General features: G+C 67.1%; 2 protein-coding genes across 8 annotated transcripts; both read left to right on the top strand.

Annotated features, from left to right (window-relative positions):
• Positions 1–26,797: 26,797 nt before the first annotated feature.
• ARHGEF7 (Rho guanine nucleotide exchange factor 7) lies at positions 26,798–86,759 on the top strand. Of its 6 annotated transcripts, XM_037528685.2 has the most exons (22): positions 26,798–27,001; positions 43,536–43,622; positions 51,713–51,797; positions 54,335–54,465; positions 56,125–56,326; positions 60,237–60,325; positions 63,989–64,083; positions 64,247–64,342; positions 66,782–66,904; positions 68,419–68,557; positions 69,113–69,172; positions 69,715–69,861; positions 70,573–70,659; positions 72,390–72,468; positions 72,570–72,709; positions 73,450–73,674; positions 76,587–76,680; positions 77,344–77,433; positions 79,468–79,644; positions 85,335–85,434; positions 85,620–85,674; positions 86,333–86,759. In XM_037528685.2, exons 1-22 carry the CDS (start codon positions 26,837–26,839, stop codon positions 86,453–86,455), a joined length of 2,589 nt encoding a protein of 862 aa, XP_037384582.1. In that variant the 5' UTR covers positions 26,798–26,836; the 3' UTR covers positions 86,456–86,759. The 6 variants fall into 6 exon arrangements, with proteins under 6 accessions (XP_037384582.1, XP_037384576.1, XP_037384579.1 ...); XM_037528679.2 differs by lacking the exon at positions 79,468–79,644 and having other exon boundaries at positions 86,333–86,757; XM_037528683.2 differs by lacking the exons at positions 26,798–27,001; positions 79,468–79,644 and adding an exon at positions 43,412–43,448 and having other exon boundaries at positions 86,333–86,756.
• Positions 86,760–89,660: 2,901 nt separating this feature from the next.
• TEX29 (testis expressed 29) lies at positions 89,661–96,378 on the top strand. Of its 2 annotated transcripts, none has more exons than XM_037527510.2 (6): positions 89,661–89,821; positions 89,985–90,077; positions 92,184–92,294; positions 95,081–95,150; positions 95,587–95,744; positions 96,244–96,378. In XM_037527510.2, the coding sequence occupies exons 2-6, from the start codon at positions 90,020–90,022 to the stop codon at positions 96,282–96,284; spliced, it is 438 nt and encodes a 145-aa protein (XP_037383407.1). In that variant the 5' UTR covers positions 89,661–89,821; positions 89,985–90,019; the 3' UTR covers positions 96,285–96,378. The 2 variants fall into 2 exon arrangements, with proteins under 2 accessions (XP_037383407.1, XP_037383406.1); XM_037527509.2 differs by having other exon boundaries at positions 95,081–95,201.
• The last annotated feature ends 34,664 nt before the right edge of the window (positions 96,379–131,042 follow it).

Genomic DNA, 131,042 nt, shown 5'->3' with positions numbered 1-131,042 from the left:
CTAGGAGAACCTGACCCCAGGCACATGGGGCTGCCTGCCACGTGCCCAGCAGGGAGATGCCCTCAGCCTGCTGCCCTGGAGGCCAGGTGGGGGCAGATGGGGTAGGAGCTGGGGCCTCTGAAGCTGGGGCCTGGAAAAGGCTGTGTCCTTTTCCAACTAGCGTGCCCCAGGCTAGCTTCTGAGCAGGGTGCACAGAGACCTGCAGGAGCTGGTCTGCGCAGGCACCACTGCCCGGAGCAGGTGACTTTAGGGCAGCTCCTTTCTTGGCCTCCCCTCCATCCCCCCGCAAGGCCCCTCGTGGCTGTGCTTCCCTCTCCTCTTGAAACTCTGGTTCGGGGCCTGCTGAGTCCTTACACTTCCCTGCGAGGTGGGAAGAGACAGGTGTATGTTGACATTTGCACAGTCAGGGGCGTCAGGACCTGGTCTCAGCAGGAGCCCACCCGGGCCGTGGGGAGAGCCCTGGAGCTGCCCCTGACCAGGGGAAGGTTTGGGGGCATGGGTCGAGTTCAGGGTGTAGCCACAGGTTCCTACGGTGGTTTCCTAGGAAGCGTGGGTGGCCATGAGTGGGGAACCACCTACAGGAGAGCTCGGCTGGAGAACCCAGGAGGGTCACGGGGAACATCGACACTTGCGTCCCACCACGGGCTGGTGCCACCCTCAGCAGCCCGTCCATTTGCAGGCCTTTCCTTGCCACCCACTCCTGCTGAGACACTAATCGTCACCAGCAGAGCCGCTGACTCCAGCCCTCTGACACACGAGGGGCTGATGGGCAGCCATGAAGTGCCCGGGAGTGGGACCAGGCAGCCCGCCCCCATGGGAGTGAGTCTGTATGGCCCGCTGCCGCAAGGGGTGAGGCTGGGCCGCTCCGCAACATTCTCCCCAAACACACAACCAAGGGCAGTCATGGGGGAGATCCAGACACAGCAAGTAGAGTCGGCAAAGCAACCAGCCAGGCCTTGGCGCCCTTGAAAGAAGGGTGAGCAGGGGACCTCCCAGATCACAGGGCCCCGAGCGCCAAGGGTTAGCATGGAATCCTCCTGGTGGACCCCAGAACTCCAAAAGTGAGGTGTGTGAGAAGCCGGCCGCATGGCCGGCTCTGGGGCTAGCAGGGCTGCTGCCAGTGCCTCCTGCCTGGGGAGGCTGTGCTTGGTCGGGGAAGATGGCTGGCAGGGGTCGCCAGGGGCGGGGATGCGCGGCACGCTGCACCCTGCTCTTGCAGCTTTGTTAGACGTCTCATGCGGTTTCACAATGGAAGCTTTTAAATGCTTGCGCGACCCGGCTTCACCATCCCGTCACCTGCTTCTCAGACACCGCCCCACAGCCGCGGGAGTCTGTGCACAGCCCACTTCCACTTATACACGGGCAGGCAGCCCTTGGCCGGAGGCCAACTTTCTTCCCACAATATTCGCAAGTAAACGTCTCTGTCCAGATGGCCCCCGGCATCCGGCACAGCGGCTTCCTGCCGCCCCCTCCGGGGCAGCCCAGGGCAGAGGGCGAGCGCTGAGCCCCTCCCCTCCCACACCAGCTCAGCTTCTCTCGCCCAGGAGCTAGTTCTGCCCATGGTGTGACCCGGGTAACCCCTTCATCAAGGGGTGCCTCCGTTTCTCCATCTGCAAAATACAGGAGGGCCCAAGAGCACTTGCCTCACAAGTGGGTAGAGCGCGCCTGGCTCAGGGCACACGGAGGCTTTGCCGACCTGGGCGCGCCTCAGGGTTCAGGATGGTCTAGAGGACCGTGTGAGGACAGCAGCGGGGGTCCAGCACTGCCCCCGCCTCCAGGCCGCCACCTGGGGCTGCGTCCCAGGTGCCACGAACTCGCCCCCAGGCAGGGGCACTCCTGGGACCTGGGGCGGCCTGAGCAGCCAGGCTCAGCTTGTGGCTAAGCACCCGGGCTGGGGCTCTGACCCCGGTGCTGCTGGGAGGAGACACCTGGAGGAGACACCTGGAGACGGGTGGAGGAGACGGGTGGAGGAGGCAGTGTCGGGACACTTGGAAGAGATTCGTGGGTGAGAGGCCTGGGGGAGGCTGCTCCTGGCCTTGGCAGAGGCGCCGGCAGCCACCGTCCTGACACCATGGAGCCGTGGAGCAGCTGGCACGCTGCCTCTCCAGGCCCGGCTCTCTGGACCTGCCTGACCCTTTCCGTGGCTCCCGCCAGAAGCTTCCTGAGACTCGGGCCAGCTCTCTGGCTCCAGTGGCTGAGCCGCACGGCCTGGCATCTGCCCGTGAAGGTCGGGTAATTGGGGGTTTTTTTGGGAAAGAATTCTTCCCTCTCTTCTCCCTCCCTGGATGCCAGGTCTATCCAGGATGCTGCGCAAGCGTCTGCTCCCGCGGGTCAAGGGTGGCTGCTCTAGGCCGACCCAGGCCGGCTGCTCTGGGGACGCCACCCAGAGGCAGGCTCCTGGAGAAGATGGTTAGGAAGGCCCTGAAAAGCAGGCCCCCGCCATGGGCATAGGGACACGAATTTGGGGAGCTCCCCTCCCACTGCCTGGGGGTGTGGTCGTGCTTGGTGCCTTCCACACAGCCCCCCATGGGGTCCCCTTGTTTTGGTCTAATCTGTAGGGCAGAGAGAAGCCTGCTCCCTGGGGGATGCCGGTCCTGCGCTCACAGCCTTGACCTGGGTCTTCATCTGAGAAGCCTGCTTCTCCCCCACCCCGGGGGACCCCTGCAGGGCGGCAGCTCCTTCTCCGCCTGCCGGCCGCTGGGACAGTCTATGGGCTCTCCGGAGCCTTCCAGGGTCACCCCTGCGAGGCTGGGGCTGCAGGCCCCTCGGCCCTGACTGGAACCTGGGAAACGGTCCTTGCGGGGGACGAGCGTCCTCGGCCCTCCCCGGGCCCCCTCCGCCCCGGGGCTTGGGCGCAGGCCCAGGCCACACTCACCCGTGAAGGAGAAGCCGTCACCTTTCTCGGACGAGAGCTGGTTTTTTTGTCTCCTATCCGTGTCGCTTGCGTCGTTGGTCATAATAGGGGCTTCGTTGAGGAAGAACATGGAAAAAATGAAGAAACGTTTCCTCAGTCACGCACGGCGAGAGCCGCCCCCCAAGCACTGAAACCCGAGGCCGGGGCTTGGCGAGGTCTCGGCTCTGCCGCCGGGCGCTGGAACGGGGATGTCGGCAGACTGGGGCGCCCGCTGACCGCCGGAGCCCGGGGCCGGCCTGCAGAGGCGCCGGCCGCCGTCTGGGGCTGGGGTTCACGGAGGCCGACCGCGGACACGCTGAGCCTCCCGCCCCAGCGCCCCTCGCCCGGTCGGCCCGGCCCGCGCGCCCTTCTGCGAGCGCTGCCGACCGGACGCGCCCCCGGGGGCCGGCAGGTCCGCTTCGTCCACTGCGAGCTGTGTGGCCCGGCGAGCCCCTCGGCCGGCTCCGGCCCCGGGGGACCGCCCTGTCCTCCAGGAGGCGTGGGGGCATCCGCGGGCGGGAGAGGGCGTCGCCTCCGGTGCCCCGCGTGCACCCCGAGGGCAAGACTACGCCTGTGCGTGCACCAGAGCCCAGCCGAGCGAGGAGAGGGGAGCCTGTCCTGCCGGCTCGTCGGCCCCGGAAGGCCCCGCAGAGGGTCTGGGCCGCCCGCAGCTTCCCGCCCCCGTGGCTTTGGCCCGAAGCTGCTGACGTGGAAGACGCTAAAGCAGGAGGACGCGCACGCACGGAGGTCTCTGGGCGCGGCCAAGCAGGCCCGGAGTGTATACTTGCATTTTGTCTTTGTGTTCATTGGTGATTTTGTGAATGGTCTTTGTGCTTCAAGAAATCCTGATTTATTTGGATCCAAAATCTCTTGCACTAGAATTTCATCTGGGGAGAAGCACAAACACGCGTTACAGCCGGTGACGGGGCCCACACCCTCTTGCTCCTCGGCCGCGGCGCCAGGGTCCCCGGGCTAGAAGCCGGAGCTCAGGCGAGCAGGGGCGGAGCCGGGGCTAGAGGCCGGGTCTGGGGAGACCAGCGACCCCTGCGCAGGGTCCGGAACCGGAGCCAGCAGACGCCCCGGGTGTGAACGACTCGGTGCCGGGGAGCAGACCGGCCCTTCCTGCGGCGGCGTCTGCCCCGCTCCGAGACCCCGAGGCGGCGTGCGTGGCCCTGGCCCGGCAGAGGGAGCCCAGCTCGCGGGTCCTGGCCGGGGCCCCCGCCGGCTCCACGCGCCGTCCTGCCCTCGCGGGGGTGGCTGAGGCCCGCCTGTGGTTTCTGTCACCCCGGCGTGGACTGGGCCCCACCCATGGCCGTGGGGAGCCCCCGCAAGGGCCACGGAGGCGCCAGAGAGCGTCTCGTCAGCCCCTCTTGCTGGCCTGGCCGGCCCCTGCCTTCGTGGGCCTCGAGCCGCTGGGCGCCCCGCCCGCTCCCAGGAGCTCCCCGCCTGGCCCCACATCCCGGGCGCCCTCGGCTCCCGCGGGCCCAGTTCCGGAGAGGGCGGGGGCTGGACCGTGTCTGGAAGCCGGGACTCGGCCGGCACCCGGAGGAGACGTCCGGGCCGGGGGCGGGGCGCGCACCCCGGGCCGCTTGGGACCCTCGGCCGCGTGGCTCTGGGGCTCGCAGGGGTGAGTGGGGCCTGCCGGGCCCGCGGGGGTTCTGCTCCTGACACAAGAGCTGCCCCCCCTCCCCGCCCCGGCCCTGGAAGGGCCGTGATGCCCGCAGTGGTGGACGCCAGCGTGACCACAGGCCCAGGCCGGAGCCGGCCGGAGCCCTCAGGCCACGCCCCGCGGCCCCGAGCAGCCGGGACACGAGCCCACGCTGCGGCCAGCCCGCCCGGAGAGGGCCCGCGCCCGCACCCGCCCGCGCCCGGGCAGGACTGGCCTCCGCTCGAGGCCCGCTCGGCGTAGCCCCAGGAAGCCCAGGGTCGAGGCTCCGAGCTCTTCCAAGGACCGAGGCTGCCCCAGGCGGCGGCCGGTTTGGGATTCTAACTCGGGCTGCGGGCTGGGCAGGCCGGCGGGGTCTTCAGCAGCCGGCACCCCACTGCCCACCCTGGGGGCGCGGTCTTCATGGGCAGTGCCCGGGGAGGAGCTGGCTGCGCCTTCCTGAACATTCTGTCTGGCCACACGCAGCCGGTTTGCCCCAAGCCTGCGCGGGCTCCCGCCGACCCCTCAGGGAACGGCCGTTTCGCCCGCAGGTGTGGGCCTGGCTCGGGCCCCGGGCACCTGCCGGAAGACCCTTCCCTGCCCGGCACTCTGCCCGCCTCCCTCCTGACCCCACGGGCGGGCCAGCGGCCGAGGTGGCCCCGTGTGGGCGAGGGGTCGGGCCCCAGGCTGCCGGGCCCAGCCGTCTGCTCCGAGGGCGTCTCTGGCCTCAGCTTGCCCGTGTGAAAGGGGGGCGGGCCGGGACCGTGGCCTGGGGACACGTGAACGTGGCTGGTCCCCTCGGGCTGTCCCCTGAGCCAGGAGGAGCCTGAAAGTATCCACTGATCAGGAGCCTCAGCACACGTGACGCGGCACCGGCAGGGAGCAGGCTGCTGGGGTCCGGCACCCCCGCTCTTCAGTGCGGCCACAGGGCATTTGAAACGACTTTCTGGGCCTCGCTGTCCTCTGCGGGGTGGGGGGGGGCGCTTCCAGCCCAAGGGACGTCCCGGGCTGGACACGGCATTTCCCACACGCTCCAGGCCACTCGGGCGCCCCGGTCTGCGGACTGGCCTGGCGAGGTGGGGCTCGAGCCCTTCGAGGTCTGAGGCGCCCCAGTTCCGTCTTAACGGCGGGAAGTTTGACTCGGGCCTAAGCCTAAGGCGAGGCGCTGGGATGGGGAGCCTGGCCTCGGGGCAGACCCCGAGCTGGTCCTGCGGGAGAGCCCCAGGCTGACCCCCCACCACGAGCTGGTTCTTACCAAACACTGTAGCCACATCGTCATCCATGCTTCTTAAATTTATTGGCAACTTAGTGCTTGAACCTAGAGGGGAAACAAAACCCCTAACAGCTTAATAGTGCCCACGACTCTAGCGGCTTCTCTCTAAACAGACGGGCTTGCGGGTGCCCTCCAGTCTGCTCGGGTCTGGGTTCTTGCCTGGAAGGTGGGGCCCAGCGGCGGCCAGGTGGCTGATAGGGGAGGGCTGACCCTGCGCTCTGAGCCCACGCTGTGCCCAGGGCTGCTCACAGGCGTGGCCCCGGCCTGTGTGACCCTCAGGGTTAAGAGAGCCAGCACAGAGGACTCGCGTGTCCCTGGTCAGGAGCTCTCTCCCTCCTCCAGCAGTGCCTGCCCAGCAAGCTGAGGGGTGCACCTTGGAGGGGGGAGCAGGAGGGGTGCTGCTGTTGGGGGGCTTTTGGCGGGGCAGGAGGCCCAAATCGACGGCACCCCCTCTGCTTCCATCAGCAGCCTTTTTGGGGGCCAGGACAGGTCAGAGGCGGAGCCCCAGGGTCCCTGGGCCCGACCCCAGCCTCCCTGCCTGCCTGAGCCGTGTGTGGCTGGGGACCGATGGCCCCGCCCTCCCTCCCAGAGCTGTCTGGGTCCACTTCCTGGACTCAAGGTCCACCTCAGCCTCCTCCACTGTCCCAGGTCCTGTCAATTTTCAAAGGCCCACAGTGATGGGCAGTCTGCATACCAATGGGCTCATCTGGCAGGGGCCGAACAAAGCGGGGACTTTGCAAAAAGTCCTGCGGGACAGTCCCTCCAGCTTGTGATCCTGCAAGCAGAGCAGACGAAGTGCAGTTCTCCTTGAGGAGACATTAATGGGCCATTAAGAACGGGTGCAGCTGTGTCGCGCCAGCACTTTGTTAAAAATACTCTTCATTTTGCGCCGGTCCCGCCTGACAAAGGCGCTGGTGCAGCCAGCGCGTGCAGGGACACGCTGATGCTGCGTGACGTCGCGTGGCCCCCGCGTCTCGAGCTGCGCTGCAGCAGTGGGCGCCACCTCGGCCGCAGCCGCTGGGGTCCGCCGTGTCACTGCGTGGCCACCGCGGGCTCTGCGTTTGCACAGGGTGCAACCTGGACGCCTGGCCCTGAGCGCCCCCCTCCGGTGACTCTGGGAAGCTTCCCGGACGGGGTCCCCCCAGTGGCCCACCCCGATTGCTCACACCCAGGAGGGCCCCTCTGGCCCCCGGCACAGGACTGGTCGGGACGGACGAGGCCTGAGGCCCGCTGGCAGCACTGAGGCCCGTGACGGGGCAGGGCACGTGGGGCTCCTGGCTCGGTTAGGGCTCGGGACTTGCTGGGGTGCTGATGCCGCTGTAGGCCCGTGAAGAGAAAACGCCTTGTTCCAGCAAGAAATGCCAAGACAGCAGGGTGTGTGTGGGGGTGTGTGCGTGCAGGGGTGTGTGTGCGCGCGCTGTGTCGTGTAGAAAATCGAGATGGCAAAATGTGTGTCCCTGGAGCCGCGACGGGCTCTGCCGTCCCTGCCTCGGGGAAGCAGGCCTCCCGAGTGAGGCTCCTCTAGAGGGGGGTGTCTCTCCCCGGGTCTGGATTTTGAAAAGGGTTTTAAAGGTAGAAAAATTCTTCATCTCATGCCCACCCCGGCCGCAGGAATAAATGGTGAACTCAGGAGGCAGGGCGGGGGGCCCATGGGAAGGCCATACCCCAACCCTGAAGGTACCTGGAGAAGTTTTGATGGGCTGGAGCTCAGCGCCTCGCCAGCAGCACAGCAGCAGGACCACCAGGCTCGCCGCCCCGGCCGCCATGTCCCTCCAGTGCCGAGGAGGACCTTCTCCTGTGGCAGCCCCTCTGCTGGCCCTGGTCTCCGGGAGACGCGGAACCCTGGGTCTGTGACCTCACACAGGCAGTGCCCCCTCGGGTGTCGGCGGGAGAGGCTGCGCGGCCTGCGGCTGGGACACAGGGCTGGCGCCCGGGCGTTGCTGTCCCCTCGCTCCTCTGGAGGCCTCTCACCCCGGAGCCGGCAGGACGCAGCTGGGGCCCTGGAGCCAGCCTGCACACGCACCAGGGGCCCGACGCAGTGTGCCAGCGCATGCCAGTGTGTGCCAGCGAGTGAGAAGAACCGGTGTCGGCCTCGGCCTCAGGCTCTCGCTAGGAGGGAGCAGAGTCCCCGCGACATCACACAGCCCCTGGCTGGCGGGAGAGCGGAGAGACCAGCAGGACAACAGACGAAACCGTCTTTCAGACGAGGCTACGTGACGGGCGTCCCCCGGGGGCCTGGGCCCGGAGACCCGAGGGCTTTCTGCCGGGATGATGGAGGATGGACAGTCCTAGGGGCCCTGGAGGAGCCCGGGGCCCTGGAGAGATGAGCGGGGCTGGGCAGGGCTCTCCTAGGCCTCCCTCTGCTGGGAGGGGTGTGGGGCGCCTTTCCTCCAGGGGCGGGCGGTGCCCCCCCGCAGGGGGTTCTGGCCTGGTCAGGGGAGAAGCAGGAGAGACCCTCCTCCTCCTGCCACGTCCCCAAGCCCCTTTGGCTTAGGGTGACCAGCAGGCCTGGCGCACGGCCTGAACCCCATCACCTACCATCTGAACATCCCCCAGAAGCCCCAGTCCAGGCTAGGTGGCCCCGGAGCCAGTGAGCCAGCGAGTCCAGTGCAGGAGCCCGGCGGCTCCAGCCCTGAGCATCTCCATGGAGACGAAAGAGGGGACAGAGGTGGTGGTGTGAGACAAACGCCCCACTGGGGCTTCGCAGTGGGAGGCAGTCGTGGGGGAGGCCGGACCCAGGGCGTCCTCAGGTGGAGCGAGCCCCGCAGACCTCCAGCCCCACCTCTGCTGTCGCCAGGCGCCTGCGAGCTGCGTTCCCGGAGGGGCCCAGCACGGGGCGTGAGGGTCGTCCAGGCCCACATGCTGGGGTCACCCTGAGCTTCCCGTCAGGTCTTCGTCGGCCCCCAGCTTGCGGGCTCGTGCACACGCTCCCCTCGGAGAGGGAACGAGGTGAAAGGAGAACAGGGGAACAGGGGGGCTGGAGAACAGGGGAACAGGGGGCCGGAGAACGGTGTGCAGGCAGGAGCGCCCCAGAGCAGCCCGGGCGAGTGAAGGCGCGCGGGAAGGTCCACGCTCAGGCGGCGAGTCCCGGCCTTGCTCTTTGCGGAGAAACGCGCTTCCTGGCGTGACACAGACGCCGTGTCCCCAGGGAAAGCCGCCTTCTTGGCTCGCTCTGCCAGGCGCTCGCTCGCCTGCCGGCAGAGGCTATTAGGGAAAGGCGCTCGGCAGGCAGAGCCGTCGCAGCATTCCAGCGCAAACAGGGTGCAAATGCCCAGTTGTACTGGAAGATGATGCCCCAAACCGCACGGACAGTGCGCACGCGCAGACACGGCCTCTGCGGGCCTCCGCCCCGGCGTCCAGGGCCTGGGTTTCGTTGCTAAGCCTCCAGGTTCTGCTTTGTCTGCAAAAGCAAGCCTCAGAGGGCCTCCCTGGTGGCGCAGGCGGTTGAGCGCAGCGCCGTGTTGCTGCCCGCAGCCTCTGCAGCGCGGGTTTGATCCCCGCCACCTGGCGAGAATCCCACAGGGCGCGGCAGACCTCTCCTGTCTCCCCGCTGCTCCCCTCAGCAGTGCATTTCAGTCAGTCTGCCTGTTCTGCTCCCCACTCTGTCTCTGGTGGGTCCACTCGCCCTCCCGCACATCTGGCCTGTACCCCGGTTCTTGTGTAAATAAATAAATCTTTAAAAAAAAAAAAAAGCAAGCCTCAGAAAAATTTGAGGTTTCCTTCTTTTGCACTCTAGGATCTTAAAGCTTTTTAGCCACTCATCCTTGGTCACACTTTACTTGAAAATTGCCCAGGTGCCTTTCACAAAGGTGCCCCCTTCCTAAGGAGGGACGGTCTGGGCACGCCCGGCCCCTGCCCTGGTAGCCCTGTTGTTTCCTCAGCACATGCGGCACTTGGTGATTTCCACCACGGCTAAAATGTGTGTCCAGTTAACTGACTGTCCATCTGACGGCCGCGAGAGCCCTGTCTAGCACCCGCAGAATGCCCGCAGCTGCAGGTGGTTGTCTGGCAGGGGAGGGAGGGGCAGCGGGCAGGGGTGAACCCCATGGCCGCGAGCTGGCGAGGAGCTCATGGGCAGTGACCGCGGTGTTTCTTTCTTGCCTCTGACGAGATAGAAAATCCATAGCTAGATTTAACTTGCAGGCCGTTAACTGAGGATCATAAACAGCATAGAAATGCTAAATAGCACCATTAAGTAGGTGCTTATATAACATTAAAAAAATTGCTGCTTAAAAATTCTGCTCCAAGGCTTTAGAAAGCCATCGAAAGCTATTACCATATTTTTTAAAAACCTGAGCTTTTAAGGGTGAAGTATGAATAAATTTTTCAAGATGTTTTCTGCATACCTTTAAAGACTTAAGCTTGAATTCCTGTGTCTATAAACTTCCTACGTAAAGTCCTGCACCTTAATCCAGTCTCCGGGAAGGTGTGGGGAACAGACCATTAGCTTGAATGCCCACCGGTCCAGCTATGGCCTGGAGGTGTTTATAGAAGGTGTGAGCACCCCCAGCTCAGGGCTCCCCTGAAGGACTCCCTGCCGGATCCCCCTACGAAGGAGCTGGGGCATCTCTGTCCCTCCCTGTCTCCAGGTCCCTGTGAGGACAGGCATGTTACCAGCCACAGAGCCCCCAGGCCCACAGAGCTGCCTGCCGCCTGGCCCCCCACTGTCCAGACAGTGTACTGTCCTTCCCGACCAGGCACCTGGTTTTGGGGGCGTCTCTGGACCTGGACTTAGATCTGGCAGCGGGAGAAACTCACAATATTGGGCCAAAACTCCAGAGACCGGCCAGCTGGCGTCCAGGGCAGGGCTCGGCCCCAGGCCTAAAGGGGACGGTCCATCTCTACACACCCCGTGGTCTGATGGGGTACCTGGAGCTGGAAGGCTTTAAAGTGGGGGGAACCAGGTAAACAACAATAACCCTTACAACTCTGAGTTGTGGGAAAGTGATAGAAATGCAGGTAATCTCCGTCCATAAAGTGCAGGTTGTGTCCACTAGTGTGACCGGCTGCCTCGCCATGGTCCCCGCGAGCTCTGAGGCTATTTGCACACTCGTTTCAGAAATGCGTGCCCGTGACAGCGTCTGGGTGTGAGCGACAGCGTCGCCCCCACCCCCCACCGCCCCCCGGCAGGGAGCCAGCCCTCTGGACCTCTGCGCGGTTACCTTCCGGAAGGACCGGCCTTTTGGGGCGAGCAGCGCTTTCCTAGCTCTGGAAGGGAGCCATCGGTCAGCTCAGAGTCTCCTCCAGGACTTCTGCCTGATTGACTTACAGATAAATACTTGATTGAATATTCCTAAAAATCTGAGAAAATAAGGAAATTGGACTTAATTGGATTTGAATATTCTTTAAATGTACTAGTTAAAAATATTATTCATATAAAATCTCACTCAAAAATGTTTTAAGAATCCAAATTTGCAAATTAGGCAAATCCTGAGCAAGTGATAGTAATTTAATCTAAAATTTTAGTTTTAAAATCAGCGGTCCTGATTTATCGACATTAAGCATCAGCTTAACTATTTGGGTCTGTTTTTCCTAAACAAAAATAGTTTTCCTGATCGAGTGAGCTGGTGTCGCCCCTTCAGATGGTGAAATGTGGGTTTGTGGGCCAGAAGTGCAGGCGTTATTCGGGTCGACTTTTTGTTTCAACGGTAATTGTTTCATCTTGACACCCGCAGATAATTTCCGAGATCTGCAGAGAAACCCAGATCTCTGAATGAATTCCCGTTGTGTTTATTAACGGCTGGGGCCGGAGACCGGCGCCCGAGGTAAGAGCGGCCGGGAACAGCGAGCACCGTGGGCCGGGTCCTCAGGCCGCGGGTGTCCAGACAGCGGCAGGCAGGTCGGAAGAGAAAGGCAATCGCACTTGGGGAGGCCACGCTCGGTGGTGCCTCCGGCTGGGGGGAGGGGCGGGGGGGGCGTCACGTGGTGCAGAGGGGTGACCTGGTCCCCAGAGTGAAGATGAATGTCCCAGGCAGACACTCCACCTAGAAGACGCCCCCAAACCTCCACGACTGCCTCTTTGATTAGGGAAAGTGCAGAATCTTCGAGAATAACCGTGTTCTTAAATCAGGGGGGGTGCAGGGCAGAGGGAAAGACAAGGCACCTCCTTCCAGGGCCCTCACTGCCCGCGATAAGCTGCGTCCTGGGCAACCCGCCTCCCCGGGCCTGGCCGCAGAGACGCAGCTGGAGGCCGCCCTCCCCGGCCCTCGCGCCAGTGTTCCCTGGGGATTGGGGCCGCTGTGTTCTTGAAAAAGACTGGCCTGCAGCCTTCCTGTCTGGTGACTGCTCCATGGGGCTTTGGATTAGGGTGCTGGGACAGGGAGCGTTGCCTCTGCTTCTACCTTCTGGAAGAAACCGTGCAGAAGTAGTCTCCCTCTGTGGAAGCTTCTCACGATCCTCTGCCAGCGTGAACGTGCGGGCCTTTCAATTCCTCAGCTCCTCGCGGCGACCTGCTGGGTCCCTAATGAAATAAGGAGTTAAGTAGAATCTTTGACTTGTGCCATGTTGTCTTTCATCTGAGACGTGACTTTACATTTTTTTTTTTTAAGATACTTTTTTTCTTTAAGATTTATTTGTTTGCTTATACAAGCACTGGGCACAGTCAGAAGCGCGGGAGGGTGAGAGAATTCACCAGAGCCAGAGCGGGGAGCAGAGCAGGCAGAAGGACCGAAGGACACTGCTGAGGGGAGCAGCGGGCGGCAGGAGGGGTCTGCGCGCCATGGGGGACCCTCCTCCGGGGCCGGGGAGCAGCCGGGGATCGAACTGGCTCCGCAGAGGCCGCCGGGCAGCTTCGCAACCCAGCGCTCAACCGCTGCGCCACCGGGGAGGCCCTGAAGATACATTTTTTTTTGTACAAGAACCGGGGTACAGGCCAGAGATGCGGGGGGTGAGAGGATTCACTAGAGACAGTGAGGAACGGAACGGACAGATTGACCGAAGTACACTGCTGAGGGGAGCAGCGGGGAGTCAGGAGAGGTCTGTCCCGCCATGTGGGTTTCTCCCTGCCTGGCCGGGAATCGAACTCGTGCTGCTGTGGCTGTGGATTGCTTCATAGGTTGCGTCTTAACCCCTGCGCCACCAGGGAGGCCCTGACTACATTCTCAAAAAATCGTCCTTTAACCGAAAGTTGGAACCTTCCCCCGGGGACTGTGTGTTCACACAGGTGTCGCCTGCACATGGCGGGTCCTGGTTCCGTGTTCTCTCGGGGTCCCCATGCGCTCTCAAGCGGGGCTTTGGACGAAGGAACTTTCAGTGAACACAAAGTTCACGGAAAACCTTCAACAGCGGTTGCTGGCTCTCCAGAATCTAGTTTTCTGTCTCGAGGATCCAATGAGGATTTATGAGGATGTGTGAGGACGTACACCCCGGCGAGGCGGCCAGCACCCAGAAAGGCCAGACCCCCTAATCTGGCATGGCTGTGCTGGGCCCCGTGGGGGCCTCCAAGGACACGCGGGGCCCGGGTGTGGCTTGTGCAGCCAGTGGGATAGCGGGTGTGGGGGTTAGCCTGATCCCGAGGGGGAGAGCGGGGCTGTGAACCCCAAGCGTGGCCGCTCGAGCGGGGCGCTGCCCTGGCAGAGCTGGAGAGGGACGGGGCACCTGGGCCCTGCTGGAGCCTGGGGCTGCGGGCCTCCCTGGAAGGGGCCCCGGAGCACGCGTGTCTGTCTCTGGTCGGCCTTGGACCGAAGCCGGGACCGCGCGGGCCAACGCTCGCCAGCCGGGCCGCGGGGCTGGGGCCGGGGGCCGCCGTGTCTGCAGTGCTTGTCCCTGGAGACGGGGTCTGGATCCCGCAGGCGGGCCCTGGGCGCCCGGCGTGGGAGGAGGGGCCGGGGGCGGCGGCGGCGGGCAGCAGTCAGAGCTCGAGCTGGCTGGGCGGGGCGGGCCACCTGTGCTTGGAGGACGCGGTGCCCAGGGGTGGCCGAGCTGACCGGAGCCTGGAGCTCAGCCTCTCGCCTTCGAGCGCTCTTAGCCAAAGCCCAGAGTGTTACCGACCAAGCAGCCCAGCCCAGCCTCCGCGCCGGGGAAGCAACAGCTGCGACTATTTAAAGCGTCCTTAGCCCGACTGCCCGGAAGGCCAAGCGGCTCTGGGCAGCTCCCTTCCCGCTCGCGCCTGGCAGCAGGTGGGGGCGCAGGAAGCAGCTGACACACAGGGGTCCGGCCGGGCTCGCCGCCTCGTGCCCTGGCGGGGGCTCAGGAAATCGCTGGCCCGGCCTGACCCCCAGCGCACTTGCGGGCTGAGCGCTCACAGCACTGAGCCGAGGCCGACGCCTCCGTCTGGGTTGGCAGCGGGACCCGGGTCACGCGTCCAGGACAGGCCAGTGGGCTGGCGGCCGGAAGGAGGCGCTGGCGCTGTGCCAGTGGGGCCCCGCGGCCCACCCATGGACGCATGGGCGACCCCGGTCGGGTGCCAGCACCAGCTTCAAGAGCGAGCCCCTCAAGCCCCCTCACGCCTGCTTCCGCTTGCGTCCGCGTCCTTAGCTGTGGCAACTCCAAGCTTTTTGTGAAGAGACTTAAAAACTCTGAGCTGTTTGGCATGCGTGCGGCCACCACCAGCCCACTGACCATGCCGGCGGGACCCCGGGGCGCCCGTGGGCAATGCTCCTCCCACGTCAGGGCTGCGGGAGGGTCTGGGCATCGTGCGGGCTGTGTCCCCACACCCAGGGGGAGGGGTGGGCCGCCCTCCAGCCCACCCCACGAGGCCGAGGACGACCGTTGGCAAGGAGGGAAGGGGCCGGGCCTCCCCTGGCCTGCACAGCCCCCATCCTTGCCACGGCCGGCCAGGCTCCCAGGGCACGGCCTCAGAGCAGGACACACATCACCAGCTTCAGGTCGTAAAGCTGGAAGAGTCACAGGCTGCAGGTCGGCTGCCGTCGGCCGGCACCTGCCTGCTCCTGCCGAGGTCCAGGCAGGAAGGCGAGAGCAACGAGGAGCCGCACCAGGAGGCGACACTGTGCGGGGCCCCGTGTGTATGTGCACGCGTGCGTATGTGTACCCATGTGTGTGCTGCCTCAGCCCCTGGGGCGGGCGCGGAGGCGGGGCCTGCAGCCCTTGGCTTCCCGGCCCTTTCCCGGATCTGCCTTCGCTGCGGTTGCCTTCCAGCTGCTGCCCGGCCCTGGGCGCGGGGTCAGTGCCCGCCACCCACTGCCCGCTGCCTCTGTCCAGTTGTCCTCTCAGCACTCAGTGTCCTTGGGCAAAAGGCCACCCAGCTCTGTGGCCCCCGGCACTGGCCTGGAAAGTGGTGTGCTGGGCTTCCTAACTGAACGTGGGGGAGCCCCGTGGCAGGGGCCTGCGGGGGCTCTCAGGTGCTGAGGTCTGCAGGGTGCCACCTGACCCAGCGTCTGCTCCGACCCCTCCTGTGGGCACGCCAGCCGGCTCTGGGTCCCGGTGGCCCCTGCCCGCATCTGCCCTGGCTCGGCCACCCTCAGCTGTTGGGACGGGTCACCCTGGGCCACCCCACCCTTCTGCCGCTGCTTCCCCGCGCATCCCGCCCTCTGTGAAGGCGGCGGCAGGATCGGGAGTGAAGGAGGCCGCGGCCTCGCCCAGCTGGACAGATGCCCCTGAATGGGTCTTGTCGCCGGCCTCCTTCTTCCTGGCCTGGCTCCCGGGCCACGGGTGGGCGCAGGCTTGTTGGGCACCGTGCACTCCCGACAGGCAGCGGGTGGCTTCCGGCGGCGGGAAGAGGCACCGCTAGGGCTGGCCGTTGGGGCCGCCTTGCCTCTTCCTTCTTATCCCGGGGAGGGGGCGCCACCCAGCCACCCACACGCTTTGAGCCCCAGCCCTGACCCCAGACCTCTGCGTTTTCTCCAGTGACCTTGCCACGGAGACCTCGGCCCCCCTTCGCCCCTGTGCAGTCAGAGAAACGCTGCTCCTCGTGGTAACGTGACTGGACTCGGCATCTGAAGTGGACAGGAACCGGGACTCTGGGACGGGCCGTGGAACAGGCCACGTGAATTTCAACGAGTCACGTTTGACAGCAGGTTCAACTCCCCACCCCTCGCCTCTGGCGACTCGTCCTCAAGCCTGCGCTGCGGTGCTCACACCCCAGGATGGACACAGGTGCCCAGCGCCCAGGGGCAGGTCAGCTTGCCTGGAGCTCCGAGGGGGACACTGGCCCGTGGGTCATCGCCTGGCACCCCTCCCGCCTGCGCCTGGTCCCCGCACCTCATGCAACGTTCTCTGGGTCGTGACTCAGGCTAAGCCTTCTGGCAGTGCGGCCGGCTTCTCGAAGGCGGCTCCAGCAGGAGCTCACCGGCGAGGGGTCAGAGGGGACAGCCCGGAGGAGGCCGGCCTTGGCCTTACAAAGGGAGAGGCAGGCCGGACCCCAGGAGACGTGTCCCATCTGTGGGACGGGCCCATATAAAGACCCCCACGGGGGGCGAGCCGGGGCGGCCAGTGCAAAGCCACCTGCGTCACCTTCAGAAGTCAAAACTGCAAAACCCTCCCATCAATAGTTGCCTACAAGTTTTGGCTTTTTTGTTTTGTTTTTTCTATTTTTTTTTTTTAATTTTATATATTACCATGTGACGGTTCACAGGGGATGTGGTAGTGGGATATTTATGGGGCTACACCTATGGGGAGAAATCAAATACTGTACAAAAATAAACAACAATGTACGAACATTAAAAAGTTAATAAAAGAAAATAAACAAACAAAAAAAAAAACCTATTTTTACTTCAAAAAAAAAAAGTCCCCCCCCCAAAAAAAACACCAAAACTGGAAAACCTGCCACGGGGTGACAGCCCCCCACCCGCTGCCGGGCAGCACCGCAGCGTTGCCAGCACCGAAGGCCTGGCCCTCGCGGTCACGGGGACCTGCCAGTTACTCCGCGGACACGATTATTGAAATTTGTAAGACGGAAAGAACCACGCTCCCGACGGCAAGCGATTTTTCACAGAAGGGGCGGACAGCGCGAGAAGACGGGCGTGGACGCGCCAGCCCTCCCGGGGCCGGGATGCGGTTGTTGGCTTTGCCCCATGGGAAAGTGTGTGTGTCACTGAGCGGTGAAAGGGGGTGCATGTGTAGCACGATCCTGTTTGACTCTTTCAAGGACTCTGTACGTCTCAGCCAGGGCGAAGGCGAGGGGCCTCGGCTCAGGGGTCGCCTGCCGCCACGGCGCCGACGCACGGGGCAGCGCTGGTGTGGAGAACACAGGCTGGCCGTGCTGGCGCTCGGGCACCCGTTGCTGTAAATCGGCAAACTGCTGCGGGCAGATCCGAGCCACCGTGGAGGAGCTAAGCTGACAGTGCAGCCGCAGAGGAGCGAGAGAATGAAGCTACGCCCGGCGATGTGCAGGGCGGTGGCCAGACGAATGCCGAGGACGCTCAGACACGTCCCTGCACGCGCCGGCCAGTGCGGCTCCCTCGGCCCTCGGCCCGGCCCGTGTGCTGGACGCGGCCGCTGGCCTGTGCTCACCCCTGGGCCCAGCTCCCGGCGAGGGTGGCGCTGGCTGCCCCCGCTGCTGCCTCACCCGACAACCTCGGCTCGTGACCCCCAGTCCTCTAACCTCTCCGGCGAACGAGGTCAGCCGAGAGCCCCGGGGAGACGGAGGCCGTGAGCTCCCCAGAGCCCTCCCGGGGCGGCCTGAGGGGCAGACGCCCGTGTTTGTAGCGCCAGGTCCGCAGGACGGTGACTCACCCTCCGCTGCTCGAGAGCGACAGCACAGCGCGGCCGACCTTGGTCCCCAGCCCCCGCTGCAGGGGTGACGGGACGCAGGCTGGAGAGGCGAGGGGGGGGGGGCAGGCCCACTTTCCCTGGTCTGCGGCCTGGAGACCCCTCGTTTTATGTCCTCACGGCCAGCAGCCTCGCCATCTCCCACGCAGACACCCGCGTCACCGTAAACAGGATGAAATGAACGTTAAGGAGAAAAGTAGCTCCAAGGCGACCCTGGTTCTGCCGTCCAAGCCCAGGAGCGGCGCTGAGTGGCCCGAGCTCCCGGGACGGGGCGCAGCGTTCAGATGCTCCGCCACCGGGAGAGGAGGGCCCACGCCAAGGGGGCGCCGGAGGCAGGATGTCTGCTCCTCGTCCCGGCTCCTGGCGTGGCATCGGTGCGTCGTAGGCGTCTGGCACCCAGTAGGCGCCTGGGCCACAGCTCCCTTCCCTGGGCTCTGTCTTCCCAGTGTGGGTGGTTAACTTTGAAGCCAGACCCCACGTTCACACACCCCAGACACGGATCCCTCACAGGCCGGGGCCAGCGGCGCACTTCCGGGGCCAGCTGCTCACGGGGACGTCCGGGGCAGGGTCCCTGCGGCAACCGCACGGGCCACACAGGAAAGGCACTCTCCCGCCTCCTGGAGGCCAGAGCCCCAGCCCCGGGGGCACCCCCAAGCCTGCAGGGCCCAGTGCTTCCCCTCGCCCTGCTCCAGGCTCTGGGGACCGATCCCCAATCTGTGTCATGCGTCTGGTTTTCTCTCCATGTCCCCTGCCAAGAGGACACCCATCCTGTGGGGTTCAGGCCCCTGCTCCCGGGAACCTCCGCTGAACCCCTCACCTCTGCACAGACCCTTCCTCCGGTGCTGGGTCGGGACCCGAGCCTGCCTTTTTTTTTTTTTTTTTAAAGATTTTTTTATTTATTTATACAAGCACTGGGCACAGTCAGAAGCGCGGGAGGGCGAGAGAATTCACCAGAGCCAGAGCGGGGAGCAGAGCAGGCAGAAGGACCGAAGTACACTGCTGAGGGGAGCAGCGGGCGGCAGGAGAGGTCTGCGCGCCATGTGGGACCCTCCTCCGGTGGCCGGGGAGCAGCCGGGGATCGAACCGGCACTGCAGAGGCCGCAGGCAGCTTCACAGCCCAGCGCTCAACCGCTGCGCCACCAGGGGAGGCCCCCAAGCCTGCCTTTTGGGGGCCCTGCCGGACCCGTAGTGCACATCCTGGGGCTCCTCTCCTCCCTGGGGTTGCACAGGGGGGTCCCCATCCCCAACCCTGAACCTCTGGCTCGTGCACTGGGCCTGGTCCCTGGGCCCCTGGCACCCCCAGCACTGACCACCCAGCAGCGCCCTGGCCAGCTCCCTCGGGCCCAGGCTTGCCTCCCACCCTCTGGGCACCCACTGCTCTGTGCAGGGCCCCTCCCACCCAGCCCTGTCTGCAGCCTCGGAGACCTGGGCTCATCTGTCTGCAATAAGCTGAGACGCGCCTCCTCTCCAGCAGCCGAGGCCCGTCCCCCAGACAGTGCTGACTGCCCCCTGGGGGTGGGAGAGGCCGGAGCAGCCTGCAGGCAGCGCCCCACGACACAGCAGGGCGCCTCCTCCTGCCCCCTGCACTGGTCCTGGGAGGGGAGCGGGACGAGCAGAGTAGGAGGGGGGCGGTGGTGAGGGGCAGGAGGCAGAGCCGGAGGAGGTGAAGGGTGAGGGGAAACCCGGAGAGGAGGGAGCGGGGGAAGCGGTGTCTCTGGAAACAGGCAGGGTTGGGTCAGTCCCTCAGAGCCTTCCTGCCTAAAATGGACGTGAGGCCGCCTGTGCCCCCGCCGGGGAGCCCTGGGGTCACACCTGCGGAGACGGCTGGGGGGTCGCGGGGCCGGGCAGACGGGGCAGCAGGCTGGGGTAGGGGCTTGTTATTTTAGGGGGGCAGGTGCTGCAAGCCAAGAGCCCTCCTGGGTGCACAGCAAGTGGGACATTTCGCCCCAGGTGGCCCCGGGCCCGGCCCCCGGCCGCGGCGTGTGTCTGTCTGCCTCCTGCACCCAGCGCCGCGCGCCCGCCCAGCCCAGCTCCTCCCTCTGATGGCTGAGTGGCACCCCAGGGTGCTCACGGACCGCGTCTTCATCTTCTCTGTTCTGGGGCGTTGGGACCGTTTCCATATCGTGGGTATTGGACAATTTTAAAAAGCTCCCCCTGCCCCTCTGTCCGCCTGCCCTGTCCGGCCGGCCGACGCGTCTCGCCTTGGGCTCGGGTTAGAGATTACCCCCCAGTCTGACTTCCCGTCAGCAAGAGAGGTCTGGGGGGGTGTCGGGGGGACGCAAGGCCAGTCTGGACTGAGAGCCAAGGGGGGCCAGCTTGGAGAGAACGGAAGTGGCATCTGAGGACAAGAGGCTTGGGGGGCTCCCCAAGGGGACCCCGGGCCGAGCGGCAGACTCCTCAGACCGCCAGGGTCCCTGTGAGGCTTGCTTCTCCCGAGGGGCGGGCCACAGGCCTCGCCACGGGGGCCCTCGTCTCCTGGGTGGACCCCGCGCCATCGCCCAGCCCCTGGGAGTCTCCAGGCGGCCGCCTGCTTGGGTAAGGGCTCCGTCCGCGCGGCGTGAGGTTGGCGTCCGGAGACGCTCTGGCCGCTCCATCGCCTGTTCCTCCGGCTCATCCCCGGGAAGGGGCCTCCCACCGCCAGCGGCCTGGGCGCCTCGCTGCACGGCTCAGAGGCCCCGGCTCGGCTCGGGGAAGCGGAGCAGGCCCTGGGGGCGCTGGGGCTCTGGGCTGTCTGCGGCGCAGCACCCCCGGCTGGGGCGAGGAAGCCTCGCTCCCCTGGCCCCCGCACGGCGGGCGGCTGGGGCTCTCCTGGGCCTGCGGGGCTCCTGTCGCAGTGGTCAGGAGGCGCTGGAGCCGATCACGAAGCCCCGAGCCTGGAGATAGTTTCTGACCAACAGCAGCTGCCCGGGGGCCTTTGCACCAGATGCACCGCAGACGCCCGATTCCTCCCACCACCTGCTGCCGGGCGCGCCGCTGCCTGGGGGCGTCCGCTGTGTGCTGAGCCTGACAACACGGACGCTTCGCTGTGCCCTTCGCCGGGACTCGGGGAGGCCCTCGGGCGTGGTTAAATCCGGGGCCACCGGCGGCCACCGTGTCCTGAAGCCAGGCTGTCCCGTCGCAGCGCTGGGGCCGCCGGTCATTCCCAGCCTCTTCCTGCTTTCTCCGCTGACCGGCCAGGGCAGGAGCCCCGCGGCCTTCCTGCTCCCCGGGACCCGCCTGCGCTGGCCGCGGGCGGCCGACAGGGGGAGGCAGCCCACAGCGCGTGGCGTCCCCAGCGCGAGCAGGAGAGCCCAGGCTTCAGCACGCGTCTCAGCCAGCACAGCTCCGCCGGCTCCTCCGATCCCCGAGGGCTCCCGCCTGTGTCAGTTTCACCTGTGTAGTCTTTATCTTTAGTTAATGTATATCTTACACCACGGTTCATTCTTGTGCACTGTCTGCTCTCTCCTCTCAGGCGTAGCCCCTGTCAGGTTCCCACAGTTCACCCGTGACCATCCGCAGTCCCCGGCGCGCCTCCCTCCCGGTTCGATCCCTCTCCCGCCTCCTCCCCTGCAGAATGTCTCTGATTGAGAGTTGCCTGTCAAATTTTTTAAGATTTATTTTTATGTGTGCACGCATGCAAGAGCTGGGGTGCGGGCCAGAGGTGGGAGGGTGAGGACTCCCCAGAGACAGAGTGGGGAGCAGAACAGGTGGATCCACTGAAACCCACTGCTGAAGGGAGCAGCGGGGAGACAGGAGAGGTCTGCTGTGCCATGTGGGTAGCTCCCTGGTTGGGGATCGAACTTGTGCTGCAGAGGCTGCGGGCAGCTTCAGTGCTGAGACTTAACCCCTGCGCCGCAGGGAGGCCCCTCATTCTGTGTATTTATTTATCCTGATCCCTTATTTGGTTTCCCTGCGTCCCCCCATAAGAGAGACCACACGGTGTTTTCCTTTCTCCTTCTGACTCTTTCACTGAGCGTCATGCCTTCCGGCTCCATCCATGTTGCCGCGAGCGGCACGAGTTTACCTTTCCGACGGCTCAGGAGCACTCCACGGAGCGTGCAGACCGCGTCTTCTTGAGCCGGTCACCTATTTGGGGGCATTCGAATGGTCTCCGGCTCCTCCCTAGCGTACATAGTGCTACAACAGACCCGGGGTGCAGATTTCCTTTTGGATTAAAGGTTTTGGGTCCTTGGGGAGACTCCGGGAGTGGAGCCGCGGGGTCGGGGTAGCTCCATGTCCAGTGGCCTGAGGGGCGTCCCCGCGGCCCTCCGAGGAGGCCGGGCCGGTCTGCGCCCCCGGCGGCGTCGGGCTCCCTCCTCCACGTCCTCGCGTTTGCTGTTGCTGTTTTTTTTTTAATACACGCGCGATTCTCATTGGTGTGAGGTGGTATCTCGAGTTCCCTGGGCAGAGCCAGTCGTCCTGCCCGCCCAGGTGATCTCTGGGAGCTCAGCGAGTCCCTGTCACCTCACAGAGGTCACCTGCGTGTCACCACCAGCGTCCTTTCCAGGCTGGCTGCAGTGAGGTCAGCACGTCCTGCAGACGTGGGGTGCAGGGCAGCGGGTTAATGGCGGTGGGGCCCCACCGTCTCGCAGCTGTGCCCCTGCGTGTCCCGTGGGCTCCCCACACTGCCTCAGCCCCGGAGGGCCCGGATGCGCCGCTGCGGGCACGAGGCCCCACCCTCTCAGCACCTCCCAGCCGCCCGCCCGGCCCGGGCCTCGTCCTGTGGGCCCAGGGGAGACCTGGGGTGAGCCCCTGGGGGTACCTCACACCCTCCACCAAGCTGCCCCGGCTCCTAGGTCCTTCCTGGCAACAGCACTGTCCTCCCTCCCACGTCCGCCGCGTGGCCGTGAAGTATGATCGTGCTCCTCCCCGCCCCGCCAGCGGGCAGCCCTGCTCGTCCTGCTGGCCCTGGGGTTCCCGGCCCCCGCGTGCTCCTCGGCCTGCCCGGGCCTTCTTCCAGCCCTGCTCGCCTTCCTCCCTGCTCAGGCGCCTGGAGCCAGGCGAGGCCTGCCCACCAGAGAGGGGCCGTGGGGCTTCTTGGCCCAGCTGAGGTCGCCTTGGGCAGAGCCCGAGAGCAGCGGCTGTCCCCAGGGCTCCCCCCGCCCCCGGCGCCGGGCCTCTGAGCCGCGCCGAGTCCAGCCCGCTGCTCGTGGGGCGGCCTTTCTCCCTGGAACGAGGCGGGCACTGCAGTGACTTAAATCGCGCCCCGTGGCCGCCGCCCTCACAGGCAGTGGAGCAGCGGTCTCGGCGCCTCGGGCTCCGGCCGCTGCGTGTGGGGCCGCAGGCTCGGTGCCCAGCTCCTGTGTGCCGGGCTCCGCTGCTGCTTTTCCCGAAAGGCCTGCGGGCCGCCTGGCTCCCACACAGAGAGGGAGTCGGGACCCTCCTCTGGCCAGCTCCCCGCTGCCCGCCGCAGGCTCCTTGGCTGGCGCTGGCGCCGTCGCCTGGAGGGGGGCAGGGGCGCATGGAGGCACGGGGGAGCAGGCACAGGGCAGCCTAGCGAGGGGGCGTGCGTGGCTGAGGGGAGCCGCTGGGGTTGGCCTATGGCCCCGGCCTGGCACTCGTCTGCCCCAGGGTCACGGTGGCAGGGATGGCGGCGCGGGAGAAACCACAGCGTGGGGTCACCCAGACCCCGTCAGCCGAGCCCGGCCGAGGGCAGCCTGCCTGCAGGGAGGGCAGTGCCCAGCTCAGGGGGCAGCCTAAGGCGTTCGCCAGGAGCCCTGCAGGAAGCCGAGACTCACCCTCGGGCTGGACACTCGCGGGAAGCGGCGTGGGAGGCCTCTGTGGGGTGCGCGACCTGCCTTTCACGAGGTCACCTCCACATGGAGCCTGTGGTTTCTGGGTGCGTGTGAGGGGGCAGCATCTCACGAGCAGCGTCCAGGCACTCACGGTGGGAAGGGGGACACAGCGTCGGCCTCGACCACCGCTCCCGGGGCGCTTGGGGTTGTGCTCTGCTGAGCTGGAGGCCACTGTCCTGGGGGAGCCCACCAGTCAGGGCATGGGCGTGGACGGGGGACTTGGGAGACCCTGGGACCCGTTCCCCTCACTTCTTTTTTTTTTTTTAAAGATTTATTTAGTTATTTATTTATACAAGAGCTGGGGTTCAGGCCAGATGGCCGGGGGGGGGGGTTGTGGGGTGGTGAGAGGATTCCCCAGAGACAGAGTGGGGAGCAGAACAGGCAGATGGACTGAAATCCACTGCTGAGGGGAGCAGCGGGGAGACAGGAGGGGTCTGCCGTGCCCTGTGGGCAGCTCCCTGGCCAGCCGGGATGGAACTCGTGCTGCTGAGGCTGCGGACAGCTTCCCAGTGCGGCGCTCAACCCGCTGCCCCCCAGGGACCCGCTCATCTCACTTCTCAGAGGCCTCTGGCCTCCCCCGCACAGTCTCCCTCTCTCCTTTGTCTTCGGGGTCACCCCGATATACCAGCTGCCCCCGGCTCTTGGCTGAGCAGCTGCTTCCCCTGGACCCGGGGTGGGTGTCTCTGCGCGTGCGGCCCCACGCGGCCGGTATGCGTGAAATGGCTCCCGCCGGGAGCAGCTTCCTGGACACCTATGTTTATAAACGATAATTATCCTGCCTGGATTCTTTACTTTTTAGCATTTTGGCCATATTCATTCCAAACGACTAGGCCAGGCCCATAAAATGTTCACAGTGGGGCCTCCCGGTGGCGCAGCGGCTGAGCTCTGGGTGGTGAAGCTGCCCGCAGCCTCTGCAGCACCAGTTCGATCCCCGGCTGCTCCCCGGCCACCGGAGGAGGGTCCCCCATGGCGCGCAGACCCCTCCTGCCGCCCGCTGCTCCCCTCAGCAGTGTACTTCGGTCAATCTGTCCGTTCCGTTCCTCACTGTCTCTAGTGAATCCTCTCACCCCCCGCATCTCTGGCCTGTACCCCGGTTCTTGTACAAAAAAAAAAATGTATCTTCAGGGCCTCCCCGGGTGGCGCAGAGGTTGAGCGCTGGGTTGCAAAGCTGCCCGCAGCCTCTGAGGCGCTGGTTTGATCCCCGGCTGCTCCCCGGCCACCGGAGGAGGGTCCCACATGGCGCGCAGACCTCTCCTGCCGCCCGCTGCTCCCCTCAGCAGTGTGCTTCGGTCCTTCTGCCTGCTCTGCTCCCCGCTCTGGCTCTGGTGAATTCTCTTGCCCTCCCGTGCTTCTGACTGTACCCAGTGCTTGTATGAATAAATAAATAAATCTATAAAGAAAAAAAAATGTTCACAGTGGGCGCGGCGAGCTTCCTAGAGCCTCTGCTGCTTCCGTCCCTCCAGGGCGGTGCTGGCACGGCCTCCAGGCCACGGGCAGTGCCGCCCAGCACAGCCTCGGGGGGCCGCAGGCCCTAACACTCTAAGACCCCTCCCAGCTCCTGTGCACTCCCTCAGCGCAGACCAGCCAGCGCCGGCCGTGGTGGGCCTGTGGTCTGTGTGCCGGGCATGCCCACGGCTGAGCGGGGAGTGGGGCTGAGCGGGCTGGTGAGAAGCGAGGGCGCGGCAGCCACCCTTGCAGGTGCGTCCTCAGCACCGCATCTTCGGGACAGCGTCTGAGGGGTCTCCATGCGGCTACCCCGCGCCGGGCTCCTCCGCTGACCTCTGCGTGGAGACCTGGACACAGCCAAGGAGACTCGGAGCTCATGCCCACTAGGGAGGCGGGCACAGCGCCACTGACACCTCGCCGGGCAGGCTGGCACGGCCTGGGGCCCTCCAAAGTCGTGCGGAAGATGAAGGTGCATCCCGGGGAGAGAAGGCACCGGAAGCTTCCAAGCCCAGTTCCGGCGGACGGCCTGGGCTCCTCCGACAGCTGGCCGCCACGTGCAGGGGCACCCGAGGCCACTCCCGAGGCTGGCTTCCTGCAGACCCTTCCGTCCAGTCCATTTGAATCAGGCTCCTGTTCACTGGCCGCGCCCCGACCCGGCGGGACTCACTGTGGTTACGGCCACCTTCTTCCCGCCCGCTGCAGGGGGGGGACCCGACGACAGCTTGGCCCGGCTCCCTGCTCTCGGTAGAGACCCTGGGCCCCGACGCCGGAGCTGCTCCCGGGTCTGTCCCCTGCCGCGTCTGCGGTGGGCGAGGTCAGAGCCGGGCGAGTCCATGTCCACGGCGACACGCGTGGCCAGTGAGAAGGGGACAGGGAAGGGCCCTTCCAAGGCTGTGACTTTGACGCGTGACCTACCAGGAGGCAGCGCTGAGCTGGGCGCCGGGCGTCACCCCCAGGGGCAGCGGACATGAGCGACCAGTGACCACCGAGGGGTGCGGGGGGTGGAGGGGGAGAGGAAGCCTCGAGGTGAAGCCCTTGCAGGTGTCTGGCCTTTGTCACCAGACGGCCGGGCTCAGCAGGTCTGCGCGGCCCTGCGGGCACCAGGCAGGGGCACGGGCCTCCCCTCCCTCCTCCCCGAGGTCAGGTGGGCCCCCAGGCTGCCCTCGGGTCCTCCCGTCCGAGGGGCCCAGCACCTTTGCCGGGCACCGGGCCCCCAGCCCGCCCGCGGGGCTCCCCGGCCTTGGCCTTGCTCCCCGCGCTCTCCACGATGCCAGCAACTTCCAGCGGAGTCGCCAGTCCTGGGGGGCGGTGGGTGGGGGTGGCCGCTTGGGCGCGGGGGGGGGGGGGGTTGTGGGGGTGGCCGCCTGGGCGCGGGAGGGGGCCTCCGGGGTGCGGGGGCGGGCCGTGGCGGGGGGGGGGGCCGTGGCGGGGGGGGGGGCGCGCCGGTGCGGTGGGGGGTCACCGGGGCTTGGGGGGGCGCCCGGCAGCGGCGCGCTCGGTCCCAGGGCGGCGCGGGGCGCGGCCCCACGGGCTGCGGATTTAATTATCTTTGTGCGGCTCCGTAATTACGGGCTCGCGGGAGCGGGGAGCGGGGCGCGCGGGGCGCGTTCGCGGCGGCCCCTCCCCCTGGAGGCCCGGCCGGGGCGCGGGGCGAGCGTCCGGGGAGCGGCCCAGGCCCGCTCGCTCGCGGCTCCGAGGGATAAAGCAGGGGCGCGCGCGCGCGGGCGGGGGCCGGGGCGCCCCGGGCGGCGCAGGTGGGGCGCGCGGGGGCGCGGGGGGGCGCGGGGCGCGGCGGGGGCGCACGGCGCGGGCCGGGCCGGGCCGGGCCGGGCCGGGCCGGGCGCGGGCCCCGACGCGGCGTGTCCCCGCGCGGGCGCGGGCGCGGGCGGGGGCGGGGGCGGGGGCCGGGGCGGGGCGCGCCGGGGCGGCCGCGGCTCCGCGCCTCCGCCGAGCGGCGCCGACAGCGGCCAGGACGCGCGCGGGCCGCCGGGCCGGGCCGGACCGCGGCGCCGCGCCGAGCCAATCGCCGGCGCCGGCCGCCCATGGGCGCGGGGCGGGGGGGCGCGGGGGGCGCGGGCGGCCGGGCCGGGGCCGCGGCGCGGTGAGCGCCCTGCGCGGAGCGGACCGGCGCCGCCGCGATGAATTCGGCCGAGCAGACCGTTACGTGGCTCATCACGCTGGGGGTGCTGGAGTCGCCCAAGAAGACCGTGGCGGACCCCGAGGGCTTCCTGCGCGCGGCCCTGCGCGACGGCGTGGTGCTGTGCCGGCTGCTCGAGCGCCTGCTGCCCGGCTCCATCGAGCGGGTGAGTGCGGCCGGCGGGGGCGGCCGGCGGGGGCGGCCGGCGGGGGCGGCCGGCGGGGGCGCGGGGGGCGCGGGCGGCGGGGCCGGGGAGCCCACGCGCCCTCCTTTGTGCGCGGACCCGGGAGCGCGGCGGGCGCGGGGGGCGCGCTGGCGGCGCGCGGGCCGTGGCGGGAGCCGGGGCGCCATTGTGCGCGGGGCGGGCCGCGGGCCGCGGGGGGCAGGGGGCGGGGGCCGTGCGCCCCGGGCCGGCCGGGCGGGGCGGGCGGGGGGCCGGGGCGCCGCGCGGGGTGCCCCCCCGCACCCGCGCCCCGAGCGAGCGCCGGTTCCGCAGCGGGCGCAGCCCCGCCGGGGCTTTGTTCGGCAGAGTCGCCTGCCGGCGGCGCGCGGGGGCCCCCCCTCCGCGGGCCCCCGCATTGCTGAGGATGCGCCCGGCCGGGGACCCCTCCCGGCGCGGCCCCGCGGGGCAGCTCCCCGCGCCCAGAGCGCCCGGCCGCCCGGGCCAGCCCGCGCCCCCAGCGGGGCCCCGCCCGACTCCCGACTCTCTCCCCGCGACCCCGCCCGACGCCCCGACTCTCTCCCGGCGACCCCGCGCCCCCCCCCCCCGCGCGCGCGGCCCTGACCGGGGCCCTGACCGCTGTGGCCGCGGCGCCGGCCTGGCCCGGGGAGGGGCGGGGACCTCCCGGGGCGCAGAACCTGCCGCGACCTTCTCGGCCTCTGAGCCCCGCCGGCCTCGCCCGAAGGTCACCGCGAGGCCGAGTGAGTGCGGGAGCAGGGAACGCGGGTTCCCCCAGGGTGCTGGCCAGCCCTGGACCGCAGTTTGCTAATTAAAACCCCGTGGGCAGGCGCCTCCGCGAGGGGCCGTCCTGCAGCTCCCGCCCTGGCCCACGCAGGAGGCGGCGCGTGGCCGCGTTTCCCTGCCGTGAGTGTCTGCGGCTCCGGCCGGTGTCGCCCGGCGCACACCTGACCACCCGGAGCGGTGACTGGGGCAGACCCGTCCCCGAGCCCGTGGTGTGGCGGCGGCGGGCCTCCGTGAGAGCGGCCACGTTTGCCCAGACGGCTAGAGGTGATGCTCCGTCCTGAGCCAGGCCGGGGCCACGCTGCCAGGGCCGGCGGTCGCGCCAGTGTCTTCCCTGGCACCCGGCTGCGGTAGGATGGAGGGGCAGGCGCCGCGATCCTTTCCCTTTACGTGGTGGGCGGTTTTCTCGGACGCCGTAGCTTTCCGTTCACCTCTGAGACGACACCGAGCAATGTCGAGCTTGGGGAGGCCACGCCGCGGCTGCCTGGCACGGTCGAAACCGTGGTCTGGGGGCTCCCTGGGCCCGCACTTGCCCGGGCCCGGCGGGCCGCGCACTGGCAGCTCCAGGGCGGCACCTCACTGACCAGCAAGTTGCAGCCGGAGCGCCGACGCTCTGGGTCAAAGGTGGGTTTGGGGAGTGAAACATTAGCTCTGCTCTGCCTGGACACGCGGGCCTCGGGGGCCCCCCGGGCCTCTTCCTGCCGTGGCTGCTGTGGCCTTTCTGGTGTCTGTGGCCACATGCACCCCCCCCCCACGTGAAGGGGTGTCCATCCGGGGAGGCGTGTCCCTGGAAGGAACCTTTGGGAACTGGATGTTCACATGGAGCAGAAGGGACCTGGCCCTGCTCTCCCAACACTGCCTGACGGGCCTGGGTGCCCGCGCTGCGCCCACTTGCAGCCATCGGGGGGCGAGACCTTGCGCTCAGCTCACGGGGGACACCCAGGCTTCCCGTGTGCCTCATCGGGGAGATGTGTCTGCATCCCGTCCAGAGCTGCCGCTGGGAGCCCCAGGTCAGGCAGGGAAGGGCCGTCACGTCACCGTGGAGAAGACGCCTGCTCCTCGCCAGGGGGGCGTTTCCTGATGGGGGGGGGGGTGGGCGCTCAGAGGGCCCCGGCCTCTCTGCACGTCCTCGCGGCCTGCTGGGCTGCTCCCACGACGGGGATGGGAACAGGACGCCAGAGCCAGGGCCCTTCCACGTGCGCTGCCGCTGCCGAGGGCGGTACCGGCTGCTGGATTGGGTCGGGGGATGTGCTTGGGGTTTGGGCGTTTGCTCCGAGGCTGGGAAAGTGGCTTTCCGGCGGCGGGAGTGTGAGCTGCGCCCTCCGTTTGCTTGGGGCCGCAGCAGACGAAGGCGCTTGATTCCCGGCGAAACTCAGGCCAGTCCTCTCTCTGGCAGCGCGGCAGGGCGCGCGGGGACCCGTGAGGAGGCCGGGCTGCTGAGCGCTGTTGTGTGGCGCCGGGCCAGCCGAGGCTCCCCTGTCCTGGGCGCCCCACTGCCGCCCGGGGTCAGCCTGGGCTCCTGAGGCCACCGCCGCAGAGTCCCGCGCCGGGCCGGGGAGGTGGGGGTTGTCCCAGCCTCATCTGGTTCCGGTGGCCCCATGGCTTGTGGCTGCGGGACACGCGTTCCCGTGGCTCCCCCTTCTGGGTCCGAATCACCCCTTGCTGAGGACGCCCGTCTCGGAGGATCCGGCCGCCCTCCCTGGTATGACCTCATCGGAGCCGATGTCAGCCCAAACCCGCCGAACGCCGAAGGCCGGGGTCAGGCTTCAGTGTGTCTCATGGGGCGACCCGTTCAGCCCCTAACAGGTCACACGGCACGTTTGGACCAAGTCAGTGTAGTAAGTACCTGCCCGCGGGCCCAGGGGCAGTGGCCGGGCGACACCTTTAGGGCTGGCAGGAGAAAACTCCCCGGCTCAGGGCAAGGCCGACGAGAGGGAGGTGACTGGCAGCCGTGTGCAGGGGCAGCCAGAGGCCAGAGCCCTGGGCCTGCGTCCGAGCTGGCCAGCCTGGTGGCGTGGCTGCATGTGCGCTGCCGTGTGGTGCGTGTCCCCCCAACGTGGCTTCAGGAGTCCTCGGTCTTCCGCAGACTTGCGGGAAACCAGTGCCCGCCGTGGGGGCACGGGGTGAAGACGCTTTCTCCCTCTCGGGTGGCGCTTCTTCCTGACGGCACTGGAGCTCTGGGCCAGGTGGGAGGAGAAGCCGGGTCTCCCGTGCCCTCGGACCGAAGCTCGGAGTGCCGGGCCCCAGCGGCCGCGCTTCCAGGCGCCTCCGCCTGCGGGATGGGGCTGTGGGGATGGTGCCAAGGGCTTGGGTCTCCCCAGCGGGCGGGTCTGCGAGGCCCCTGCAGTGGGGCCGCAGACATTCTCGCTCTGGAGGGAAGGGCTGGAAGGGAGTCCGGAGACCACCTCGTCCGACCCTAAAGGCGCCTTTCAGCGCTGCAGGCCGACCGCTCAGATCAAGGCTCTGCCGCTGCACGGCCCTGGACCCCGGGGTGGTTGACTCTGCGACAGTGACATCTGCTTGAGGCACGTGACTGGGACGTGCTCTCTAAGCCCTGCGCCCGGGGAGCCTTGCTGTGGATTTTGGACCCGAGGACAGGGGTGCTCTGGCCGCATTCGCTGGCTCCTGTGGAATAAAGCAAACAAGGCTGCACGCTGGCTTACGAGAGCCCCCCGGGACCGGCCGCAGCTTCCTTGGGCACGCGGAGTGGGGACACACTCTCTTGTGGGCGGGGCGCGGTGGTCTCGGAGGGATGCCTCGGCTGCTCCGGGCTAGTCTGGTCCACAGAATTACACCGGAGTGGCCCCTGTGGCTCTAGCACCGCCCGCCTCCGTGCACATGTCCCTTAAAAAAAGTGCCCACCCCGAGCGGCAGCCTGATGACCCTCGGTCCCAGCTCACCTGCTGCTGCCCACTTTGCAGGTGAGACACGGCTGCTGCGGCCAGGTCCCCAGCCAGCACGCAAGGCGGCGCCCTGTGTACCTGCTGCCCGGCTGGGCTCTCTGGGACCCACCTGCTCGTCAGGGCAGCTGTGACCACAGGGACAGCAGACTCCAGCTAGATGGGGCGGCACGGACAGGCTGGCGGGGCCCGGGGAGGGGGCGGGGGGCCGCAGGCAGCTGCAGGTGCGAGCACTTAGCACTGCGTCTGCGTCCGCCACCCACAGGGGAGTTGACCGAAGCCGGCCGGCCGTGGCGCTGGGCCGGCACCGCTCCCCCAGCCTCTTGGAAGGGAGCGTGCCTGGGTGACCAGGGGGAGGCATCAAAGGCACCCCATTCCTCTGGGCCTCCAACTCTGATACAGGCAATGTCAGGTCTGAGAGGCTCAAGGCCCCCCAAGCCCACTGGTACCCCTGGAGACACCGTGTTCTAGCATGTCCACCCGCCCCTGACCTCAGCAGCCTGCCCTCTTCTCTGAGTCTGTTTCCTCCCATAGGCAAGTCCGTGGTGCCCGCCTGGAGGACCCGGCCTGTGGGCAGCAGGGCGTTGGAGGGGGAGGGCTCCCGGAGTGCTGGGCCTGGAGCGGGCCTGGGCCTGGTGTGTTTGCTCATGGGTCAGTATGTCTGTGCCGTGTCCAGGAAAACCCTCAGCAGCAGCTGACCCTCAGGCCACCGGCGTCTGGGAGTACATTTCCATTCTCACAGAGGGCCGACTCTCCGCTTTGGGGCACCGGCGCCCCCTCCCTGCCATCCTGACAGCCATGCTTGTCTGGGCGGGGGACCCTGACTTGGCGGGCAGGGCGCCTGGGGTCCCTGCACAGCTGCTGAGCAGCGCAGCTGCCAATGTGGAGGGCCCGAGGCTGCGAGGGCTCGGGTTTCACACGGCTAGAGTTTCAGGCGCGGGCCAGCACTCACAGATGGGCAGCGAGGGCCAGACGGGTGGCCGCCGGGTTTGCAGAGAGGCCTGAGGCCCAGGCGACCCCAGCTCGGCTTCTCACTCCCCCGTCACCTCTGCCGTGCTGGGTGGAAGCAGCTTCTCGATTCTCCATGTTCCCAGCTTCAGGGCTGGACACCAGCCTGGGCTGCCCGGCTTGCGTGTGGCCTGTGTGCTCTGGCCCAGGGCCGGGGACTTCGCTGGTGGTGGGGGGGGGCGGGGCTGCCAGCACCTTGGCTTCAAACACTTCAGGCTAATTGGTGTCTGCTGGGTTCGCACCATGGGCTGCCGGTATTCACGCCGGGCACACAGACCCTCACGCGTGTGCATGGAAGCCACGTTACACACACTAGCGCACGGCACTGTGCACACGCACGCTGGGTTCCCACACGTGCTAGCGTGCTGCACTGCACACATGCACACCCACGCACGACGAGTCAGGTTTCTGCTACACACGTGCCGGCAGCAAGGTCTGCTGGCGGCGCCTCTGCGCAAGGCCTGCCTGTGGGTTGTCCAGGAGGACTCGGCCCCATCGACCTGCCCCCCGCGAGCCCGTGTCTCCTGCTAGATCCTGTGCCGGGAAGACGCTTCCCCGCTCTAAATAGCTCGAGCGCGGAGGAGACGGGCACGTCCTTCAGCAACTGGGCTCGCGAGGCCTTTGCTGGGAACACAGGTTTCCGGAGAAGCCACTGGCCGCGCACGCCCGGGAGCTCGGGGCTGCAGCTCCAGCCGGGAGGGGTCTCTGCAGACAACCGGGAGCTCCTGGGGACGCCGGGGTCCCGCCCCACCTGGCTGTCCCCTCGCGCCCCTGCTCCCGGCCAGGAGGCGTCTGCGGGGAAAATGGCCGGGTGGGCCGTGCTCGGGACTCCTGGCGAGGGCGCGGGTCACACGCTTCCCACGGAAACAGCCCTCCGGCTTGCTCATGCCTTGTTTCTTCTGAAAACAAGCCCCACAAATAGCGCGCGGTCACATTCCTGGCCGGCCCGGGCAAAGGGCGAGCCTCGAGGGAGGACGGCGGCCGCGCTCCAGCGGGAGGGGACCCGCCCGAGCGCTTCAGGCCCCCGCGGCTGGTGATGGGCGGACAAGGTCCAGCTTGTGGCGTGTGCCCAGCAAGCCTCCATTGTAGGGTCCGCAGCACCCCCGCATCGGGCCCCCTCAGGGGGTGCTTCAGATCAGCAGCCGCGACTGTGCCGGGTGCTGGTGGTAAGCGTGCTGTGCCCGGGGTGCTGGCAGCACCTTCTGGAGGGAGAGGGCACGCACCTCGCCCACAGCCGTGCCCTCGTCCTCCGCGTGGAACTGCCGCTGTAGGGAGCCGGAAACTTCAGGGCAGACGAAGCCCCGAAAGGAGGGAGCGAGAGGGGAGTAAAGACGGGACTGGGGATCAGCGAAGCCAAACTACTTGAGAAAAATCAACAAAACCAGAAGCTGGCGCGCTGGGGTGGTCAAGCTCTCGGCAGACCGGCAGGAAGGAAGGAGACCCAGCAGCACCGCGGCGGGGCGGCCGGGCGGGCCAGCAAGTGCTTCCACGCCGGGCTGCTCAGCTGGACCCGCGGAGTCCCTGGAAGCTGCCCAGAGAATCGTCGCGGCACCCGAGGCCTGTGTCCAGAACAGGAGCCCCAGACTCTCGGCAGCGGAAGCCACGGCCCAGCCGCAGGCGGGAGCGGACGGCTGCCGCAGCCTTGGCAGCAAGGGAGACGCTCGCGTGCCCCGTTTCCGCAGACGCCTGCGGCACCAGCAGCTAGAAGTGCCTGGTGGGCGGGCTTGGGGGTCCTCACACCGCAGGGTGCTGGGGAGGAAGGCTGAGTGCGCCCTGCTGCCGGCCCACAGCTCCTCTGGCCTGCACCCACTTCCTGTGTGCCCCGATAAATAAATCTTAAAAAAAGAGAAGAGGTTGGACAGTCTCCCCCGAGGGCTGGCCGCCCGTTTCGGGGGCTTTCCCAGGACAGACAGACGACGCCAAGCCCGGTGTGACCCGCCCGTGCTTTCATGTGGTGGCCTGGAGGCGAGGAGCCGTTGCACCGGGAGCTGGCGGGGTGCCCACAGCTATGCTGGCGTGTTGGGGTGCGGGCGGGGTGCTCATTTGGGCGCGGGGCGGTGGCCCCAGCTTTGCAGCCCCACGAGCGCACACGGCGGAAGAGCTCTGCTGTGCGCAGGTGGCGGCGCTGGCGCTCAAGGTGTCTGCAGCTGTCCACTTCCCCAGCGGGTCCTCACTGGGCGTCCACTGCGCTCCAGGGCAGGCTGGACCGGAGGCGGGTGCTTGGCCAGAACACAGCGTGTCCTCTCCAGCGGGGGCTTCTCCCGAGGCGCCGGGGCTCTGTCTGGCACCTGGAGATATGTGGCCTGAAGGAAGGGGAGGCGCAAAGCACCCACTTCCTCTGCGGGCATGGCTGTGTCTCAAGTGGCTCCTCGGGAGGGGCCTGCGCCCAGTGGGGTGTGGGCCCAGGTGGACAGGCGGGGGCCTGGTGGACGCAACTGCCCAGAATCCCAAGGGCGCCGGGGTGCTGCTTGGCCCAGGGCTTAGTGTCTATGGGGTGTTTGCTTTGAAAGGTCGTGATGTTTTCATGGGGAGAGAGACGTGGCCTGCTGTGCCCTTGGAAACTACTCCCGCCCCAGGGCGGGAAGCGGGCTGTTGGGGTCCTGAGGCCTGGCGAGGACAGTGACTCAACTGCTGTGCCCGCCGTCCCTGTGCTGGTGCTGGGCACGCTGCTGCTGGGAAACTGAGACAGAGCTGCAGGGCTTGGTGCTGGGCCGGCTGGGAGGTCAGTCAGTGCTGTAGGACAGTGGGGGTGGCCCCCGCAGGGACACTGGGTTGAGCGTGGGCTGGCTGGGCGCGCACAGAGTGGAGACTCCGGGGGGAAGTGCCAGGGAGCCCCAGCCTGGGGATGGCCCTGCGGGCTGCGGAGGGTGGTAAAGGCGGCTCAGTCAGGGTTCAGGCGGCTGGGAAGCCTGTGCAGGAGGGTCACCACGCTGCCAGAAGCTGCGGGGCCGGTGAGCTCTGGCGAGGGGCGTGGAGGGAGGGAGGGCGCACAGAGGGCCTCCTGGCAGCCCCGGGCATGCAGAGGCCAGTGCGTGGTGCAGGAGAGGCTGGGGAGGCGGAGGCGGGAGGCGGGAGCAGGGGTGCAGGGCCTGCCGGCCACAGGCTTGACGTCGAGAGAAGCAAGTACTTCATGTTTTAGCGCAGTTTCAGGTTTCCAAAGGGATGAGCAGGAGGTACGGCCCCGCCCCCTGGAGTGGCACCCCTCCTGGCGGGCAGCGTCGAGGCCTGAGCGGGGGGCGGCTACCCGGGCTCTCTGCCGTGTTTCGTGGCTCTGACGCACCTCTTGCCCCCACGGCAGCGCACAGAGCAGTGTCACTGCCCTCAGCCCTGCTGTCCCCCTCCCTGCCCTGGGCGTCGCACGGACACCTTTGCGGACAGCTGCTTGCTGCCCCGTGACATGCGTTTGGGCTCCTCACATCCTTTCGGGGTGCGGCCCTCCCCTCACTGCTACACGGCCGCCGGCCTTTCTGGGCCGCACGCTGAGGGCCTCGTGGCCGCCCGCGTCTGGACAGTCGTGAGTGCGGCCTCCTAGACTCCCCGGGGCAGCGTCTGTGGGGACAGTGCTGGCCGTTCGTGGGGGTAAACAAGGTGCACGTCGCTGGGCCGTGCGGCGAGAGAACCCCAAACTGTCCCGGCGCGGCGCCCCCCGCGTGTCTGGGCCTGGGGGCAGCCCCGGCCTTCCCAGCACCCAGCACCCTGCAGGCGCTTACGCCCTGCGTCTGTGTCTCCCGAGGGTGGGGCCGACGGGCGCTTCCGCCAGCTGCCGGCTGCACATCTCCTCAGCTGAGGCGTCTGTCCAGGCCTTCGCCCGCTTCCTCCGGCCCGTGGGAAGCCTGGGCCGTGCTCCGGCTGTGTCTGACGTGCTCCTGGCCGCCGGCGCCGGCCCTCCTGCCGCCACTCTCGCCCGGAATTGCTTTCTCTCGTCTCTCCGTCCTCTTCAAGGACACCAGCGTCCACTGCGAAGTGGCCAGCTCTGGAATGACCAGTCGTGGTGATGAAACCGGTGCACACAGGCCCGGCCGCCTCCTGTGCCACCGTCGGTGAAAGCTTTCTGGAAAAGTGTCTCCACCGTCAGCCCCTCACAGCCCCAGGCCCTTGCCGCCCAGGGGAGGGTCTCGGCTGCTGTTTCAGAGAGGAGGGGTCTCGCTGTTCTGTCCCGCCCTCAGGGCTCGTCCTTGCGCCTCTGGCCACCGGCTCTGGACCCGGCCGTGCTGATGCTGGTCCGCTCAGGCTGGCCCGACTGCCCCCGGCTCCCGGCTCCGGAGCTTCAGGTCCAGGACAGGATCCTTAGCTGGGGGAATGGGCTCAAGGCGCCCCCAGACCCCACTGCGCGGGCAGGGGTGTGGCCAAGGGGCCTTCGCAGCGAGCTGGCCCGAGGCCACGTGGGGGTGCGGCAGGGAGAAGCCCAGGGCAGCGGAAGACACAGGTGAACGTGCTCGGAGTAGCGCCTGAGCACCGCAGGTGCGGCCAGCCGCGAGCTGACAGTCTAACCTGCGTGGACCCGCCCCGGCATCTGCTCAGAGGGGCACCGTGTGCTCTTGGGTGGCCCAGGCCCCTCGGCACTGCAGGGAGGGACACATCGGGGCCTGTCTCCCGGCTTCCCACACGCGGGATGGGAGCGAGGCTCTCGTTTCCACTCTGGGATGAGCAGAAAGAGACCCCAGAGGGTTCGGGGGTGTCAGCAGGGGCACGGCGACCGCGCTCACAGCCGAGGACGTGGGAGGAGAGGCTTTTCCATGGGCCCTCGCACAGCCCTGGGCCCTCACACAGCCCTGGGCCAAAGGCCGACCTGACCTGGGCCGACACTCACCGGCTTCCGCGCTCCCTGCTCCGCCAGGACCTGCGTCTCGGGGCTGGGCTGCAGCCGCCCGCAGGCTCCGGGTGCACAGGCAGCGCGTGGGGAGGCCGGCTCTGGGCTTCCTGGCCAATGCTTTATGCCTCCATGTGAAAAATGCACTTTTGGCATCGACACAAATGTGCTCCAGCCACCCGGCTCCAGCGACGCGCGCTGTGCTTTCGGGTTGTGGGAACCTGGCCTCAGGGGACGCGCGCTAATTTAAGCCAGCGGTCTCACGCCCCGCCTGGACATCTTAGTCTGGTTTGGGAACCGGAGGCTGGGTGTACTTGTGCTCCTCCTGCCCTTGCTGATCCGTCTGGCCGAGGCCCCCGAGACAGCTCACCTCCCCGACGAGCGCCGTCCCGGTGGGAGCTGGGCCTGGGAGAGCAGGATGCAGACAACTCACCTCCCCCACGAGCCATCCCAGCAGGAGCTGGGCCTGGGAGAGCAGGACGCAGGCAAAAAAAGGGGGGAAAAAGTGTCTCTGTTAAAAGCTCAGCTCAGTGAAATACCTGTGACCCCAGGCTGCCCATTTGGGGGAGAAAATTAACTGAGCTGGTGTCTGTCACGCACATACATCCCTGCATTTCTGCTTCACTTGTTGGCTCTGAGGAAAGGGAGCCACGCCCCAGGCTGGGGGTGCAGAGTGCAGGCGGACGAGGCGGGGCGGCCAGGTGACAGCAGCTGGCTTAAAGGACGTGCCCTGGGGCAAAGCAGGTGTGTGTCGGCTGTGCTGGGTGGGCCACCAGCAGGACACTACGAGGACGGCCCGCCCCGCCACCGTTCTGACGGGGCCTGAGGAGAACACGGCTCTCGCTTGCTCACAGGCTGGCAGGCCGCACCAACGCCAGGGCACTGGCTCCTAGGCCGCACGCCCCACCTGTCCTGGGTCCACGTTAAGGGCGGCTCCACGGCTTCCAGAGATACTGGCGCTTTCTTCCACCCGCCATTTCTCTGGCACGGGAGGTGTGATGCTGCAGTTCCTATGTGGCTCCCCATAGGTTACGTTGGCTATGGCCGGCCATCTCCAGAGCCGCCTCTCTGGAAGGCCGCTGCCTTGTGGACGGGCCGGGCAGCTAGTCCTGTCTCTGACCTGTGCTCCTGCCGTCGCTGTGGCGCCTGTGACCTCCGGTCTGGGTCCCGGCAAAGGGCAGGCGGCCGCCGCTGGGGTGGATGGAGAGCTGCGTGGAGAGGTTGTTTACAGAACGTGGGTGGCAGCAGGAGGACTGGAGGGCCTCGAGGCCAGTGCCCTCTGCAGGCTGGATGGACCTCGGCAAGTGGGGGTGGAGGCTGCGGCCCAGGCCGGGGCTTCAGGCCAGCGAGGCACGTGGCCAGCGCTGCCGGGGTGCGGGGTGCTGGGCTGGCCGTCTCTTCTGCTCTGTCTCCTGAGACCCCAGAGAGCTCGCCTCGTCCCATCTGCTGGTCATGTGTTTAAGGGGAGAAGCCCATAGGCCCCGGGCTGGGCCTACCAGATGGACGCTCGGGCGTTCACGGGAGGGTCCCCTGCAGGGGCCTGAGGCTGATGGCGGCAGGGCCTGGGTTCTGCGGTGGGAATCCCTGTCTCCAAGCGGGGTACATGGAACGTCTTGGTTGACAGTTCCGTCTACGTAACCTGCCCGGTGCCACGGATGGTCCTCGACCATCAGTATGCAGGGGCCTTGTCGGCACCCGGCCTTGGCTCCTGCCCCAGACCTGCTCTTGCACTCGGTGCCAGGCGGGTCGGTGCGGGCATGTGTTTGGGAGATGCAGCTACATCTGCTCAGTGGGTCCCAAAACTGGTCAAGTGGGGAGCTTCACCCCTTCTTTCATACGCGCGCGCTCCTGACAGACCCCCTCTTGCTCGGCGTTTCCCGGCTGCCGGCGGCCGGGCGCGCTCTGTGCCTTGATCTTCAGTGTTTGGTGACATCAAACCTGTTTAATTATTTGCCTTCCAGAACTGCCACGTCTTCTTTCTCTCGCAGTTTTGCAAACCAGATCTAAACACTCCCAGAGTTGGAGAGAAGGCAGCCGCCTCCTGGCGCGTGACTTGGCCTGAGGGGACCCGCTCCTCCCGGCCTGGCGTGGGAGATGGGGACGGTGAGCAGGACATGGGGCGGCTGTGGCGGTCTCTGAAGTCTGACCTTAACCCTGCTTCGGATTTGAAGTCTGTAGCCAAGTCTCAGCACACCAGACACACCCTTAATCAAATATTACGTACACCAGCCACGTTTCCAAGGAAATCACGATGGTTTTGGCACTGCCTCTGCCTCTGCCTGATCACGGGCGCCCCGGCAGCGCCCGGAGTTGCCTGCGGAGGGCTTGGGCAGGGTTCTCAGGAGGGCGCGGGGCCGGGTGGCTGGAGCCCTGAGCCCAGGATGCCCTGAGGACGCAGTGAGCGGCCCTCCGGGGGAGGCGCGGTGGCTGCACATGCAGCTGCTGCTTATGTGGGGCCTTTGTGTGCAGTTTCGCCTCTTGGGTAGACACCCGGGAAAGGAGCTGTGGGGCTTTGGGTGTAAGTGTGCCTGAAATGTCCAGTTTTCTTGTGGCCTTCGACGCTGCTGCGGCGAGCATGGGGGCGGGGTTCGGCAGCTTCCCAGCCTTGCCACTCACTGCTGGGCTTTCCGCTTGCCCTCTGCCCAGTGCTGTGCCGTGTGCTTTTAATTTGCACTTTCCTGATGACTGATGGTGTCACACGCTTCCTAGGGGCCCACTCGCCACTCGGCTTACTTCTTCTCTTTTTTTTTAAGATTTATTTATTTATACAAGCATGGGGTACAGGCCAGATGCGCGGGAGGGTGCGAGGACTCACCAGAGACAGAGCGGGGAGCAGAACAGGAAGACTGACGACATACACTGCTGAGGGGAGCAGCGGGCGAGTCAGGAGAGGTCTGCCGCGCCATGTGGGAATCTCCCTGGCCGGTATCGAACCCGCGCTGCAAAGACTGCTGACAGCTTCACAGGCCTGTGCTCGATGTGCTGCGCCACCGGGGAGGCCCTCAACTCGCTTCTTTAGGAAAATACGAAGGCGACGATGAAGTGTCTTCTTTTGCATCCAATCTCCAATCAGCCACGGTCTGGGTTGTCCCCGGTTACTCACCACCCTTGGACCCACCGAGAACTTCTCAAATATCATGCGCTTGGAAGCACTTCCAGCTGCTTCTTTTTCCTCTGAGCTCAACTCAGACGTCACTGGCTGGGTGGGTGACACGTGGCCTCCCGTATGTAGAGTTGCTGTTTCTTTCCCTCTCGCTTCCGTGGGCCTGAGGGGCCATCCTCTTCCTCACGGGAGCCCGGGTGGCGCCCTGCTGCACTCTCGGCATTTCTGCACTTAGCACCCTGCCTGGCTGGGAGGCTGGGCCCATCATTGTTGAACTCTCTTATTGGCCGTTTGCCCCTCTTAGCAGCCCTGTGGGAAAGGCTGAAGGTGTCAGCATGACTCAGACGAGGACCTGAGCCCAGAGGGGTCAGCTGACTTTTCCAGGGGCCACATGTGCACTCTGGTCAGGGCCCTTTCCGTGACATTCTTGCTTTTACTCACGCTTCAAGCAGGTGTCATTGCAGGTGTGCTGTTCTTCGGCCCGCGGAGCCTGGTTGCGTGCGCCCGTGCGCCTGTACATGCAGACTCTCAAGGCCTGCGGGAGTTTTCAGGGAGTCCACCTGCAGACCCTTAGCTTGCGTGTGCAGTCACTCGAGGCGGCCCGTGCGGGACGGCGCCTTCCCCACCTCCCATCGGGCATGCTGCCCACCCGCTTCTCTCCCGGAGGGGCGCTGCTGCGCATTCTGGACGTCCCCGAGTGGTGGGACAAAGGCATCATTAGAAATAGCCGTGACGTTTGAAAGTTGTGACTGAATCAATCCAGGAATTTTGCACTTGAGGGGCTCCTGGTCGTTAGCAGCCACAGTCATTGAAGGAGGCCCTAATCCGGCTGTTAGAGGAGAATTGAAAAAATCACAATTTATGGCAGATTCTATCTGGACTGGTCTGTGTAGCTCAGAGGTGTCAGAATTTTCGGCATAACAAAGTGCCTTCCTCGTCCGTATACTGATTAGTATGAAGACGGTTTTGGGGTCTGCATAAAGAACCCCAAGAACACAATTAATGCTGGAACTTGTCTCATCCTAGCAATAACGGAGTCATCCACGAGTAAAGGTACAAATGAAGCCCTATATACCTAAGGTAGCATTTCCAAATAAAACTTGATATTAATAATCTTCATCAAAAACTAGTATGTTGTTTCCATTCTTTTTTTTTTTTTTTAAAGATTTATTTGTTTATTTATACAAGCACTGGGCACAGTCAGAAGCGCGGGAGGGTGAGAGAATTCACCAGAGCTAGAGCAGGGAGCAGAACAGGCAGACTGATGAAATACATTGCTGAGGGGAGCAGCGGGTGCGGCAGTAGGGGTCTGCGCGCCATGTGGGACCCTCGCCGGCGGCCGGGGATTGAACTGGTGCTGCAGAGGCTGCGGGCAGCTTCGCAGCCCAGTGCTCAGCCGCTGCGCCACCGGGGAGACCCTGTTTCCATTCTTTGTGCACTCGGAGTAGCTGTGCTAACTGCAGAAGCTTGTAACTTGCTATTCCCAGATGTGGAATAGATTCTCGTTCTCTGTGGCAGTTACGTTCCCCCAAGTCGGTGTGGACATGGAGCAGAGCTTGAGCCGTTATTCCTAGGACAAACACAGGGTGAGCTATGCCCTTCCAGATTCTGCAGATTTTTAAGGTGCTGGATAGTTTTAAGGGAACCCACTTGCCAATCAGCACAAAATCCGGCTTTAGGTGTATTTCCGTTTAACGACAGCTTATTTAACGTATAGTTATATTTATTTATTTATTTATTTTATTTTACTTTTTAAAAAGATTTATTTATTTATACAAGCACTGGGTACAGTCAGAAGCGCGGGAGGGTGAGAGAATTCACCAGAGCCAGAGCGGGGAGAAGAGCAGGCAGAAGGACCGAAGCACACTGCTGAGCAGCGGGTGAGACAGGAGAGGTCTGTGCGCCATGTGGGACCCTCACCCGGCGGCTGGGGATCGAACCTGTGCTGCAGAGGCTGTGGGCAGCTTCGCAACCCAGCGCTCAACCGCTGCGCCTCTGGGGAGGCCCTAATGTATAGTTTTAGAAATAACTAATTGCATGTACCATTGCTTTCTAAGAAGACACTACTTCAGTTACAGCACCACGTAGAGCCGACTGTGAATGGTGGCCCCGAGTGGCCCGCGCAGTGCCCACCTTGCTGTGTCCATGAGCGCGCACCGTGCATGCCGAGGGCACAGCTGTGCAAGAGTGCGAGCCCCGGGAAGCCTGCGGCTGCTGCTAAACACACAAAGCTCTACGAAACTGCTGTAGATGGGGCTGTGGCCTGTGTGACGGGGCACTGCCCCCGCGGGGTCTGACCTTGATCTTGGCCTGCGCCGTGAAAACCAAGGGCGTGGGGGAACTGGCTCCTCAGAAGAGGAGTTGCTGGGGGTCAGGGGCGGGGTGTGACATCAGGGGCTCGACGGCAGGACTGTGGCTTTGACTTGATGATGGAGTTTGTGGCTTTCCTTCCCAAGCTGGCTTGAAAAACTGCCTCAGTCTTGCCAGCTTGGCTTTTTGCCTCAAGTCTTTAGCAGCCTCTGCGTGAGGGACGAAGCCCGAGGAAGCCAGGCACCTGACCGTGAGGCCGTGGGCAGCACATACATTTGTTTGAAACAAGCCAGTCTCACCAGCAGTGAAAACCTGCTCTTCCATGGAAGCCTCTCCTTGTGTGACGCTGAGTGGGTGCTCCTTCAGTGCCTCTGCAGCCCCTGCTCTGCAGGGCCCGGCTCACCCGCAGGTTTGGCATTTTCCACGTAGTGACGCCTTTGGAAACGAGCCAGGCAGCCTGCGCTCGCCGGAAAGGGCTTGACATTCTTCTGGCCCTCTGGGCGACGTGCAGTAAATTTCTTTAGCTTTCAGCAGCACCACGACACTGTCCACGGTGTTCTTCTTATCAGCTGCTGTCTCACGCAGCCATAAGTTGAGCTGCTTTTCCAGCTTGTCCATGGCCGCGTCACGTACGACGGATGTCACCCTGGCACTTTTCTGGAGCAGCTTCACCGGCGGATCGGCGGCTGTCCCCTTCCTTTTTGTGGATGTACCTGATGGTTGATTCACTGACACTGGACTCACGGCCCACAGCGCTGTCGCTCAGGCCGGAGGAAGCTGAGCTCGTCTGCCGGCATGCCTTCCCTGCCAGGCGCCACAGCCTTCTCGCGCCAGGCGGGCGCGCAGCGCGTTGGCACCGGCCAAAGCCTAGGCGAGAGCCCAGCAGGGCACAAGGAGCTGACAAACGCGGCGCCAGGATCTCCCGCAGACACCACTGCGTGCCCGACGGGCGCAGGCCGGAGCGCAGGCCGGGCAGGCTCCCCACACGCCTGCGGAGGAGAAGGCGCGCTCGGGCTGTCCGGGGCACGAGCCCCTGAGGGGTTCCCAAGCAGGAGCTGCGATTCGCCTGTATTCACCCGTTTCCCGGCCGAGCCGGGCGGAGCGCGGGAAGGGAGCGAGGGCGGCGCGCCCTGACCGGCCCGCGGTCCCCCTGCGGCGGGGGGGGGGGCACGACCCGCCGTCCGCGGGGCGCCCGGGTATCCCGCGTCGCAAGGCCGTCCCGGCGCGCACCCCGCCCGCAGGCGCTCCCGGCCGCACGAGCGCGCGTCCGCTCCCCGCGGAGCCTCCGTGCGGGGGCGCGGGGGGCGGCGCGGCGGCTGTCCGGGCGCCCGGGGTGCTCCCCTCGCCGGCGCGGGGCCCGCACGGCGGGCGGGGGGCGGGGGCGGCCGGGCGGGCCCAGGGCGCAGGCGCGGGGCGGGGCCGGAAGAGGTCGCGCGTCCCGGCCAGAGGACGTCACTTCCGGCGCCCGCGCTTCCGGGTGCGGGCCGGGCCCTGGGATCGGCGCGCCCGCGGCGGGGAGAGGTGCGCGGGGGGCGCGGGGCCGGGGGGCGCGGGGCCCCCACCTCCCGCCGGCGCCCCCGCTCAGCGCGCTGCGCCCCTCTGTTGCAGGTCTTCCCGGAGCCCCGGAGCGAGAGCGAGTGCCTGAGCAACATCCGCGAGTTCCTGCGCGGCTGCGGGGCCTCCCTGCGGCTGGAGGTGAGCGCGGGGCGCGGGGCGGGCGGGGTGGGGGGCGCGGGCCGGGCGGGGCGCGGGGCGGGCGGGGTGGGGGGCGCGGGCCGGGCGGGGCTGCGGGGCGCCGACCGGGAGGGGCTGCGGGGCGCGGCGCGGGGGCGGGCGCAGTTGGGGGGCGCGGGGTGGGCGGGGCCCTAACGGTCGCGGCGGCGGCGCCCCGAGCCCCCCACGCGCCGCCGGGTGTGGGCGCCCCCGCCGCGGAGCGAGGCCTGTGCGAGCCCCGCGCGGCCCGGCGGCGGAGGAGCGGTTCCTGCGGCTGGGGTGCCGGGGACGCGCGCGGCCACCCCCCGCGGGTCAGGGCTGCGGTTTGGGGCGCCGGACTGGCTTTAACTGGCCTCAGGGGTCGACCCGCGCCGGCCCGAATCGGCCAGCGTCCTCAGGAGGCGGCCAGGCAGAGCTGGGCGGAGGTAAAATGGACTCCAGGCGCGCCCAGCCGCGGTTCTTTCTCTTCCTCGGGCTGCAGGCCGGCTGGGTCTTACTGGGTCCTGACGTCCAGTGTGCGGGCAGAGAAGGGGTCCCCGTGTCGGGGGAGCGCGCTGGGCGGGATGTTGCCAAGGCCTGGTCAGGCCACGTACTAGCGTCTCGGTGGCAGCTCTGGAAATGTCCAACTTACTCTGCAGATGGCACCTCAAGTTCAGGCGTCTGGCCTTTACTCGCGGGTGAAGGCTGCTGGGGAGCGCTGGGCTCAGGGATTTTGTCTGCCGTTCCCCGGGGCCTCAGTGCCACGCCTGCCCACTGCCAGTCCTGCCACAGCCTGCTGGCGGGGCCTCCACTGAGGCTTTGCCTCCTAGACTGGGTGAGCAGCAGCTTCCCAGCTGTGAAGTCCTGGGATTCGCCAGGTGGCATAGAGAGCGCGTCTGCTGTTGGCAGCACGTGTAGGAATTGATAGGTGCAAGTGCCGTGTCTGTGAGTGATTGCAGATGCTCGTCTGCTTTACTGCCGGTGGTGCTTGATGTTGGCCAGGAACTCATCTACAGATAAGGGGGAGCCCTCCTGGGGGGACTCTGGAAACCACGGGGTTATAGAGGGCAGGGAAGGGCGCTTTAGAAAGTCCTCCAGGGTTCTGCTGTCGCTGAACTCCTGTTGCTGGGATAATATGCGTTGCTCGTAGCTTTTTTACTTTTTCTGCACCTTGTCGTGGGATGGAGTTACTCTCTTCAAACTCTCCTTGGGCCCCATCAGCTGCTCCTTTCAACGCGCTGTCGGCTCCCCGCTTCCTGAGCCGTTTCTGCTGTCACAGTGAGTGTGGAACTCCGCTTGCACAAAGATTTTATCTGGCACTCAGTGTGACACTTTTAAGTAGTTTTAAAGAAATTTGAGTGTAAAAATGTCTTGTCCTTAGTTTTCCAAATGTTGCTGTTGCGTTGTTTACAGTAACTACTTTTTGTGATTGGGAGTTTACTTAGGGATGTTCCACCAGAGCGCGTTCATGGACATACCTCCTTGATCCTGTAGAGCAGCTTGTTGCACATGTTGGGTCTTCAATAAATACCAGCAATGGATTAAATGAGTTTGAAGTTGCAGTTCAGAGCAAATTAGTTTCTTTTTTTAAAAAAAGGTCAGGAGTTATTTTACGTTTTTATGGCGCTAATGTGTCAGGAAATTTAAAAGACACACGTTTTGTTAGCATTCTCTCAAGCTCAGCTGTAAGTCACTTAAAACCTTCGTTATGAAAAAGATGAGAAAAGGGAAACAGCACATAAAGAAACCTTATGTTGTAGGGCCACCCTGGTGGTGCAGGGGTTAAGTCTCAGCGCTGTCAGGCTATCGCCGGCCACTACAGCCTGAGCTTGATCCCCGGCCAGGGAGCTGACCCACACAGCGCAGCAGACCTCTCCTATCTGCCCACTGCCCCCTGCGTGTTTTTCAGTGGGTCTGCCTGCTGTGCTCCCCACACTATCTCTGGTGAGCCCTCTCACCACCACCACCCCCCGCACCGCTGGCCTGTACCCCAGTTCTTGTTTGCCTACACAAATAAAATAAAAAAAAAACAGAAAATCTCATGCTTTTCAGTCATGTGGATTTTTTAGGAAATTCTCCTGGAAAGGGAGCTCTGCATGGCCGGGCCCTGCCTTGGACTCCAGACTCCTATCCATGGTGAGCGGCAGGCTGGGGCCCGACAGGAGCTGCCTGTGCGCCGCTTCCTGGTGTTTTTGAAGGAGCAAAAACACCACGCGACTGGCAGCGCCCCGCCACTGCGGGTTTTGGCGGGGAGGGGTCACGGGAGTGCGGCGGACAGGGCGTTTCCGTCCCGAGTTAGCCAGAGATGCCCCGGCTGTGCGGCCCTGCCAGGTCACCTGGGTGCAGCGCCCGCTCGGGGCTGGCCTGTTGGCTCGGGGCGGTTCTTCCCCTTGCACGTGCGCGTTGCTTCCCGCGCCTTCTGCGGGCGGGCCGGGCCTGGGACTGCAGGCCGGGCCCAGCGCTGCCGCTTTGTGCTTGGCGGCATCAGCGGACACATTGTGCCGGTGGCAGGCGCTGGCCGTGGTGCCCAGGCAAGCCTGACTCGGCTGTTTACTCGGGACGATGGCAGCATAGTTGTTTACTCATGGCCGGCAGCGGGCCCTCCCCCGCCTGAGTGTTAGGGACAAGACCCTGACTGCACGGTGCCGCCCGCGTCTGTGGCGCAGAGCCTCGGTATGTTTGTGGGTGAACAGTCACGTCTCGCTCATGCCAGAGGCGCGCGGGCATTTGACAGCACGGGCATGCCCTCCATGCGCGCACACGTCGGCCTCTTAGCTGGGGTCTGGCTCCGGCTTGGCCCCAGGCCGTCGCGGGCAGCGGCAGCTTCTCTGCGCAGTTTTCCAGGGAAGTCCGAGTCCAGCGCTTCCTGGGAGTGACCAGAATGGGTGTCTTGAGGGTCTGCAGGGTACGTGTTGTTCTTGATTATTTTGCAGGATGTGTGATCTCTCCCCGCCCCCACCAAGCGGCCCGACCCCTGGGATTCAGACCCCGGCCCTTATTCGCCATCTGGCTGAGGATCTCACCTGTGGTGCTGCTGTGTGGCTGTCCCTTGTGGCCTCAGCCTGGTGTCCTGCCGGTGATGAGGCCCGAGGCCCACCTTCCAGAAGGTTGTGCCCAGGAGCCTGGCCCCAGCGGGCAGGACTGTCACAGTGTGGTCTCTGTTCGCCGCCCCGCATACTCGCAGTCTCTGTCCCAGCGTTGGACTCCCTGAGAGGCCTGAGTCGTCTCTGCTGTGACTTGTCAGCAGATCACGGTGCGTGCCCGGGCCAGGTGCCGTCCCGTGCCCTCCCGTCTAGTGCCTGGCTGAGCTGGTGGCAGCTCTCACTTCTGCTGAGAAGCTGGGACAGGCTCGGGTTGTCATCTTCCCCGTAATCTGTTCTCATTTAAAAGGATGTGAAGAAAATCCCAGTTGGTCTTGTAGGAGGTCCCCCATTTCCAGGCAGGTGTGTGCCCTGAAGCCTTTGCATTTCAGGGGAGTCCTTTACACCCTGGGGACCAGTGGGCAGCCGGCTTCCCAGTGAAAAGTCGCACAGCAGCCCCCTGGCCTTGTGGCCCACGGTTACATGTGGATCTGTATTGAACTTTTGAAAACTAGCTCCCTGTGCAGCACGTCCTCGCCTGCGTGTGCTGTCCGTGGGCTGCGCTTGCCCTTGGGGGCTAAGAAGTCTGCTTGGCAGCGGCCACGTGGGTTCTCGTGCGGGAACAGGTTCCTTGGCCCCTGGGGTGCTGCTGAGTCTGGGGAGGTGTGGCGCAGCGGGGTGGTCTGCTTGTCCTTGTTTCCAGGGGGCCTGCGGGGGGTGGTGGAGTGCTGGCATTTCCATAGAGAGAGGCGGGGTGGTGAGGGGCACCGCCAAGAGAAAGAGTGGGGACACTCCTGTGACCCCCAGCTCCTCTTGACCGGGTGGCTTCCAGGTCCCCGAGCTAGCGTGGGGCTGGCAGGAGGGTGCCATCACCGGAGACCAGGGTGAGCGCAGGGACATGGCCGAGCTGGTGTCGGGGGCAGGTTTGTGGGGTTCCGGGTGTCTGTGGGCTGTGGGGAGGGGCGGGGAGTTCCTGGAGGATACATGTGGACGTCGCCCGTGGTGCCTGCGGTCAGGTGGCAGCTGAGAGGAAACTAACATAGGATCTGGGACGCTTAATTGCGAAGTGTTCGTTTCCTATGCATCCGCTGTCATCTGGGGGGTGACGGGTTGAAGCCGCTGGTGTGGAGAAGGGTGTGTGACACAAAAGTCACTGATGAGCGATCCGTTATCCTGCCCCCCCTGCCGTCCTGCCCAGCCCCTGCCCGCCAGGGCTCCTGTGTGCTGCCCGTGGCCAGGGCACTTGCGGTTGAGCTGGAAATACCTCTCAGCTCGAGTTTTGTGCCCATTTGCTTGCAGGTTCACCGTGGAGCCGTGTGTGCGCCCTGGCGGCTCTGCCCTTTGCTGCACCCTCCTCCGCCCCCTGGCTTGCCCAGGCCTAGGAGTAGCCTGGGTCCTGTGCGGGAGAGGTGGCTCCGGGTGGCCTGGGTTTCTGGGTGGTAGTGCCCCCCTTCTCTGCGGGCTAGCGTGCGTGAGAGACAAATGCTTCCGCACCCCGCCCCATCTGCTCCCATACCCCCACCTGCAAGGGGCTGGGGAACCGCCACACAGAGCCAGGCCTGCTTCAGTCCCCCCCCCACCCCGCTGCAGCCCTGTGGGTGCATCTTTGCGCCCCTGAAGCTAACGCAGGAGCTGGCCGCGTCTGCCCAGGCCTCCGTCCTGGGATGGGGCGCGCGGGCCTCAGGCTGGTGCCAGGGCTGTGTGTTGGGAGACGCTGTGTGAGACTTGATTGTCCCTCCGGGGTGGGAGCGTTGGAATGAAGGACAAAATCTGCAGCTGCCCCGGGGTGAGCATCCCCTGCTGGGCCTGTTTGTCGCATGTCCCTACAGCGTGGGCCCTGAGCTGGGGACGGAAATAGCACAGCCAATTTAGGACTCGTTTTACTCCTCTTTGTCTGAAATCACAAATTCCATTTGACGATGTGATAGGACAAAAATGTATTTTTAAACTTTGCGAACCACACTCCAGGACTGTGCCAAAAGTAACAATTTCTTACATCAAAAATAGCTCCTTCATGGACTCCCTGGAGGAGCTGACCTGGCCGCTGCCTTTGGAAGGTTCCAGCCCTGGCCATGGTGGGCGTGGAGCTGGCCCTGGGGTAGCGCCTCCCCGCGAGGACTGGGTGCTGGGAAGGATGCCTTCTCCGTTCCCTGCCTCTCTTCGGGGTGCACCTGGGGCAGCCGGGGCCGGCGTCTCGTTGGCGTGGCGGGGGAGGGTGAGGAGCAGGTCTGGGTGTGTTCCCCTGTGTGGGGTCCTGGGAAGGTGAAGCGCCGAAGAGCTGATTCCCGGGACACAGGGGCCGTGCTCTCGGCAGCGCTGCTCCCGGGAGCCAGGCCTGGGCACACCCCAGAGCCCAGGGACCCAGAGCGGCCTGCAGCTGTGACCTGCCGCGCTTTCAAGGCTGGTCCAAGCCCCGCCATCCGCAGAGCCTGGATGGGGCTGGAGCGGGGAGCTTGGTGGCGGCAGGAGGAGCAGGACAGCTGCGGGGCCTTCACACCCGGGAGGATCCCGAAGCTCCACCAGACCCGCCCGGCCTGGTAGCTCTGACCGCGGGGGTGGGGGGGGGCAAGGGGCCCAGTGGGCAGCAGAGGGTGACACACGCGAAGAGGTGTGACCTGTTCCCCAAGCCGCGCGGGGTTGGAAGCCACCGCTCCTGCGGGGAAGCGTCCTGCGGCGGGCGGCAAGGGGTTGGCGTCCGTCTGGGGGCCTCGGGTGCTCTCTGGGCCGCGCTGGGGCGGGGCTGCCGCCGGGCGCCTGCAGCTGCGAGCAGAGCCTGCTGTGTCCTCGGCCACGTCTGTCTGCCGTGTGGTGTGTTCCCCCCGTGAGGGAAGTGTTGGGGTGATTCTGTCACATCCATGCAGGCGTGTTGTGCTTGGATGCCCTGCCCTGTTGTTGGCCTCGTGGGGTTCGCGGTCTTCAGCTGAGCTTCGGGGTGCTCTTTCCTTCCTTGGAATAGTTTTATCTCCTGCTTTTCGTGGAGGAGTAAACCCGGCCTTGGGGCTTCGCCCGGGCCCTTGGCGGGCGGCCCCGGTGCAGCTCTTCTGGCGGGTGCAGCCGGAGGAGCCCCGTCCTCTGCCCCCGTCGGGGCCCAGGGTGGGTTAGGTCGGTCAGTCCCCTGCCGGGTGTCAGTGGGTGCCAGGAGGGCCTTTCCCGGTGGGGGAAGGGGGTTTCCCGTTCTCCCTCCCCTTGCCAGGGGCAGGCGTTACCCCTGCCGTCCAGGGCCTGCACCCCCTGCCGGCATCGCTGTTTGGGTTTGAGATTGGGCATCCTTCACACCATTTTAAAAGTGGGCTGGGGCGGGGTGGGGTGGGCCAGAGCCCCAGCTGAGGGTCGCGTGTGAAAGGCATGGGTAGTTGAGAGTTGTATGTGGGGGTGGGGGTGGCAGTGCCACGTGTGGCCTTGGGGTGCAGCGAGCTGACCCTCGGGGCGAGTTCCCTGTGAGAGACTGCTATTGGGGGTAGGGGAGCATGGGGCGGAACCCCGTGTTTGGAGGAAGGAGGAAGGTGGTGATTTGTTGGGGTGAAGCTGGAATCTTGATGCGGGTCCGCGGGGGTGGGGTGCGGTGGGGACACAGGGTGTGCGTTGCATGGTGTGCCGTGTGTGCGCTCCGCCGAGAATGGGGCGGGTGCCCGGGGTGCAGGCGTCTGAGGGCCCGCCGCGCGCTCCTCGTGCCCGCTGGGCGCCTTTGCCCTGTGTCCTGGATGTTCCAGGTTTTGCCTTTGGCTGACTCGGTTCCTGCCTCTGGCAGCGCCGAGCTCCACGTCAGCTCCGACCTCAGCGCAGGCCCGCGGGGCGCTTCCTGGTGTCCGGCGGAGAGGCCTGCAATAACAGGAAGCGCCGCTGCTCCGCGTCCTGTCTGCCTGGGTCTGCGCCTCGCGGCCACCATGAAGGTCAGTGCCGGCCTTTGTCTCTTTCCGCGGAGCCGCCACGTCTATCTCCCAGGCTCTGGGCCCCTCGTGTCTCCTGCGCTCTCCTCCCAGGCGAGGTGGGGCTGCCGGCTCGCTGCTCCCCGGGTCTTGGGCTGTGCGCTGGGCCCAAGCACAGGCGGCCGCCACTGCCTCAGGCCGAGCCCGGCAGCTGCGGGCCAGACCCTGTGGGATGCGCCAGGTGTGCAGGCCCCACTCGCTGTGGCCTGCGGGGGCCGCGGGGCCCCCAGAGTGTTCCCTCACTCGACGTCTGAGAAACAAGCCAGAAGACAGTACGTCGAAGCTGACGTGCGAGGGTTGTGGTGCGGAGCGGGCGGCCGTCGGGGGCGTCTGCGTCTGTTGGGTGTGTCTCTGCCGCAGGCCGGGCCGGGCACACGCTGTCCTGTGAGGGCGTGGGGGCCTGCCAGGGGAGGGAGGGGAGGGGAGTCGGGTAAGGACAAGGTAGCCAGGCTGGGGTGGGGGGCAGGAGGGTCCCCCGGCCCTGGCAGGTGGCGGGGCTGCACGGATGGGCAGGAGGATGGCACCGGAGGACGTCCCCACGCCTCTCCCGGTAGGCGCGCGGCGTCCGAGGACATCTGCTGTGCTCTCTGGCTCGTCCTCGTGGTTTTCCTGGCAGAGTTGCGGGTGGTTGAGGATTTGTTTCCGCCCGAGTGTCCGGCCACCTCGCGGCGAGCCTGGCAGCGAGCTCTGTGCGCTTGCTCGCGTGCGCCACGGGCCTGCGGCTGCTTCCGCCTGTCCCTCGGGGGGCTGACACTGAGGACCGGGGCTGGGCCTGGCCTGCCTCAGCGCTGTCCCCTCACACCGGGGCTCCAGGCCTCCTCTCAGCCTGTGGCACAGACGTCTGCTCCTGTCTCGTTGCTGTCAGCTGGAGGAGGGCGGGTGGAGGGCCAGGGTCTCCGGCTGGAGGCCTGCCTGGGCTGACGGAGGCGTGCAGCAGCGTGGGGCTGCGCGGGGGGCGGGGGGGCTGCACTGAAGTGGTGTCTCCTGCCCCAGGTCAGGACCTGGTCCCTTCCTGTCGCTTCCAGAGCCTGCGCCTGCTCCGGGAACACGACTCCACTGATTGTGCTTATTTGATGTTTCTTTTCAGACGTTCGATGCAAATGATTTGTATCAGGGGCAGAATTTTAGCAAAGTCCTCAGTTCCTTGGTGACGCTGAATAAAGTAACGGCAGGTAAGACGCGGCAAACTCAGGGGCGTGGGCGGGGAGAAGAGTCTCGGCTTTTCCGTTAGGCCGACGAGCATTGTTGAGATCAAAAACTAGCTTCCGTGGCGTTTAGTTTGGGGTTGTGGCTTTTGCTGTGACAGCTGTTGTCTCCTCTTTGGGTCTCTGCTCGCAGCACGCTGGGTGCTGAGCTGTGTCCAGTCAGTGCCGGCCCAAGCCAACGTCTCCTGCATGGGTCTGCTGACTCCCTGTGGTCACAGCCCACGAGTGGCTGGTGAGGTGGCCCTTAACACCCACCTGGGCCAGTTCCCTAGGGCTGCGGGGGCCTCCAGGCCACTGGCGTGCAGGGTCGGGGCCCACTGTCTCCTCGGTGGGAGAGCATAGCGAGGGGCTCCTGGGGGCGCTTCCTGGGGCCCAGGGCCAGGCCAGGTTCTGTGCGAGTCCCCCCTGAGCTCGGCCCGCTGTTCCGTGGGCATGGAGACGGCCCAGCTCAGGGGCCTGCTGTGTTCGGGATTTTCTGTTTGCCTCTGTGGCGTGAGGCTTCTGATGGAGGGGAAGTTAGACCCGGGTGTGCCTCTCTGGGTCGCTGGCCGAGTTCATTCTTTTTTTTTTTTTTTTTTAATAGAGGCGTGTTTTTATTTATTTATTTGTTTGTTTGTTTTGTTTGTACAAGCACTGGGCACAGTCAGAAGCGCGGGAGGGTGAGAGAATTCACCAGAGCCAGAGCGGGGAGCAGAGCAGGCAGAAGGACCGAAGTCCACTGCTGAGGGGAGCAGCGGACGGCAGGAGAGGTCTGCGCGCCATGCGGGACTCTCCTCCGGTGGCCGGGGAGCAGCCGGGGATCGAACTGGCGCCGCAGAGGCCGCGGGCAGCCTCGCAACCCAGCGCTCAACCGCTGCGCCACCGGGGAGGCCCTTCCCGAGTTCATTCTGTCAGAGCCTCCCCGCACTGAGGCCCGAACACCCCTGGACGGGCCTGACGGGCCTGCACAGGGCTGGCGCTCGGCTGCCCTGCTGTGGCCTCGTCAGGGGCGGCGTCCCGAGCAGCCCGCCCCCTCCGCCAGCCCAGCCCGGGGCCAGGTGCGGCCGCACTTGGATAACTTGTCGGGTGGGGCTTGACACGGCCGTCTCGGGGCCGTCAACACGGAAGTGTCCAGTGACTTGCCGAGTGGGGACCCCCCTGCCCGAGCAGGTCTGAGGGAGGCCGGGGCTCCAGGTGGACGTGGTGTGCAGACGAGACAGGCCCAGCGCCCGCCGCGCTCTGTGGAGGTCGTTGGCCGGCCCGGCCATCTTCTCTACCCAGCGGCGTCCCTCTCGCAGGGGAGACCAGACTGTAGGAGGAAAACGAGTCACGAGCTGGCGAGGTCGCCCAGCCCTGGGACAGAAGAGCTCCCCGAGGCCACTGGGTCCCGGCATCACAGACAGGCGCCCTGAGCAGCGGGCACAGGCCGGCCCTCCCCCAGCGGGTCCCTGTACACCCAGTCTGCCTGGGCGGTGTGTGCCAGCCACCTGGCTCTCTGGGGCAGGCGGGGCAGGGAGACAGGACGTGATCCCTGCTCCCGCACGCCTGTGCCCCGTCAGTGGGAGTAGATGGCCAAGCGGACCTGACCCCAGAGCTCCCGTTCCAGGGCAATGCCAGTCGGCGCGGGGCGCACCCACACAGGGTGTGGCCTCAGGCATGCGTCAGGCTCCGTGGCTGACAGCCTTGGATGGCGCTGGTGGGTCCAGCCGGGTCTCCGCGCTGTGGCGGGCGGTCAGACCCAGCTGGAGCCCAGCGTCCTCAGCTCTCTCGCCCCCTCTGGCTGCACCGTGGTGGGACGCCCAGCCAGGGCCGCTCCTTCAGGGCCCATGAGCCCTGCGCCGCTCCCGCTTCGGCTCCAGGGTGGCTGCAGGTTGGGGTCCTCTTGGGGGCTGTGGGTGACGATGGTGTCAGAACATGGGCAGCTTGGGCGGGGCCCTCCCCCATACCTCAGGAGCTGTGGGCGGCCCTCTCTGCACGGCGCTTCCTGAGCAAACTCCCCGTGGCCTCGGGACTTTCCTTCCAGCCACGTCACTTCCAGGACGGGGCTTGCCCCTGGCTGCCTGCCGAGCCCCCTGGTCCTGTGCGGGGCAGAGCATGGCCGCCTCCACCAGGGGGGCAGCTGACAGGAGCTTCTCCAGCCGACAACGCGGAGTCTGGCGTGGGCTTGAATGAGCGTCCTGTCCCTTGGGTGCAAATAGTTCTTGCTGCTGTGGGTGTGCCGTGGGGCTGGGTGATGTCCAGGGGTCAGCGCTTCGAGGGGGTCACTTTGCGGGTGAGGGGAGAGTGTCACAATCAGAAAATGTTTCGCAAACCTGAAGGCTGCCCTGGACAACTGGTGACTCGGTCCTTCCAGACGGCTCTGGAAAGGTGATGGGGGGGAGTGAGGCCCTTTGGTGCACAGAGGACGCCTGTTTGCAGCATCAATGGCCTGCTTTGTGGCAGCCCGGGTGTCCCTCAGGGCCACCCCGCGGGGTCTGGCGTGCGTGGTGGCGGGCGTGTCGCTCACTCTCCCCTGACCTTTGCAGACATCGGCCTGGGGAGCGACTCTGTGTGTGCCCGGCCCTCGTCTCATCGCATCAAGTCCTTTGATTCCCTGGGGCCCCAGCCGCTTCACAGCCGGGCTTCCAAGTTGTTCCAGGGCCAGTATCGGAGCTTGGTGAGTGGAGTGGTGGTTGCGGGTGCGTGTGGGTGTAGGTGTGCCTGCGGGGCCCCTGTGCCGGGTGCGGCTGCGCGGGAGGGCTCTCTGACTCCCTCGTCCGTCATGCGCCCCCCCCCCCCCCGCCCCCTGGTCTGACTCATGTTTGCGAGCCGCGTGTCGTGCTTCAGATGGGGGTCTGGTTTGAGAGCTAAAGCTGTCTGGACGATGCTCTGAGCTTGCCCGGCGCTTGGCGTCGGGACAGGGAGCAGCTTACCTGCTGGGTGCGGGGCCGGCTGGGAAGAGGCTTCCTTCGGAGTGGGATTAGCCGTGCTGTCCTGGGTGGCCGCGGCAGGGGCTGGTGGGCAGGGGAGCCCGGCCGCGGCTCGCTGGGTCAGGTGCCTGCAGAAGACCGCGGGCAGCAGGTGCTGGTGAGCGCTGGCAAGGACGAGGCGCGGGCTGAGAACGTCCCCGGGGTCTGGGTTGTGCTTCGGGGGGACGGCGCTTAGTTCCGCTAGCTGGGGGCGACGTTGCTGTCACACCAGAAACGGGCGATCTGGTTGCGAGCCCGAAGAGAGCTGAGTTTGGCGAGTTTTTAAGGACACGGCTTCTGTCTGCTTTCCGCAGAGGGGAATGAGCTTGAGCAAGCGGCGTGGCCAGAAGAAACCAGAGCCGCGTGGCCAGCCCCGCAGCGCAGACGCACTGGCGCGCCGCTCCCAGGCCGTGGGCTGTCCCCGCCGTGGAGCCGCTCGGCTCGCTATTGCTGCGGTGCCCGGGGGCAGTCCGTCGCCCGGGGTTGGGGTCTGCGCCGTGTCACTCCTCTGCTGGCCCAGCCCTGCTGGACAGGCGGGCAGCCCCGGGGGTGGTGGGCTTGCCCGGAGGGACCACAGCACACACTGCCTGCACCCTGAGTCCACTTTCGGGAGGAGCCCCCACACCCCTGGAGCGCTCCCAGGAAAGCGTCATGAGAGGCGCGAGGCAGATGGAAACGGGTGCTGGCAGCTAGGTGTGAAGACACCCCTGCGGTTCCCCTCAGTGCGGGCGTGCTCTCGTGCGCCCCTGGTGTCCTGAGGAGCAGGCCAGGCCGCCAGTGTGGGCACCGCAGCAGCGCATGGGGATGCTGCCCTGAGCCCCAGCGATGTCAGGCTTGGCTTTCTCAGTGTGCCGGGGAAGGAGGTAGGGAGGCTCTCCGAGGCCTGCATGGGCAGGCGTCCCTGTTGGTGACCGTGGGCCCGCCCTGGCCAGGACTGCCATGCGCCATGCTGGAAGGCGACCTGCTAGGGCTGTCTGCGAGCCGGCACCGGCACTCCCAGAGGCTGCCCTCCTTCTGTGCTGGGAGCTCTCCTGGCCACGCCGCCAACCTTGGACGCCATGTGTGCATCCTTCCTGGGAAGAAACCCCCTTCGAGACGGCCCTGCGCCCCAGCGGTGCTGTCAGGCTTCTCCTGGGCCAGCTCTGGCCACTGCGGCTGACCCCTCTTGCCGTGATGCGCGTGCTGCAGCGGGCAGCCTTCCTCTCACCGGAGGGGCCTCTGCTCACAGGCTGCCCACCGCACCCAGGCTTCCCTCACGGTGGGCCCCCCCACCTCCCACGGACCTGTGCCAGGGAGCGCCAGGGAGGCTGCACGGCCAGGCAGCCTGCGCCGTCCTTGGTGACTTTTCTCTGCCTTTTTCCCTTTAGGACATGACCGATAATAGCAACACTCAGCTGGTAGTGAGAGCCAAGTTCAACTTCCAGCAGACCAACGAGGATGAGCTCTCCTTCTCCAAGGGCGACCTGATCCACGTCACGCGCGTGGAGGAAGGGGGCTGGTGGGAGGGCACGCACGACGGCAGGACCGGCTGGTTCCCCAGCAACTACGTGCGCGAGGTCAAGCCCAGTGGTAAGTGGCCTCCCCAGGCGGGAGCGCGGGGCCGTCCTGGCTCTCGTGCCGTGGGCCGCATCCGCGCACAGGACTGCCCTGTCGACACCCTCCCTTCAGCCGGCCTTGCTCTCTCGCGGGGCCTTCAGGAAAGGGCGCCTGGTCAGAGAGCGGCTTCTCGTCTGTGCCGAGGTCGGCGGGCGTCGAGACTGCCCTGGGGCCGCGAGGTCCGCCCTTCCTGCAGCGGCCCTCTCACACCGAGTAGCTTTTGAGCCCCTTTGGGCCGCCGTAGGACTCGGGTTTGCGCCATCAGGCTGGTTGTTTAATGTTTACCACCGTGGCAACGCTCGCCTTGTGTCCAGTTGAGCTCTTCCCGCTGTCTTCTTTCTGCTGATGACGGTATTCCAGGGGTGTCGCTTTCCTGACGGGCCATGACGCTTGCCGTCGTGTGGAGATGCAAGCTGGTGCCCAGCTCGCGCTGGGGGAGGGGGCAGGGCAGGCTTTGCGCACCTCTCTGTTGCTGCTGGGGGGTGGGGCCTGCTGCAGGGGTAGGTGTTTCCTGAGTCCGGCGTGGCTGAGCATGGGCGGCGGTGCTGTCCTGTTGCCGGTGCTGGCAGAGCGTCCCAGACCTGCCTCTCGCTGGCTCCCCAGGGTGAGGTGCACGGCAGGTGTGCGAGTGCAGCTCTGGCCCCGCGTCACTGCGCTGGGGCAGGGGTCCTGACGCAGGATTCTGGGTCTGCCGCAGCCAGGCCCCACACCGACACAGGGTGGCAGCCTGCCTGGCACCCACAGCCGGCACTCACAGCCGCACCTGCCTGCCCTCCTGGCCACGAGCCCATCACCAAAGCGCCCCAGGCCCAGCGGGCTTCTCCCTGCCGTCTGCACAGACAACTGTAAATCCGTAGGCAGGGAAGCGCTCCCCCGGGGCGACGCGGGACACGGCAGAGGGCCCCCGCGCAGTGGCTCGCGGTGGCCTCGAGAGGGCCAGCTAGCAGGCCGTTCCTTGGCCTCGCGCCGTGTGCCTGAGGGCTGGGACCCCCCGCACGTGCCCAGTTGCGCCGTGACAGGCAGCCTTCAGGGCCCCTGAGCCCCGGGCTTCGTACGCCTGTGGTGCCAGAGACTCTGGCAGGTGCGCCTCCTCTCCTGCTGTGAGGACAGGGCCACGCTCTGCTCGCCGCGGCCCCCTCTTGGGCTGAGGCCTCCGGAGCCCAGCGCTCGTTCTGCCCGCAGCTCAAGTCCCCTCACCTGCTGCGCTAACCGGTCCTGTGAGTGGTCACTCCAGCGACCACGGTTACTTTTTCTGGAAGATTGCCTTGCTCTTCTCCAGGTGGGCTCTTTTTCCGGTGCCTTTGCACTCGTCACGGTTGGGTTCCTTCCCAGCCATCCTGGCCCTGCCCCACCTGCTCCATGGCCGTGTGTCTGTGCTTGGTTCCGCCCTGTTTTCTTTCTTCTGTGCTGTTTGGTTCAGCTTTCCAGGAGCCTGTGTTAGGGATTCTTTGTCAGGTGGTCACTCCATGTGGTTCTCTGGATCCCGAGATGCAGAAGTGGGCCTGCGGAGGAGCAGCAGCCATTCTTTGGGGGCTCCCAAAGGTGGTTCTTGCCTTGGGTAGATCCTGGAGGGCTCACAGGAGGTGGTGTCTGCTGGGGTCACACACCTTTGAGGCTGGACTCCAGGTGTTGGTTTCTCGCAGGCTGCACCCCATCCCTGCATAGCCGCCGTTCTCCCCTGCTGTCTCTCTGGATGCTGGTAGGCGGAAGCTTCAGGGCTCTTCATCGGCCATGTGAGAGAAGCCCCCACCCTTGCCCTTGGCCAGAGTGGTTCCCGGCTGCATCTGCGCCCTACACCACAGCCCGGGCTGCTGGCTGGAGCCCTGCTGTGTTTGCGTTCTCCCCTATTTGGCACCCAGGGTCCCCATCCCCTTTTTATTTTAATCATTCCTGTTTAAATTGTGTGGTCCCAGCATCTCCAGTTTATTGTCAAACTACTGCCTGCCTGGGGGGCAGGGCTGAGTCCTGTCCTCATCGTCTCCCCCGCCCCCCAGCATCCCTGAGCCTGTCCGATTGTAGCCATCGGGCGGACCGGAGACGTTTCTCTCAAGCTCCTGGGACGGTTGGGTTCTTCCCACTGTTTCCTGCGCGGGTTTCTCACCAGTGAATGGCCGCTCTGTCACATTCGGTTGGGGGGGGGGGGGTGGAAGTTCTAGAGGGTTCTCGTTCAGGCTGCACAGGCGCCTGCAGTGAACCTGGGCATGTGTCTCTGCTGCCTCCTCTGCTGCCTGTGGCAGTGAGGGACCGTCTGGGGCCTGGCCCCTGCACGCAGGCTGTGGCCCCTGGCCTGGAGCCTACCGCCTTCGCTGGGGGCAGCTCCTCTCGCACCCCATCTCCTGCAGGGCGCTTCCCCCTTGGTCCTGGTGGCTGCACCTCCCAGCGGCGGGTGAGCGTGGGTCCCTGGGGTCCTCAGGCCTGGCGTGGGCTCCCTAGGCTTTCTACCCCTGTGGTGTGCGTGTGGCTCTGCTCCTAAGGGAGCCGCGCCAGCTTGCGTGTGAGGAGCCCCTCTGCCTGCGTCTCTCCCCCCGTTTGCTCTTATGTCGCCTTAGCGGCCGGGCCTGCCTTCTTGGGAGGGTTTCCCCGCGCTGTGCGGTGCACGGGTGGGTTTCCCCGCAGCTGCGGCGGAGCGCGCGTGGGGCTGTCACCTGGGCCTCGTGTGGTGGGTCTTCAGCGTCGGTGGGAGAGGCAGTTGGACAATTCTTTTGCTTTTGCGTAGTTAACAGCCGACTCGGGGCGCTTTCAGCGGCGCTAGCTCCCCGAGCCCCGCCTGCTCTTCCGGGCGCCGGCCTCCACGGCCCCTCGCTGCAGCTTGTCGTCTTCCTCCCGAAGGGGGTTTTCAAGACGAAAAAGGCCTTGTCGCTCTTGGCATGGAGCTATTCCAGCCTTTTCTCCTGCGGCTGTCTTGGGCCACGGGTAGGCGGTTGGGAGGAGGCGAGTCTGCGGGCGTTGGTCCCCTGCCCTGCTCCGCCACGGGGGCCCTCTGGTGAGGCGCTGCGGCCCGTGTAGGCGACAGCACGCGCTGAGGCCGTAACGGAGACTGAGCAGGCACTCGGGGGGCCTGGCGCTTGGGAGGGCGCGCGCTGCGGGCCTCACGGGAAATACTGTGAGGACAGGCAGCGCGCGGTGGGCCTGTTGTCCCCGACACATTGGCGGCGGGCCGTGCCTGACGCCAGGACCCGTGGGAGCAGGGCTGCTGCTCGGAGGCCCTCCCGCCTTCCCCACAGCCCCAGAGCACGCGGGAGAGGCAGCCGCCCACCCATGGGGCTGATGAGCAGCCCGGGCCACAGGACTGGGGATAGGCCGCCCCACCGCCTGAGAGCCGTGGCGGCCACACTCCCTAACGTTGGGGAAAATGGACCCGCATCCCGCCAGCCAGTGCCCGCCTGCCCCTCCAGCTCCCCTCAGCAAGCGTCTCTCCACACCCAAGTGGGTGTGACGGGAGCCAGGAGTTTACAGCCCGCAGCCTCTCTGCCCCGCGCTCCGGGGCAAGCCGAGAGTATCTCCTTGCGCCCTGCCCATGGCTGCCGCTGGAGCCAGCACCTGCCTGTCAGTGCCTTTGCACCCTGGAGGGCCCGAGAGCGGAACCCAGACCAGGCACTGGTGCCCTCACATCGCCACGGGACCAAGGCTCTTCCCAGTGCTGTGCGTCACGCCCGGCCTGGCCTGGCGTCGCTCCACAGCGGCGTGCTTGTGGCTGACAACCCAGGGCGACCTCTGTCGGGTGTTCAGCACCTCGGGCTCCGCGGGCCTGGCCTCCTGCCCCGGGGAAGGGCTGGGGTTCGGGAAGGGCTGGGGTTCGTGGCGGTTGGATGGGGGCCTGTGGGGCTGGTGCTTGGGGCATCTCTCGTGGCTTCAGTAAAACCACCTCACATTTTCTTTGCAGAAAAGCCTGTGTCGCCCAAGTCGGGAGCCTTGAAGAGCCCTCCCAAAGGATTCGACACAACCGCCATTAACAAAAGCTATTACAACGTGGTGAGTGCCCGGGACGGCTGCTTCTGCTTCAGGCTGTGCGCACAGACCTGCACCTGTTCCCGGGGTAGCACACGGTGCTGGCCCCCTTACCTGCAGACCTCAGATGTGGGGTTTCTAGGAGGCATGGAGGGCAATTTTAACTTTCAGGGCCCTCGCTGTCGCTTGTTGGTGCTGGGGAGGACGGACGCGTGTCAGAGCGGGCGTCGGTTTCCTGGCTGGGCGGAGGCGCGCCTGACTCGCGGAGTTGCAGCTGCCGCGTGTTGCAGCCATTGGCATGTGGGAGAGGCGTATCCCAAGACTTGTGGGCCCCCAAGTTTTAGAAATTCTGATTTCTTTCAAAGCTAGGGTAGGGTCTCCCTGGTGGCGCAAGGGTTAAGCACCGCACTATGAAGCTGTCCGCAGCCTCTGCAGCACGAGTTCGATCTCCAGGCAGGGAACTACCCACAGGGCGCAGCAGACCCCTCCTGTCTCCCCGCTGCTCCCCTCAGCAGTGGATCTCAGTGGATCCGCCTGTTCTGCTCCCCACTCTGTCTCTGGGGAATCCTCTCACCCCCCGCATCTGTGGCCTGTACCCCAGCTCTCGTATACATAGATAAATAAATCTTTAAAAAACAAAACAAAACTAGGGTAAGAGACCTGTGTTTCTTTTGAGGTGCCGGCCCTGAGTAGTTACTCAAGAGGTTCAGCGGCCCACAAATGCGTTCAGCTGGCGCTGGCTCGTGGGTGCTGCCCGGGCCCCTGGGCGCCTGCTGGGAGCTCTGTTGGGAGGGCGTCCTCCAGCAACCTGGCCGCCTTCCCCATGAGGGGCGCACTGCAGCTGCGTCAGTTTAGTTTCTCTCTCCTCTTGTGCATGTGAGCCAGGAGTATGGCATTGACGTTTATTTTTAGTGTAGGATGGTCTCCGGCTCAGCTCGCAAATTTTTTTTTTTAAGATTGATTTATTTATGCATACAAGAGCTGGGGTACAGGCCAGAGATGTGGGGAGTCACCAGAGACAGAGTGGGGAACAGAACAGACAGATTCACTGAAATCCACTGCTGAGGGGAGCAGCGGGGAGACAGGAGAGAGCTGCTGTGCCATGTGGGTAGCTCCCTGGCCGGCGGGGATCTTGTGCTGCAGAGGCTGCGGACAGCTTCACAGTGCCGTGCTTAACCCCTTGTGCCACCAGGGAGGCCCTCCGCTCTCAAATCTTAGGCCAGCACCACCCACTTCTTACCTGTGAGTGGGTCACTCTGATGCTGCATCAGTGATGTGTGGACTGAAGCCCCGCCAGGCCTGCCTGCTGTGCGAGCCATGCCTCGCTGGCCCCAGGGGGACACCCCGTGCTTCTGCAGCATCCGTGTGGCCACGGCCCGGCACGGGGCCCTCTGCCGGGTCTGGCTGCCAGGACAGGCGGCTTGGGGCGGTCTGTGTGGCCGGACGGCGTCTCCTGAGTGCCACCATTGTTCAGCTGGGCCAAGCTCCACGCCCCCTGACTCGGCCGCTGGGCACGCTCTGGCGGGGCGGGCGCAGACTGCTCTTCCCTGGAAACCGCGCGTCCTCCTGTGCTCTGGCTCCTTGGGGTGCGCCGCGTGCCGCCAGGCTTCATGGGGTCCTGCAGCAGCCAGAACATGCAGAAGGGCAGACAGGGCAGGCAGGTGAGGACCCTGTGCTGGGGAGAGGCGGCTCCCTGGCCACTGCGCGGTGGCAGGAGGCCGGCGGTCCGGCGTCTGGCCTGGGAGTCCTGCCGGGGCGCCCCGCCCCTCCTCGCAGACCCGGCCCTGGCCAGCTGCCGGACTGACCGCTCTGTGTCGGCACGGCATGGCCTTTGGGGGAGGGGGCCTCTGGCCCGGTTCTGTCCAGCCTCAGCCCGGGTTCCCAGCTGCGTGTGCCTGATGTCACCGTGGGGCGCGTCCCTCTGGCCCCTCACATGTCCTCACGCTGGTGACCCGTGCTCCTGGGCCCATCTCCTCACGTCCCGGGGAGCTGCTCTGTCTGCAGTGTGCGGGGTGACCTGATGCTGCTGCTCCCAGTGCCGCTCTCCGCGTCTGAGACATGAAGTCGTGTGCTTCACCCCGCGTGGAACGCCGGGCAGCGCCCCCCCCTTGCCCATCTGTGACGTACTCGTTTTACTTTATTTGTAGCGTCAGGGCCTATTATTTTCCGCGGTGCACTGTCACGCTGTGTCCTCTGTTGCCAGCCCCTTGCCGTTTGCGTCCAGTGAGTATTTCTTTGAAGAGACGGGGTGATGGTAGGATCGGCACCCGCTCTCCCCACAAAGGAATGAGCTTGGGGCGGCCCCGCCTCCTCCGGCTGGCTCCACCGGGCTGTGTGAATGGACCCATTCAGGCCTGCTGGCCAGCGTGCCGGGAAAAGCCCTGTGACAGCGTCGACACGAGTTCCTTAACCAGGCGGCGCCGGCTCGGCGGCGGGCTCTCCCCAGCCTGGGGAAGCCGGACACACGAGCCCGTTGCTGTATCGGCGCTGGCGTGTCCGTGTACCGTGTACCTGGGCGCTGTCTTTCTCCTGGATTTTGGTTATTTCGTTGGCGGAGGTCGGGCGAGAGTGAGCACGTGGCACTGTCATCGCTGTGTGCGCTTCCTCGTGTGTGATTACTTCAGCCCGACTTTGGAGAGACAGCTGCACGTCTTAGTGCAGGTGGTGGATCCTCAGAGTCCCCTTAGAGCAGGTGCTGGCTCGGGGGGCTAGGAAGAGCACGGGGGGTGAGGAGGCGGAGGAGGGGTTGAGGAGCAGCACAGGGTGGGGGGCGAGGAGCAGCTCGGGGCGGAGAGGAGCGCGGGCCGGCCTGTACTCCGTGCAGCGGAGCTCCCCGTCGCGGAAGTGCACCGGCCTTCCTGCTCGCCGCCTGCTGGTCTCCAGGCGCAGCGCTGCCTCTGTCCAGGGGAGGGAGGGTCCGTAGCGGTCACTCGCTCTCGAGTGGGCACAAGCTGACTCCTGGCCCTGCCTCCAGGGGGCCAAAGAGGCCCCCCCTATGCCCCAGCCGTCTTACGCTGGGTCAGTCTTTCCAAGCCGTCAACTGATGGGCTTTGCTAACATGTCAGAAAGCATTTAATTATGCTTTTTAATTATTTTGCTATTTTTAAGTGAAGTCACGGCTCTACAGAGGTAGTGCCGCATGGCTGACCGCCTGTCACATGCATGCACACAGCCGGGGGAGCCAGGGCTGCCCTGCGTCCTGGGGGGGGGCTGCCGCAAGGGCTGGCTCCCGTCCGCCCAGCGCAGCTGCGTGACCTTTCCGTGGACAGACCCGCCAGGCCTGCGGCCGTGAACGCGTGCATGTGAGCGGGCCTGACCCGCACTGTGCCGCTCCCTCCTGCGTGCCCGTCCTGCCTGGAGATGGTCTTGCCTGTCCTGGAGGGTGCGGGGGCCTTTGGAGAACAGCTGCCCGTGCCGTGTGGTGTCGCAGGGCCCGGCCCGCCCCTGCTTCGTGGTCATCCTGTCCGTCGCAGCTGGCTTGGTGATGGTTCTGTGATGGCGGGACGCCCGCCAGCCTGGCCTGGGGCCACCGTGTTGGGGTGGCTCTGTCGGGGAGGCGGCGGGTCCTGGGGCCGGGACACACCGCTGCGGTGGCAGCTGAACAGAGGTGATGGCCTCTCCGGAGCTCACTTCGCATCTTAAACGTTGGCATCAGTCTTACTGTGTGCGCGTTGTCTTTCCCTGCAGGTGCTACAGAACATTTTGGAAACGGAAAATGAGTATGCGAAAGAGCTTCAGACTGTGCTTTCCACTTACCTGCGGCCACTGCAGGCCAGCGAGAAGTAAGTCAGGTGGCGACATGCCCATGGTTGCACCCTGGGGATGCCAGAGCTGGGGCCTGACCACGCGGGCCTGCTCGTCAGTGTGGCCTCCGGGTCCTGGGGGTGGTGGCAGGACGTGCGTACACCGTTCACGCGTTTTCACTGTGGTTCTTCCTGACTCTAGGCTGAGTTCAACCAATACTTCGTATTTAATGGGAAATCTAGAAGAAATATGTTCTTTCCAGCAAATACTTGTACAGTCTCTAGAGGAGTGCACCAAGTAAGTGAGATGCTGAAAACCTGGGGAACTGGGCTTGGTGTCGCTGGGCACGAGGGTCCGGTCACGTGGTTTTGGAATTCGCTGTTCTGAAGATGGAAAGGAGCTGGTTTTGGCTCGCGCGGGCATGACGCGCTAGTAAAAGCTGCTTTAGATTGTCCAGCTTAGGGTCCAGGGTGCAGCTCTGACTGGCAGGTGGAGCAGGGCCTGCACGGGCCGGGAGCGGGCGCCCCCCCACCTCCCTGTGCTGGCAGGCCGTGCTCCCGGCCGTCCTGAGGGCTGCGGGCGGCCTCGTCGCCGGTGTTTAGGGTGGACTAGACCCTCCGCCGTCACCAACCAGCTCTGTCTCAGGCCCCTCCTCTCTTGGAGGTTCCTCCAGTCACAAGCTGGGCCCCTGGCAGCCTGCCCCACTCTGCAGTTGAAGGGGCCCGGGCAGGACCTCGCCGGCACACGCCTGTGCAGTGGACGGCGTCACTCTCTTCCTCCAGGCACGAGCGTTGTGGGAGCCTGGGCCAGGACCGAGGCCCCTGGCTCGGCTGCAGGAAGGCGCCCCGAGGTGGGCTTCACCCTGGCTGAAGCCTGGGAGCAAGGAGGGGCAGGACATCAGGCCCTGGGGCCTTCCTGGGACTTGCGCCACGTCTTAAGAGTCTGTGGCCCGCGTGGCAGCCCCGTGAGCGGCCCTTGCAGAAATGCACGGCCTGCTCCGCCAGAGTGGGTCGGGTGGACGGGCCCTGTCTGAAAAGTCACCGATCGCGGCCTTTCGGGACGTGCTTTGTGACGGCAGGTGTGGGGAGAGGGCTCCGCCTCCCGCGCGTCTTCACTCTCCCGGCCCCTTCCCACGGAGAGCGCCGCGCCTCTCACGAGCTGTGAGGCCTTCCTCCCTTCCGTCTCTGGCTGTGGCTGCAGCTCCTCTGAAGTAGAGGGAGTGCCTGCTGCCTCCTGGGGGCCCTGGGGCTCCTCGCCCAGCGGGGGTCCCTCATGTTAAGGAGGCGCAGGGCTGCTGGGAACGGCGGTCTGCTGAAACTAAGCAGAGGGACACTTAGCTTTTTCTGGTGACAGAGGAGTTTACCGGCACCTCAGAGAACGCCGGAAGCCACGAAACAGGAAAAAGTGAAAGCAGGTGCCGCCTCCTTCCCGCATGGAGGCGACGGAGTCTGCTCCCCTCTGCCCGTGGCCTGGGCTCCAGGCTCGGGCTGGTGTGGCGCCCGCCGGTGGGTGGGGTGGCCAGGGCAGAGCAGGACACCGCGGAGGAGCCGTGTCGCTGAGCGCTCTGGCCCTCGAGGGGGCGGGGCTGCCTCCCACCCCCGCACTGAGATTGGGGGCATGCCGCTTCCGTGAGTGGGGTGGCCGGCGCAGGCCCTGCCGTGTGCGGGGTTGTCAGTTGGAGACCGCCACTGTTCTCCGTGGCTTGCGTGGTTTAGCCCGTTCCGCCCTCTCAGTGAATGAGGAGGCAGGTTTGAAGGGGAGGCCGGCAGGGCAGAGAGTCTGAGTGGCTCTCCCAGGGGCACGCGCGGTGACCGTGGGGACTGAAAGCGCTGGTTTCCAGAGTCCCCGGAGCCGCGTGGCAAGGCCTTACCCCCCCCCCCCCCCGCCCCCAGCGCTGCGCGGCTTTCCTGGCAGCCACCTGCTTGCATCCTGTGGCTGCTGTGAGGTCTGTCTCCGGGCAGCTGGGCCCTCCTGTCCTCTGTAGAAAGGGTGCTCGGCTGTTGTTTGGTTGGGGGACTCCCCCAATACTATGCTTCGCCACTTTCTCTGGCCGGTTTCTGCAGGGAGAGTAGCAACCCCTCTGGTGTCCTGCCTTGAAGGATGTGGTCTTTCCAGTCAGGGCTGGGGGCTCTGGTGGCACTGGACTTGGGGTGCAGGGCTGCGACAGTGTCGTCCTGCCCACGGTAGCAAAAGGACCCCACTCCCAGTCACTTCCAGCTGGCACCTGGTGGTCCGCAGAGACCAGCACCGGGGCTCCCAGCGGCCTCCCCCAGACCCATGCTCAGGGCCCCACCTGGCCCTTGGCTGCGTTGCATTGGGCTGCACAGGGGCTGCCGCTCCTGGCGTGGTTGTGTGTGGCACGCTCTGCGGTGCGGCTCGGGACGGGGTGGGCTGCCCGGGCGCCTGATCCAGCCTTCACCTGCGGGAAGGCGGCGGGTGTTTTTCGTGCGCTGCCATGGGGCCGCTTTAACACAACGTGATGACAGCCAGCTCGCCCTGCTGGGGGGTCTCCGCGGCTGCTGCCAGAGGCGAGGCTTTCTGGCCGTGGTTCCTCCCAATGCCCGCGGAGGTGGGACTGGGGTGAGTGTGCGCAGAGGCTGGCGCTGGCTGGCTGCGACTTCACGTGCCTTGGGGGCTGTGGCGCGTACCCAGGACCCCTGCCACACCATGTGTCCTCGCTGGGCCCTGGCCCATCTGCTGCTGCTCACCGAGGATGTCTCCCTTTGCTGTCTGCAGGTCGCCTGAAGCCCAGCAGAGAGTTGGGGGCTGCTTTTTAAACCTGATGCCACAGATGAAGACCTTATACCTCGCGTACTGTGCCAACCACCCTTCGGCAGTGGGCGTCCTCACGGAGCACAGGTGCGTATCCCGCCTTCCTCGCGAGGCCCCGGGCCTCTGTGTCCACCTCCCACCTGCCGGGAACCAGGCCCTTGCTCTCACCAGGAGCAGGTGGCTCAGGGCCCCTTGGGAAGAGCCATGGGGGGCCGCGCGCTCATGGTGTGGTGTGACCGAGTTGGGATTTGCCGTCTCCCCTTGAGCTCTGTGGCTGCGAGGCGGAAGGAGCTGCCGGTGCTGGGTCGCAGCTGCCGCCCTCGCTTCCCAGCGCGAGGCCCGGGGCTGTCAGAGAAGTGCCTGTTTCTGGGCAGGGCGGGCTCACAGGCTGAGCATGCAGCTCTAGCTCGTCAGTGGAGACACAGTTACCCCGGCTGGGCAGACGGCGGCTTTCCCCACCGCAGAGGGGCCTCCGTTGCCGGCGTTGGCAAGGGTTGATGGGAGGTGAAGCATGGCGTACTAGCTGTGTGTGTCTGGGGCCCGAGTGTGAGCCCGGTTCTTGGGGTCACCCCCCAGGGGTCCGCCCGCTGCAAACCCTGTGTCCCTGGCGGCGACTCTGAGCGGCCTGTGGCTTCTGAGATGGTGCCCGTGAGGGTGACAGTGGCTTTGTCTGTGCTTCCCCTGCTGCCTGGCTGCGTGTCCTGGGCTGCCGTGCCAGCCAGGGAGGACGGAGAAGTCACATACAAGTGGCTGTGAGGAGCGGTTTGTTGTAATTTTTTTTGTTGTTGTTGCTGAATTTTAAAACACTGAAAGGTAGAATTTTTCTGTAAGGTCACCGGTATTGTGGGGTGACCTCACGTTCGTGCTTCGGCTGTGTGCTGCGTGGAAGTTAAGAGAAGTTACCTTTGCTTGCCGACTTTTCACTTAAACTCTTAGTTACAGTTTTTTGAGTGGAGGAGGATAACGATAACTTTGTTTTTGTTTATTTTTCTCTGCCAGAGATGAATTTTAACTAAGTTGAAATTTCAGTATAATCCTGAAATATCAGATGTGGCCCGGACAGCCTCCGAGGCCCCTCTCTTGGGAGAGGCCCCGCAGGGGTGGTGCTGAGGGAGATGAGCTCTGGTGCCAGGGCCTCCCTTCAGCGGGCTGTGCTCTGGGCTGTCCAGCGCTCGTAGAGGATGTCTGCGAAACCGATTTCTCCAAAGGGAAAAATTCCCTTCCGTACACTCAGCTGCAGGGCATCGTGAGTTAGGACAATAATCGAGGGGTGGCGTGGGGCTGCCACAGCTGTTCCTGGGTCCTCTGGCTCACGTGAGCTGTGCGTGGCAGGGCTGGAAGGGGGCGCACCGGCCTTGTGTCCAGAACCCCACGCTGGTGCTGTCCAGGGCCCCGCCGCTCAGTGGAGCCGCCCAGAGGCACTCACGGCTGTTTCTGATGCCCCCGCCGGGGGCTGGGCAGCGCAGGACCGCAATGCTCACAGCCAGAGCGGCGTCTGGGTGTGTCCTGCTGAGCAGCCTGGGGTGATGTGGGCCCGCCCGCGGGATCACCTGCCCGCACTGACCTCGCGTCTCTGTCTCCTGCGGTGGCGCCCTGCGCAGTGAGGAGCTGGGGGAGTTCATGGAGACCAAAGGTGCTGCAAGCCCTGGGATCCTGGTGCTGACCACCGGCCTCAGCAAGCCCTTCCTGCGCCTGGACAAGTACCCGACGCTGCTCAAGGAGCTGGAGCGGCACATGGAGGTGCGGGCCACGGGCTGGTTGCCAGGCTGGTGCTCCCCCTCACCCCGGGTGCAGCGCTCTGGCTCCCTGGCCTCCCGGTGCGCCTGTGGGCTGGGGTTTGCAGAAGCGGGCGCGATGGGGCCGGTTCCTGGGCAGCTGTGTGCGGTGCCATCAGCCACGGGCTGTGGCGGCCGGAGTCCCAGGGCACCCTGCTCGCCTGTCCTGTTCTTAGCGACGGGCTGTGTGCCTGGCAGAAAGCGGGGTTCAGGGCATTGTCTTGGCTCAGGAGCGTTCCCGTAAGGGGTGGTCAGCGGGCCCTGCCCACACGCGTGCCGGTCCTCTGCCGCGGTGGCTGCTGTGCCCGCACCGGCGTGTGGGTGCGGGGGCCCCTCTTACTCCCACGTCCTCTGACGTGTTTCCCCGAGGGTCACCGGCTCCCTGACTGTATTAAAGAATGAGAAATGACGCCTTGTAAATAGGACATGTTGTGGGGTGAAAACCCTGACACAGGCTGTAGGGCGCCTTTCCAGGGGGGAGCGTGTGACTGTGAGAGCTGAGTGTCTCGCTTCTTCGCAGGATTATCATCCAGACAGACAGGACATCCAGAAGTCCATGGCCGCCTTCAAAAGCCTCTCTGTAAGTGTCGCGCGCGCGTTACAGGCTTTCCTCGGCCCTTGTTCTGGCCCTTGAACGCAGAGAAATGCGTGTCGCCTGGGAAGGATAGGTAACGGGGAAAATGCAGTTCTCTCAGGGGCGTGAGCTGAGGGGATGACTGTATCATCAGTGTCCCCGCGGCTGGACTTGTGGGCGCCAGAAAAACGCAGTTGTCGTTCAGGTGTCGAGAAGACCCCGCGACGCGCCCCGCGGCTGCCCGGCTGTGGCCGGGTGCCCTCCCTGTGCCCTGCAGCCCCCCTCGCGGTCGGCCTGCTGTTGGGCCGGCTGTCCCGAAACATCCGCCTTGTTGGTGTTTCCCTCGGCCCAGATTCTGCGCGGGCAGACGTTACAGTCACAGCAAGCGCGTCCCTCACCGCTGTGTGTGTCTCCTGACGTGGGTGACTGCGGTCCCCGGGGCCCTGGCCCAGGGGCTGTCTCCGGGCGCGCCACAAAGCTGCTGTGGGGCCACCCAGGCTGTGAGGCTGGCGGCTCCCGTGCCATCACCGGGCTCTCGTGTCCCTCAGGCTCAGTGTCAGGAGGTGCGGAAGAGGAAGGAGCTGGAGCTGCAGATCCTGACGGAAGCCATCCGCAACTGGGAGGGTGATGACATCAAGGCCCTGGGCGCCGTGGTGTACATGTCGCAGGTCCTGATCCAGTGCGCGGGGAGCGAGGTACTGTGCTGCCCCCGGGCGGGCCACTGCCGTCCCCGCCCACGGCTGCCCTTGGCTCTCTCCGCCAGTCCCTGCTCCTGGATTTCCCTCCAGCTCTGTGGTCAGTAGTGCGGCTTAGAGCACGCTTGCGGCCATGAGGCCTCAGGACAGGCTGGTGCTGTGGCCCCCAAGGCGTCCGCCCTTCTGTCTCCTCTGGGGGTGTTTGTTCTTGAGGTGTGGTCTCTGGGGTGTTCTTAACCATGTTCAGGTGACGGTTTGAACTGTCAAATGCTGCTCACGCTAAGTCTCTCACGCAAACAAGGTGACAGTTACGGGAGGATGGAGACCGCCTTCCACGGGCGTGTCCGGCTTTGGGGATGTCCCCGGCTACTGGTGTTGGCATTTCACGGCCGCCCTGGGCTGAGGGCCCCGCCCGCCCCCTGCACTGAACGCCGTTACGGTCGCTTTTCCTTAACCAGGAGGGAGAGTTTGAGTCCAGTTCCAGAGTCGCAGGCAGAGCTGAGCTCTTTGGCTAGCCTCAAAGTGAAGGGTTGTACGTGGGCCCCTTGTGAATCTTGAAATTTATTGTAACTTTGTTTTCACTTAATTTAGCCAATAAAACGGGGTGGGAGAAACGCAAACAGCGAGTGGGGCGGCGGGGGGGGGGGGGGGGGAACGTCCTCGTGCCTCTGTCTCTGAGTAAGTGCTTGGTCTGTCCTTGTCCTGGCCTAGGAGAAGAGCGAGCGCTACCTCCTCCTCTTCCCCAGCACGCTGCTGATGCTGTCCGCCAGCCCGCGGATGAGCGGCTTCATCTACCAGGTACCGCCCGTGGGGCCTCCCCCAACCCCCCGTCCGCAGGGCACCATTTCTGGCCTGGCCGGTGTGTGCCTGGGGCTGTGGTGCCTGCGCCTGCCCCGTGCATGTCCCCTGCCAGCCTCAGTCCTGAGCTGGGGGGAGGGAGCGGGCGATGCGCAGCCCCACCTCCTCTCCACTCAGCCCTCCTGCCGCTTGCCCCGACCTCAGACGTGCAGCCACTCAGCGGCCAGCCGCGGCATGCTGGGAAGGGCCTTTCCAGCTTGGCCGTCAGGGACCTGTTGGAGAGGACGTGAGCACTGATGGGAGGGCCAAGGCGAGGGCTTCTGGTGTTTCCTGAATTGCAGACTCGCGGCGTGTGGGTCCTTGGTCTGGGTCGGCCTTGGCTCTGGAAGCCAGTGCCTCCCAGTCCCGTGGCTTGGCCCGGCGCCCGAGACGGTGTTGCCGAGCTCAGCCTCCTTTCTCTGGGTGGCCTCGTGGTTTCCTGCTGCACTGGCCAGATGTCCAGCCACTGACCCGAGTCAGATGTCCAGGGACTCTGCTGCCCGGAGAGCAGCTCCTCACAGGCCCTGCACAAAGCGGGCCTCTGAGGACACCGGACAGCCCTGCCCCTCGGTTGGCCAACCTGCTGCAGAGCAGGGTCTGTGCAGAGTCAGCTGCTGCTCCCTCCACCCAGTGCCGCCCCCTCCTACCCAGTGCCCTGGTGGGATGACTGGCGAGGTGGAGGCCGAGCTCCCTGTGTTCAGGCTCTGGTCTAAGCAGAGAAAGGAAGGGTCGCCGCTTGTGAGGCCCAGGCCCTGGTGGCAAGGCTGGCACGCGGCCATGGGGGCTTGGGCGTCCCACCCACGGGACCTGTCCTTGCGGGGAGCCTCTGCATGCTGAGGCCCGCGCATCGGTGGCGTGCATCTCCCGCTCTGGCAGGTGTCACGCAGCAAAGCCAGGGACACGGGGAGATCCTGGCCCCTTTGTGGTGCGAGGCGGCACACCGCCTGCTGTGGTGGTCTCGCGGCTCTGAGCCCCGTGCCTCAGGCACCCGCTGTGGCTGACGTGCCGGAGGGTGCCTCTGTCAGAAGCGTCTGACCATGCATGCCCAGCACTGCCCAGTGTCCCAAAGTGTCCCCGCCTCTGGGTGACCCTCAGCTGGCTCTGCCTCCGTGGACAGGGTCTTTTCTGGTGTGGGGATGGGTGGGGAGACTGTCCCTGGCCGATGGGCATAGAGCAGCATCCAGGCCCCTGCCCGCCAGGGCTCTGTGCCCTGTGGAGGACCGTGGCTCTCTGCCAGATAGCCCTTGCTCCCCGCTGCCGCGGCCTGGCCCGGCCCGGACGTCCTGGCTGGTGTCTGTGTTCAGTGCCGTGTGTGGGGCCCTCCCTGACATCTCTGGGCGCCATGTCCCTGCCTGCTTGCTTGTGCTCATTGCCCAGCAGCTGGCCACCAGCCCCTGCCCCTGGGCCGCCTGGGCGGGTCCCTTGGGCCTGCTCCCTGGGGGTGCTCGGAGGCGCGCCACAGGTGCAGCCGGGGTGTGTCTCTGCTGCTCGCTGGTGCTGTTCCTAGATTTGAGCATCAGTAGTTCTCACTGGGTCAGAAGCTCTGATGTCACGCGCGTGGCTGGTACAGGAGAGGGGTTTTCCTGGCTTGCGAACACTCTTCTCCCGCTTCTAACGTCACTTATCTATGAGCATTTGCTTTAAAAACAGCATCTTTACGTGAGAAGCTCTAACTTGGGGGTCGTTTTCAGGGCAAGCTCCCAACTACAGGGATGACGATCACGAAGCTTGAGGACAGCGAGCACCACAGGAACGCCTTTGAGATTGCAGGTGAGGGGCGCTGCGGGCGCTGCGGGGGGAGGCCCACCATTGGGGCGCCGTGGGCCCACGTGCTCTCCCCATGTCCCGCCTGGGCGTCTCCTCTCTTCTAGGGAGCATGATCGAGCGGATCCTGGTGTCCTGCAGCAGCCAGCAGGACTTGCACGAGTGGGTGGACCACCTGCAGAAGCAGACGAAGGTCACGGCTGCGGGCAACCCCTGCGTCAAGCCGCATTCTGTGCCGTCTCACACCGTAAGGACCCGCCTGGCTCGGGGTGGCTGCCGGCTGGCCACACACGGCGTCATGTACCGGGGCCCACCCAGGGTTCTCTGCAGACGCCGCCGGCCCCGCACTTTAGCCCAGGGGCTGCGGACCCAGCAGGGTCTCGAGAACATTCACTCTGTAGCAGGCGTCATCAGGAAGGATTTAGTGATGAGGGGGCCAGGCCCACGGGGAGGCTCTGAAATCGCCTTCTTTGATGTATGCTTTGACTTAAGGAATCTTCACCTGTGTCCTGCTCGTTTGCACATCTCAGCAGCTCTTTGGTCTCCCATATACTTAGGGCGCCTTCAGAGGTCAACATGGAAACTCACATTTAGAGCTTCCTGTCGCGCTGTCTCTGCTGTCGCTGTGCTTGGTCTCCGTAGCAGAGACGAGCCTGGAAGAACGGGCCTGGCCGGATCCAGGGGTTCACGAGACAGTGGCGCCCGTGCTTTGCCCAGTAAATCACACTAGCTGGGCCGCGTGGGCCCCCACGTAGTGGCTGTTATTTGACAAAATTCCGTTATTTCCATGGGCTGAGATGCCCTTTGTGAGTGTTACTGCAGGCGCACGGGCCGGGCCCCTCGGCTGCCTCCTGGCCTGGGCGGCCCAGAAGCTCCCACGATCGCGCCCTGTCGGCGTCGTCTGGGGCGGGGGTGGCTGAGCCTCCGCGGGTCGGGTGTCTCTGCACGGCCTCGACTGCGGACGCTGTCTTCCTCGTCTCCCGGCAGCTCCCCTGCCACCCGCTCGCCCCGTCCAGCAAGCACGCCGACAGCAAGCCCATGCCGCTGGCGCCCCCCTACCACACGCTGCCCCACCCTTCCCACCATGGCGCCCCACATGCCGCCATCAGCTGGGGGCCGCTGGAGCCGCCGAAGACCCCCAAGCCCTGGAGCCTGAGCTGTCTGCGGCCCGCGCCTCCCCTCCGGCCCTCGGCCGCCCTCTGCTACAAGGAGGTGAGGCGCTCGGGGGCGCTGTCTCGGTGTCGGTGCAGTCGGGGTGAGGCGCGTGTCTGTCTGTCTCGGTGTCGGTGCCGTCAGGGTGAGGCGCGCGTCTGTCTTTTTCAGTGTCCGTGCAGCCGGGGTGTGGGGTGCATCTGTTTCTGTGTCCGTGCAGCCGGGGTGTGGGGCGCATCTGTCTGTGGCGCGAGAAGGCAGAGGCCTTTCTTCGGAGGCCTGTGGGGGGTCAGCCCGCTGTTGTCATCCAGAGTGCCCCGTGCCCCTCCCTGACTTGGGCGCTGTGGGCCAAGGGGCTGGCAGGTCTCGCAGCGGCTTCCTCCGTGCCCCTCACGGCACCCAAGTTATTTGGCTTCCGGTGTATCAGGCCTCGCCTTGCTGCAGCTGGCCACCGTGTGCCCGGCGGCCCCGTCTCGCTGGAGGCCTGGTCCAGGAGGCCGCATTTGTCGGGAGCGGCGGTGGGAGGGCAGGGAGCATTGCACCTGGAGGCGAAGACGGCTGTTTGGCAGCGCTGTGGCGCCAGAGAGACCATGACGCCTCCCACTCACCGTGCCCAGCGCTGCGGCCTCTCTGACCACTGTCGCCGGGCCTTGGGGGCCGACTGCAGGCGGGGCCGAGTCGGGAAGCCGCCTGGACAGCAGGCTCCAATCGGACATGTCCGCACAGCAGGCTTCTGTCCAATGAGCGCCGCCGGCCTCCCGGTAGAGCACCAAAGGCCGAGGGACCTGGGGGGACGTGGCTACAGTGACTGTGTCGCTCATTCCCAGCCCCACCCTAGCAGCCTCCCAGGACAGGACGCCCTTCCTCAGCCCCGCGCCCACGGCCCGGACGCGCAGCCGTCCCAGTGAGCCCGGCGAGCATAGCTTCAGACCTGGCCCCTCCGGACCTGGCCCGACTGGAGTCCAGTGCTTCATGCTCTCTGGCGGCCAACGCCATCCTGACAGTGGCCCTGCGCTGTGTGTGGGCACCTTTCGGGCTCGAGGAGGCGGCGCATGTGAGGAGCCCCGGAGGCCCCGCCCGAGGACGCGGGTGGAGCCCGAGTGTGGCGGAGACGAGTGTGAGCGTGGGGCATGTGTGAGCGTGTGGCGTCAGCGTACACGAGCCTGGCGAGGCGCTGCGCACACGCCCCACCGCTGAGGGCCGCCGTGAGAGGTGCTCCCGACTCCCGGTACCCTCCGGGGGTTTCTCGCGCAACCTCTGCCTTCCCGGTGGTTGGGGTCCCCGCTACGGCAGCCGCTTGGGGAGCATCGCTGCTCTGTGCTCCCCGGTGAAACTGGAGTACACGCGAGACGGGCCCACATAGAAAGGCCCCAACGACAGGTGCTGGGAGGGAGGAGCCGGTGGGCAGGAAGGCTGCTCCCCAGGGGTGCGCTCTGGGCCCGCCTCAGCCCGGGAGTGGAAATGCCGCTTGGCCAGCAGCCCCACCCACTTGGGGCGTCAGCTGGAGGCCGTGAAGCTCTCGGTGCAAAAGGCTCTGAGCCTTCCAGCAGCGGACGCTGGGGCCTTGTGCCCAGGCAGGGCAGGGTTGTGAAGAGGCGGCAGCCACGCTGCGGGCAGCTCTCAGCCGCCAGGGAAACGCTGTGTTGCCCTTTGCAGCAGAATGGAGTTTGAGGGAACACAGCGCGAGGTAGTTCAGAAGGCCAGAGAAAGTACTGGGCGCGTGAGAGCAGGGCTGGCCGGAGTGAAGTGCTCCTGAGAGCGCGGCGCTGAGAAGGGACCTGAGGCTCGGAGGGCGCAGGGAGGGAGGCACCATGGGCCTGGGGTCTGGGTCGTCAGTGGGGCCTCAGCAGGTCTGTCCGGGACTGAGCCCACGGTGCCAGCCCCTCCCTTCTCGCCCTCTGGGCCCCTCCTCGTGTCGGGCCACTTGGCTGGTCGTGGTCAGCGAGGCCTGGGGCGGGGCTACCACAGTGGTCTGGGCCTCAGTGCAGACCAGGATGTCCTAGGCAGGCTTCCCTGGCAATCCGTCACGACTGTGCCCTGGCCCTGGGAGACGCGTGCTGCCCGCCACCGCCCGCCGGGGACGCGCGCTGGGTTGTATGTGCTCAGGGTTTGTCTGCTCGGAATTTTTGGACTTGGTTTTGTGCACGCTTCTGGCCGCTCGCCGGAAGGAGCAAGCACGACGAGGGAAGGCTGGTGCTCAGCGGACAGCAGTGGCAGCTCTGCCCTGGGACCGCTGCCCCGGCACCTCCCAGCTCTGGATGGTCTTCTGGGCCTGGCTCGACAGGACTGGCGTGTGGGGCCAAGTCCTCCTGGCCCTGCATCCACGCGGCGTGCGCGCTCTGCGCTGGTGCCGCTGCAGGTCTACAAACTGCTGGAATTTATCTGTTCAGTGAGGGTTTGAAAGAGACGCTCTCCAAGGTTGATCTTTCTTCCCTCTGCGTGCATCAGCCTGACCAGCGCATCTCCCCCGCCTCTCTGGTCAGAGGAGCGGTCACGTGTCTGTTGTCACGGTGATGCCCACAGTGACGCCTCACGGTTGGCCCCGGCGTTACTGGCTCAGTTGTCCTGTTGGGTTTCCGCCGGCGTGCTCTGCGTCGTTCTGGGTGCTGAGTGCCGTGCGGCGGGGGCGAGGGTGCCTTCCCGGTGAGGAGTGCCCCGAGTCACCTGAGCCCCAGCCCTGCCTTCCACGCCGCTGCGCCCAGGCCAGCCCCTGATCCCCAGCTCTTCACTTGCTCCTCCGAGAGCAGGCGCAGCTGCCCTTCCTAGCGAGCCGGGCGGTTAGTCCCTGTGTGCCCTGCTCGCTGGACCCGGCGGTCCGCTGGATGCAGGTGCCTCACGTGCGAGCTCAAGTCACCATGGGGCAGCAGGACGCCCCACAGGCGGCTGGAGTGACCCAGCGACGCCCCAGCACTCTCGGGGTTGCCAGGCAGGCCCCTGGTGAGGCTCATCAGTACTGCCCTCTCTCCCTGCAGGACCTTAGTAAGAGCCCCAAGACTATGAAAAAGCTGCTTCCCAAGCGCAAGCCTGAGCGGAAGCCGTCGGACGAGGAGTTCGCGCTGAGGAAGAGTGAGTGTGTGCGCCGGCGGGCGCGGTGCTAGGCTGCCTGTCGGTGTGGAGCGAGCTCGCTGCGGCGTGTCCACGCGATGCCTGGCGCGGCGGGAGAGGTGGGAGGCCTGCCTGGGATGGGACGCCATGGGCGAGGTCTCCGGTGCTGGGCCCCCGCGTGGCCCATCCAGCCCGGCCCTGGCGCGTGAGCAGCAGCTGGGCGGCGCCTCCCAGCTCCGGGGGTGCGGACACTCTGGCGGGGGCTCTAAGGACCACTCTCCACACCGAGGCTGGCCTGCGGCCTCTCTGGGGTGCAGCTGCCTCCCCTCTTGCATGGCAGGCACGGGGTGCCGCCTCCCTGCGCGCTGAGCTCTGGGGCATGGCAGCTGGTGGGTGGCGGGTGCAAGCCGGGCCTTGTCAGCTCTCGCCCTTCCTGGGCCGCAGCGGCCCTTGCGCACCTGCGCGTGTCTCTCAGCTCCCCTCTCCCGGGCCTGCCCGTCCTCAGCCTCGGGTTGGACAGCGAGACAGCTCGCGCTGTAGTGGGGACCCTGGGCCCCAATACGGCCGGTGAGCCGCACTTCCGAGCAGCCTGGTCCTCTCGGAGGGCGCTCGTCTGTCCTGGCTGTGCTCCATCTGGTCGGCGGGCAGCACCGGTGTGCAGCTGTGACGCATGTGTCCCCACAGGCACGGCCGCGCTGGAGGAGGATGCGCAGATCCTGAAGGTCATCGAGGCCTATTGCACCAGCGCCAAGACCCGGCAGACGCTCAACTCAAGTGAGTCTCCGCGGACGTGCTGGGCAGGGCCGGGCGGCTGCAGGGCTGGCCCGCGGGGGTGTGGTGGGGCAGGGCCACACGTGGGCCTCTGCCGGACACAGAGGACGGGCGGTTCTGTCCACGCCGTTCAGACTTCCGTGGGGTGGTGTCACCATCTCTGCTGTTACTGTGACTTAGTTTTCTAGAGTCTGGTCAGCAGCGTGCCCTGGGCCAGTCCCTCTCGGGCCAGTCCCCGCCTGAGATTCTTTGGAGGTGCATCCAGTCAGGTGGCCCCTAGATGTCGGGGCCACCGGGTTCACCTGCCCTTGGCGTGTGATGGCTCCCGGGGGCCGCCTGACCTGCTGCAGAGCTGGGCCTTTTCAACAAGACCCTCCCGCATGCTGAGCAGAGGCCCCACCCACCCCGTCCCGCAGGGGGAGGCGCCCTCGCTGCTGCCATGTCCTGGCCACGGGGGCCCTCTCAGGGCTGTTATTTCTTGAGTTTTCCGTTTTTCTGAAGAACTAGGTTATCCCATAAGAATTGGTTTCTGTAGGATTTTGAGCTTTTGGTTCCTTTGCCACTCCAACTTGTGGCGCATTTGCTCGCTCCCCCTCGGTGTCAGCGCCCAGCACAGGCCGCCCAGTGGGCCGGTGCTGGGTCCTCTCAAACTCGTGCTGGAAAGAGGGGCGGCGGGGATTTCCAGCTGCCTCTCAGCGTCGCGGGGACGCCTGCAGCCCCGCGGTTGGGCCGGCTCCTGCCCGGGGAGCGTCTGTCCCCTCTTCGGGGGCGGATGCCCTTTGTAGTGACAGGTCAGTGCAGAGAGGGCGGCTGTGCTGGGAGGCCCACCCGTGAGTGCACCCTGGGCCCCTGTGTGCAGGAGGCTGTGTTTGAAGTAATAAGCTCTAGAGCGTGGCCACAGCCATCTGGGTGTGGACTTTGAGAATTTAAAAAAAAATGACTTATTTTTGCTTGAATCATTTGAAATAAAATTTTAGCCGGGGAGTAGACCAGGCAGCGGGAGCTCTGTGTGTTCTCGTGTGAGTGCATTTTTTTGTTGAGAGGCAGTGCCCACGATGGGCCTGGCCCCCGCAGGGCCGCCGGAGCTGTGCCCGCAGCTCCTGACCAGGCACCCGGCCGCTGCCGGAGCAGCCCACACCGTGGGCCCAGGGCAGACCGTCCCCTCAGGCCTAGGCCCAGTGTCCTGAGGGCAGGTGGGACGGGGCGCCGGTCCTTGGTGCTGGCCAGGCGTGTGCTCGAGCCGCGGGCGCAGGGGCCCAGGGGCGCGGGACACTCATGGGTGGTGCTAACGGCTGTCGGGCGGCGGGTCCATGGCTCCCGCCCCACCTCCCGGGCCGCACGGCCTGGCCAGCACCAGTGCTCGTGGCTCTAGCCCCTGCTGGCCTCTGCTCTGCCTTTTGTGTCCACTTCCTCCTGTCCTCCTCCTAAGTGGTGGCATCACCAGTGAGAGGCCCCGCACCGGGCGGGCTGGGGGGCGGGGCGGGGCCCGTGGACACCCTTCTCCACGCGGACGTTTTTGCGGCGGGGAGAGCGGATCAGGTAAGTGTAGGCCCCGTCCTTAAGGTGCTGCCTAGCCTGGCAGAGCGAAGAAAAGGAAAGTCCTCGGAACTGTCTTGCGTTCAGCGTGTCCGTCTCCACGACGGGACGCGGCTTGTTAGCGGCCACAGGGACGGCTCCTTGCCCGAGGACGTCCTACAGGACGCTGTGGTCCGTGAGGCGCAGGGCAGACGGGTGCTCGCCAGGCGCTGCGGGCCCAGCCGCCCGCGAGGGCTGGGGGGGGGGCGAGAGTCGCGCGCGGCTGCGGGCCTAGCGAGGTGGTAGCGGGCCCGGTGGCGGCTGGGCCGGTGCTGAGTCCGGCATCGCGGCCCAGCCTAGGTGAGGAGAGACGAACGTTGCTGCCGTGTTTTAACAGTATTTTCTCTCTTCCTTCTCTTCCCGTCACCCTGTGCTTCTGTCTCCATGTCTTTGGTTGTGGCTCTTCCTGTCCGTCCTCCTCCTCCCGCCTCCGCTGTCGCCCGCCCCGCCCGCCCGTCTTAGCATGGCAAGGCACTGACCTGATGCATAATCACGTCCTGGCCGACGACGACCAGCCAAGTCTAGACTGCCTGGGTCGTCGCGGCAGCCTTTCCCGTTTGGAGCCTTCAGACCCCTCGGAGGACTCTGACTATGACAGTGTGTGGACAGCCCATAGTTACAGAGCGGGGGCCGCCTCTCGTAAGAGCTGTTGCTCGTATATCTCTCACCAGAACTAACGCCCTGCGCTCTCCCCAGCACTGCTCGTGTACTGCAGCCTGCTTTCCTAGACGTTTCCTTGCTGTTCTTGTCTCTTTCATGTGGTGTTTTAACAACGCGGGGGGCCTTCTGCTCCCCTTGTGCTGGGTGGTGCAGCACCGCCCATCGCAGCTCCTTCGAGCACAGCTGGAGGGGCCGACGCCCGGCCTGTCCCCGGGGTGCTGGCTCCTTGGGCAGGCGGGGTGGTGCCGAGCACCCGCAGGGGTTATTCTCGGCGTGGCGCCCGCCTGCTCACTCACGGTAGAGGCGCGAGCTCGCTGATACCGGAACCGGCGGGCCGGGGCCTGCAGCCCACAGGACCAGCAGGGGCCTCCGCCTCCACGTGGGCCCGCCTGGCTTCCGTGGGGTGAGTGCCGAGCACGCCCCACAGCCTGCGGCTGGGCGACCAGCAAGACCGTGCTGAGCTGTGTTGGGGGGGGCAGGGCCCAGGGGGCCGGCCCGCGCCCGCCCAGGGCTCCCGAGGGCGCACGGCCGCAGGAGGGAGTGCCCTCTGAGGCGGCCAGCGTAGCGTCAGCCGGGACCCCCCACCGGAGCTGACCCCACCGTTGTGCTCCTCGGCCCCGCCCACTCCCTGTGGGTGAAGTCCCGCCTCAGCTTCCTCCCCCCGTGTAGTGCAGGCTCCCCAGGCGGTCGGTGGGCTGGAACAGGCGAGTGCTTTGGCTTGAGTCCTGGCCTGGCTGCACCCCGACACCCCCGACATCCATACTCATACTGCCTGCAGTGGATACGTTGCTTGTTCTCAGCCGCTGGCTGCAGTGAAAGTCCAATTACCGCAATCCCGGCGCAGTGGCCCCCGCGCTCGATGTCCTGGGGACACCTCAGCCATCGCAGACGCGCGGCTGCCATGAGACGCAGGAGGGGACCCCGCTGGGGCCCGCCCCCTTAGGGTTGCTGTAAGGAGGTTTCACTGACCTCGCTCGGGCTGGGCTCCGCTTCAGGGCGGTCTGAGCGAGCGCGTCACATGCAGCGCAGCCCCACATCTGCCCATCGCTGGGGGCCGTGTGCCCTCCCGCCTGCTGTGTTTGGGGTGGAAATGGCACCCGAGGGTTGCGTTTTAAGGGTTCGCTGAAGCCAGCTCAGCACGTGTGACGCCATGGCGAGTCGGGAATAACGTGTTTTCCTTCCCTCAGGGTGGCGGTGACCGCAGGTGGCTGTGATTTCTCCCCAGCACCCTCCCTGGCCGCCCCCAGGCAGTGTTCCCGTCTCGTTTGCACGGAGACACCTTTGCTGCGTCCGCCCTGTTCCTGGGAGCTGAGCCCGGTGCTGGCGGCCCGGCAGGCGTGTGGCTCAGGCCGCGGCTCCACGCTGCGGCGGGCAGGCGGGTGGCCCCAGGGCTGGGTCGCCCCACTCCATGTGCTCTGCCCCGTCGCCCCGAGGGGCCCCTCCGGCTGCAGCTTCCTACTTTCCCACCGGATGTAACTACGTGCCAGTGTGCCAGGGTCCGTGCCCCTGCGGGGGTCTGTCTGCCCCACTGGCGCCGGGGCGTGGAGAGAGAGGGCGCCGGAGGCTGGCCTCCTCACCCGGCCGCGCTCCTCGGGAGCAGCCTGGCTCTGTCTCACCTAACGCGGCCCTCCCGCCCCACGCCGGGCCGCCCCGTGGCGGAGGCTCAGGCCTGGCGGCGCGGCGGGCACCCCCGGCACGGCCCATGGGCTCTGCCCCACGCCGGCCGCGCTTGCGTTGTCTTGACGAGACACGTTCTTGACCGCCGAGTTTTGGCACTTGCCCACCCTGTCTTTTTGTGCCAGTTAAAGCCATTTTGACAGTGATTTTGTTGACGCGAAGACGACTGCAGGACGACGATCCGGCTTCTTGTCTGGACTCGTCCCGAGGGTCTGCACCCGGGGCGCTCGTGGCCGGGTCGGAAGTGTCGTTGGCGCCGGCCTGGGACCACGGTGGCCGTGCCGGTGCCCGGGGGCCGCGCCTGCTCGTGCGGGGCGTCGGTCACCCCGCGCTAGTCCGCGTCCGCGTGTGCATTAGCGTTACCGTGAGGATGGAGAGTCCGAGCAGAAGGTAGGTCCCGCCGCTCGGCCGTGGCGCGTGGCCGGGGCGGCCTCCCCGTGGCTCCACGCTCGCCGCGGGTCTCTGAGCTGTGTAACTGTGTGTTTTGTCTGAAATTGCCAAAACACAGTGATGTGTACGTAGCGTGCGCAGCCCCGTGACAGCCCGGCGTGGCGCTCTCGGGGGTGCCGGGGCGCTGCCTGGAGGCAGGCGGACGCCCCGTCGTCCTGGTTGCACATGGCCACGAAGTGTTTGTTTTATATTGAAAAACGACATCTGTTCTGTACAGTTGAAATAAATTTTGCATTTGCTAGCCTGTGGCTTTTACCGTTTGTTCCGGGGGGCGGCGGGAGCGCGGTTGCAGCCCACGGGGTTCTGGGGGGGGCTGCCTGTTCTGGCCTCGGGGCTCCCGGGCCGTGCAAGTGGGTGTCTGCAGTGCGGTGCTTTGGCTGCGTTCTGGAGGCGACGTCCAGCGCAGTTGAGCCAGGCAGAGCTCGGGGGTGGGCCAGGAAGCCGCGTGACTGCGCGCGGCCCTGCCTGCCGGTGGGCGCCTCCCCGTCTCTGGCCAACTCTCAGCTGTTTAGGCTCCTCGTCTGGCAGCCTCAGCCCTGCGGGGCCACGCCACTCGAGGACCCGGAATGGTCGCCCAGTGGGAGCCATGGGTCTGTGCACCGCTGGCACTAGGGCCCCCAAAATGGACCCGTTTGATGAGTTATTTCTCAAACGGAGGTGCTGTTCCCCCGGGGTTCTGTGTTTTAGGGGCCGGGGGCCGTCACTCCTGGTCACCTCTGAGCGGGGACTGCATGTGTGTCTGGCACCTCACGTCTGAGGAACCTGACGTGGTCCCGAGGGTGAGATACGGGGCTCCCCCGCCCCAGCAGCCGCATGGCCGTAGGCGCAGGTGGTGAGCGAGCTGGTCTCGCGTCCCTCCAGCCACTGTCCGGGCACCGTGGTGCTTGCGCCGGTGCGGCCACGGTGAGGCCAGCCCTCGGGCGGTCCCAGGCACGCTCGCGCATGACGGGGTTTCCTGCCTCCTCTGAGGTCCGGTACATGCCCTGGCCCTCCACAGGCTTCGGGGGGCTCCAGGCCACAAGTGGCGGCCCCGTCTCCGTCCTGGGCCCTGTGCGGGACCAGATCTTCACTGTGCTGGGCCCGCCCAGAACCGGTCAGGAGCCTCGGCCCCTTGGAGGCTCTGACAGAAAGTGCTGGGCCATTGTTTCTGCTGTGAGCGTTGTTTTCCAGCCCAAGTGACCGGGGAAGTGGGCAGTGTGCCTTTAACAACACGATAATCTTTGCAATAATTTGTCAAGTCCACTTCCCAAAGCTGTGTTTTTAAAGAAGGAACTTGTCACGAAAGCGGCTAGAGGACCGTCCCTCGCCGGTGAGAGACTAGGCTCCTCCAGTTGTTTCGAAGGAGCAACGTGAAACAAGGCCGGTGGTGGGCGGCCCGCCTCCTGGGCACCCTGGCCCTCGGCGAGCCCGTAGCAGCTTTTCTGACCCTGGTGGGTGTCGGGACGCGGTGGTGCATCCTCATGGTCACGCTCCCAGGCCGAGTCCATGTGAGCTGTCAGGCCGCCGTGCCTCTGCAGAAATGCCCACTGCACCGTGCATGTGTGACCCGTGCCGGCCCCTGGGGCTACAGCGCCTGCCCCAGCCACGACTTTCCGAAGTCGTCACGCAAAATCGTTCCCTCTGTCGTCCCAGGGGACCCGTGGGAAGTGCTGTCACGGATGTACTGACTGATGCCCGGCCGGCCCTGGTGTGCCCTGGTCGGGGCCTGGGGCACAGCCGGGTGGGAGGCCACACGCCGGGACCGCAGTTAAGCTGCCGCTCCCTGCCTGCGCCGTCTCTGCACACGGGGCCAGGTGCCCTCCTGGGGGCCCGGGCAATGGCCTCTGGACAGCAGGCACATCTGCCCCTGTGGGCATGCCCTGGGGCCTGGCCCTGCGCCTTCTCTGGGACGTCTCTCTCATTCCCTTGTAAGCCCCAGTGTCCAGCAGCACCCCAACTCCCCAGAAAGGTCCAGAAGAAGATGGATAGCAATTGGCCCCGTCCCCCAGCTGGGGCCCCAGCACGGGTGCCTGGGGGGACAGTTACAGCAGCAGAGTCCCCTTCTGGGGCCACGTCTCGAGGGACCCCACCTGCTGTGTCTGTGTAGAAGCTGTGCCCGACTTGGCCGGTGCCCACGAGAGGGTGGCCCTTGGAGGGGCTTCGGAAGCCCCATGGCCTCTGGGGCCTGGAAGCGGCAGCAGAGGGCGTCTTTGAAATAGCATCTGACCAACGTAGTTACAGGCGCCACCAGCCTGCTGCTCGTCAGCCGCAGTGGGACACCAGGACCGCCCTGCCCGAGGCTCTCCCTGCCCCCCTGCCGGTGGCTGCTTTCCGGGTGGCCCTGGCCTCGGGGGGCGGCCTGCTTTGCCTTCCTGGGGCTGTCGGAGCCTCAGCGGTAATTGCAACTTTGTTCCGTCCAGAGGCTCAAAATAAAATGCTGGTGAAACTCATTTTCCCGGGCCTGGCTCCCCGGGTGGCAGGAGCACGGTGCCTCCTCGCAGCTTGACGAGCTTCTAGAAGCGGGTAAAGCAAGTCGAAGCACGGTCCCCTTAGCAGTCGGCATATGTGACACCCGACTGTGCTTTCTTCACAGAGCGCGTTGGTCTGTCAGGACGTGCCCCGGGCATCTGTGTTCTGGGGTCCCCTGTCGCCTTTTTCAAATAGGCATCTCGTGTCATTTTTCAGAAGTAGGAATGATGCGTGTGCAGTGTGGTGCTGACACCCCCTCCTCCTGCCTTTTAAGATTTTCCCTGCATCCTTGAATAAGATTTATCTTTTCTCATTTTTAAAATAAATACTTGGTTTCTCTGCCTTACTGGGTGTAATGTTTGGGTTCATGTGTCTCAAGTAACCTGTTTTGCAGCAAACGCTGACTGTCCAGTAGACACTGCCCTAGGCAGGCCTGTGCGGGTGACGGGCCGCTGCCCGCACACCCCCGGCCCAAGGAGTGGTTCCTTCCTTCGCTTGGAGAAATGTTTATATTCCAGGGAACGTAAAGTCTTCGTGAAAGAACCAAGTAATGAACAAATCGTTCCCCTTCTCCAAACTAGCGCACCCCGATTCCCTCCTTGCGCGCTGGCGAGCCGTGTCCCCCCGCGCTGGCCGCGCCGGCTCGTGCGCCCGGGGCCGCGCGTCCTCCCGGAGCGCCTGAATAACGGGACTCAGGATGTGGACGAGTCGGCTGTCCTGCTCAAACCCCAGCTGGATGTTTCCCCCCGGTGTCCAGAGCAGTGTGGTCAGAGGCCTTGAGCCGCCACCTGTTGAGAATTTCAGGGCTCTGAAGACCCAGGTTCTGACCCGCGGCGGAGCCTCAGGGCCCGTGTTCGGGGAGTGCCCCCCTGCCGCCCTGGGCGTGGGCGGGCCTGGCGCCCCTAGACGGAGGTAGAGAAAATTGAGGAAAGCCGGCCCCCCCCCCCCGCCCCCGTTTCCGTGGCCGCCGCAGCCTGGCGCGGCCCCTCGTAGCCTCAGCGCGGCAGTAGCGCTGCCTGGTCGGGTTTTTTGTTTTGCTGCCCAGGCGGTGCCACGATGCTCACCTGCGGGCTCTTTCTCTTTGGTGGCGATAGGTTCACGCAAAGACTCTGCTCCTCAAGTTCTGCTCCCAGAGGAAGAGAAAATTATAGTCGAAGAAACCAAAAGTAACGGTCAGACCGTGATAGAAGAAAAGTGAGTAGCGCTCGCGGCTGCAGCAGGCACGGGGTCCCCGGGGCCGGGCTGGGGTGCACGGAGCCGGCGAGACCCTGGGGGGCGTGGGGTCTGGGCTCGCTGGGGTCTGGGCCTGGGCCCGGAGCGTGCTGACCGGCCTCTCGGTGACCCAGCGCCTCCCTGAGCCCGCCCGCCCCCCGTTTCAGGAGCCTCGTGGACACGGTGTACGCGCTGAAGGACGAGGTCCGGGAGCTGCGGCAGGTGCGTCGGCGCCGCTTCTTGGGCTCGGCGCTCAGTGGGTTTGCGAAAAGGCAAAAGGGATGGAAAGCTGGGGCGGGCTGTCCTCCAGCAGGCGCTCGAGGGCCCCTCAGGCCGGCCTGTCACGCCAGGGTCTCCACCTGCCTTCCCTGCTCCACCCCGCGCCGGCCGGGCCGGCCGTCACTCGAGCTCCTGTTCAAGCCATCATTGAAAATGAGATCTGAGGGCCCAATAAACGCCGGCCAGGCGCCCCCGGGCGTCCTGCCACTCGCAGCCCCTGCTGCGGCCCTGCTTCGGGACCGGTGCATTTTGTGCATCTGTCAGGTCGTGCGCATGGCTCTGCTCTCGGGACGGAGCCTGCCCGCCGAGGTAGGCCTGGGGGTGGGAGGTGAGCCCTGCGGGGTCCATGCTGCGTCCAGGTGGCGGGGCGAGTGGCACCTTCCCTGGGGACACGTGCGGGTGCCGACGGGCTTCCTGCGGACCCGAGGTCGCGGGGGTGAGCGGAGGCGGCGGGGCCAGGCTCTCCCTGACATGGGCCGCACAGGGCTGGACGCTGGGGCCGCTGCACCCGGCTCGGCACGCCAGGCCGATGTCCTGGGCGGAGACCTGCGGAGCCTCTGCGGGGCCGGGCCCGGCTCCACCGTGTCTGCTTCCCTCGTAGGATAACAAAAAGATGAAGAAGTCTCTGGAGGAAGAGCAGAGAGCCCGGAAGGACCTGGAGAAGCTGGTGAGGAAAGTTCTGAAGAACATGAACGACCCTGCTTGGGACGAGACCAATCTCTGAGCAGCAGGAGCCCGGCTTGGGCGCGGGAGAGGTCGCGGCAGCCGGCCCTGCCACTGCTGACGCTGGGACCCAGGGGCCGCAGGGTCTGTTGCTCGACCGGCCCCGCGCCCCGCGGAGTCTAGGCACGAGGGGGACACCTGACGTGACAGCTCGGCCCCTCCCTCGGCGACAAGCACAGTGACTGTCCAGGCCCCGTGTCCCGACTTCTCCCAATAGATGTAAATGCCACCTGTGTGCTCTCGTGCTTGGTGTGCGGGACGCCGGCCTGGCGGGCTGGTGCGGGCCGGTGCGGGCCGGTGCGGGCTGGGGGCTCCTGCCGCCACTGGCCCGAGCCCCGGACGGGTGTCTGCACGCGAGGGGCAGAGGCCCAGAGCCTGCGGAGTCCCTGTGTCAGCCCGTCTGCCTGTGCCAGGCGCCTTCCCCTTGCCCGCCTCCGCTGTGGGCCCGGCTTCCGTTGAGAGACCCAGCCGGCCCCACACTGTCCCGGGCGCGTGGGGCTGGCGAGCGCGCTGTCCCCAGCACACATGGCCGGTCCTCCCCTGGGCCCGCAGACAGAGGCGCCGCCATGCCGTGCTCTGCGGCTGCGGGGTGCGCTGGGGGTGGGTGGGTTGCGCCGGCCCGGCAGGCAGAGCATGACTCAGCGCACCTGGGGGGGGGCGGAGTGGGGAAGGAGGCGGGTCCACGGTCGACCCCGGGGCGGGGCAGCTTGACGGGGCCCGTCTCGTCTCCCTGCTGCTCACATCCCCGTGGCAGAGGCGCGGGGAGCCCAGCCCGCTGTCCTGCGAGGCGTGGGGCAGGCACCCATCCCCCGAAGGGGTCGCTGAGGGCGAGGTCACCGTCCTGTCGGCGGGGCTCTTCTCTGCAAACCAGTGCTGCCGTGGGGAGCGCACGCTGGCCGTCGTGGCCGGCCCCTCGGCTTCCTGGTGGCCGGCGGGCCTCGCTGCCCCGCCCCCAGCAGTGCTCGCCCACCTTCCTGACAGCGATCAGGGCCCGGCGATGACCTGTCTGCGCTGGACCTTGGACGAGGGCCGCCAGCTTCCTGCCCTGAGAGTTCTGACACGTGAGCCCTGACGCTGCAGCGGGAGGCTGACCTCCGGGCCGGTGCGGCTGGCAGCTGGACAGGGCTCCGCTCGGGAGCCGCCCATCTCTGCGCCCCTGGGGGCACCACGTTGCCGGCTGGGGGGCTCCGGGTGGCTACCTTGCTTGCACCCGCGTTTCCCTGAGTATTTCAGGAAGCAAGAGAAAAGGCGTCTTCAGACCTGCCGCGCCACGCAGGCGGGTGCGCTGGGAGGGCTGGGCGTCCGCGGCGGCCCTGGGCAGGGCGAGTGCTCGCCGAGGCTCCTCGCCCGCCCCACCCCGTCTGGAGAGGAGCCCTGGAGCCCTGTCCTGAGGCCGTGGAGCCGCGCCCCGGCGTCGACTGCCTGGCGGTCCACTCCGCGTGCCCTCCGGACGCCCCCTCCTCGGCGCCCCCGCGGCGCGCCTCACCCCCGTGGTTGTCATTAAACAGACTCCTTTTGCAAACCTGCCCCCGCCTTTCGTGAGGTGTCGAGTGTTCCTTGCACTTCGGTTCCCAGAATTTTGAATCCTGGTGTGAATTTTATAACATCGGAAATAACTACTCTTGCCTCTAAGACCTGGGCTTGGCAGCCTCGGCGGGGGACGGGGCCGTGGCCGCGAGCCCCTCCGGACGTCCTCCAGAGCGCAGCATCGCGTCCCCGCGGCGGCCCCGGGCAGCCTGGTGGGCTTGGGGGTCAGCCCGACTGCGGGGAGCACATGGGCTTGGGGGGGGTTGAGGGTCTCCCCCTCCCGCGCTCCTGGCGGCACTCGCCGGGGGCCTGTGATGACCGGGAGGGGCAGCCACTCCAGGAGCTGTGCCCCGTGCGGAGGTGTGCGCAGGTGAGCGCTGACCGCTCGGCCCCTTTCCACTGTGTGGCTCTCAGCTGGGCCCAGGGCCCCGGGGGAGACCGCGAGGTGGTGGTGAGGCCCCCGCACCGATGGGCCAGGGCAGCCAGCGAGTGTCCTGCAGGCCGTGGAGACAGCTGTGTGGGATGTCCCTGCCGCACGGCCAGCGCGCTTGCTGGGGGCCCCGGAACCGCCGTACCTGGAGCACAGGAGTGGGGGGAGCACGGGCTGCGGCAGGGAACTGGGGAGAAGGCGGGGGGCACTTGCCAGCAAATGGTGGGGGCCTGGGGCGTCCTGTTGAAGCCGGTCTGGCCGCGACGCCCGAGAGAGGCACGAGGCACAGGGAGGCACCGTGCTCAGCTTGGGCCTGGGGTGTCTGGGCGGGGTTCCCGGCCCTCCTGCTGTGCACCCCGACTTGGGCCAGGAACCCCGCTGGAGGGGCTCCCGGATCCCCGCACTAGGCGCTGTACTGAGGAGGGAGGGAGGGAGTAGCTGGGCCGAGGGGCCGCTGAGCCTCGTCAGCTTCAAGCCGTCCAGTCCTTGTGCGGACGTTGGGGCTGGGTGGGTCACGGGTCAGGCGCCCGCCCGCAAGATGGCCTCCGAGCCAGGCGCGGGGGTGCTGCAGGCGACGCCCCTCCCAACAGTGGACACCAGGGTCAGTGCAGGCGGCCAGGCTGCGGGGGGTGGGGGCTGAGTTAAAGGAGTGGGGGCTGTGGGGGTCAGGTCCTGCCACCCAGGGGCCAGCCGTGGGGACTCACTGTGCAGTCGGCGCATGCGCGCCCTTTCTCTGGCTCCCGGGAAGAGCAGACACCGCGCGGGGCCGTGCGGGGCGGGACGGGTGTCGGGGTGGGGGGTTGCCAGGCTCCTGCAGCTGGAGGGCGGCAGGCTTGTTGGGGGGGTTGACTCCATGCTAGTCTCCGAACCAGAGTGGCCCCACGCCGCCCAGGCGGGTGACTGCCCTCCTGGCCCCAGGTCTCGACGCACTTGTCAGGGCCTTTACACCTGCCGCCGCTCACTCGCGTGCACACGCGCCTGCTCCCCGCCCAGGACACAGAAGCTCCCTCCTGCCCACACGCCTTGTCACCCCCGGGCAGCCCCTCACCGGCGGCCCTGCTGGCTGTCCTCGACCCCTGCCCGAGGGCACACGCCTTGTTCTGGCTCCTTCTGGCGGCGGGCCCTGGGCTTGCACCCTCACTGCTGTGCCCTGGTAGTACCCAGCGGGCTGTCGGGGAGGGGAGTGTGGGCCCCCGGAGTCCGACCCCTCGGCCCTGGGCCTCCTGGCCCTCTGTGTGATGTCATGAGCCTGTGTGACATCACAGTGGGCAGGCCAGAGGCCTGGCTCCGTGCTCCACGGCTGGAGAGCGGCAGGTTGGAGTGGCCAGTGTCCGCTTTGACCCCACGCTTGGTGTCCACTTGGAGGGTAACTGCAGCGCAACTGGGCTCCGTCGGGGTCATGGTCCACAGGTGAACCCCTGCTCCTGGCCTCCCCGTGGGGCCCTGTTGCTGGCCCTCGGGCTCCCTTCTGTCCCCCCACCCGTGCTGATCCCAGGCTTCTCCTGGGCTGGGTGCTGACCCCGGCCTCCTCCCCCGGTGCCCCCCCGCCCTGCTGACCTGCTGTCTCCTCCAGGTGCCCTTGACCCCAGCTGTCCTCCGCTGGCCACGATGAGATATGCACCAGAATTCAAAAAGTCCCCCTCGCACCTCCTGAAGAAGTTTGCAGGTAATGGGACGAGCCCTGGGCGCCGGCCCTGCCAGCAGGGGACGGGGGCCGAGACCGTCCTACGTGGCTGGGAAGCGCGGCCACGGTGTGAGCTGGGCGGAAGCACCTGGCCGAGCCGGCCCCTGTGGGCCAGGTGCGGGGGATGCACACCTGGCCGGGAGCCCGTCTCTGCGGAGCTTGCTCTGACAGTAAACAGGTGGGCGGAGGAGAGCGAGACCGGCTTCTCCCCCTCCTGCTCCTGGCTCCTGACGGAGGAGCCGAGCCCTGGGAGGCATCTGTCCCTCTGCCCGGGAGGCGCTGGCTTGGGGTCCCAGCAGCCGCGCGCCCCACAGGGAACCCCGGCCCGGGGCCTGGAGGGTGTGTGCCTGGCACAGGGCTCCTCCCTGCCGGGACTGTCCCGGGCGCCAACGCAGGGCGGGGTCTCTGCCGGCCACGCTGGGGCCACAGGAGGGTGGTGTTCCGGGTGCGAGTGGCCTGGCGTTGGCGGGGGCTGCCTGGAGGCCTGGGGCCATGAGGAGGGAGGGGCCTGCAGGTCCTGGGCGCCCCTGACCCTTGGGGCAGACGTCCCCCCTCCTGGCTCAGGGCTGTCTGGGGTGCAGCAGGTGGGGCCGGACCTGGGCAGGGGACCGGTCTCCCCGTCGGCAGTACGGTGGAGGGGGGCGTCCACCCACCTGCGAGAGGTGGCCCAGGGGACCCCCGGAGTCCGCTGGTAGCGGGAGGGCCCCCCGGGCCACGAGGTTGCCAGCCCTGCGACTGGGCCCTGCGCGATGCGGACGCATGCGGAATCCCTGGGACTCAGCTGCGAGGGGAACCTGCCCCGGGAAGGTGGGTGCGAGGCTGGGGCCTGCCGACCCCGCAGAACGTCCCGGCCCAGGTGCCGTGAGCGCGGCCGCGGTGCAGGAGGAGGACGGGAGGATGGCGTGGAGCCGGGCGTCCACGGCCACAGCTGCCCGCGCGTGGAGGAGCGTGTCTCAGATGAGTTGACCGCACAGGAGGCCCCTCCGAGGCAGGCGGGCCCCCGGCCCAGGAGGGCAGCCTCGCCACGGGCGCAGAAGCGCTTGGTGGAAAGTGGAGCTGGCCGCCCCCCACCCCCACCGTGTGCCGTGACCCCGAGCCGGCGAGACCCGGGCCCCGCCCCGTCCAGACCAGGCCCAGGCGGACTTGGGGACACCCTGACACCACCCGCGGCCCCCGGCACAGCCCCGGGTGTGTGCTCAGGGCCAGGGCTGCCCAGGGCCAGTCAGCCGCCAGCACCCCGGACCCCAGCCGGGCCTCTGGCCGCTTGGCTGTGGCTGTTCCCAGGCCCTGGCGCCGTCTGCCCCGCGGCTTCTGTGCACAGACCGGAGGGCCAGGCGGGCCGCCCAGCTTGGCTCGGCCCTGGAAGTGGGGCTGCCTGCCCCGGGCCGCAGAGGCCTGCCTGGATCTGGCTGGAGGGGGTGTGGAGCAGCCAGGACGGGGTGTCTTGAGGAGGGGCGCCGGGGCAGCCATTCTCCTGGACCACTTAGTGCGGAGCCTGAATGAACCTAAGACGATGCTGGGTCACTGGCGAGCACGGTGGCCCTGCCCCTGCCCCTGGTGATGGGGGTGTGGGGCTGGCCTGAGCGTCGCCCGTGGGAGAGGGGCCCCTCCCCTCCCCCCCCGACCTAGGGCCCAGCCCCACCCCGGCTCTGCCAGCTGGGGGCTCCGAGCCGTGGACCTGTGGGAGCCGAGCCCACCTGCCCCCTGCAAGCCCGCGGGCCACGCGCCTCCCGCCCTCCGCTTTCTCAGCAGCAGCTGCTGCAGCCGCTCGCCCGCGACAGCTTTTCGGCTCCCAGCTAATCCTCCGCCCCTGCTGCTGACTGAAGCCCCGGGGGCCGCGCCGAGTTCACCCCCGGCCCGCTGGATCAGGAGGGCTCCGCCGCCCTGCAGGGTGTCCCCTGCTATCACGGGGGCCCCGTTCTGAGCGATTCGCTTGGCACATCTTGCTCAGAAACTTCATTCGCGTCTTAGTTTCCGAGGGAGATTGCGTGACGCGTGATCTCGAGTGACGGCAGCCGCCCCGCAGGCCCCGCCCCGCCCTGCCCGGAGCTGGCTGCGCCCGCGTGACCCTCCCGTGCCCCTTTGCAGTGTGCGACATCCCCCTCTATGACATCTGCGACTACAACGTCACCAGAGACCGCTGCAAGGAGCTCGGCTGCTGCTTCTATAAAGGCGTCTGCTACGAGAAAGCAGTTCCCAGTAAGTATGAGCCAGGCCGGCGCCGAAGCCCCGCGCCCGCCGCCCGTAGCTGCCTCCTGCAGAGTCTGCGGGTCGGCTGCAGCCAGACACGGCCCGCGTGGGGTAGACGTGGCTGAAGAGCCCGCTGTCCGGGGCCCATGAAAGCTGAGCGTGGGGCCAGGGCCCATCCAGGGCCGGTGGCTGCGGCGCTGCCGGGAGCCGGGAGCCAAGCGGACCTACAGCAGGTTCTGCACCCGCCACGCACTCGGCCCGGCTGCGCGGTGGGGGGTGACAGCAGCGGGGGCTCCTGGCCGGGGGAGGCCATCGCCCTTCAAGTCGGGGCTGCTTCTCGTCCGCAGGCTGGGGCCTGGGGGCCGAGAAGGGCCGCCCTGCTGGCCCGTGTCGGGGGTCTGGTCTCCGGTTCGCTGGTTCTTTCTTTGACCTGCTGCTGAGCTCCGCCAGCGAGACGCTCGTTCCCGGGGCCCCCTGCGGCTCCAGAGCGGCCCCTCGGTCTTCTTGTGTTTCGCTAAACGATTTCCCTCCCTCGGCAGTCCCCGGCCGTGAGCTGTTGTTCACTCCGGCCCCTTAGGCACAGGCCGTGTAGCTTCCTGAGCACGCTGGGAGAGCTGCCTGTCTGCGCCGGGCCGTCCAGACCCAGCGTCCTCGGGGCAGCTCAGTGTTTTTCCAGGCACACGGCCGGACCTTCCTGCTGCTTTGCACGTCTCGCGTTTCGTTGAAAACCGGACCTTTTACACCACAGGATGCGACGGCCCCGAAAGCCTCTCCCCAGAGTTGCTGTTGCTGCCAGGGTTTGCTTAGTGAGTTTTCCGAACTCATGCCTGTGTCCTTCGTGTTGTGTGCGCCAGAGTCTGCCTGGCTGGCCGCGTGGTCAGCGAGCCGTGGACAGAACCCTCCCAGATGCCCGCTGACGACAAGGCCTCCACGTCGGGCCTCCGCGTCGGGCCCCAGAGCCTCACGGCCGTCTGGAAGAGCGTCAGGCCTCTCGGCCTTTCCCGGAAGTGTCCTGAGCCCCGAGCGCTTCCCCGGCCCCGGGGACCCCAAGGACGATGTTGCAGCTTTGAAGCCTCCCAGCAGACAGCGCCCCCACATCTTCTGCTCGGGCTCTTGGTCAGCGCCGGCTCCTGTGGTTCCCACGATGGCCTCTGAGCATGCCTGGCAGACACACCCGGAGGGCAGCCGCGGCCATGAACGGCACTCGGAGAGCTCAGCTGCCGGGACGCCCTGCAGCCCGCCCGCCCCCACCCGGCTGCCGCAGGAGGTCGCCCCAGGCCGCCTTTGGACGTGAGGCTCAGCCTTGGCGCCACAGGCGCGTGTGTCCCGGGGACCAGAGGGAGCACACGGGCGCGGGCTGAGGGGTGCATCTGAACATGGGTGCGGCCCCGCAGGCGAGGCCTGGGCTCTGGCTGCTCCCAGCGGGCGGCCGGGCCTTGGGAGGTCTGGCAGCAGCCCTCGGCGGTTCCGCGGTGCCTGCCTTCGGCTGCTCCCTGCGTCCTGCCGGCAGGAGGCGTGACCCTGCTGCCCCTGGGGTCACGGGGCAGCGGGGGGAGCCCTGCTCCCGGCCCATCTGGTCAGGAGCGCGGACACGGGGGTCAGCACCGGGTCTTTGGAGTTCAGAGGGCGACTCGCCCCTGCTCTGCAGCCTCCGCGCAGGGCGCAGGGCCTCGCGCTGTTCTTCTGGGTGTTTGTCTTCCGTTTCTTCGGGCTGAGGTGACTGAAAACTTGGATCCTGTCTGGGGTGAGCAGCCAAGACATCTAAAGAGAACATTTTCCTCAGTGGCGGCTACTTCTGGGTCCTCTCACACGTGCTCTGTGACAAGCCACACGTGTGGCGACAGTAAGCGCGGCGCTGGCTGGTGCTGGACGCCGCAGCCTTCTGGGCCCGGCCCCGCGGTGGCCGGCGCGTGCTCGCCCCGCCGTGTCTCAGGTCCCTGGAAGTGCCCGTTCTCTGTCCCAGCCGCTGCCACACTCCCTCGTGTCGTCCACCCACCGCCCGGAACATGCGGGTCCAAGCCCAGGGGCTTGAGCAACAACTGGGGGGCGGCCCGGGGGCGGCATCGCAGGCCAGCGCCCTGCAAGGGGCTCAGGGGCCCCCAAGAGGCAGCTTGGAAGCCCCTGGGCCCCACCAGCACCAGGGCCTCCGCATCTGGGGTGTTCAGAGAAGACACGCACCTCTGGGGGTGGGACCCCCAGCTTGGGGCAGCCCGGCTGCGGCCGCACGGGGCCACGGGCCCTGTGTCCCGGGAAGGCTCGTCCTCCCAGCCGCCCACTGCCCTGGGGGCCGGGAGCAGCACGGCTGTGGGCGCGAGTCCTGCTCGTTCCCGCTCGCCAGCGTCACGACAAGGACGCGTCTCAGGAGATCCAGGCACGTCCCTGTGAAGCCATCACCTTCCTCACTGGGCCTTCACCCTCCAGCCTGTGGGGTCCCGCCGGGCCCACCCGGACAGCACCTCCCTGGGGCGTCAACCCCCACCCCGCGGGGGCCCTGGGGACACGGGCGGGCCCCAGTCCCCAGAGGCTCAGGAGAGGCGCAGACGCCACGCTAGGCCCGGGGCCGGTGTGGTCCTTCCCGCCCTCCGCGTAGAGGGCCGGCGGGAGGGCCGGGGTTGAGGCTGCTGGGGGCCGCGCGCTCCCCAGGCCCCGCCGGCTCTGCCGCGTGGGGCCATGTCTGCGGCGGCCGTGGCCGGCGGTCCCGGGAGGGGCGGGAGAGGCGGTGGGCGGTGGGTGCAGCGGCTGGAGGACGCCTCTCGCCGGGCCGGCCGCTGACCCCGGCTGTCCTTGCCTTGCAGCCTACGTGCAGGTGTTCTCGGCCCTGATAATCATCGTGGCCGTGGCCTTCGTCGTCACCATCATCTACAGGTGGTTCCTGCGGGCGCAGGCGCAGAGCTGGGGGAGGCAGCCTCAGCAGAGGTGCCTGTCCCGGGGCGCCTGTCCGGGGGCCCTGCCTGTCTGGGGGCCCTGCCCTGGGGGGCGCCTGTCGGGGGGGCCCTGTCTGGGGGGGGACCTGGCCTGGGGGGCGCCTGTCAGGGGGTGTCACCAGGGAGCCTGGACAAGAGCGGCCGGGAGCAGGGCCTCCCCGGAGCGCACCAGGCGCGCCCACCCCCAGGCACACTGACAGTGTTGGGGGGCTGCCCCTCCTGGCCCGCTGTCCTTGGTGTCCGGTGCTGCACGTGGCCCCTGTTTGGTGTGGGTGCAAGGAGCAAACAGGCCAGGCGCCCTCTCAGCAGACGCCCGCTGGGTGGGAAGCGGCACGGGGCGGTGCAGGAGCCGCTCCCGACACGCTCCCTCCCGCCAGGGTGGCCCAGGAGAGCCGGAAAGAGAAGGAGGTCTCTGCCGGGCAGACCTTGTCACCCAGGACCAGTGAGAAGTTGGGGGACACCCCCTCTGGGGAGACCCTGCCAGTCACGAGCACGGGGCTGTCTCAGTCGGGCACGGAGGAACGAGGGGAGGAAGGTGAGTGGCCGGCCCCGCAGCGCCCAGGGCCCCGGGGCCAGCTCCCCGGCCGGAGGGTCCGCTGGGGCTCCCCCCCTCGGCTCTGCGTCTGGCCCGAAAGCCCCCCGGATGCCATCCCGTGTGGCCCGGGCAGAGCCGGGGGCTCCCTGGAGACCCTCCCAGGGCCTGGGGTCAGCAGCTGGCAGGTTGGAGAAGGGTCCCTGCGGCCCAGGTGACCGTGGGGTGTGGGGGGCTCCAGTCTCGGCCCCTGCTGTCCTCCCGCACAGCTCTGGCTCATGCAGGGGCAGCCCCGGAGGTGGTGTGGGCAGGGAGGGCGCCCAGCCCCGGAGGTGGTGTGGGCTGGGCCGCTCTGGCGGCGCGCGGAGCCCGGCCTCCTGTGGGCATGCTGGCCCTCCCGGCGCAGGGCCCCCGCTTGTCTCCGGGGAGTCGGGCTGACGGTGCTCAGGCGTGCGGGGAGACCGGGCCGCGAGCCTCAAAGCTGCCCTTCTGTCCCCCCCAGCGACCGTGACCATCACACACGCGGAGGAGAGCTTGGACTAGGTGGCCGGCGGGCGCTGCCGCGTGGGCCATGCGTGATGATGCCCCGGGGGGAATAAAGATATTTTGCAGGCTGCTTGCTGGCCGTGTCTTCCTTGCGTGTGCTTTTCATTATCACCCCTTCATTTCCTGGCCTCGTGGGTCCCCGGAGCCGGGTCTTGTCCCCCGAGGCACGGCCTCCCCGAGTCACAGGACACGGCTTGGCTCCTGTGTAGCTGCCCGCTCCTGCGGCCGCCTTCAGTCCAGAACGTTCCTCGGGGCTCCCGGCACCCTGGAGCGGGCAGAGCAGTGACGGTGTCCTCGGCTGCGGGTCCACTGCGCCCTGCGGGGCTCCCCGCCTGGCGGGCCTGCTGGTCACCGGACCCCACCACGGCCCTTTCTCCTGTCTGGTCAGCGCCTTGTGTGACGACACTGACGTGATGTAGATGCCCAGTGGCCCCTTGGACATGCCAGGGGCTGCCACTGTCGCTGCTGTCCTGGTGCTTGCGTCCCCTCGGACGGGGCGCCCCGAGACTGGCCAGTGTCTCACCCGCTCACTGGCTTCGTCCTGGAGAACGTTCTCGCTTTCCGGCGGCAGCAGTCCCAGACTGCCGGTCCTCCTCGGAGCCCTGGACCCTGGAGGGCTGGTCCTGCGCCCCGACAGGTCCCGGCTGCGATGATGGCCGTGGGAGGTGCTGCCCTCGGTCCGCGGAGGGGGCAGCCAGGGCTCCCCACCTGGTATCGGGGGCCGCCGGCCCCGCCTGAGCGCCTTCTCCAAGGCCCCTCCCAAGCGAGGCCCACGTGGGCCCCCAGGGCGCTGCTGCTCCAATTTGGGGTGACTTTAAATCCCCCTTGTCTATCCTGCAAGCCGACCCCCAGGGCTGCTCTCGCCCTCGACTGCAGGTGCTCGCCGCTCCGGCCTGTTGAAGGGCCAGTCGCCATGGAAACCGTATTGTGGAAAATGGCTTGTCCCTGCAGCACCTTCCGGGTGAGGTCGCCGGGTGGTAGTGCTTCCTCCGTGGGGGGGTGCGTGAGCAGCTGGGGGCCGCCAGTCACGGCCCTGTCCTGGGTCCCGGAATTCAGGGCCGGCCACTGAGCATGGGGCCGGGGGGGGGGGGGGGCGGGTGGGGTGCAGGCCCGGCCTGAGGGGACGGTCGGGAGACCTGACTTCGGTCCAGTTCCCGCCTCCTGGAGTCCCAGGCAAGTCGCTCTGCGTGGGAAGCCAGCCCCCTGCCCGCCAGGTGACCGGCCGGCCCCACCGCCGCTCCGGCGCGTGCAGATGCTGGCGGCGTCCCGGCCGGTCTCTCTCCTGCGCGGCCCCCACCCTCGTGCGGCAGTTCCTCGGGCCGTCCTGGGGTGGCTGGAGGGCGCGGTCCTCCCAGGGCCCTGGAGAGGGCCAGGCTCACCGCCAGCCTGGGGGCCGGACACTCAGCCCTGGCACCCCCAGGCAGACGCGAATGCTCCTGCTGGCCCCCGGCTCCCCCGGACCTTTCGCCAGCCCCAGGCTCCCCCAGGAACACCTGCTGGCTGGGCCTCGCTTCTGGCTGCCCCCTGCTGGCCGCGTGGCCAGGCCAGGCTCCGGGGCCTGCTCCTGGCCTCCCATGTCCTCTCCCTCACGGTGGCCCCGTCATGGCAGCTTCCTTGGGGCCAGCCCCCCACCTTTCCGCCAGGGTTTCGTGTTGGGGGCTGAGCCGGTCTGGGAGTGGGAACGGGGCCTCCTGTCCGGCCGGCCCCCTGCCCCACCCCCGGCTTTCTCCCCAGCACCGCTTCTCCCCAGCTCTCCTCGCCCGGCCGCTCCGGGAGCCATGGGGCAGGTGGCGGCTCCCCCTCGGCCCTGCTCCGCCCTGTCCACGGGGCTCCCTGGCCCGTCCTCCCGCCCACTCTGAGCTTGGGGCCAGCGCATCCCGCTCCTGCCAGAGGCCGGGGAGGGGCCCCAACGTGCTCCTCAGGCCCCGTGGCGCCTGTCTCCCCGCGGGCCAGGCCCGGCTCCGGGGCTCTGCGATGTCCCCAGGGCCCCGCCCCGCTGCAGCCCTGCGGCCCTGCCCCCACCCGGTGTCCGGGTCTCCTCCCGCGGCCTACCTGGCCGCAGCCGCTCACTGACCGCCCTCCCCGTCGCCGGCGTCCCGGGTTCGGGTTTGAAGGGTGGTGGTTTGCGGCCAGCGTGTGTTCTGGCTGGAAAGCTGGGCCTTCTCAATAAAAGCAAAGGTGAGTTAACGAAGTTGTATCTGAGGAGGGTGTGTGAGGGCGAGTGTGAATGCGTGTGTTGTGTTTGTGTGCTCGTGTGAGCGCACGAACCTGTGGGAGCGTGGACGGGAAAGTGTGGGTGCGTGTGCGCCGGCGGGCGTGAGCTCGGAGGTCCAGCTGAAGGGGGCTGTCCACCAGCCCCCGGCCGCACCCCCGGGCCCCGTGTCCCCGGCCGCGGCTGTGCTGGGACCCTGCTCCGGCCGCGGCTCTGGCGGGAAGGACCCGGGCCGGCCGGGCCAGCGCGGCTCAGCTCCAGGCCCGAGGCCGCCACGCCGCCTGCGCCCGCGGAAGGTTGTATATGAGGCGCCTTATTAAAGTGACAAGGCAATTTAATCCCTTTGTGCGCGATGATTCTACTTCATTGATTTACAATGGCAAGGATATAATTTTGCTAGTGTTGGCAAAAAGCTCAAATGTCAGCCTTTTCAAATTGCCATACTCGCCTTGTTCAGGATGAATAATGAATAAGTCACCTTTTGTCTACAGTTAAATATTCTTGAATAAATACAAAGAACATAAAAGACATAAATGATTGCCTGATTTATATTTAAAATAAAGATCAACATTGTGATAAATGGCTGAAGATGCTGCCTGCAGCAATACGCCAAGAGGGTGTGCCCGGCGGAGGCTGGAACCCTACCTGGGCGCCGGCCAGGCCGCGGCGGGCCGGGCTGCAGAGGGAGCCGGGCCCAGCAGAAGGGCGAGAGCGGAGGGCTCGCTGCCCGTGGCCCGGGGCTGTGGCTGCCTGGAAGGGGCGTGGAGGCCGCGCCGGGGAGGAGGGGCGGGTTGGCCGAGCGGGCGCCTCCTGGAGAGAGGGCCTTGGCGGCGCCCCCTGAGCCGCGGCGCAGGGCAGGCGTGTGTGTGTGAGTGAGCCTGTGTGGGGGTGTGCAGGTGACTGTTTATATGTGTCCGTGTGTATGATGTATGTGCACCCATGAGTATGAGCACACGTGTATATATGTGAGCGATGGCATGTCAGTGTGAGCACATGTGCATACATGTGAGCAGATGTGTGTACACACGTGAGTCTGCGTGTGCGATTGCGAGTATGTGCATGTGCCTGAGTGTGTGAGCACGTGCATGTATGTGTCCGTGTACCTGTGGGCATGAATGTGAGTGCGTGTGAGCATTCGTGTGTGTGTGTGAGCTGTGCATGGGTGTGAGTGTGAGCTGAGCATCCCCGAGGCCGGCTTGCCAGGGACGCACAGACTGGGCCAGCAGGGGCAGCAGCTCCCGCTGGCCCCCCCCACCCCCCCACCCCCCAGCCCTCACCCCCCAGTCCCCAACACCCCCAGCCCACACCACCAGCCCACCCCCCAGCCCACACTCCCCACCCCCAGCCCACACCCCCTACCCCCACCCCCAGCCCACAAACCCAGCCCCCACCCCCCATCCCCCACACCCCCAGTCTGTGCCCCAGCCCACCCCCAGCTCACACCCCCAGCCCACACTCCCCCACCCCCCAGCTCCACCCAGCCCACACTCCCCCACCCCACACCCCAAACCCCCAGCCCAACCCTCCAGCCCACACCCCCACCCCCTCAGCCCCCACCCCTCCAGGCCCGCCCAGCCCACCCCCCTACCCCCCGCACCCCAGCCCCCCATCCCACCCCTCTCTGCGCGGGCCGGGTCTGGGTTGTGGCCGCTGCCTCACGGCCGGGGTTTGCGCCAGACGCGGGCGGCGGGGCGGCTGCGGCGGACACGGGCCTCGGGTCGGAACCAACGGCGGCAGGTGGGAGTTGGGGCCCAGCCGGCCGGGGCCTCCGCATGGGGGCTGGGGGTGCGGCGGGGGCGGGGCCAGCCTCCTCGGCCCCCGAGCTTGCTGCCCTGTGGGCGGGCTGGGCCGCCGGGAGGCCTGGGGCGCCGCCATGTCATCCCGGAGCGCAGGGCCAGCCTGGGGGGCGCGGGGCTCCCCGCGGTGTCTGGCGCTGCCTCCAGCCAGCCGGCGTCCAGGTCGGGGCACGAGGCCAGTGCGGGGGCAGCTGCCGCCCGGGCTTCCGCCGAAGCTGGGGAGGGCCGGGACCCCAAGGGGAGCCGCGGAGGGCAGCCCCGGGAGGGGTGTCTGAGCCTGAGGGGGCCGGACTGGGGTGCGCAGGCGCTGCCCGAGGTCCCCTTGAGCCCCGCCACCCAGTGGGCTGCCCCCCAGGCCCTGCCCTGCCCGCGGGGGAGCTTCAGGGTCTGGTTTCCAGCAGGACCCGCGGGGTCCCGGCCGCGCTTCGGGCTGCAGCACAGGCGTCTGGACGCCGGGTTCGGCTCGCGCGTGGATGGGGGGCGCCCCCTGCGGCGCTCCGTCCCCCCGGCCCCTGTCCCCGGGCTGGGGCAGCGCAGACCCCCGTGGGTGACCAGGCTGGACGGGGAGGCCGGGGCCTGGCGGCAGGCGCTGGGTACCGAGGCCTCCGCTGCCCGCGCAGTCGCAGTCCAGCGGTCGGACGGGCCTCCGGGCGCCCAGGCGCGGGCCGCGGGCCCGAGGAGCGGCCTCCTGGCGGTGTCGGGAGCGGCGGCCGGGCCTCTGCGGGGAGGTTCAGGCCCAGGACTAAGTGCTGTCCAAGGACACAGCTTGGCCACGTGCACGCCACGGCTTTGCTGACCAAACGCGCCCAGGGAGCCTGGGGTCAGCGCCAGACTCGAGTGTGGGGGTCGCGGAAGAGGAGGTGGGGGGGGGCGTGGGGTGGCAGGTGGGGGGGCAAGTGCGCACAGGTAGGCTGGCCTCCCCCCGAGTCTGGGGGCACCACACTGGGGTTCCCCAGCTGGGGACGCGTTGGACAGTTCGAAGGGAAGAGCAGAGTTTGTCGCCCCGGGCGGGCCTTTCTGAGGGGGGCACAGGCGCTGGAGGGGGCGCTGCGGGCCCCAGGGCTGTCGGGAGTCGGGATTCACACGCTGGCCCAGGCTGTGGGGTCAGCTCGAGGCCCCAGGCTCCCGCGGACGGGGCAGGCGAGGCTGCGGCAGGCCTGGGCTCGCTGGTGAGCCCTGGACAGTGTGCACTAGTGTGGGTGTGTGTGGATGGGTGTGCAGACGTGTATCCACAGACGCACGTGGCATGTGTGAGTCTGGATGGAGCACACACGTGCATGTCTGCAAACAGGTATGTGGCGTGCGAGTGCATGAGTGCACACGTGTACATACCGTGCAGGGGGGTGTGTGCACACGTGTGTGCCTGGTGTTGCTTGCACACGCGCCTTGCCTCCCCTGGCCGGTACCTCCGAGGCTGAGGAGTGCCTGGCCTTGCAGAGCTGCAGAGGCGGGGAGCAGGGCCGCCCCGCACGCCCCCGTACACCCGCCCCACACACCCGCCCCGCGTGCCCCCGCACGCCCCCGCACACCTGCCCTGCACACCCTGTCCTCTTCCTCCGCCAGAGCAGGGCAGCCGCGGCTCTCGCCGCCTTAGTCCCGTTCCCGCTTGTCTGCCAGTCACTCGGCCTGTGGAGCGCCCCGAGGCCCGCGGAGGAGCGAGAGGGTGTCAGAGACCAGGGTGGGCGCAGACAGCCCTGTGGGAGGGACACGGTGCCGTCGGCCGTGGGACTCAGCCCCCCCAGGCCACAGGGTCCGGGTCCCAGAGGGCGGGAGCGGTCCTGGCGCGGCAGACCCCCCTTGCTCTCCTCGCCTCGGCCCCTGCCTCCCCCGCCTTGTCCAGCCGCCTTCGGGGCGGGGTCCCTGCTGGGCCCTCATCTGCGGGAACCGCCCCATCTGTCACAGGGGCCTGAGCGGCTGTGGGGACGCCGGGCTGCGCTCAGATCGGTCGGGGCGGCCTGCAGGCCCCCGCGCCCCCTTCAAAGGGACCCTGGAACAGCCGCCTCGTGGCCCGGCGGCGGGGAGCCTGCTCCTCCCGGGGCCAGGGTGGGGATGGAGGGCCCTAAAGCGGAGCTGGGAGCGGTGGGCAGGAGGGGATGGGCCGGCTCCGGCCCCCACAGGCCTGTCCGGCAGCACTCAGCAGGCCGATGCCCTGCATCCGCCCTCCTCAGCGAGGACAACACCACTCGTGTCCGGGCAGGGTCAGGCGGGGCCTTGGCCGGCTCCACAGTCACCTCTGAGCCACTGCCCACCTCTGGGTCCAGAGGAGCACCCCAGTGCAGAGCCCCACACCGGCAGGCCGGCTCACGGCGGGGGTGGGGGGGGCAAAGAGCCCTCCGCGGCCAAGGGCAGGGCCTGGTAGGGTCCAGAGCCCTGGGGTGGGGCCTTCGGGCGGTGCCGGGAGCTTGGAGGACCTGGTGAGGCCTCGGGGTGCTAAGGCTGCTGCAGGGGAGGGGGCTGCTGGGGCAAGTTCAGAGGAGCCTCAGGCTGGTGGGGGAGGGGCAGAGGCAGCCCCCCAGGCTGGGGTGAGGGTGGCTGTGGGGGCGGGACACCCCGAGGGGCGCAGCAGGGTCAGGCTTCCTGAGTGTGGCTTGGGGGTGGGCGGTGGCGAGGGGCCCCCGAGATCTGGGGTGGCGGGAAACGCTGGGCGAGCAGGGCTGATCTAAGGAAGCCCCCCCGGCCCCCCCTGCCCCCCACCCTCCCGCAGAGCGGCCGGGGCTCTGGGGACCTCAGAGCCTGCAGCGGCTGACTTTGCCTTTGCAGCTTTGGATTCTTTTTACTTTATTCTTCAAGCTCGCCCTGCCCCCAGCTCTTCCTCGGCCATCCCGCTTTCTGGCCCCAGCCCTCGGGTGCTTGTTCGTGTCCAGCGGTCCTTTGCCGAGCTGCCCCCGTGCGAAGGTCGGGGTCCGCGTCTGCCCCTGGCTTCCGGCTTCCCGCGCGCAGCCGCCGGCCCCTCCTTCCTGGAACGGTGGCCTCGGTCCTCCGCCGGCCCAGCTGAGCCCCGCAGCGGGGCTGGGCCGGCGCACCTTCCCGGGCAGCGCTGCAGCGCGGGGTCTCCGTGAGACGAGCGCCCCAGAGTATCCCCTCAGGGCCCCCCCGGGCCTGCCCGCAGCCCCGGTGCTCCGGAGTCAGGCCTGGCTCCTGCCAGCAGCTCGCGCCGCCCCCGCGGCCGCCAGCCCCAAGTGGCGCCAGTGTGCGCGTGCCGAGGCCCTCCCGCCGCGGCCCAGGACGCCCCGAGCCCAGGCGGGCGTGGCCACCTCGTTGGGAAGCCCGGGAGGACGGCTCCTGTGGCGCGCACGGGCCGCAAAAGGAAAAGGGGCTGAACCCCAGAACACACCCACCCACTGCCCTGTGCTTGACTCTGGCCCGGGCAGCAGCGCCCGCCCAGGGCGTCTCCCCCAGTGCCTCCTCGCTGTCCTCCGGGGCCAGTTGCCCCTCCCCATGCCAGCCTGCGCCCCCCCACCCCCAGCCGGCCGCCCCGCAGCCTCCGCTGGCCGGGTCCTGGGGTTCGCGGAGGCCGACAGAGGTCGCGCTGGCCTGGCCCGCCCCCCCCCCCCCCGCCCTGGTCTAGGTCTGGGGCCTGTGGTGCCACGGCCGGCGGGCTCGGGGTCGCGAGCTTCCCTGCCTGACCCAGGGACGTCGGGTCCCTCACCTGGGACAACCGCGGCCTGGATGGCTGCCTGCCCGCGCCTGCCCGCCCTCGCCGTGGCCCGCTGGGCGGCCTGGCCCCTGGTGGGGCTTGTGTGCAGGCGGGGGAGGGCCCGAGGAGCAGGGGGCGCCCGGGCCGGTGGACGGTGGCCCTGGCGAGGCGGGCGGCTTGTCTCCTGAGCCTCTCGGGGGCGGCCTGGGCTCTGGGGCCGCCACCCGGGGCGCACCTCTTCCCTGTCCAGCGGCCCCGCCCCGCGTGTTCCGAGGGCGACGGGGCGAGCCTTTCGCCCGTGCTGGGCGCGCTCTGCCTGGGGTTGAGACGAAGGACACCGTGCTTCGGCAGAGACCGGGCGGCCTGCGGGCGGACGGGAGAGGCCCGGCCCGTCACGTGGGTCCTGTGGGGCCAGCAGGCAGTCTGGCCGTTTGGACATGAGAGCCCATGGCCCTCCGTTGAGATGGTAATACAGGCAGGCCTCGCCGTTGCCTGGAGGTTGTTCAGGACCAAGGGCGGGGTGTCGTGGGCAGCCCCGCCTCGCACGCTCCCACCGGAAAGTGGGGCCTGCCTGACCGCGGCTCAAGGACCAGGCCGAACCCCGCAGCCCGGGCTCGCCAGGGGACGTGCTGTGTGTGGGCGGCTGCTGGCCAGCGGCTTCCGGCATCGCTGACCCCAGCACCCGAACCGTTTTGGGAGCAGCCGGGCCCTTGGGCAGCGCCAGGCAAGCCCGGGACGGATGGAGGGACGGACGGATGAGGGGGCGGGCGGCTCGCATCGGCGTCCTCGGCCGCGACGGGCTGCGGTCTCCTCCCTCTGCGAGGCGAGGAGGGAAACCTCCCCCGAGTGGGCCCGCGTGCCCCGAGCTGCGGCGTGGCCGGCACCCTGGCGAGCAGGCGGTGCCGTGGCCTCTGTCCCTGGGGTCCCCAGGGCCTGGGCGACATCCCGCCCCCACCTCCATTTTTATGATAATTCCAAGTAAATTGTGGTGCAATAAACTCTTCAAGTCTGTCTCCGCTGAAAGCCGTGAGTCAATCTGCTCGGGTCTGTCGGGCCGCTGAGCGTCTCGTGATCACTCAGATTTGACGGGCATTGTGAGTGCCCGCCGCTGCCCGCCCCCTCGCCGGCCTGTCATTAGCTCCAGCCTCTGCGGCTCTGAAGCGCGCTGAAGGACGGCTGAGAAATCGTTGCCCTCTTCAGTCCTGTGATTGCACAAAATAGACGCGCAATAATTTTTTGTCAATGTTTTACTCTAAAAGCTTTCTACGTCAGTTTTGAAAAGGAAGCAATAAAGCCCATTCAATGGTATGAATAAAACTCCTTTGAGGGCTGGGAGCTGAGCCTCCTTTCTTCAGCTGGTAATCAAATTGGAGCTAAAATGAAATTGAGTTTTCTTATGAAAATAGCCTTTGTTGCCGGGAAGGCTGGTAATTCATAAACAATAACCTGCTCTTTTGTGTGGATAATAATATATGCATGTTCTTTCAGCAGGGTGAAAGCCAGACCGAGTGCATCATGGTACAGTCGAGACAGAAGGAGCAGGCGGCGATCTTAGGGGAGATGCACGCAGGGCGGCGACTGCCCCGGCCTCGGCGAGGCGCCGGCTTCATTCGGGCGCCGCTTCTCCCTCCGGGCGTGCGGCTGCCGGCCTGCAGCGAGCCCTGGACGTCTCCAGCTGTGCCCACTGCCGGCCGCGCGCCCCGGCCCAGCCCAGCCCAGCCCAGCCCACCCCGCTGCCGCCGGACGTGCGTGTCACCGGAGCCTCGAGGACCCCAGTGCCTGCGTCCCCAGCCCTGGCCGGCGCGCACAGGGAGCGGCAGCGCAAGGTAGGCGGTGGGCTCCCCGCGGGAGGGGCCCCTGGCTGGGGGACGGCTGGCCGAGCCTCCCTGCTCCGTATGGGGGGCTGTGGGGGCAGCGCCGGTTGTCAGAACTGCGGGGGGCTCCACCTGACTTGTAGGTGAGGCCTCGGGGCTCTGCCCCGAGCCTCCCGGGACACCCAGGAGCCCTGGGGGCCAGCGTGCCGGGCGCTCCTGCTGAGGTTGGGGGCCTGTCAGGGCAGCGCCGGGTCGGGCTGTCTGCCCCGGGGACACAGCCCTGACTGTCACGGCCACTTTTGTTCTCCTGCTAAGTTGGTGAAAGTTCCGCGCTGTGGGATGTGAGGTCCCCCCACCCCGCGCCTCCCCCGTCGGACGGTGTCCTGGACTCAGATCCGGGGCCGGCAGGCGGGGGCTCCTTGGCTCGGTGCTGTCACCTGGCGCGGCCGGGAGGAGGGGGGCGTCGCCGAGCGGGAGCTGTGGCGGGCGGGAGCCCCCCGGGAGCGCTGGAGCTGTGCTCCGGGTCGCGCGTCCCTGGGCTCTGCACGGCGCCCAGCGGACAACAGGAAGGGGAGGCGGAGGCCGCCTCTGGGAGCGGGGGCGGGGGCCGGGGACAATGTCCTCGCAGCGCTGATTGTCTGGGACGACGGTCCCGCCGCGCCCGCGGCCTCCCCGCTCCTTCCGCGCGGCCGGCGGGTGGCGGGTCTTCTCTGGTCTCGGCTCGGGCTCTGAACCCCGTGCTTGGGGCGGAGGAGCCGGGACTGGAGGTGGGGCCGCGGCGGCCGCGCCAGCGACGGAGCCCGGGCCGTCTGGGGGCTGCTCCGCGCCCGCGGCCGAAGCGCCGTCTCCAGGGGCCGGGGCCGGCTCGCAGGTACCGTGCTCCGCTGGCGGCGAACAATGAGACCCGGGCTGCGAGGGGAAGTTGCCGGGCGGCGGCAGCTGACGGTGGGGTAATCTGTGTCATTATCCAATTAGTCTGCACAAGTGTGCGGTTTACACTGCCCTCGCCGGCCTCTTTGTGTTTTCAACTCGAATAACTGCCCCTGAGGCGCGGGCGCCAGGCGCTCCCGGCGTCTGCCCCGTGCTCCGAGGCTGGCCGCTGGCTCCGGCGCGCCGGGCACCTGGTGAGCCCGAGTCTCAGGCCTACGCCTCGTTTCTCTGCTGCCGAGCGGGGTCCCGTGGCTCCTGATGCACTGGGCCCCCTCCCCCGCGGCTGGCGGCTCGTCCGGGGCTCCTGGCAGGCTCGGCGCCCACCTTCCTGGAAGGCCGCGGACTGTGGAGAAGCCGGCGAGGCCGGTCTCCGGCGCCAGGGCCAGGGCCACGGCGGCCGCCCCACGGGGCTCGTCTGGGGCTGTGTGGCCGGGGCTCCGCTCACGATGCCCGTCTGGGCGTCCGTGGCCGGCTTCCTCCCGCCTGAGACGCGTGGGGGTCGGGGCCCCGGGTGGGAGCGCAGCACCCGCGGGAGCCGCACGTCCTCGGGACATGCCTGGATTTCCCTCCGTGTTGATAAGAGAACGGCAGGCTCTGCTCTTCTGGGCTGCTCTGGCCGCCGCGTGCGTTTCTTCCTCCGTCCACTCTCCGTGGAGGAAGGACCCCGGGCACAAGCTCACGCGGCGCTGGCTGCGTCCCGGTGCCATCAGCCCAGGAGGCGCAGGCAGCACGGGGCGGACGCTCGCCCGGGGCCTTCAGACCTGCGCGAGGTCGCTGCGGCTGCTTCTCATGTCGCAAGCCTGGGTGGCCAGGATGGGGCTGCATCTCGGGGACCCTGCGTCTCAGGGGGCCTGAGTATCGGGGAGCCCACATCTTGGGGGGCCCACATCTCGGGGGCCGCGTCTGGGGGGCCCACGTCTCTGGGGGGGTCCCGTGTCTTGGGGCTCTTGTGTTTCAGGGACCCGTGTTTCTGGAGGTTCTGCGTGTTGGGGGTCCTGTGTTTTGGGGACCCGTGTCTCGGGGGGCCCGTGTCTCAGGGGTCTGTGTCTCGGGGACGATGTCTGGGGTCCCGTGTCTGTGGAGGTCCCGCGTCTTGGGGGTCCTGTGTTTCAGGGACCCATGTCTCGGGGCTGCGTCTGTGTCTTGGGGGCTGTGTCTTGAGGGCCCACATCTCAGAGGCCACGTCTCGGGAACAGGGAGGTGGCAGGACGGACACGCCCAACCACGGGGGCCAGTGGGGTGCAGAGCTTTCTCGGGTTGGGGAGCTCTTAGGTGAAGCCCAGGGATCTGCCGTGAGAGAGCCTGGCCGCTGTGCCGGAGGCGCCCCTCAGGCCCTGGGGACACGCATGCGGGGAGCAGGGGCCCAGGGAGGTGCCGGTGCCGCTACGGGGAGAGCCTGGGTCCTCCTGCGGGGTCTCCGAGAGGCTCTGACCCCGATGGTCACTACGGCGGGGCCTTGCTACGTGCCCGAGGCGTGCCCGAGGCGTGCCCGCTCTTCTCGCGGCATCAGAGCGTAGACGGACATGAACGACTTCTGGCCGCGAGGAAGAGATGAGCTCTCAGGACTGGGCGCGAACAGCCGGAGTCGCGAGGGCCTCTGCGGGTGCTCACCTGCCGGAGCGGCTTCTGCTTCTCCGGCTCCCTGTCCGCCCTGCTGTCCCGGCCCTCCCTCCGGCACCGCGGGGGTCTGGGCGCGCACTTGCCCGTGCGGGCGTCCCTGCGCCGGTGGGCGGGGGCAAGCCTGTCCCTGCAAGGGCTCTCCCTTCGCCGGACCAGGCTGGGGCGGGCGTCTGCGGGGGCCCCCAGGCATGGGCCGAGCCCTCCTGGGCCCCGGGAGAGCCGCGTCGGTGTCCTGCGCGGGCCGGCGCGGCTCTGGCGCACGGGCGGCCTGTCCCGGCGCCTCTCGGGCCGCCGCAGAGACGGAAGCGGCCGCCTCTCTCCTTCCCGAAGGGTCAGGTGATGTCCCGGCACAGCTGTCCCGCGGAAGCCCCGGCCGGGAGGCGCGCTCGGGCAGGGGGGGCTTGAAGAGTCCCCAGAAACGACCAGCGTGTTTTCAGTGCCGGGAGCGCCTGCTCCTGGCGTGGTTCTCTGCCCCGAAGCCCGCGCGGCGCTTGTTCTGGGAGACGGCGGCTGGGGCGCAGCGTGACACCCGCGTGCGGAGGAGCCCCCGGCGCCCGCCACCCGCCCAGCTCATTTCGCTCACGGTGTCGTTGAGTTTCTGCTGGGAAGCAGTTTTGCTGCTCTTAGGCTTGAGATGAAGGTTTGAAAACATCCTTTTTAGGAGGAAAAATACTGAACCGGGCCGGGTGGGGGTGCCCAGGTGGACGGCCCGGCCCGCGGGGGGTGGGGAGCCGGGCCTGGGCCGTCCTCCCACCCCCAAGCCGGTCTGATGCTCGGACGTGGTTTGTTCTTTCTTGGAAGGGGTGACTTTGTTCTCGCTTTGACTCGTTGACGCCGCCTGTCCAGCTGCTCTCGGGGCCTCCTGCCCCGGCGCTGGCCTCTGGGCCTGCCGCCTTCTTCTCCAGGACGGCAGGCGGGCAGAGGGGACCCCACGGCGCGCGTGGCCACAGCGGGCCAGGAGGCGGCCTCGGGATGGGAGGCGAACGGCACGGTCTCAGTCAAGGTGTCCCCCGGCCCCGACGGGAGCGCCCAGGCTCCCGACAGCCGGCAGCTTCGGGCACATTGGACCCCAGCACCCTCGTCCCGCCCTCCGATCTCAGTGAGTCTGCACCCCAAACGGCCTCCCGCCCCTCCCTGGGGAGACGAGGGGGAAACAGGCCTGCGGGCAGGAGGCGTGTGGGCGTCCACCGGTTCGTGGACACTGGGGGCCCTTGAGTGGCCTGGGCTCGGGTCACTGTCCGCTGACCACAGGGCCCGGAGGCACCACGCCTCTCCTGGGACGGTCTAAGGGTGGAGTTGGTGCCCCGGCAGGCCCACTCGGCTGCGAGTCCCCCCAGGCTGGGCCAGCTGAGCTGGAAGACGCCAGGCCTGTGCATGGGGGCGTGGGGGGATGGGGGGGGTGGGGGGATGGGGGGGGTGGGGGATGGGGGGTGTTGGGGGATGGGGGTGCCGTGCGTGGGGTCCAAGTTGCCCGTGAGCCTCAAGGGCTCAGAACTCGGGCCCTGGCCTGCTGGCTGGGCTGTGCCAGGACTGAGGCCCGCGGCCTGCGGGCACCCCCCTCCCCCCGCCCTATCCCTGCTCTCCCAGGCGCACCCCACCTGCCGCAGGGCCTCCGCTCCTGCCATTCGGCCTCCCGAGCGGGCCCCTGCCGTCCTAGGCCTCCTCGCGGCCGAGGCTGGAGTGGGGGCAGACTGGGCTGGCCCGCGCTGTCCTTGCCAGGGTCACGGCCTGTGCTGCGCTCGTGCCCTGCGGGGTGCCCTCGGGCAGCCCTGGTGGCGGCATGTCCGCTGCGGCCCGCAGGGCTCGGGGCAGCCCCCGGCACCCCAGGGACGGGCAGCTTGGGGCGTCTGCGCCGGCTCTGCTTCCTCATCTCGGGTTTTCTGAACCTGTAGATACTCATTTTCTTCTGATCAAAAATATAAAGTGTTACGTTTTGTTCCCTGCTGCATCACACGACATTCCCGGCGACGGTTTTGCGGCTGAGGCCCTCGCCCCGTGCAGACGCGCCCCGCGCGGGCCGGTCCCGGCGCCGTGGGCCAAGGGCAGGCGCCCCGGCTAGTGAAAGCGCGTCAGGAAGTGGCCCAGATCCCCACGCAGGGGTCTCGCCAGCTCGGCGGGGATGGGGCCGCAGCGGTTCTTGACACCCGCCTTCCTCTCCTGCCGGCCTTTCCCTCATCAGCTTCTCCACGACCTCGCTCAGGTTCACGCGGTTCCGGCTCCCGGCGCTCCCGCTCGCCGCTCCCCCCGGCCGGCTGTGGACAGCGCTGGCCCGCCGACCCGGCCGCGCTCCCCGGTGTCCCTCCGAGGGACGGAGACAAAAGCCTGTGCTGCGGCCGCCACGTTCGGCTGCGTCTTGCCTGCCTCGGGCCGGTGTGGCCCGTCTGCCCTGCGGACGCGAGCGCGCGGGGTGCAGAGCCCGAGCGGGGGGCCAGGCGCTGCGGGGGGCGGGGGTGCCTTCTGCCGCCAGCGGCTGCCTGGGACGCCCGGGAGCGGAGCCCAGCTCTAGGGAAAGGGCCTTTCTCTCCTGGCAGCGGCGTTGTCCTCGGTGTTCTGAATTTCTCCTTCCCGCTCGGGGCCTCTCCGGCTCCGCCGCCCCTCCTGGCTGTCCCGCCGATGGGGGTTCGTGCGCGGGAGTCTTGGGTTTCCTGCCGTGGCTCCTTCCTCTGCGTCGGGCTGTTCTCTTTCCTCGCAGGATGCTGAGACTTCATCGCTGAATTGTCTGCTTAAACATTTTTGCCAATCATTTACTTTTATTTTGAAAGCCTCTCTCCTGCTGCCCGGTGTCTCCTTCGGACGGCCAACCCCGTCAGCGCTGCGTCGAGGTCCCTGGGGCAGCGCGGCCTGCACGCTGGTGTCTGTCTTTCTTTTTCTTTTTTTTTTTAATTTTTTGTTAAAGTACATTGAACTTTATTAATTAATTAATTAATTTATACAAGCACTGGGTACAGTCAGAAGCGCGGGAGGGTGAGAGAATTCACCAGAGCCAGAGTGGGGAGCAGAGCAGGCAGAAGGACTGAAGTACACTGCTGAGGGGAGCAGCGGGCGGCAGGAGAGGTCTGCGCGCCATGCGGGACCCTCCTCCGGTGGCCGGGGAGCAGCCGGGGATCGAACCGGTGCCGCAGAGGCTGCGGGCAGCTTTGCGACCCAGCGCTCAACCGCTGCGCCCCCGGGGAGGCCCTCTGGTGTCTTTCTTAAGGCGCCTGTTTCCTGTCACAAGTCCCCCCTTGATGTCCACTGGGGCTTTTTCTGTCACGTGGCCAGGTCTCCCCAAATGTTGGGGCGCGGTGGGCGCTCGCAGCCGGATGAGCAGGCGGGGACACGGTGCTCAGTGGTGGGCGTCTTTGCTGAATGTCGAGGACAGGAGCCTCCGCAGGCTGCGCCCAGGAGGCAGCACGGGGCGGGATGCTGAGTCCCCGGGACAGTCCTGGGTGCTCTGCGACTAGGATGAAGGCCTGCGGCGGCTTCTTCGGGGAGTCCTGCCTCTTTGATTTTTCCTTCTTGTTTTTAATGCACCTTCAGGGGACTTTTTGGGGCTGGGTGCTCTAAAGCGGCTTCGCAAGGACCTTCCCCCCACCCTGTTGCCCCCGCTTTGGCAGCCGCGGGGCGCAGGGGGGCCCTGGAGAAGGGGCCCCCACGTTACCCGCTCGTGCCTCCCGCCCTGTGGGTCCTCCCCACCTGTACCCTTCGCCTCTTCTCACCCAGGGCAGCAGCACAGCTGGCAGGGGGGGCTCCCGAGGCCTCCTCCTCGCCCTGGGACACCGAGCCACACCCTGGAGACCTCCTGGCAGCTGGCAGGTGGAGGACAGGGGACAGTCCCCCCCAAGACAGACCCGGCAGAGATGTGCCCGCGAGGAGGCTGAGACCTGGTGCTCTCGGTCGCTCAGGCCAGAGGCCGCGGCAGTGCCTCAGGCTGACGCTTCCGTGAGCAGCTCCCGGGGAGCCGTGGGTCCCAGCCCCGCCCGTCCGCACCAGAGCCGGTGACAGTCCCGTCTGGATCCCAGGAATCTTCCGCAGCGTCGTCTGAGGGCGCGGGCTGGCGCCGTTGCTGTTCCGGGCCCGCTGTGCCGGTGGGGCTCCAGGCCCAGGTCCATGAGCCTGCAGGCCGCCTGAGCGGCCGTGGACCGCGGGCTGAGGGCACGCGCGGGACGCGGTGCAGAGTGAGCGCGGAGCAGCGGCCGGCCGGGCCCTCCAGGCGGTGGGGCAGGCACAGAGGCCGCGGATGAGGGGCAGTGCGGGCTGGGTGCCGGGGGGCTCGGGCGGCGGGGCACGGCGCGGGACGGCTGGGGTGCGTGACACAGCCCAGGCCTGCGTCGGCCTAGACACGGGCCGTGGTGCCCCGAGGTTGACATTTGGATCAGTGCTTGGCGCCGAGCAGCTCGTCCTCCATGAAGTCGTGGGGAGAAACAACCGAGTGCCCGGGAGAGGAGGGGCTGCGTCAGCGACAGCCGCACTTGCCTGGCTGGCAGTTCCTCAAATAGACGCCCATTGCCCCTCCCTCCGTCCCTCCGCCACCCACCCACCCACCGGGCATCCGTCGGTCTTCTGCCCTCTGTCTCCGCGTGTTCCTGCTCATCTCCGGTGTCTGCTCCTCAGTAGGACTCTGGCTGGCACGGCAGGCGAGCCCACGGGGAGGACAGGGCTGGGCACCGACCGCAGGGGACCACGGGCTCCTCCTTCCCCAGAACGCCAGGCTCCCGACGCGGCCTGACGCTCTGGGGCCACCGCTGGGGGCCCTGGGCAGCCCCAGGCCAACGCAGGGCTGTGGCCGTGGTCCCGCGTGTGGCCAGAGCCTCTAGGGGCGGCCGTCCGCCCCCTGCTTCGGGGTGTCGAGCTTGGCAGGTCATGGGGAAGTGTGGCCGCCGGCGCTGAGTGTGCGCTCGCCCGCCCTCGCCCGCAGGCCCAGCTCCTGCGGCACCGCTTCCCGCACGGGCAGACGCGCAGCCAGACGCCCCCGCGCAGGGGCACAGGGAGCGGCGCTCACGAGAGCCCGGAGCCGGGGACAGACGGGGGGGCGGGGGGAGAGCCGGCCTGGGCCAGCTGGTGTGGCCGCCTGCGTGGGCCACAGCAAAGGCGGGGAGCCTCTGTGTCATGCGGTGAGGGGGCAGCACCGGGCCCTCGGCTCGGCCTCTCAGCCTGTGTTAATCTGCGAACTGGACCTGAGAGCGGCGGCCCGGGGGTGGCCCAGAGGACTGACCTGACCCCTCCGGGAGCCCCCGCGAGGCGTGGGGCGTCAGGCCTCTGCCGCCAGGAGCTGTCCGCCGTGCCTCCCGCCTCCACCCAGCCGCTAACGAGCCTCCAGCAAACAGGCTTCCTGTTGTCCAGCAGGGACAGCGAAGGGCTTCCACGGACGCCCCCGGAGCCGGGTGGCCCTGCCCTGGCAGGTGCGTGTCCACGCCAGGCCTTGTCTTCCGGGTTGCGACCATTGGCACTGGCCAGGGCTGCTGCGCCACCGCCGTGCCCTCTTCTGTCCTGAGCACGTGGGTCGTTTCTCCCAAGGTCGGCACCTGAGCAGGCCGAGGGGCTGGGTCTGACGTGAGGGCACGGGCCAGGAGCGGGGCACCAGCTCTCATGGGGGTCCCGAGCCCCGCTGCGGCCCAGGTGCACGTCTGTGGAGTCCACCCAAGCGCTCGCCGAGAGCCTAGTCCAGCCTGCACCGCGGCCGGTGCTCCTGGGGCTGGCAGGGCCTGGGCAGAGGCTGGCCCGGGCGGGGCTGAGCCACAGGGGAGCTTGGACACCCTCCAGGCAGCTGCTTCCCAGGAGAAGGATCCGGGATGCCCTGGTGACCAGGCCGCTCGCCCGAGAGGCACCTGACCTGGCTGTTTCCTCCGCCTCCCTGGTGGCCTTTCTGTTGCTCTTCTCGTCCAGCCTGGCCTCACCCCTGCACCAGCGCTTCTGGAGCAGCGTGGGGGGCTGTGCAGCTGCCTCTGTGTAAGCCGTGCCAGCTCCTCCTGTCGTGCTCCTCCACCCGTGCCCTCCAGCCCGTGCTCTCCTGTCATGCTCCCCCTGCCCGTGTCCTCCTGCCCGTGCCCTCCTGCCCATGTTCTCTTGCCCATTCCCCTCATGCCCGTGCCTCCTTGTGCTCCTCCGCGTGCTCCTCCCCACGTCCCCTCCATGGTGGGGTGGGTGCTTGGCAGGCGGGCTGTGGCGGGGCCGCTGGTCTCTGCTCCTGTGGGCCCAGCGGCGTCCCCAGGTGTCCTTGAATCCGCACGCGCGTGTGCCCCGGTCAGGGCGTGCGGCCAGGTCTGCCCCCCGGAGGGCGTCCCGGGCGGGGCGCTAGACTCGACAAGCGTTGTGCCGCTGCCCTCGACCACCGCAGCGTCGGGCCAGCGCTGTCGCGGGCCGCGGTCATCCTGAATGACGCTCCCCCCGGGAATTCCGCCGACCGCCATCCCGCGCCCTCACCCGCCAGTTCCCGGCAGCAGGCGCCGTGTCTCCTGCAGCCCCGCGGGGGCGGACAGCCTGGCCTCGCCTGCCCGCCGGTCACGGGGCTCTGTGCGTCCAGCCAGCTCCAGACGCCCCCGCTGCCGCCCGTGTGGGCCCTGCCGCCCCCCACCCTCCAGCCCCGCGCCGCGCGGTGGGTCGGTGGAAACATCAAAAACGGTTTTTGATTAAAAACAACTTTGAGGCGGCATGGCTGGATCGTAAGCAACATTTATTTTTGAAAATGTCCCACGTGGGAGCGGAACACGGAGCGAGGCGAGGCCCGTGCGGCCCGTCGCTGCCCTTGGCTCGCCCGCGGGCCAGCCCGCCGCAGAGGCCGTGTCCCGGCGTCCCACACGCCCCCGCCGCCGGCCAGCCCGCCCGCCTCCGGCCCCGCCCGCCCCTGCCTCTGGCGAGCGCGGTCTTGTTTTTGCGAGTTCAGCTGTTTCTTTCCTCTGTAGTTTGCCCGTGATTGTGGGTTTGGTGTCCACACTCCGCGGATGGGTGGGCCCGGCTGGTGTCTGCCTTCTGCCGTCTGGCTCAGCTTCCTCACCAGAATCTCCTCACGGCCCGTCCGTTGAGTGCCGAGGGCCACGGCAGCATCTTCTTCACGGCGGTGTGCTATTCCACCGGCTACGCGCCCCAAGGTCTCCCGTCCTCTGTTCCAGGCCCGTGGGTGGGCTCCGTGACGTGGCTGCCGCGCACAGAGGTGTGGGCAGCTCTTCTTGTGCTCACTTTTTCACGGCACTTGGCTGGATGCCTCGAGCAGGACGGCGGGGTCCAGTGGGATTTCCCTTCCTGTTTCCTTGGGCGGCTCCACACGCTCCCCGCCGGGCGGCGCAGCCTGCGCTCCCGCGGCAGAGGGTGAGAGTCCTCCCGCTGCAGCTAACGACAGTGGCCAGCGCGGTCTTTTCCAGACGGGCCGCGCTCACGGGGCGAGGCGCGTCTCAGGGTGGTTTCCAGGTCGTGCTGCCGGGCACGTGTTTTAAAGTCTCACTCAGAGAAGTGTCTGCTGAGGCCCTTCGCCCCCTTCGAAGCCGGGCCTCTGGCCTCTGCTCGGGCACCGGGTCAGCGCTTCGCGGGCGCTGGCGGGAGCCCTTGTCAGACGCGCGGCGTGCGGGTGTCTGTCCCCGCCGTGCGGGTGGCCTTTTTGGGCCTGGGATGGCTTCGCACCACGAGAGCTTTCAAGGCTGACCTCGTCCCACGTGTTCATTTCCGCGGCGCTGCCCTCGCCGCTGGGCTGGGCTCCCGAATCCGTCTTTGCGGTGGGCGCCCTGGGGTGTGTCCTTGTATTTTCCTCCAAGCACTTTGTGGTTTCGGTTCTGATGTCCAGATCTTTAATCCATCCCGAGCGACTTCTCTGTGCGCTGCTAAGCAGGGATCTGGTTTCCTTCCCGTCGGCAGCGGCTGGCCTGGTTTCCCTGCACCGTCTGCTGGAAAGGCTGGTGTTCTCCGCTGTGGGATCTTAATTCTTTTATCAGAAATGAGCATCCACGTGAGCTGGGCCTGTCTCTGGGCTCCCAGCTGCGCCCACGGGTCTGGCTTCCGCGTGTGCGCCGGGCTGCGCTGCTGCGGCCGCGGTGCCGGGTGAGGCAGTCTCACCTCTGGAGGGGCGGCCTCCGCTTTTCCTCTTCTCTCTCAAGGTTGTTTTGGCCATTTGAGTCCTTCTGATAATTCCTCTAGTCCCTTAAAAAAGGCATGTCTATTTCATGGGTACTGCAGTAGATCTCCACACAGCTCTGGGTAATAGACTTCCGAAAGTGCATCACGTGGTAGGGGTTGGCAGAGGCGACTAAACGGCAGAGCGTCCTGCGGAGGAAAATGCTGGAGTTCGGCAGGATGGCAGGGCACGAGACAAATACGCAAAAAGAGATGGAATTTCCGTACACCAGAACGTCCATGTACGGAAATCTCAGCAAAAATACTAAATATGGGCCTCCCTGGTGGCGCAAGGGGTTAAGATGCGGCCTATGGGGCTGTCCGCAGCCTCCGCAGCGCGAGTTCCATCCCCGGCCCGGGAGCTCCCCACAGGGCGCGGCAGACTCTCCTGCCTCCCCGCGGCTCCCCTCAGCAGTGTGTCTCAGTGGCTCCGCCCGTTCTGCTCCCCACTCTGTCTCCGGGGAGTCCTCTCACCCCCCACCTCTGGCCTGCACCCCAGCTCTTGTGTGCAGAAATAAATAAATCTTAAAAAAACCCACTAAATGCATGAATGACATCAAATGATGTGAAGTTTTTGGGTGTGGCTGGCGGGCACTGCTCCCTGCCCGGGTGCCTGTGTCGTCTGCCTTCACAGCCCTGGACGCTGCGTCTTCCTTGAAGGACGTGGTCCTTCTTCCATGTCCGAGCCCCCAGACCGGACACTGCCCTGGGGTGCCCCGAGCCCTGAGCGAGTCACGGAGCAGGTCCTGCTAGCGGTGTCCGTCCTGGGCCTGCGCACAGGAAACGGGCCTGGATGCGGGAGGCGTGTGTGGTCAAGCCCCCGCCCACCCCCGTGAGCCTGGGTCCTGCCCGGACACGTCCTCCCTGGTCCGCCCGAGCACAGCACACCCTGGGGGCCTGCCAGCGCCCGCTGCACCTGCGGTCCTGCCTCCCCAGGAGCCACGGTGCCCACGAGCGGGGCTGGAAACGCCGCCTCTCTGCTGCAGCCCCGGGACCCGGTGGAGGCCAGACCAGCAGGTGCCCGCCCCCAATTCCTTCGTGGCAACATCGGCACTTGCATGGGCCCTGGTTTGGCCTTGGGGAGTCGGGCCTGCCCAGCGCCCTCCCACGCCCGCCTCGGGGCTCACCCGCACCCGGGCGTCCCTGCAGCGTGGGCGGGTGGCCTCTGGCTTGTCCCTGATCCTCATGTGGCCCTTCTTGCCCTGGGGTTCACGGGCCCTCCCCTTGGGTCTCCTCCACCGTGCTGCGGGGTCTGCAGGGTGGCGGAACAGGCACGTCTTCCCTGTGGGCCCGGTGGGCCGCTCCACCCTGGGGGGGGGGCGAGGACCATCCTGCGGTGGCCGGGCCCGGCCAGCGTCACTGTGGGGACAGCCGCGACGGCGCACCCCTCCCCTGGTGGCGCAGGCACCGCAGCACCTTGCAGAGGGGAGGCTTCGTGGACGTGGGCCCCACCCGGCCTTGCGCCGCAGCGCTCACGGCCTTCCCGGGCGCCCCGCGCCCGCACTCGGCCTGGCACCGCCAAGGGGGTCCCCACGTGCCCCCCAGCACTGCTGCCGCTCTCCTGGCAAAGCTCTGCCCAGCCCCGCCCAGCCCCTGCGGGACTGTCCCTCCCCAGCGCCGGCCGAGCCCGACAGCCGGGTGCGCCCCGGGCCGCCCTGGGGACCCCAGCAGCGCAGGCGGCATGTGGGCTCCGGCCCGGGTTTCCACGGGCGGCCGGAGCCGCGTCCCCTCCCCGGAGCGCGACCTGGCCGAGGCCCGAGTGGCCCGGCCCCCCGGCTGCCTCGGGGTGTGTCCCCCCCGGGGGTGCGCCGCCGGCTCCAGAGGGCCGCCCCGTCCAGCGTCCGTGCCGCGTCCCTGCGCGCCGCAAGGGCCCCGGGTCAGTCTGTCCGGACGGGGGTGGGGGCGGGGCAGGGGGGGCCGCGGGGCCTGGGGAGCAGGTGACAAGCAGTGCGGGCGCTCCCCGCTCCCCCCACCGTGCCCCACCTGCGGGGCGCCCCCTCCCCCCGCGGGGCCCCACTCCCCATCCCTCTCACCCCGCGGGTCTCCCCCATCCCCCTACCCCCCAGCCCCCACCCCCCACCCCCGTGGGACCGCCAGCCGCCCCCTCCAGGAGCCCAGGGGAGCTGCACCTCTGCCCGCGCTCCACACTCCCCGAGCACGCGATCACGCTCACCCTCCCAGCCCTGCACCCCACACACCCCACACACCCCACACCCCACACACCCCACCCCGCACCCCGCACCCTGCACCCCACACCACACACCCCACACCACACACCCCACACCTCACACCCTGCACCCCACACCCCTCACACACCCCACACCCCACATACCCCACACACCCCACACCCCCCACACCCCACACACCCCACACCCCACACACCCCACACCCCGCACCCCGCACCCTGCACCCCACACCACACACCCCCACACCACACACCCCACACCTCACACCCTGCACCCCACACCCCTCACACACCCCACATACCCCACATACCCCACACACCCCACACCCCACACCTCACACCCCACACCCTGCACCCCACACCCCTCACACACCCCACACCCCACATACCCCACACACCCCACACACCCCACACCCTGCACCCCACACCCTGCACCCCACACCCTGCACCCCATACCCCTCACACACCCCACACCCCACATACCCCACCCCCCCACCCCCCCACACCCCGCACCCCACACCCCACACAACCCACATACCCCACTGCCCACACCCCGCACCCCACACACCCTGCACACCCCACACACCCCTCACACCCTGTACCCCCCACACACCCCACACCCTGCACACCCCACACCACACACCCCATACACCCCTCACACCCCACACACCCCACGCACCCCACACCCCACACACCCCACGCACCCCACACCCCACGCATACACCACACCCCACACACACCTACACACACCCCACACACACCTCACACAACACATACCCCCCACACATCCCCTCACACACCCCCACACCCCCCACCAACCCACACAGCCCCACATATACCACACACCACACACCCACCACACACACACACACCCACACACATTACACCCACCACACATACACCACACACACCCCCCCACACTTCCCATACCACACACACCCCACATAGCACACACACCCCATACACACCACATACCACACACCACCCACCCCACACACCCCACACACACACACACAACCGCACACAGCACATACTTCATGCACCACACACCACACCACACACAACCACACACCTCACACACCTCACACAGCACACACACACCACATGCACACACACCACAGACACCACACGCTCAGCTGCCCCGGATGAGCCCCGCCCTCTCCCGGCCCACAGGGGGCTGTCTTGGTGTCACCCCCGCTCCCCCAGCCGCCTCCCACCCCGCGTCCTGCCCGCGGCCCCTCCCGCCGGCCGCGGCCTCTTCCCTGAGCCTGCCCAGGCCCGGCCCCACGGCCAGGAGCCCCGGCCGAGCTCCCGGCCCTCTCTGCCGCCGCGGCCCCGGGAGGTGCCCCACGCCCCTGCCCCCGGGGGCGGCAGAGGGGGCGCCGCAGGGGCCTCGGGGGCGGCTGGTGGCCTGAGCAGCGGCTCTGCCGCGGCGCCCATGAGGAGCGCTTGCGCGTGCGCCAGCCTCGCGAGGGTGCCGGCGGGGGTGTGTTGTGTCCCCGTCGGTCAAGCGCGGGCTGTGTGCGCGTGACTTCTGCGTGTGGACACCCGCGCACGTGCCGTGTGTGCCCGAGCAGCGCGGGCGTGCGCGGGGATAGAGACCTGAGTCCCGCCAGCCGGCGAGGAGGCGGAGGGGCCTGAGGGTGGCGCGGCGGTGGCCGGCCCGGAGGGGGCCCGCGGGAGGGAGGGCGCCGGCCCTGGCACCTGCTGCGCGGCTGGCGGCTGGGCCCCGGGCAGGGCGCGTGCCGGCGGGTCCCCGGGCTCAGAGCGGGGCAGCCTCGGCCGCCCCGTGGCTGGGTGGCGGTGGGGCTGGCTGCCCGGGCCTGCCCCCGCCCGCCTGGCGCTGAGAGGCACCTCCTGAGCCTGTGCCCGCGCACCCTCGGCTCTGCCTGCAGCTCTCTCGGGGGCAGCGCTCCTGGCCTGTGCCCTCTCCGCACGTCTCGCGGCTGCCTGTCCCGACCGGCGTGTGGTCGGTGGCGGCCTTCGCCTGGCCTGCACGCGCCGTCCTGCCGGGAGAGGCGCCCTGGCCCCGGCTTTGAGGTCGGGCGGGCTCTGCGTGGCCGAGGGCCTCCTCCCGGGGTGTGCTGGAGGAGGCCGGGCGGGGTCCCCCGGGTCTAGCCCTCACTCCCCGCGGCCAAGCCTGCAGATGAGGTGCGTGTGCCCGGCGCGCGGTCAAGGTCGGCTTGGAGCGAGTCCACCGACAAGCAGGGACGCGGGAGGGGAGAAGCCTCTGGCCTGGCCTCCCCGACGCGGGGGCGCGGCCTGGGCTGCTCCCTGGCCGAGAGGGGCCAGGCTGGGGTGGGAGAGCCTGGCAACGCCACAGGGTCCAGGGCTCGCCCTGCGTGGCCGTGGACAGGCCCCTCCCAGCGACAGGCTGGGTCTGTGGGCCTCGCCCCCCAGAACCCCTCCTGCGTGCTCAGCCTGCGGGCGTGGGGGGTGCTGAGGCTTAAGAGGGGCGCCGCTTCTCCTTGCTCGGGCTCAGCCAGGCGGTGTCTGCAGAGACGCTCTCGCGGGGCGGGGACGTGTTTCCCTGGCACTCTTGGGGTCTGAGGGTGGTGTGGCTCTTGAGGCTGGGCCTGAGCCCGTCCTGGCACCGGGAGAGCAGCAGCTGGGGTGCTGGGGCGCGTCCGGCTCTCCCAGGACACACGAGGCCAGGAGCTTCGCCTCCGCGAGGGCCCCAGCCAGGTCTGTGCGTGCACCTGTCCACGCACGCCTGAGCCACACTCCCTTGCACACACCTGTCCGCACACACCTGAACCAGAGTCCCACGTGTGTTTGTCCGTGTGCGTGGGGGCCGGCCCTGTCCCCGTGTCCCTGCACACGCACGAGGACAGGTCTCTGGGAAACCCACGTGTTCTCAGCAGCTCTAGGTTGCAGATTATCGTGTGAGGGACAAAGGAGACTGTGGCCAGGGGGTTATTCCCCAGGGAACTCCCCTGGGGAGCCGGTGCCCTGGGAAGCAGGCCCGGGCCTCCAGAGAAGGCTCCAGGGAGGCAGCACCCAGGCAGGGGGCTCCCGCAGGCCTCGCTGCCAGTGCCATGGCCACCCAGCCTGCTGCCCGTCTTCCTGGGTGTGGCCCACTTGCCGGCTCGCGACCCCCTGTCTCCCGGGACGTGGTGGCTGCAAAGTGACGGGGAGGTTGGCGTCGCCCGCACCTTCGCTGCCACCACCCCGCAAGCCTTGCCCCTCCCCGGCCCGGGATGGCTGTGAGAGCCACCGTGGGCGGCTGGGTCCTGTCCTCGGCCACACGCGGAGGACGCGGCCTGTGCACGCTCTTCCTGGACAGCGGCTTTCCGGCGTCGCCACCAGATGGCAGGAAAGTCCCTCTTAAAGAAACGTGCAGCTGCGCGGTTCCTGGCGGCGGGCCTGTGGCTGGCGCTGCGGGCGGAGGCGCGGGCGCGGAGTGTCGCCGGTGGTGGCGGCCCCAGGCGGCTGGTGCCAGTTAAAGGGAGGGGCCGTGAGGCCTGGTCTCCACCTCTGGATGTGCCTTTGCCTGCTCGGGATCTCCCTTCCGGAAGCCGGGCCCTGGCAGGTGGAGGTGGCCTCAGGGGGCCCTGCCTTTCCCCCGCGAGGGGCGAGGGCGGGGCGGGGGATGGGGGGCAGCGGCCACGGCCCCAGACGCAGCAGCTGGCCCTCTGTCCCTTCGCCTTAGAGAGACCGAGCAGCCCTGGAAGGTTCTCCTGCTTTTGGGGCCTCTCCCAGCCCTGCTGCTTGGCGCCTTCGTGTCCACGCGCCTGGGGTCCACCCGGGTGCTGCGGGCTCCAAGCTGACCGGGCTCTGGCCACGCCACGGCTCGGGCCGCTGCGCCTCGGCCGGTCCTCGGGGCTTTCCTTCCTGCCGGTGTCGCTTTGGACTCCGAGACTGTCGTTTTCAGGGAGCAAGCGCCTCCTGCTCCCGCGCTCGCCCAGTGACGCTGGCTCGCAGCCAGGGGTGTGTTTTGGGGCGCAGCTTCACACCCGGACGCGGTGCCCGCGCCTCGCCCGCCCCGTGCCGCCCGCCCGCGCCTGCGCGTTTCTTCTGTTTGTGCATCTGCTCGTTGGTCCCGCCGGAGGGGAATCGCCGCTGTTTGTCTTTGTCCCTCCGGCTTACTCCGCTAAGAGCCCCTGCAGCCCCAGCCATGTTGTCGGAACAGCAAGACTCTGTTGTTTTCGCTGGAGCCGCGCGGCGGCCCCCGTGCCTGTGCGCGGGAGGGGAGCCCGCGCCGGGCGCGTCTCTGCCCACTCCGCCCTGGCTTTCCCTGGGACTCTCCACCGGCCGGAGGCGTCTCACCAGAGCGAGCAGGAGGCTGCGGAGGGCGCTGCGGGTGGGCCTGGCGGGACGCCTGAGCTGAGCTGGGGCCCCGCTGGCTCCCGCTGGGTCTCCTGTGCTGCCTCCTCACCGGGAAAGTTAAACAGGTGGGTGACAGACCAGAAGCTTCCAGAAAGTTCTCCTGCCTCCTCATGTTCCTGGTTGCAGCCCCTGGGGCCCTGTGCATCTCCTCAAGCCTCGCCTGCTGCTGCCCCGGGGATGCCACATGCCCGAGACCCGCTGCTTCACAGGGAGGCTTGTTCTAGGCCCTTGTTGAAAAGGAAACAGAAACAAACTTCCTTGTCATTTTCCTGAAAACTGTCTTCCCCATTCTTAATTTATTTTATTAAATATTTTAAATTTTCATTATTGAAAATTCAGATTTTATATAAGAAAACCACAAAAACAATAATTAACTCCTCTGCAATAGCGGCCTTCGTGGGCTTCTCCTAAGACTCCTCTGCGTGCACTACTTTGTGCTCAACAAAGCCATGCCTGGCAGTCTTGACAGTGCAGTGATAATGATTTGCAATGAGAAAAAAGTAAGAAAATTCCACAGATGCGCTTTATTTGCCATGAGAAGTAAATGGCAAGTTACAAACACGTACAGGGGCCTCCCTGGTGGCGCAGGGGTTCAGTCCCAGCACTATGAACCTATTGGCAGACGCTGCAGCAGGAGTTTGATCCCCGGCCAGGCAGCTACCCACATGGCACAGCAGACTCTCCTGTCTCCCCGCTGCTCCCCTCAGCAGTGTGTTTCGTCAGTCTGCCTGTTCTGCTCCCCACTCTGTCTCTGGTGAGTTCTCTTACCCCTGAAACTCTGGCCTGCACCCCGGTTCTTCTATACAAACAAAGAAAAAACACATAGAACCAAATACTCTGGCAGTTCCTCAGAGGGTTAAGTGTAGGTCACCATCGGCAGCTCCACCACCGGCAGCTCCACATCTGGGTATGTGCCGGGGAGAAGCAAGAGCGCGACCCCCCCGAAGATGCACATAGGGACGTCTCCGGCGCCTTTCTTCAGAACGCCAACGGCAGGAACAGCCCCAGGCGTGGTGAGCTGATGAGTGGCTGAGTAAGCGTGATACGGCCACGCAATGGAATATTACTTGGCCACGAAAAGGAACACAGTGCTGATGTCAGCTACAGTGTGGATGAACCACGAGAACATTGTGCCAAGTTCAAGAATCAGCGGTGACAGCCCACGTGTGTGATCGTGTGTGTAGGATTCCCAGAGTGGGGACGGGACACTGTGGCGGTGGAGAGTCATTGCTCAGGCCTTGGAGAGGAGGAGCCGACGGGGACGGGCGATCACCAGAGGGCGCAAGGGTTTTCTTGCGGTGGCAGAGCCGACTGCAATTGGGAGATGGTCGCACACACCTGATTCTGTAGCCGCCATTGGGCTGTGTGGTTTAGATGGGGGACTGCCCTGCTGGCTGCGGCGAGCTCCGGCCACGAAGCCCAGAGAGCCCTGCCCGCACAGAGCCAGGCCACAGCTGCAGTCCAGGCAGCAGGCATGGGGGTGTGGGGGGCACACGGTTGCGGGGGTGCAGGGTGGAGGGGCCTGGCTGGGGCCCTGTCCCTGTGGGGACATTGGGGCCCAGTGGACAAACAGACCAAGGTGGCGTGGAACCTGGTCCCCACCCCCCTTAGTGCTCCTGAATTCATCGAGGTAAAGCTTTTGAGGACCTACTGTGTGCTTGGGTGGATTTATCTGCGACGTGATTATGTTGGCGTTTCTTTCTGTACATCAGTGAGCATTGCAAGGAACTGCTGGAGCCGAGCACGTACAGCAGGCGCCGGCAAGGATGATAATGGCTCTTTGTGCGACGAACGCGCCTCTCTTAATAGCCTGATTTCAAAGTTTAAATCCTCAGCAGGTTGGAGATTCACATCCACGCAACTCCGCCCCAGCCCCGGACACGCTCACAAAGGCCTCATTTTCTGAATCCAAACACAAACACCTCACGCGCGGACGCTGGCGCGGGCGTCGGGAACAGGCGGCTTCGCCGACTTCTTGCCGCTCGCCTCGAGACGACGGCTTCGTGGCGCTGCGCAGTGCAGGGCCATAACCGCGGCCGCGCCTCGTCCCGCTGCCGCTGTGCGTTGGAATGAGTGGCTGCGGATCTGGGGGGGCTTTTTGAGTTTAATTTCCATTCTCTCTGTGCCCTCTGCCCGAGGGAGAAGTGGGGAGAGGCGCTTTCAGGCCGGTGGAGGTGCGAGACTCGCCCAAGAGGGCAGCTGCCTTTCACCTGGCTGGGCCGCCCGCGCGTGGGACCTGCCCAGGCCGCGTCCAGAGGAGGAGCCTCGGAAGCCGAGGCAGAAAGCCCGCGGGCAGGGTCAGGGCCGGCGCGGGCAGAGGCCTCCGCGCCCTTGCAGACTCCCTCCTGGTGGGCCTGCGCGGAGGGCGGGCAGGTGACCCGCGTCCCTGGGCCGTCCCGCGGGCTCAGAGCACAGAGCCGCCCTGGGGTGCCCACTGGCATGCCCACTCATTTCATCTGACCTCACACGTGCCCTCAGTCCCCCTTCCAGAAGCTGCTCTGCTGCCCGCCTGCCCTGCGCCTCGGGCAGCCCCAGGTGAGAGCTGGGTTTGCGCTGCCTCTGCCAGGAATGAGGGGTGGGGGGGGATCACCCTGCTCTGCTCGGGCTCCATCCTCATCAGGGAGCTGGGGTGGGGGTTCTGGCCAGAATTTGGAAGACCTACTGTGTGCCTGCGGGCCCAGCGAAGAGTAGTAGGTGAGGGCGTGAGGCGCCTGTGCTCGCCCCGAGGGGTCCCTCTCCATGCCATCCTGTCCCGGCTTTTCCTGCACCCTCTCCGCGCGCTCCTGCCGCCCAGGCGTCCCGCCCACACGTGGTCCGGTGGGGGGCGGGCCGGTGCAGCTGCGGACGCCCACTTTTGGGAAGACGTCCACCCACCGACGGGGCATCTGGGGAACTGGGCCTCGCCACGCCTCCCACCTGGCACTGGCTGCATCGGAGCTGCGCCACGGGGGCCGCGGGGCGGGCGGTCTGGTCCTGCAGGAAGATGTGCTCGTGTGTGTGGGCGCTGCGGGTCTCCGACGGGGCTGGGAGGGCAGAGTGGCCCTCGCCGGGGCGACCACCCCGGAGCTCCAGGCCAGTGCGATGCTCCAGACGCCGGGAAAGCTGAAACAGCAAACCCTGACGCCAGCCTGCCCGTGTCAGCTCCGCGGCAGAGCCTGTGGCTGAGATTTTTGTCTAATAAAAAACCTAAAAGGCCATTTATAACCGCTCCCTCCACCCCTCTCTCCCCCCCACCCCCACAAACTCTTGCTATAGGAGGAAATGGAACTTTCTTGAACTTCTTGGATTCGAGAGCCCTAACTCTTCAAACTTTGCATTAATGTACATTTTTCTTTATATTTAATTTCTCTGACAGCCAAATTACATGCCCTTAATTGAATTAACACAAATTAGACCTGAAAGGAATTGAGGAATGAAATTTGGGATGTTTCTTGAAAGCTCTTACTGCCGAGGCGCTGTGAAAAACCGCTCTTCCCGGGAACGACACCAATTAAAGGCGCATTAGAGCCAACGCCAGTCACGTCTCTCCCCGGTGGGGGTGATAGCTGCTTCCATCCTATTCTTCAAGTATCAGGTGTCACGCTGAAAAGCAGGGTGCAGCCTGGGGGGCCGGGGCTCCTGCGGGGTCTGGGCTGGCTGCGGAGGAACGTAGACTCAGGGACCCCCTGCTGCCCAGGGTCCAGCTCTCTCTGCCCCCCACGCCCCGCTGGGGTCTACATTCTGTTCCCAAGGGCCAGTTAGGGGTCTCGGTGGGTGGTTGCCCCCCCTGAAGCCCACCCAGCCTCAGGCTTGCAAGGACGAGGGAGCCCCCTACTCAGCCCCACGGGTCACAGCCGCGTCCCTGAGGTCCCCGCCCTCCAGACCCAGCATCTCCTGCTCTTTGTTTCTGGCCCATCTGTGCAGAGCCCCTTCCTCTGCCCCTCGCCCCGCGCCTTACCCCTGACCTCTCTCCCTCCCCTTCCCTCTGCACCCCAGGAACCATGCTTCCTCCGCAAGTGCCGGCTTTTAATTAATTTTGCTTTGTCAGTTCCTTGTTTTGCTCTGAGGCGATTCCTTGCTTTGCTCACACGTGTCCATGTGGAGAGCTGGTCTTTGTCCCGTGGGCCCCGCTGGCCATCCCTGTGGCCTCCGGCCTGCGAGCAGAGGTGGGCCGTCCTCCTGGGCAGCACGCTTCCCGGGCAGCCTCCCCTGCCCTCACCCTGCACTCTGCCCGGCCTGGGCCTCCGCGTGCAGCCGCGTGGACGTGCCACAGGGTGCAGGCCACAGGCCACGGTCGCTCTCGGCCTTGCTGCTTCCTGCCCTTCAGCCGCAAGCGTGAGGGGTGCTGGGTCGTGCGGCACCTTTTCTGGATTTCAAGGCCAGTCCATGTGGCTGCACCTGCTCACCCCCTCCCTGCACGTGGCCTCAGCAGGGGCCGCCCAGCGGGTTCCCAGGCCAGCAGTGTCCCCAGCGCTGGGCAGCCTCAGCTCTCCTAGCCGTGCAGCTGCAGACCCCATCAGAGGCTGGGCTGGAGCACTTTGCGGGCTGGCACCGTGCCCTTCTCCTTCCCGTGGGTGCAGGCGCTCGCTGGGCCGGACCCGCCTGGGCGGAGCACCTTCTGCCACTGGTAAGTGCTCCTTGCGGCCTTCCTGGGGCCTCCCCTGCGCTCTCCCGGGGCGCGTGGCAGGCCCTGGGCTCCTGCAGTGGGGACTTCGTCTGCCCTGCTTTCGCTCCCTGCCCCTGCTGGTCCTTCCGGCGCCCAGGAGCCTGGCACGCTGCACCCAACAGCCGTGGTGGGGCCGGTGGCCTGGAACCTGTGTCCCGCTGCAGAGCCCTGTGGTCAGAGGCAAGGCTGCCCCCTGCCTCTCTGCCCCGGAGGCTGGCCCTCAGTGGAGCTGCTGGCTTCTGGCATCCCACTGGGGGCTGACTTTGTGGGGCCCCAGGTAGCAACGGGCCCCCAGTGAGCATGGCGGGAGGAGGGGCTGAGAGAGGAGGGGAGAGACGGAGGTGAGGCTGGGCAGGGTGGCGGGAGCCGCGCGTTGGGTGCAGACGGGGCCGCGTGCAGGGGGAGCAATGTGTGGCTGGGCCCCTCAGAGGTCTGGGCCTCTGACCTCTGTGGTGCTGTGGGCCACCCTCAGGACCAGCCTCAGGAGGGGAGTCGGGCGGCGCTCCCTGCCGCATGGCCGCCTCCCCAAGGCTGGCTGCCGGGGCCCACGCAGAGCCGGCCTCCTGCAGAGAGACGGGGTGACGACGACGACGGGGCCGGGTGGTGACTGGGGCTTAGTCGGGGCTGCTGCGTGGGCCGGGGCAGGTGTAGGCCCCAGAGATGAGTGTGAAGACCAGTAGTGTCCCCCAGGCCTCACCGAGGAGGGACCCGGGGTCACCTCGGACCCCAGCAAATGCAGGGCGCCAGGCCCCCGACCCCACCGTCCGGCCAGACAGGAGTCCCCGCTGGCTCTGTCTGGCCCCTGCCCAACGGGCGATGTGCCGGGGCAGCTCCGCGCACGCCGAGGGTAGGGGCGGCCGGCCCTGCTTCGCCCAGGGCTGCGGGTGGCGGGGCCTGCGGCCGGGCGGCATCAATCCCGCAGTGACGGGCGCACAATGGCACGGGCCGCCTGCCCGGCCGCCTCTGAACTATTCATCACCTGCAGTGTGAATGGGCCGATGAAGGGCCCATTTACATGGTACACGAGCTGGCGCCCGCCCGGCATCGATCTCCCCCGCTGTTCTGGCCGGGGGCAGGCCGGGGGCAGTAACGGAGGTGCCCTTATCAGATCTCGGATGTTCCCAGACCGCCCGCGGCCATTAACCTTGCGATTATCTGGCCGTGGTGATTAGTGCAGGCTCCGAAGGGCATCGACGCGGCTGAGTTACGGGCCGGGTAGTGCTGACTCTGTGATCCGAGCGATAGCTTTGTGCTGCCGCCCGCCCGGCCCCTCCTTCTCCGGCGTCCTGCGATGGGTGTGCGGGGGCGGGGCGGGCGCCCCCACCTCCTCCTGCGTTTGCTCCCCCAGCCCCGGCCACCCCGGGGCCCGCCTGTCCAGAGGCGCCCGGGCCTGCTGTTCTGCCGGGCGGCTGCCGCTGCAGGTCAGGAGAGGGGCGCCCTGATCGCGTCCCCCAGGGGGCGCCCTGTGCAGGCTCGCCAGCTGGAAGGCCAAGACCCACGGTCCCTGCAGGGGGGACTGGGCCTGCGGCCTAGGCCCACAGGGGGCCCCACCTGGGCTCCGGCCTCAGGACTGATTCTCGCCCGTGGGTGTGGCGGGCCGGGCCGCCGGGGCCGCCTGCACAGGCCGAGCAGACCCCGCGAGGCCGTTTGAGTGAAAACCTGCGGTCGCCGCGCCTCAGGGGTCCGCGCCCTGACGGCCATGCGTGGTGGCCGAGGGGCAGCGTCCTGTGGCCCGGCACCCTCAGCGCTGGCCGCTCCCCTCGCCGTCTCCCTGTGCCAGAGCCGCCCGGGGACCCAAGGGCGTCCGCCCCCTGCTGAGATGGCCTCACCCATCACTCTGCAGGCGGGCGGCTCTCCCAGCCCTGACCCCAGCCCTGTCCCCCCATCCTCACCCCCACCCTTACCCAGGCTCCCCAGCCCCGGCCCCACCCACCACTCACGCCCCTTTGAGGGTCACCCGCCTCCCCCATTCCCCCCCGCCCCTCCCCCTCGCTCGCTCCTGCACTGGGCAGTGGCCCTGGCGCCGCCTGAGCGGGGCAGGGAGGGGGGTGCCGGTGGGACCCCGTAGGCCCCTCCCAGCCCTGGCCTGTGAGAGGCATGTGTCGGCCCCCCTGGCCTGACGCAGGCCCCCAGGACGCGGGCGCCGGCCCCGCCCCCCCCCGCGGGGTCCCTCCGACAAGGCCGCAGTGTCGAGCGACGCGGGACTCGGGAGCCGCAGCTGGTCCTGACGTGGTCTTCGTCCTGCCGCCGCTCACCCTCCGCGTTCTTGCGGTAACCGAACGTCCTGCTATGGCTTCTCTCGGTGTTTCTAAGACGTAAGGGTGACCAGAGTCACACCAGCGGCCCCGTCGCAGTGAGAGGTCTGCCCACGCGCCGTCAGTGTCCACTTTCCAGCTGTTGCTTTCAACGGCTCTAGCTTGAGTGAGACCCACGGGGAGGGCGGTCGGGGCCTGGCAGAGCCGACGCGGCCTGGCCAGGGTGGGGCTGGGGCTGGCTGGGCGCTGTCGGGACCGAGTCGCTCTGTCTGCGGGTGGCAGACGAGAGCAGACCCGGGGATGTCTGGGTTTGAATCCTGCCTCCCCCGTGTCCCAGGCAGTGGCCTCTTGGGCTCTCTGCCCTGGTGCTGGGCCCCTCACCCCTGGGGGCAGGCCGGCCGGATGTGGAGCTTTCTTCCATCCAGGGCTTGCGGCGGTCACTGGCCTCTGGCCTCTGCCAGGCCCTGTCTGCTGCTCGGCAGGGCAAGGCCTCTGCACCTGTGGCTGTGGTGGGTGCCACTGGTCGCAGGAGAGGGGAGGGCCTGACCGCCTCCGTCCACCCCAGAGGACACAGGGGTTGACGAGAGTGGCTCACGCAGACCCCGGCCACCGAGCAGCCAGAACCAAAGAGGGGAGCGGCAGCACTGGGGTGGGAGGGATCCAGACGGGCCACGCCTAGGCCTGGCTGGGGTATGGGGTGGCCCTGGGTGCCGCCTGCTGTGCAAGTCCAGGCTAGGAGCCCGCGGAGCGCCGTGGCCAGTCTGGGTCCCTGAGAGCCCCGGCCCACTCCCCGGGACTATGCGGCGTCACCCACGGGCCCCTGGTCTGTGGGAGCCCCTGGTGCACCCTGCCCCCAGCCCTGGTGAACCCTGGCCCGGCCTGGCTCAGGTCCTGCCAACTCGGACGCCCGACCTGCCCCTCGGCCAGCCCTGCCGTGGCCTGGCAGTCAGGCCCCCCGAGCCCGGCTTGCCCGCTGCGAGCTGGCGGGGCGTGTGGGCCCCCGCCTCCCAGGGGCTGCCCGTGTGGGGCGCCGGCTCGGCCTGCAGGGCCCGTGGATCCGCACCCTCTGCCCTCCCCAGCCCCGCCCGCCTCGGCTTCTGCTGACTGAGACACCTTCGCGTCCTGCTGCTCGCGGCACCGCAGCAGAGCCCTCTGCGCCTCCAGGGCAGGGCCTCCGGGGCCTCCGGGGCCCACCGGCAGGAGCACCGACCGCGAGGGAGCCCCACCGGGCAGCCCGGGGACACCCTCTGCGT

The sequence above is a fragment of the Talpa occidentalis genome, unplaced genomic scaffold (genome assembly GCF_014898055.3).
Source record: "Talpa occidentalis isolate TD23 unplaced genomic scaffold, MPIMG_talOcc4v2.1 talOcc4.5, whole genome shotgun sequence".
NCBI lineage: Eukaryota > Metazoa > Chordata > Mammalia > Eulipotyphla > Talpidae > Talpa > Talpa occidentalis.
The sequence above is the reverse complement of the archived record's forward strand: the minus strand, read 5'-3'. Positions and strand labels throughout refer to the sequence as shown.

Bases quoted from the DNA above. Each gene is read 5' to 3' on its own strand.
- TEX29 (XM_037527509.2), top strand. From the start codon at position 90,020: ATGAGATATGCACCAGAATTCAAAAAGTCCCCCTCGCACCTCCTGAAG. The intron at 90,078-92,183 runs GTAATGGGACGA...GCCCCTTTGCAG, and splicing joins CCTCCTGAAGAAGTTTGCAG to TGTGCGACATCCCCCTCTAT. The intron at 92,295-95,080 runs GTAAGTATGAGC...CTTGCCTTGCAG, and splicing joins CTACGAGAAAGCAGTTCCCA to CCTACGTGCAGGTGTTCTCG.
- ARHGEF7 (XM_037528685.2), top strand. From the start codon at position 26,837: ATGAATTCGGCCGAGCAGACCGTTACGTGGCTCATCACGCTGGGGGTG. The intron at 43,623-51,712 runs GTGAGCGCGGGG...GTTTCTTTTCAG, and splicing joins GGGCCTCCCTGCGGCTGGAG to ACGTTCGATGCAAATGATTT. The intron at 85,435-85,619 runs GTGAGTAGCGCT...CCCCCGTTTCAG, and splicing joins CAGACCGTGATAGAAGAAAA to GAGCCTCGTGGACACGGTGT.